Source organism: Lynx canadensis, chromosome B4 (genome assembly GCF_007474595.2).
Source record: "Lynx canadensis isolate LIC74 chromosome B4, mLynCan4.pri.v2, whole genome shotgun sequence".
NCBI lineage: Eukaryota > Metazoa > Chordata > Mammalia > Carnivora > Felidae > Lynx > Lynx canadensis.
Window position 1 is genome coordinate 64,207,513 of NC_044309.1, and position 144,179 is coordinate 64,351,691.

At 38.8% G+C, this 144,179-nt stretch overlaps 1 protein-coding gene and 1 long non-coding RNA gene across 2 annotated transcripts; one reads left to right on the forward strand and one right to left on the reverse strand.

Moving 5' to 3' along the window:
- The first annotated feature begins 15,281 nt into the window (after nt 1-15,281).
- On the forward strand, nt 15,282-118,189 carry FGD4 (FYVE, RhoGEF and PH domain containing 4). Its single transcript, XM_030322127.2, has 17 exons — nt 15,282-15,494; nt 43,660-43,812; nt 52,566-52,749; nt 57,844-58,354; nt 76,193-76,282; nt 78,500-78,645; nt 79,282-79,438; nt 84,835-84,973; nt 87,257-87,315; nt 87,650-87,796; nt 94,241-94,413; nt 98,413-98,443; nt 98,663-98,755; nt 99,025-99,150; nt 103,993-104,133; nt 111,225-111,365; nt 112,547-118,189. Exons 1-17 carry the CDS (start codon nt 15,404-15,406, stop codon nt 112,802-112,804), a joined length of 2,640 nt encoding a protein of 879 aa, XP_030177987.1. The 5' UTR covers nt 15,282-15,403; the 3' UTR covers nt 112,805-118,189.
- LOC115518579 lies at nt 73,528-96,944 on the reverse strand. Its single transcript, XR_003970314.1, has 3 exons — nt 96,862-96,944; nt 84,286-84,291; nt 73,528-73,541 (listed from the first exon to the last, which is right to left on the reverse strand). It is a non-coding gene; the product is annotated as an uncharacterized LOC115518579 (long non-coding RNA).
- Nucleotides 118,190-144,179: the final 25,990 nt, after the last annotated feature.

The window sequence follows — 144,179 nt, forward strand, 5'->3', positions numbered from 1 at the left end:
AAGTGAGAACACACCTGGTACGTGTATCATTAGTGCTAAAAATATTCGTATTCTTTGATCCCACAGTCCCAGTTTTAGAAATCTACCAGTAGTTAAGTTACCTAGTGATTCTGTGAATGATTTATCACATCACGTCAGGTGTTCCTGTGGAATGGAGAGAAATGGGAAACTACAGGTATGTTCCACAACAGGGAAATGGCTACATGAATTATGACCTAGTCATGAAATTGTATGTTGTACAAATATTAAAAGCCTGTTTTCAAAAAAATGTAGAACAGTGCTCACAATGAAACATAGTATGCATACATGTTGTATATGCTGTGCTGAGTTGCGTTTTATATAATACATAGAAAAAAATACTAAAGAATTAACCCCAAACACAGACTTGTTTGTTGCTATTAGATTTTAGAATCACTTTTGTTTTATTTACAACTTGTCTGTAGATTTTAATTTTTAATTTTTTTTTTAAAGATTTTATTTTTAAGTAATCTGTACACCCAATGTGGAACCTGAAATCAAGAGTTGCACGCTCTACCAACTGAGCCAGCCAGGCACCTCTTGTCTGTAGATTTTAAATAATTAACAATGGCCTTATAATTAAAAATAAACTAATATAAAATTACTCAAATTATAATCTGGTAGAGAAGATAAACCTGTCCTAAGTAAAGTAATAGTAGCTAACATAACTATTATTTTGTGTTTGGATGGTGCAATAAAAACTTAAGGATGGATTTCCTAATAATTTGACTTTTTATGAGTGGAATAGTGTATTTAAGAGCCATTTTCTTATCAATGGTGGTATTCAAATAGTAATCAGAACTGTAGAGAAGATTTGTCTGTTGTGTAGTAAGAATTAGATGACATCTAAAGTCCTTTCCAACCCCAGTGTTCTGTTAGAGAAACAGGTTTATTTTGGAGTGATTGTTTAAAAAAAAAAGTACATAATGTTAGGGGAAGATACACAAGGCAAGTAGCTTTTGTGAAAGAGATGTGAAATTCTTCTATAGGAGATGTCTCAGTGTAGGATTAATAAGGAGGCAGTGAATTTGAGTCAGATCTTGAAGGATATGATAGGGATCAGATAATGTGTTGGAAGTAATCTGAAGGTCTGCTAATGATTGATTCTAAGGCAGTTTGGACTTGGCCATTTATGGATAGGGGATAGTAACCAAATTGACTCGGTGAATGGTAGAGGCATTTTCCTTGTTCATCTTCTAGTGAGATGAGTGAAGTGGTGCAAAACTTAAATTGAACAAGAGAACAAAGTCAAGCCAGTCTGCTTGTTTGGGGGTTTAACTATGTTCTGGGAAGAAAACTTCAGGATGATTGACCTTGATGTTTATGTTTTGGTAGTTATGTTAAATTATGGCAGTAATACATTAACAGCTACACTATAAATTCAACCTGCTTGCTTAACTGTCAGACATTAAATTTTTTTTTTAATTTTTTTTAACGTTTATTTTTGAGAGACAGAGAATGAGCAGGGAAGGGGCAGAGAAAGAGAGAGAGAGAGACAGACAGACAGACAGACAGAATCTGAGGCAGGCTCCAGGTTCTGAGCTGTCAGCACAGAGTCCACTGCGGGGCTTGAACTCACGAACTGTGAGATCATGACCTGAGCCAAAGTTGGATGCTTAACCGACTGAGCCACCCGGGCGCCCCGACATTAAAATTTTTTGAAACGGCACACAACTACTCAGGAAACGAGGACCTTCAATTCTGCTGGTGTGTGTATGTGTGTGTAGTCGTCTTTTTGCCAAAGGTAATAATGAAGATATGTTCTTTCTGTTCATTAGGAAAAGGAGTAGCTCCCAGGCATCTGGGTTGGTCAGCTGGTTGAGCATCTGACTTCAGCTCAGGTCATGATCTCACAGTTTCTGAGTTCGAGCCCCATATCTGGCTCACTGCTATCAGCACAGAGCCCCCTTCCGTCTTCTGTCCCCCTCTCTCTGCCCCTCCCCTGCTCACACGCTCTTTCAAAAATGAATAAATATTAAGGAAAGGTGTAGCTCCCTTAAAGAGTAAGCTGATCTCAGGGTTGGCAATGTAGCATTTTCTGTAAAGCTAATTTTCCCTCCTTTTTTAAAAAAATTAATTTATTTTTAGAGAGAATGAGAGAAAACACGAACAGGGAAGGGGCAGAGAGAGAGGGGGGGAGAGAGAATGTCAACCCGACTCCATGCTGACTGCACAAACCCCGTCTCAGGAACCATGAGATTATGACATGAGCCAAAATCAAGATTCGGACACTTAACTGACTGAGCCACCCAGGCGCCCCTTGTCTTCCCTCTTTAAAAAATTGGAAGAGGCACCTGGGTGGCTCAGTTGGTTAAACATCTGACTCATGGTTTGGACTCAGGTCATGAAATCAGGTTCATGAGTTTGAGCCTCATGTTGAGCCCCACATCGGGCTCAGCACTGACAGTGCAGAGCCTGCTTGGGATTCTCTCTCCCTCTCTCTCTCTGCCCCTCCCCTGCTCACGCTTTCTCTCAAAATAAATAAATAAAACTTTTAAAGAATTGAAATAGGTATAAAATTATTGCTGTAAAATGATCACTAATATATCTGTTCCTTAATTTATTTTTCTTCTTTCTGATTATTGTATACATTGAGTCTCTTCTGTGATGATTGACAACTTCTAGGCCAATTCTGATGAGCACATTCTCAACTCATGGTCATGGCCACTTTAAGGGCTCTATGGAGTGGAGTGTTTATGACTTTGAGCTCATTTAGCTTCAGACTTAAGGTACCTGATGGTGCTACAACATTTGGCAGTCCTTTTCCAAATTAGTATTCCCGTTCCCTGTTTGAGTTTGTCATTGCCTTTTTGTCATAGAAAATTGTCAAGGAAGTAGTGTCTTTCCTCAGAAGAACCAGGTCTGTATCTGGAGTATTAGCCACTAGCTAATTCAATAGTTTGACTACCTGAAATGCAGTAGCTTTGAAAACGGCTGTTTTAATATCTATATTTATGCAAAAATGTCTAAAATTTACCCAACCATGAAGTTAGTTATATATTTCAGTAATAAAATACTGAAGCAGTGTGAGTGTTGAGGCAAGAAATGGCTATACATTGTACAGTTTTGTTTTAAACAGAAAAAAATACTTTTAGTGTTACTTGTGCTCCTTTAAGACACCACTCAACTACCAGTCTTCAGTAAACTTTTCTTTCCAGCTGCATTTCTCTCCTCTGGGCTCCTGAAGCACCTTGTGGTTAGATCTGTCAGCACCATATTTTGCAATTGACTGTTATCTTGCTTCTCTACCCAACTGACTGATTTCCTGAGTCCAGGAATTATTTTACTCATTTTAATCCCCAGCTTTTCGCTCAGCACAGAACCCATGCTTACACTTCGATTGTTGAACTGAGCTAAAACTAATGAAAAAAAATGTTAAGTAAAGGAATTTACCCAAGTGACCAGTGACAGTTGTGTGTTGCCATTTCATTGCCTGGAAGATAAGGAGAGGTCTTCCCCCATAGGATTAGAATAGTCACTACGTCACCTGGTTCTCATGTCTCTGCTCCTGGAAAGAGCCCTACCCCAACAAAGAGAACTAAGCAAATCCTCCTCAAGTCTCAGATGGTTCTGGATGCATTCATGTCTGTCCCTGGCTAAACTGGGTGCTGCTGGAGGTCGTGGATTTTGTTGATCAAATTTATGCTCGCAGGTGCTTAAAGCCCAGGATACTGAAAGTGTTAAATAGAGCATCCAATGGAAGAGATGAGGAGAAGAATGAGTCTTACCCAGAAGTCTTCGAAGTGTTGGTAGAATCACTGGTCTCCTTTCTGCCCATGGAATTTTAGGCATGGCTGGTTAAAAAAGACCGGGATTACATTGTTATATAATTGTGATGATTACATATGTTAGATAATGTAATGTAATTCTGGTAATACTGGGTGACAAATCATCATAAGCATCATATTTGTAGATTATATAATGGCACAGTACTTAAACAAGTTTGCAGACTAAAGACCTTTATATCCTTTTCTTTTACCAAAAAAAACCCCCACAAATGTTCCCCATTTGCTAATCCTCCACGTGAAGAGAAGTGTCTGTCTGTACTTATTTAGCAGGTTCTTACCTAGCAGATATATTTGAAAAACTAAGCACAACCTGTCCTTCTGAGGGAAGGGTAACATTTGAATGAGTGAGAAAGTAATTGCAATCAGCAAAGGGAAAAAGTACGTGATGGACAGAGCATTTTTGGAGGGACTCTTTGGAGATATTTCCATTATTGTGTCCTCAGCAAGATAGATATTAGTGCGTCTTTTATTTATTCTATTTACTTAAAAAAACTTTCTGGTGTGCGTGGGTGGCTCAGTTGGTTAAGTATCCGACTCTTGATTTTGGCTCAGGTCATGATCTCACGATTGTGGGATCGAGCCCTGTGTCTGGCTGTTTGGGATTCTCTTTCTCTCTCCCGCTGCCCTTCTGCCCTGGTCACATTCTATCTCTGTCCCTCTCTAAAATAAAAATAAAAAATAACTATTTCTGCATACTAATTCAGACTTAAATACAAGATCCTTTTTGCCTTATTTTAAAATCTTTGAGATAGTTATAGTAGGGTTTAGACCAAATTAAAAAAAAAAAACAGTAACACTTTCCAAGACATCAAGGCAGATAGAAATATACTAGAAGAATTTCAAGGAAAACTTTTGCATAATTGGTAGATGGATTTAAAAATGTATATCATGATTTAGTAAGTGCAGCTAATGATGTAGTTCTTCCTTTTAGAACAATGAATTTTTCTCAGCTAGAAATAACCATTAAAACCACATATGGAAGTAAACTGACTTAGATCTGCTCTTTCAAATGGCTATACCATGAACTATTTAACCAAGATTTTAAAAAACAAAGCAGATTGAATCACACTGATCCCTCAAAAATAGTATTTTATCTGTACCTCACACCATATTAAGTTCTATTTTAGTATTTCACAGTATGTATTTTAGTGCAACAATACTTGTATTTAATGCATTTAACTTATGCATATATACATGCATCCATGCATCCATACATACTTGGAGGTGCGATGCCCGGTTTTCATACTGAGAGGGATGTGCCATCAAAAAGTTTGGAAATCATTGTTCTAGCAAGCCCTCCTTGACCTTCCTACACCTGTTGCAGTAACAGGGCCCCCAGCCAAACTTGTCAGTCACCATTCTACTTGTCTGCTCTCTCTTTGACTCGTTGGAAGGGATTATTAATTGAGATTGTATTAAGTGTTTGATACTGTGTGCAGAGGACCTATAGAAATGAGTGGGACAGTCATGGCCCTTGCTTTCCAGAGGCTTTGAGAATAGTAGGGAAGACAAATGCTAAACAAGGAGGACATTGCATGAACTTTCATTTAATTACGGTTGTAAATAAGTGTTCAAAGGAAACCTGCAGGGGGAAGTGAGACCTGACCATATGAAAGACCTTGAGGTCATAGGAACTGAAAAGAATAGTGCAGTTGAAAATGAGATTCCATTGAAAGTGATCATCAGGACTTTCTAAAAAATTCCCAAGTACCTAGCAGTGTGCCATGTATACTGTATGGAGTCCCACGTAGGGGCTCAATAATTCCTTGTGAATGAATGGATAAAATAATTTCAGAACAAACCTCAAATCAGTGGCTCAAAGTTTTATTTGATCCACACAATGTTTTTGAGCTTTGACATTTAAAAACAATAATTCTCCAATTTGCCACAAGTAAATAATTCATACTGTTGTAGACTGGTATCCTTACCCATTTGTGTTATGTGCCCAGATGCTAAATACATTGGTCTTTGTTACCCTGTGTAGAAGATAAAGATTATGCCATACCCCATAGACAGTGAACTGTTTACTAGTATGAGATTATTTGAGTTTTAGTGATTAATGTACAAACTAAGTGTTATGTCTTGAAGACTTATATGGATATTTTATCCTTAGTATAATACTGAAAATCTGTTTCAGCATTATTGGTAAAATTCACAATATATAGATTGCTAGGATAATGATTTTTAAATTTCAAGCAAGTACATTTATAATTTATCATGTACCCCATTCATCAGTTTAAGGCCCATATGATGGAAATTGGCTGGTTTTTTTTAAGTTCTCTTTTTATCCTTGATCTTATTTCCTACCACAAACATAATAACTTAGAAAAAGTTATCTGAAAGCTTACTAAAATTTGGAATGACTAATATCCTATTTTTCTTTCTTTGGAGTTTTCTTTATTTCTGTAATATATCCCTGTGATTGCATCAAAAAGGAAACTGCACGTTTAAGTGTGTCATTATCTGTGGGATAAAAGGGAAGAAATAAGTAGAATGGCTGATTTGCAGACGGGATGGTGATGGTTATATTTAGGTTATCTTTTCTTTCCATATTCTGAGTTTGTCCTGTAAGAATATTTGGGCCAACACAAAAGGCTAGGCAGCTGCTGTTACACCATCACGCTGTGCATAAGGGTCTTGAAGAAAGGAAGACAAGTAATTAAAAGAAATCTGGATGAGGCAGCGAGGCAGCTGATGAAAAAGAGAGAGAGAGAGAAACAAAAGCCCTCCCTCTTTTCTCCCAAGTTAGTAGCAAGTAACTGGCTGTACTTTACCCTTTATCTGACCTGCCAAGGGCAAAGCCTAAGTTTTATTTTCTTAAAGCCTCAGAGGAGCCTTTTCTGGAAGCTGCATGACTATTTCAAAGTTGGAAAAAATAATAGTTAGGTTCCTGTGGAAATTTATGAAAAGAAAACATTTTTTTTTTACTTCCTTCTCAAAACCGGTGATTGATAGAGGGAACATGGTTTGGGAACATATTTTGAAAGCAACGTGGCAAGGAATGAGGCTAGAAAGGTAAGCAGGGGACAGAGCCTTAAGGAATTATGTGGAGTTTGGATTCGTTCTGAGGGCAGTAAGCAGCCATTGAGGAGATCAGCTGGGAAGTGATGAACAGTCCTGCCAGCCGCAGTGAAGTTTGCAAATCTGCCACACGTCTCCTCACTATGCAGCCTGAAATTAGGTGCTTTCCCTCCTTTGCTGCCTAATAAGATCTCATTTACCCTTCAGGGTTAAGTTCAGTCTTCCCTTCTCCAGTGTAAGGGGTAGCTTACAGGTATATGGGAATGAGAGCATGAAGCTGAGAGACAGGTTGGTACCAGAAACAGGTGTTTTATAATCTTCTGCATAGGGGAGGAGCTGTAGCTTTCAAGTGGGTCAGTTGTCCCGAATAGATAGTCAAGAAAGTAGAATGCAGAGGCACGGTCAGGCAGTGGAGAGTCTATGAAAGGGACTTCATAAGCATCAACAAAGAGATTGGCCAAAGCAGAAATAGGCTGGCTGAGGTTGGGTGTCATAAATTCATGGTGGAAAATGTCCTAGTCGCAATAATTTTTTATTGTCATAAAATATACATAAAACTTACCATTTTGCTGTTTTTAAGTGTACAGTTCTGTGGCATTAATACATTCACATTGTTCTACCACTGTCTCCACTTAAGCCATTTCTAGAACTTTTTCATCTTCCCTAACAGAAATTCTATATCCTTTAAAATAGTTGTGGTGGTATTTTGTTCACACCAAATGGCAGCCTCCGAACCAGAGACCTACAGGTGGACAGTGTTGTGGTGTGTACAGGTGAAGGACAAGAAACTGCTAGAGAAAGCATTTGTAAAGAGTGACTCTGTGAGGTGGGTGAGGCAGGGGGACTGTGATGGGGAGGGAGGAGGAGAGAAGAGAAATGGACATGTATCGTGTGTCCAGCATCATAGTAAGTGCTGTGTGTAATATTCTTTAATGAAGCTATTAGAACAGCTAAGAATAGGTTCATTCAAGAGTTTAGAGTAGGAAAAGGAGGAATCCAGGTGGTGACAGGATGATGACTGTGGAATTTGAAATCTCAGAATTAACTTATTGCTGAAGTGAATGTGATTTCCTAAAGGAAACACATACATAGCTCTTCCAGTGTAGGGTTGTTACCTGGCATTGTTCAAGTGGAATCCAGAGAAGTTGTGCAAAAACAATAATGGTCATAATTAAAGAAGAAGCACTGTATTTATCCATTAACTTTGTTGCTCCTTTGAATTTAGATCATATCAGTTACCTGGGATTAGTACAAAGGCTGAATTAGATAAAAGCATGCCAGATGTGAAGGTGGACTATAATGAGTGGGGGAAATGCTACAAGAGAGACACATCACCAACTTCAAGTGTGTGTACTGCTGAATGGTGTGTGTGAACATGTGAAGTGAGCGTTGTGACACAGGAAACACATACCAAGAAAATCAGACAGGTTATAACTTGAGATATGCAGATCAATTCCATAACTTATGTTAGAAAAGAGTGTTTTTATTCTCTAGGATTGTGTATTTTTTATTAGAGGATTATTAATGTCGGATGACATTGCAGACATATTGCAGATTTCTCTCCTATATATCTGAAGTATACAAGCTGTCCCTATCCACACACCATAAGAAAGATGTATAGCTCTCACTGGGCAGCCAGAGTGGAAGAGGAACAGAATTGAATTAGAAGCCAGAATGGGCAGCAGTGTAACCAAGGCTTATATTATCTATCATCCATCCAGAAACTCTGGTTTGAGGGGTCCTTAACAGTACTGTGTGGTTGGGACTCTAACTGAACGTCTAACTACAGAATTAACATAAAACATTTCTATTAAATATTTTTTAAAAGAATAACAATTCAGGGATAATAGATCTTTGCTTTGAAGATCTGTATAAAAATAATTTGGTACAAAAATATTTAAGCAACAAACAGCATTTACCTGGAATGTATTCAAGAATTTTTAGGACTTCATTAAGGCTCACAGACATGCAGAATGGAAATTAGGCATCAGTTGGTTGACTTTTTAAATTAAAATGTGTGTTTTTTTAGGTCAATGAGGGAATCATTTTAGTATCAAATTGTTACTTGATTTTATTAGATTTTTATTAGAAAACTAAAGAGTGCAAAAATGGGTTAAGATTCAGGTTAGTTTTATTCTGTGAAAATGGAGATTGCCTCTCAGTTAAATAACACTGGAGAATGAGGATTTTGCTCCTTAGTTGATAACTGAAAGTCATAAATACTTCCGTTTTCTTACTCCTTGTTGTATCTGAACAAAGTGAAATACTAGCATTCACTTGGTATAACTGTCTTGTTATTTATTGCCAAAACGTGTTTATTGCCAAAACGTAGTAAATAATTATTAAAGTCACTTTTGGCATTAGTCCACAGATGTTTTCAAGTATACGACAGATGGTGTGCCAGGTAGCTTTAAAAAAAAATGGTAGGTCAGACATCTTAATCCACCATCTTTTTTTTTTTTTTTTAATTTTTTTTTCAACGTTTATTTATTTTTGGGACAGAGAGAGACAGAGCAGGAACGGGGGAGGGGCAGAGAGAGAGGGAGACACAGAATCGGAAACAGGCTCCAGGCTCTGAGCCATCAGCCCAGAGCCTGACGCGGGGCTCGAACTCACGGACCGCGAGGTCGTGACCTGGCTGAAGTCGGACGCTTAACGGACTGTGCCACCCAGGCGCCCCAATCCACCATCTTTTTAAAAAACATTGCAGATTAATAAATTTTAGTTGAGAAAGCACAAGCCGTGTGGTAACATTTTTGTCTTAGATCACTTCCATTAGAAATAGTAAGCTATAGAAAGTTGTAGAGATAGCCTTTAACACAAAAAGTAAATGAAGTTCAACAAATGGTTATGAAATACAGTATTATGTGAATGTCTGACAGACCTTTCTAAGTCCTTCTTCAACAATTTGTGAAGAATAACCTCTCTGTAAGGAGGAGAAGCATAGGAGCAGAATGCCGGCCCGTGAAGTCTTCCGTGCATAAGGCATTTGGTGAATAACTGTGAGTTGTTTAACATTGATTTTAGGTATTTTCGGGGCTATGATATATGTGACAAATAATCTTATTAAATTACCTATTTCCTAAACATTTATTTGAAAGTTCCCTTTAAATGTATTATCATAAACTTCAGTTTTCCCAGAGGGACTCTATGTGGGTAACTAATTAGGTCACTTCTGAGTTTAAGATTTTTAAAAATCAGGGGCGCCTGGGTGGCCCAGTCAGTTAAGCGTCCAAGTCTTGATTTCAGCTTAGGTCATGATCTCACATTGGGACCTGAGATCGAGCCTTAAATCTCTCTCTACCTCTCCCTCTGCCCCTCCCTGACTTGTGCAGGCTCTCACTTTCTCATTCTCTCTTGCTCTGTCTCAAAAAATAAGAAATAAAAGGGAAAAAAAGATTTTTAAATGAATAAAATGAACCAGTGATTATCTCTACTACTGATGAGAAAGGCAATGAATGTACCAAAATGATTTGGTTTTGAGTTTACACTAAGACTATGCATTTCATACCCTTTTGCTTTCTTAAAGAATATATTGCTTTATTTGCTCCTTAATTTTTAAAACTAAGGGATAATTTGTGTACAACATAATTAACCCTCCTTAGGGTATAATTATGAGTTTTGACAAATGCATACAGTTATGTAGCCAGCACTGCAATGAAGATCTAGAACAGTCCTATCTCCAAATATTCCATCATGCCCTTTTGTAATCAGCCAGTTTGTTCCCATACTACCTGCTGCTTCAGACTTATTCTGTCCCTGTAGGCTTGCCTTTTCCAGAATGTCATAAGGAATCATATATATGTAGCCTCTAAGTTAGCTTCTTTCTTTTTGGTTTTGTTTAAATTCTAGTTAGTTCACAAATAGTGTAATATTGGTTTCAGGAGTAAAATTTAGTGATTCAGCACTTATATAACACCCAGTGCTCATCACAAATGCCTTCCTTAGTCTCCATCACCCACTTAGCCCATCCCTCACCCACCTCCCCTTGAGCAACCCTCAGTTTGTTCTCTATGTTAATAGTCTCTTATGGTTTGCCTCCCTCTCTCTTTTTTCCCCTTCCTTCCCCTGTTTTGTTTCTTAAATTCCACATGTGATGAAATCCTATGTTATTTGTCTTTCTCTGACTGACTTATTTTGCTTAGCATAATACGTTCTAGCTTCATCCACATCATTGCAGATGGCAAGATTTCATTCCTTTTGATGGCTGGGTAATTTTCCAGTGTGTGTGTGTCTGTGTGTGTGTGTGTACACATATACATACATACACACCACATCTCTATCCATTCATCAGTTGATGGACGTTGGGCTCTTTCTATAATTTGGCTATTGTTGATAATGCTGCTGTGAACATCAGAGGTACTCCTTGAAGGTACCCCTTTGAATCAGTATTTTTGTATCCTTTGAGTAAATACCTACGAGTGCAATTGCTACATCGTGGTGCTAGTTCTATTTTTGTATTTGGCTTCTTTCTAAGGCACATGCGTCCTTAGTTCATTCCTTCTTATTGCTGAATGTTAGACCATTGCATGGATTTATCACAGTTTGTTTATCCATTCACTAATTGAAGGATGATTGGGTGTTTCCAGTTTTTGGTGACTATGAGTAAAGCCCCTGTAAACATTCACGTGCAGGTGTTTGTGTGAATGTAAGTATTCATTTCACTTGGGCAAGTACCTAGGAGTGTGATTGCTGGGTCACATGGAAGTGCATGTTTAACTTTGTAAGAAACTGCCCTGGCTATTATTAGGGAGCTTAGAATTTAGTTACAAGTTTGTGGTAGATGCTTGTTGGGATGAGCACTGGGTGTTATATGTAAGTGATGGATCACTAAATTCTACACCTGAAGCCAGTTTTACCATTTATGTTAACTAGAATTTAAAACAAAAATGTGAAGTAAAAAAAAAAAAAAAAGATAAAATTTCTTCTGGATTAAAAAGAAAACAAGTTTACGGTTTGATGCTGAATATAATTGCAGATTATCCGCTTGTGGCCAGTGAGAGTTGATAGTAGTAGTTATACTTTATTATCACTTGAGTTTACACTAAGTTATACTTTATTATCACTTACTAGCTACAAATCATGTTTCTATAAAAATTCAAAAGTGGATTCCATTATATCTTAATTTATTGTACAAAAGTGAATTTAACTTCTTAAAGGTTGTTTTACTAGTGTTATTGACCAAGTTTTTTAACCTCTTGAACCTAGTTTTCTCTTCTACAAAATGGTAATTACTGTTTCCTCCCTGACCTGAATTATTCCTCTATAGTGATAACTAATTTTTGCCTTACAGTGAGGATTTAATGACGTGCTGCATGGAAGGTGCTCAGCAGCCCCTGGCACAAAAGTAAATGTTAAGTATAAAAAAAAAAAAGAAAAGGTATTTATTTGTTGGACAACCAAACCTGAATTTATAATTTAAACATTGCTATCAAAGCTCAGAAAGCACATCAACTGGAGCATTTTTTTGACAGGGAAACGTTCTGTTTTTTACATTACTGAAATTTGCCAAGCCTAAGTGGTCTTGGAATCCAATATAGACAGTTTTCCTGCCACAGTGAAATTCAAACACATGGGTGGAGTTTGCAAAGGAACTAAAAGACAATTCCGATTTCTTCTTTCTTGGACTCCTTTTCTTAATGTTTCAAATTATCCCTTCTTTTTAGATGAGTTTTAAAACCTATTCATGGCCTAATATGTAAGAAGATTTCTTTTATTCAGAATTACTAAGTTGATAACCACTCCCTTCCCGGTGAGCAGGTGGAAGTTATTGTTCCACAGCCCCTCAGACCTCATCCTGGGTATTGCCCTCCTGCCATTGACATCAAGCAGTTCTAAGCAGATGCAAGTGAGCCAGGGCTTTAGGCCCTCAGTGAATGAGGCAAGACTCCAAACAGGCAAATTCTTGCCCTAGTACTTCTCCTAGGGTGGTCCTTGAAGTGCAGTGCCAGATCAGTAGTGTTCCTGTCACTTGGGAGCTTGTTAAAAATGTAAATTCTGGGCTCCACCACAGACTGAATTCAGTTGCGGAGATGGGACTAGACAATCTGTGTTTTATTTATTTACTTTTTTAATGTTTATTTTTTTATTGAGAGCATGAGCACAAGAGGGGCGGGGGGGTGTGCGGAGAGTGGATAGAGGATCTGAAGCAGTCTCTGTGCTAACAGCAGAGAGCCTAACATGGGGCTTAAACTCACAAACCATGAGATCATGGCCTGAGCTGAAGGTGGATGCTTAACTATCTGAGCCACCCAGGTGCCCCAGGCAACTTTTTTTTTTTTTTTAACTTTTTTAATGTTTATTTATTTTCGAGAGAGAGACAGAGACACAGTGTAAGCAGGGAGGGGCAGAGAGAGACACATACATACAGAATCTGAAGCAGGTTCCGGGCTCTGGGCTGTCAGCACAGAGCCCAACATGGGGCTCAAACTCACCAACCGTGAGATCATGACCTGAGCCAAAGTCATATGTTCAACCGACTGAGCCACCAGGTTCCCCCAGCAATGTGTGTTTTAAAATGCCATCCAAGGGGCGCCTGGGTGGCTCAGTGGGTTAAGCGTCTGACTTCGGTTCAGGTCATGATCTCACGGTCTGTCAGGTGGAGCCCTGTGTCAGGCTGTGTGCTGACAGCTCAGAGCCTGGAGCCTGCTTTGGATTCTGTGTCTCCCTCTTTCTCTCTCCTCCCCCACTCATGCTCCATCTCACTCTGTCTCTCAAAAAATAAATGTTAAAATTTTTTTTTAAATGCCATCCAATTCTTCACTGGGTTATTTGTTTTTCGGGTGTGGAGTTTGGTGAGCTCTTTATAGATTTTAGATACTAGCCCTTTGTCCGATATGTCAAATAACCCAGTGAAGAAATGGGCAGAAAACATGAATAGACACTTCTCTAAAGAAGACATCCAGATGGCCAACAGGCACATGAAAAGATGTTCAGCGTCGCTCCTTATCAGGGAAATACAAATCAAAACCACACTCAGGTATCACCTCACGCCAGTCAGAGTGGCCAAAATGAACAAATCAGGAGACTATAGATGCTGGAGAGGATGTGGAGAAACGGGAACCCTCTTGCACTGTTGGTGGGAATGCAAATTGGTGCAGCCGCTCTGGAAAGCAGTGTGGAGGTTCCTCAGAAAATTAAAAATAGACCTACCCTATGACCCAGCAATAGCACTGCTAGGAATTTACCCAAGGGATACAGGAGTACTGATGCATAGGGGCACTTGTACCCCAATGTTCATAGCAGCACTCTCAACAATAGCCAAATTATGGAAAGAGCCTAAATGTCCATCAACTGATGAATGGATAAAGAAATTGTGGTTTATATACACAATGGAATACTACGTAGCAATGAGAAAGAATGAAATATGGCCTTTTGTAGCAACGTGGATGGAACTGGAGAGTGTAATGCTAAGTGAAATAAGCCATACAGAGAAAGACAGATACCATATGGTTTCACTCTTATGTGGATCCTGAGAAACTCAACAGGAACCCATGGGGGAGGGGAAGGAAAAAAAAAAAAAAAGAGGTTAGAGTGGGAGAGAGCCAAAGCATAAGAGATTGTTAAAAACTGAGAACAAACTGAGGGTTGATGGGGGGTGGGAGGGAGTGGAGGGTGGGTGATGGGTATTGAGGAGGGCACCTTTTGGGATGAGCACTGGGTGTTGTATGGAAACCAATTTGTCAATAAATTTCATATATATATATATATATATATATATATATATATATATATATATATATATAAAATAAAATAAATGCCATCCAAGTGATTTGATGCAACTGGACTGTGACACTGATTGCCTATGGACACAATGAGGAGGAGATTGGAAAGGTTATTTCTAACCATGAGAGGGATATCTGTATAGCCTGTTACTTCATTGTGATCTTATAAATATTTTAATTGACATTTTCTAATATTTCAGGATATGAGGAATTTTTCGAGTACTTGTTGAATGATACAAACATAAAAAGATATAGAAAAGTGAGTAATAAATATTATACCAATTGTACAGTGTTCTAAATAACAAAACTTGGCTTCCTTAGGAAATCCATGAGTAGTATTTATTCACCAAGCTCCATGACCTGTCGTAAAATGGAACGTCAAAGTGGCAAAATAGCATTTTTGATCATCCAAAGTGACATTTTAGCGTCTTAAGCCTGTGAAGCCAGAGTCTGTAACCTCTTCCGTCCAGGGCATGGACCCAGTTAAAGTGGAAACAAACTGTTTTCACGCTGGCGTTTTGAGAGCATTACTAACAGTTAAGGAATTAGGCAGTTTATAAACCATCCTATTCCCAAATGCATTTCTAGTTCACTTGAAGCTTCCATGTGCCTCTGTTGTTGTTTATTTTACCGTAATAAATAGACGTCTCTGTATCACCAGATACTTGGTCTCATGAAAACCCTGCAGCAGCCCTTCCTCTGGGGGTGTGGCATATTATGCATGAGGTTGTCTTTGAGAAGTAAGGTCTGAGAATGCCCTGAGGTACACAGGGCACTGGTGCTGGCTCCTGGCTGCTCTGTGTGATCTCCAGTCTAGCAGAGGCTTTAAAGCCAGGAGTGAGATTTTATCCCATGATCTCTGAAAGAGTAAAGACAAATATTTTCTTATCAAACCAAAGTAAACTAATTATCAATATATGTGAAGTCACGTCCACTGATCAAGGTAAGTGGTTTCATTTTCTGCTGTATCTTTCTTATGTTTTGTTTTGTTTTTTAATAGTGTGGTCAGTTGGTAACACAGCATGCCAAGGGACTTATAAGTGGCAGAGAGTTTGGTTTTGTTTTCATGTTAAGAATAGGGTTCACAGTATTTTTCAACTTTCACATTAAATATGTAGTATCTTCAGGGTTTTTGGCTCTTTCAGGAGGCGTCTCTGGGCTAGCAAAGTACAAATTGGTTTAAGTTCTATTTCTCTGACTCATTCTTAGTAACATTAGGACAGTTTAAAAATTCAGTCAGTAAGGAGAAGAATGCAGAGAAAGAAAGCAAGAATTTTCTTTCCTTTTTTTTTTTTCTTCCCCTTCAGTTTCTAGTGTGAACAAAGCTAAGGGATATTTACTACTAATCCTTTTCTAATGCTACTGCATGGAGCACTCTTCTGTTCAAAAAAACCCCATCATCCCAGCCTTCTTGTTTTAGTAAAGTCCAGAGGAGTGTTATGTGTTTTACATTAGATAACATTGCAGAGATAGGCATAGATCTGGACTTTTTTTTTTTAATTGTTACTGGTATTAAGCTACTGTTTCCTTCCTCTAGTATTCTAGAGAGCATATAAATGAGAAATGGACTTTGAAAGAGGAATGAAATTCTACTGTGTGGTAGAAATATAACCATGTGACAGGAAATTTATGCTAAAAATATTTTTAAAGGCTGAAATGGATTCATTTTGTGTAGCTATTTTCCCATTGTTTCTGCATGGGTATCAACCCTCCTGAAGAATGCCTACATTGCTAAACAGGGTGAGCTGCACCTTACGACAGGCAGTCTTCACAATTACCAAGGTTCTCTTTTTTTTTCTGACGTCACTCTTTCCTCTTTTGGCCTCAGTGGAGCTTGCACGGAGTGTAGAAGCGCGAGGGTAGGGTTGGTCCTAGCACTGCTGCAGGCAAGCTGAGGCTCCCTCCTGGAGCCCCACAACCTTGGCTGGCTCTGCTCCCAGGTTCTAGTAGTTGCTAGAGATTGAGGAGCCCAGTCCTTGCCTGCTCCTGCTTCCTCCCTCATGTAGGTGGAAGGCTTGATTCCTTTGTGAGAGTTCTACTGTTCGTGCGTAAGTAAGCTCAAGGTTTGTATGATCTCACCATGGTTTCCCATCATACTCTAAATATGAAAAATTGTTTCAAACTGACAAAAGGGAAGTATTTTTCTTTCTCCATTAGTGAAGTTCTCTCTCTCCTTGAAATAGCTGCTCTCTCTTTTCATTCTGTCTTCAAACAGTTAGGGTTGATTGGAGGGAATTAATATTCCTTCCTGGAAGGCAGCTCTCAGATGGAGAGAAAACTACTAGAATTTTCTGTTCTAATGGACACCTCCCTGTAGTGAGTGGCTGCTACCATAGTGTGCTCTTTACAAGTTCCTTTTAAGGTTTTTAAACTGAAAAGACAGTAATAGAGCACTTCCTGCCCATACCAGTGGTTTACTTTTATTGCCAGTAAGTTGTCTAAGAAAACATTTCACATACACATAGTTACATGTTATTTGTAAAAGTTTTATCTTCGTTTAATGACTTGAAGAAATTTCCTTTTTAAAACGTGTACCTCTAGACAGACTCTCACATGGAAATTGAAAAGTGAAAATAGCGTGATCAATGACTCAGTAGTAAGTATTGTTTAATCTTTGCAGGGATAATAATATGGTCTTCATTTCATTTTCATCCAAAATAATGTAACTTATGTTGTAATCCAAGAGTGAGATTTAAATTTGGCCGCCTCTCCTTAGATGCTAGAACACCATTCATTCAAAAAATAAAAAAGCCTTTTTTTAGGTGTCCGGTCCCTACCTCCTTTCTGATCTATCCTCTGATAATCATATTCACCCTCTGTGTTCTTTCTTGCTTATAAAATAGGGAGCTAATTTTTACTGGTCTGAAATATATTTTTAAAGGTTTTCTCCCTGATTTAAATATATTTTCTGACTTGTCCACTACCACAGTACCTGTTAAGCCCTGTTTAGATCAGGTCCTTCTATGATTTTTTTCTGCTCTGCTAATTGACCAGGGTTCTGTAGTTGGTTGGTCCTATTTTGAAGCAGCAGAGGGAAAATGCCTATGAGGAGAAACATAGTGTTGGCCATGGAGGTTGGTTGTTCTACATGGTAGTTATTAAGACCTGTCCTGGAGAAAACCACTCGTTCTCCCCTTAGAGAATGAATATAGACAAGATTTTTTTTTTTTAATAATTAAAAAAAACCCACTAAGTCATTGTGGCCTTCTCCATATCATTGTGTATCATCTGTTACTTCTTAGACTCAGGCCAAAAACATTGCTCTTCTTTAAATTTTTTCTTAATGTTTATTTTTGGAGAGAGAAAGAGAACATAGCAGGGGAGGGGCACAGAGAGAGGGAAACACAGAATCCGAAGCAGGCTCCAGGCTCCGAGCTGTCAGCACAGAGCCCAGCGCCGGGCTTGAACTCATGAATGGAGAGATCATGACGTGAGCCAAAGTCGGACACGTAACTGACTAAGCCACCCAGGCACCCCCAAAAACATTAGTCTTTGTTCAGTCTTTTTCTCTTCCATCTAATCTGTCAACAAATCCTGCGTCAAGAGACTTCAAACTGACCACGTCTTAATATGTCCACTGCTGCTACCCTGCTTCAAGCCACACTCAAGTTTTCTTTGGATTATTCCAATAGCTTCTTACCTGCCCTTGACTACTTAGAGTTTGTTCTGCACCCAGCAGCCTGAATGCTTCTTTAAAAATGGAAAACAGATCATGGTCTCTCCTCTGCTCACAACCCTTAAGTGGATTCCCAATTCTGTCAGGGACGATATACAAGGTCCTGCCTCTCCTGACCCTAGCTTCTACCCTGTTAACTCTGACCTCGATGCTAAACGTGCTCCCTGCTCATTCTTATCTATCCATGTTGTCTTTCTGATTTCTCCCTGAACACTTCTGTGCTCCTTCATTAGGGCTTTCGTAGTTTTATCTTTTCCCTTGGAATGTTAATCCCCCAAATATTTGTGTGCCTCACTCTCTTTGGGTCCACTCATTGTCACCCGACTGGGGAAGCCTTCCTTGAACTACCTTGCCCAACAGCTCTCTGTCTCCTTTACCCAGCTTTGTTTTCCTCATAACACTTTATGCCAACTAGCATTTATGTAATATATTTTGTTGTTGTTTTGTGGTTCACTGCTATATCCCTAGAGCCTAGAACAGTGACTGATAGATACTGGGTGCTTCGTTAATATGTGTTATATGAATGAGTATTTTTCTAATATTCATAACCTTTTCTGTTAGGAAATTTAGAGCTAAATGAGCAGGGATACAGAGAAGTCAATAAATTATACATATTTGTCATGTTTTTCATTTATTCCCCTCAGTTCTCTTTCATAGAGTAAATATTGTGCTAATTAGTTTCTGGTCTTCCTTGTTGAGCAGAATCTGAGTAATGAGTGTCTTTCTGTTGGAAGACTGGAGGCCAAGCTGATAACAGTTTATAAAGAACTGAGAACAGTGGCGCCTGGGTGGCTCAGTCGGTTAAGCGTCTGACTTCAGCTCAGGTCATGATCTTGCGGTTCGTGAGTTCAAGCCTCGCGTCAGGCTCTGTGCTGACAGCTCAGAGCCTGGAGCCTGTTTCAGATTCTGTGTCTCCCTCTCTCTCTCTGACCCTCCCCCGTTCATGTTCTGTCTCTCTCTGTCTCAAAAATAAATAAATGTTAAAAAAAAAAATTAAAAAAAAAACTGAGAACAAAGGGGGTGACACTGAAGTCATGGATGGGCTCAATAAATGGTTTTGGATTATGAATTATAGGGCTGTGTTGCAGGAGAAAAAACAGATGGGAGAGGTTTTGGGGTGTGAGAGCAGGAAATTTGGGGAACTGTCTGCATGGAGAAAATTATGGCAAGATGAAAATAAAATGTTTAAGATGTTTTGTTACATATTAAGGGTATACTTTCCCCTCTTTGTTTTTCTTGGGTTTTTTCCTCCTGCCTTTAAAGGCACTTAAGTTTGAAACTCTCCTATAGAAGGAAAGAAGGAAAAGAAAGAAGATAGAATAAAATGTAACAATCTAGAAATGTTTCCTCTAAATAAATTCTTACAAAGCTTGAAAACCAGTTCATGGATTAAAGTGTGTGAATTATTTATGTGTTTATACGTTATACAATTTCTTTCCAAATCCATCTGGATAATTGGAAATTGACCCACATTTAAAAATCTATAACAAGCAGTTAAGTTCTATGAATGATGATTTGCTATATGATAATATATTTATCAGAGTAATAATGATGATACATTGTTAGATCACGTGACTTCTTAGAAATAGGAAATCTACTTAGAGTGTAATAAGAAGTACATAAAGCTTGAAAATGATTATTTTCGTTACTTTGTAAATGTAAGCCCCCCAATGACTATTGAACTGGTGAAGTTACCAATTTATGTAGAATATCATCAGTTTTTCTCTTTTAACATTGCCCAATAAATTTTTTTCTTGATTTATTTCTATCAGAATTGCTAATTTAGAGCAGAAAATAGCAAAATAGTGAATGAAGATATTGAGCAAAGAAGATATTTTTTTATATTTCTTTAGTCTCAAATTCACTAACTTATTTACGTACAGGATAGTGATAAGGAGACATGCTTAGAGATGAGGAATGTAACTGTCCAGTAGTCCCCCTTCATCCATGGTTTCACAAGCAGATGATCCTTCTTCTGATGTGTTGTCAGAAGGTCACTAGTAGCCTAACAGTATGTTACAATGCCTGCGTCATTCACCTCGCTTCATCTCCTCGCACAGGCATCTTATCATCCCACATCATCACAAGAAGAAAGGTGAGTGTGGGACAAGATAGTTTGAGAGACTGAGCGAGCACACTTGCAGAACTGTTATTACAATATGTTATAATTATTTTATTAATATTGCTAATCGCTTATTGTGCCTAATTTATAAAATAAACTTTATCTTAGGTATGTGTGTATGGGAAAAAGAGTAAATATAAGATTCAGTACCACTTAGGGTTTCAGGTATCCACTAGGGGTCTTCACATATATGTAGAATGAAAGAATATGATTATGTTCCAGGAATGGAGAAGGTGGGAATGTGGCTGCAGCATTAGGCTGTGTGTGGCTGTGAGTAGACGTGCAGCCTTTACAAGTAGGCTGATGTCTGATGGTGAAATCTTTTATGCAAATTAGAATTTTTGCTACAGGTCTTGTAGTCCCATTAAAGGATATTAAGCAAGAGCAGTAATGAGACTGGTTTCATCATGGAATGAATAAAAGAAACTTTTTCTTTGTGGGAGCAGTCCTATTAGACATAACTAAACATGAATTATATAATGCAGTTTTAAAATTCAGAATTAGAAAAGTGGTTATATTTGATGAATTGGCTTATTTTTCTTCCTAACTTCCTCTGTGAGCCAAAAAAAAAAAAAAAAAAAAAGGAAATAATAGAAAAGCTAGATGGAATATTTGCTTTTTAAGTTTTGCGTGACTGAAACAATCCCCTACACTGTTAGAAGCTGAACACACAATGCTATTGTACTCCTGGTCTAGAACCCAGCCAGGGAAAAATACGAGGCCGCAAGGCCTGCTGGTCTGATTACACAGCAGGGAGTAAGGAAAGCAAATATCTAACTTGGTAAGCTGTTAAATATTAAATTTTCAGTAAAATGGGCTTTATATTGATGTTTGTCTTAAAAGAAAGGGTATCGAAATGAAAAAGTGGGTTGGGACTGATAAGAGACTGTCTCCAAGGTCACCGACCTTGTCAGGTTTTTTAAAAAATTGCCACTCTTCAAATAGAAGTACTGAGGTCCACATCTATCTACCTGTGACCTGAAACTAAGCAATGACACTAAAGGAGAAAAAAATGTCTTTATAAAGGTAAGCAACTTTCTCACGGTCACAAAGTAAATAATAATGTCAAAACCTTGCCCTTTTACTAAGCCACCCTGTTTTCTCTGAGGAAAAAAAAAATGCACTTCCAGATAAACATTAGCCTTGCTTCCCACAGTAGGTTTGGCTGATGCTGGGCTATAGAGATTGTACTGGTTATGTTTAAATAAGTGGCTTTCAGGGTGAAGGACTGGCTGGCCCTGAGGAACTTTTCCTACTTGGTAGAGTTCATTTTATCCATGACTGCCAGGAAGCTAAACCCAGGTTTGCAAAGTGAATGAGCAGTGTCGGTAACTGCAAAACGAAGTGTAAGAAGACAGTGGGCTGGGAAGTAGAAGTCTGCCAGTAATTTTATGTGATTTAGTGTGAAGTAGGCAGATAGATGCTTGCAGATACTGGCTAGTAGAGAGTGTCAGGCTGGAATGTTTTAGCTGCTGGGAATCAGGTTCAGAGAAATCAAGTTCAGAAAAGCAGGTGCAAAATTAATGAAAATCAGCAAAGTCAGGAAGGATTTGGTTATGAAAAGGATCTATTTTGTGTATGTGTCAAGAGACGCAGTAGTCAGTTCTTGGTTGCTTGTGATTAAGATAATTAACAGTTCTGTTCGGTCTTAGCAACATCTTTGTCAAACCTTACAAAACTTTGGCCAGTTTGATTTTCTTCTCTCTGGATCTGCAGATAAATTTATTGTGAATAAATGGAAAATAGTTTGGCATTGGGTTGAAGGAAGAGGAAAAGCCAAGATTCTGGTTAATTTATAAACCAGACATCTTGAATAAATGAGTTGGCTATAGCTCTTAGAAAAAAACAACTTTATTTTGCCCTTCAAGTTCTTTTCTTACATCTGTTTTTATTTCTTTCAGAGTTTATGAAGTCAATAAAATTTTTAAATTTTATTGTTTTAGAAGCTTCCTTTCATAGCAGAACTTTCCTTACTTGGCCAGGAATAATGTCCCTCTTTTGAATTCTCAAGGCTTCTAACTGATAGCTTTTCATATACACCATTGTTTTTGTTTTTGTTTTGTTTTGTTTTTCAGCAGTGGATTCTAAAATCAGATAATCTTACTTTATCTACCACATGGTGAAGAGGGCCTCATTCTTGAGATATAAATTTTGGCTGTGACTTAGATAGGAGCTAATCGATGTTGTGAGCCTAAATTGTTTCTATTAAAATTTCACTAGGTCTTCATGGTACTCCTGTTTTATGATATAATTTTGGTGGAACTTCAGCTTAACAGCTTAACATTTAAAGATTCATTTCATACAGCTTCCACTGCAAATACTAATTTGATTCGTGCCTGTTATGACACAGCCTTGACTGCACATTGGAATCACTTTAAAACATGGATACCTGGGTCCCAGGTACTCCAGGTCCCCGGATACTCTAGGTCCCTAGAGATTATGATTTCATTGACCCAGAATTCTGTGCAGGTATTGCAGGTGTTTTGTTGTTGTTGTTTTTAAAGTTCCACAGTGATTTGTGGTTGAGAATTATTGACCAAGAGCATGACCTATTGGCTTATTGGTTCATATGCACGAGATAGCAGGGGAAGATAATTTTTACTAAAAGGAATTAGGGAGGTAAGTGAATTAATATCATACCAGGCATCTGGGATTAAGATCAATAAGAAAGTAAAGATCATACTCTGTAACACTGTTAGTTTACTCCTGAGTCATCTGTAAGCCCAGATGTGGTAGATACTATGTAAGATCAGCTGTGCCGTGATGCTGTTAATGACTTTCCTGAAACCTAGCGGTTTTTACTTGTCCAAGGCCACATTGCTAGCTGGGGACAGAGCCAAGACTGGTTCTAGAAAATTATAATATTAACATAGTGCTATAGTAGTAATAGTGTTTATATAGCACTTCACCATTAATCCATGGTTTGTTGACTTGATTATTTAGGTCAAGGTCTGCAAACCTTTCCTGCAGAGGGCCACATCACAAATACATTTTGGGCTTTGTGGGACATAGGATTTCTGCCATACCTACTCAGTTCTGCCAATTTAGTGAAAAGCATCATGCACAATATATAAAAGAATGAGTGTGGCTATATTCCAATGAAACTTCATTGACACAAATAAATGGTGGGCCAGATAAGCCCTGTGAGCTATAAATTGCAGACCTTGAGTCAGGTATGTTTTAACCTTCCCACTGAGAGACTCACGGGCTGTAGCTTGCAGTCTCCTGATTGAGGGGCATTTTAAACTTCCTTTGAACTTAAGAGCAAGATGAGGATCTTAGTGATCCTAGACACTGATCACTACACTGGCACTTACTGTTCCTGTTTTGATGCCCTCTCTTGCAAGGTACTAAGTACATGCTTATTGAATTAGCACATACGTGCAACTTTTAACATGTTTTCTCTCATCTTCAACCAACCTGTATAACCAGTCTTGCAGTAGGGGGAAAAGTTGCACGTATGCCAGCTATGGAGAAGAAATGCACTTCAGTTCTTTGAAGTCTGTGGCAGGCTATAATTGCTGGGTCTGGCAGAATTCTTGAAGTAAATAGAGATCTGAGTTGCTCTGAGGACATTTATTAATTTCTTAGAGCAGATTCTAAGACTTTATTTCTAAAAAATATTTCTTAAACTTGGTTTTTGTAATAACTAGGGTGTTTAGTGATTAAAGAGTATGTTTGGTTTCTCAACAATATTTCAATTCATTTGGATTTAAGATCACTACAGCGCTCATATGTGGTGAGTGGAGTGTTTGGCAAAACAGAGCAAATACTGGAAATAGTGTTCCGGATCATGAGCCCATTTGCAGTGCAAAATGTAAATGGGCCTGACCCCAGTTGTAGTGGAAAGAGCACTGCCCTTGGAATCCAAACCCCTCATGTGACTCTTGGCTTTATCATCATTTACCAACCTTACTATAACATGCAGATCTCTGTCCTACATACTTCTGTTGATGATGAAAGTGAAATGTGGTAGGACCTATGTGAAAGTGCCTTATGAGGTGTTTCCTGGCCTCTCCTTGTAGAGTCTGGGTCAGGTATAGCAGGAGCCACAGTGCAGCCCTGAACCGTAGCACTGGACTGTCATGGAGGGAACCTGAGAGATAGGCCCACTGGTCTCCAAAGAGAATGGTTAAGAGTATATAATGGAGAGGCTTTATTGATGTCAGCAGAGGAAGGAGATGAAAAATGTCAAGAAGTGAAGGGCAAGTGAGGAGGTCAAACAGGGAAGAGGCAGAGAAGACTGGAACTGTGTCTTGCTCTATTTAGTTACCCCAAATCAAAATTCTTACCTCATATTTCCTTTTTTTTAAACGTTTATTTTTTTATTTGAGAGAGAGAAGGAGGAAAGGAGGGAGGAGCACAGAGTGAGGGAAAGAGAGAATCCCAAGCAGGTTCCACGCTGACAGCATGGAGCCTGATGCTGGGCTTGATGTCATGAACTGTGAGATTATGACTTGAGCTGAAATCAAGAGTCAGACACTTAACTGACTGAGCCACCCAGGCACCCCTTACCTAGTATTTCTTAAGTAGGATTTTTTAATACCTTGGGTATTTTGAAGCTACTGGCTGCAGTGTTGGCTGAAATAGAGGCACAGGATCAAGGCACATAGCCATAATATAACAGATGTAATCACTTGATTATGTGCTGAGTGAAGCCAAAGAATTATGAGCCGGAGTCCCTGTCCAGAGGATACTGACAAACTCCATGTAGATATGACCTCTGACATCAGCCTAGTCACTTACCACCACCTCCATGTATCACCACCCCCATTTACCACCTTCATAATGAACACAACAGTGCCTGCCTGCCTGCCTTTATCTCACAGGATTCTTGACAGGAGCAAATGAAATAATGCATATAAAGTGCTTCACATAGTGCATACTTGGCTCAGAATAAACCACGTTGTTAAGTTTTATTACTACTACTATTGCTAACAGAAAGAACAGTAGTATTTACAAGCAAATTTGTTATATACTGTGTAAGTTTTAAAGCATTACAAAATTCCAAGTTATGATTGTTAATATTTTTGTGACAAAATGTGTGTTCCTGAAGAGTGTATCTTGTAGCATCAATATATCCCTGTCTGAAGCTATGCCTTGCACTGCATTTATACAAATGCCTCTTGGTGTTTAGAGAACAAATCAGTTGAGAAAAGGCCAATTTGAAAACTAGTTTCTTTCCAGGGAGCATAACCTTTTTTAATTCCCTGTTGGTGTATGGGTTATAAGTCTTGAGGAAGAAGTCAAGCTTCCTGTCAAATGTACTGATCAAGATTTGCCTGATCTTGGGGTGTGACCCTGGGGAGGTCACAGAGCAAATGAGTAGTTGGATCTGTTTGTGACTCAGCAGAATTAAAGGCCAGTAATGTGCTTTTACATTCAGGGGTCTTAGGATACTTTTCTCAATGACATAAAACTGCCCACAGTATTCTACACATGGCTGTTCTCTGCATGGTTAATTATTGTAATACTTTAATCCTATTTTATAACCACTTTAAAGGGGAGGAAAGGGGCGCCTGGGTGGCGCAGTCGGTTAAGCGTCCGACTTCAGCCAGGTCACAATCTCGCGGTCTGTGAGTTCGAGCCCCGCGACAGGCTCTGGGCTGATGGCTCGGAGCCTGGAGCCTGTTTCCGATTCTGTGTCTCCCTCTCTCTCTGCCCCTCCCCCGTTCATGCTCTGTCTCTCTCTGTCCCAAAAATAAATAAACGTTGAAAAAAAAAATTAAAAAAAAAAAAGGGGGGGAGGAAAAGTCCCTTTGCAGAGTTTTCTGTGTTTGCTAAGTTGTATGCCTTCAAGTCTGCTAAAATGTGAGATTTTGCAGGGGAGGGGAGGATGGGGGGTGGAGAGAAAATGGACTGGCAGAATTCCAGAGTTGTGATCTCACCTGGGCTCATTCAGGAGCTACTCCAGTTTGAGACTCCACGTGCAGGACTCAAGCAATCAGAGCCTTGTCCCTAGTGCTGCTTTTGTGGTCAGCACACTGTGGGAGAGTGCACCTTCAGAGCTGGGAGCAGCAGCATCACCTCCCAGAGCCGAGGACAGGTTGGAGTTTCAGCTCAGTTTGAGTCAGGGTCACGAAGGCAGCCAAAATGATGGCAACGTCAGGAAGAGATGCCAGTAATGGAGATGGGAAAGTCGGGGGGGGGGGGAATCACCAGGGGTATAGCTGTCAGAACGAAGGAGTCCCTAGGACAACTTTTCCCAAAACGTGTTCCAAGACACGTTAGCTCCATGGGATGTTGACCTGTCATCTATAATGATGAGTTTTCCTGGACATATACTGGGTTCAAAGTCAAACAGGTTTTGTTTTTTTTTGTTTTTGTTTTTGTTTTTTTTTTTACTGTAGGGCTTTTTGTAGCCCATAATATGCCCACTGGCATCATGAGGATACAAGGTAAAGCTGTAAAAGTTGGCAGGTCACAAATATTTCACACAGAGTCGTTGTCCATTTGTGATGGTGGTAGTGGGGGATGGAGTGGATTGGGGTAGTGGGGGAGGGGGATGAGAGTTCCTGTTGCCAGAGTGGAGTTTCCCAGAACACATTGCAGGAAAAGTTGCCCTAGGACGTGTGGTATGTGCTATGAAGATTGCTGTGGTTTTTTGCCTGGGCTCTTTAGTGGACTGCTTGAACCCTGTGGAGTCCTGAAGGAACTGGCAAACACCCAAAAGCATTCTTCAGGCTCTCAATAAGTGCTTTTTCTTCTCCCTCTAGCCTAATCACTTGACTGATATTTGTTACTGCTATTAATAAAATTAAAGAAATTAGTCCTTCTTATAGAAAGAAGGATAAGTGGTTTAACCCATAATTACTGAGACCAAAGACGACAACAAAAAATGGGTCATAGCTTCTGTACAGTTGGCTCTGCCTTAGGCAAATAGACTCCCCACCCCCCCCCCACCTTAACAGGCAATGAAATGGTATTTTTTAAAAGGTATCAAAGGGAATACATTTGAAAATGTTAACAATGAGTTTGAAAAATGAGGCAGATGGAGTGTTTAGGGATGGCTGAACCTAATGAATACCAGGGCATGCTATTCATTCTGGACACTCTGACAGGCTCCTGAAACTTAACACACACAACTGTATTCTTGCATTCTTACTTAAAAGGAAAGGCAGTGTTTCCTTGTCACATTAGCCAGGAGCCTAAGCAAGCTTTTACTCCTCTCTTTTCTTCACTTCTTCGGCCAGCCCCTACCGATGCTTTCCTCAGTATGTCTCATAGGCTCTCCTCTCCTCTTTGGTCCCTCCCATGGCCATCGTGCAGGCTCTTAGCTGGTGCACAGATTGGTGCATTCGCTTCTTGTTGCCATTAGCAAGGGCCCTGGGGAAGCAGGGGAAGGTGAGCATTCCAGACACCTATGGAATTGTGCATATCTCTATTTTATTTTATTATTTCAGTTTATTTATTTATTTTGAGAGAGAGAGAGAGCGTGCGTGCGCACATGAGCAGGGGGAGGGACAGAGAGAAAGGGAGAGAGAGAATCTCAAGCAGGCTATGTGCTGAAGCATGGAGCCCAACGAGGGGTTCGATCTCACAAACTGTGAGATCATGACCTGAGCTGACATCAAGAGTTGGATGCTTAACCAACTGAGCCACCCAGGTGCCCCTCTCTTTTCTCTTTTACATCTTGAATTACATGAGGGTAAGGATTACAGTTTATTTGTCCGCCTGTCACCAGTAATTAGCAGCTTCCTGGGCCCTTTTAATTAGGGAGTTTTCACTCAGTACGTTAACATAGAGACAGATAAAACAAAGAATGAAATAAAGTGGTAACTTGATAGGTTTTGTTATTCTCTTTGCAGTTGCTTATTAGATATTTTCATTGCTTACAGAACAGCTTGTATTTTGGAGGCATAAAGATGAGACCTGTTAAAATTAAAAACCGAATTTCTTTAAGGGGTCATAAACATAAACATGCTCTTCAGAAAATGATTCATTATCAAAACAGCAATTGTGATTAGTGGGAAATGGAGGAAAATTTGAAAAGGTTTATGGAGTCTAGGACATATATTTACAATCATGGTAAAGGTGAAAGATAATGATTAAATCGTTGGGGATTAAAATTATCTGCCATAAATTCTCCACATCAAATGTCAGACATCATTTTATCATTACTAATGCTGTTGTTACCTTTATTGAATAGAGATTCATGTTTGTAGTTGGCCATATAGTTATAAGCAAATTATTGTACTAATTTGCAAGAGAGTCATTATTTGGCAAGAATTTATCCCAGTTTATTGGGAATCTCTGAAAGATGTGGAGGGATTGGGCACTGAAGCACATGAAGATGCAGAGAAAGTAAGCCAGTATGAAAAAGTGCTGGGCAGTAAATCAAAAGCTAAGCAGTGGTCAGGGCAAAGACAGGCTAGGCAGGCAGACAAGGAGTGTTAAGAGCCTTAGGATGCTCGAGGGAGGAGAGAGATAAAGGATCTGGTCCTCTGATCCACTACCTTGATATCCTATCACGCGGAGTACTGAAGGGGAGGAAGAAATTTTCTTCTGTCTGGGATTCGTCTAGCTGGACTAAGAATTAAATTTATATAAGATGGATTATCAGGAGAAAAGGCCCAACTTTTACACATGTGTACAGAGGCCCAATAATAAAATTGAGACTTAAAGAAATGACCAAAGCGGGCAGTTTTTATACTTTTTAGACAAAGAAACTATAGAGCTGTGAGGAATTGACTGGACAAAGAAAACTTTAGAATTCCTTACTAATTGAAGCTCCCAAGAATTTGGGCTGATGTAGTAGATTAGTAAGAAATAAAAGGGGTTGTGGGGTACCTGGGTGACTCAGTCAGTTGAGCGTCCAATTTTAGCTCAGGTCATGATCTCATGGTTTGGGAGTTTGAGCCCCACATCGGGTTCTGTGCTAACAGCTTAGAGCCTGGAGTCTGCTTTGAATTCTGTGTCTCCCTCTCTCTGCCCCTCCCTCACACGTGTTCTGTCTCTTTCTCGAAAATAAATAAACATTAAAAAAACTATTTTAATACCAAAAAAAAAGAAATAAAAGGGGTTATTTATGCAGCCTTCTCGGCTCTAAATTCCCTATCTCTGGTAATAAAGGCACCTCTAACTCCTGGTACAGGGACATAGCCTGGTACTTTCGACATAGCAGATATTTTTTTCTGCTTTCAGGAGGACAGAGTAGGATCTGAGTGTCTTTGCAGAGGCTGTCTGTTAAGTAATTTTTATTTACAATAATCAGTATGCCAGAGTTTTGGCACAACAGTAATGCAGGGTGTTTAGATGAATCTAGGGCCCACTTTAATCCACCTGCTTACCCTTTGCAGTAGAAAGAAGGAGCTAAGAAATGGGTGTTATTGTACATTGAAAACAGTTTATTAGATGGAGCACAGCAGGCTGGGGACCTCTTCCAACTCTGGATGGTGTCAGCTAGAACCACCCTCTCCAAGTAGGCAAAAAAAAAAAAAAAAACAAAAAACCCACATGTAATTGATTGTGGTTTCTCTTTACTCCCACCTTCCGCTCTAGTCATGGCTGCAGACACAGAATAATCTTTGTGCTTTAAATAGCCAGAGCTTGCTACAATCTTGACCAATATTCTTATTTGAATATAATCAAAAAGTGAACATCAGACCATGGTTTTAGGGATGGAAGAGCTTCCTCCAGCTCCCTTCCTGATGCAGAAAGTTGCTGGAGGAAGTTCAGTCTCCAAGATAATACCATGCCAAGGCTCCGCAGAACTGCGCCAGCTCCAATCCGGAAGTCATCACGGAATGTGTACTTTCGCACTGCTGTGCAGGGATTCATGGGACCTAACAAATGGTCACACTGAAAAGGGAAACAGATTCCTAGGCCAACATTTAAACTGGGGTGATAAAATGTAGTCAGCTACATAACAGGCACTATAGGCATGGGCCTCAGCTGTGATCTACTCAGTACTGGAATTTCGACAAGCTTATGTGGTTTTGTTTCAGTTACTCTAACAGAATTCTAACTTTTAAGGGACTACAAAGCATTCTTTAGAAATGTTATCCTTTTGGGGTGCCTGGGTGGCTCAGTCAGTTAAGTGTCCCACTTTGTCTCAGGTTATGATCTCACGGTTCGTGAGTTTGAGTCCCATGTCAGGCTCTGTGCTGACAGCTCAGACCCTGGAGCCTGCTTTGGATTCCGTATCTCCCTCTCTCTCTGCCCCTCTCCTGCTTGCATTCTGTCTCTCTCTCTGTTTCAAAAATAAATAAACATTCAAAAAAAAGTTATCCTTTTCTTTCCTTATACATGGGAGAAAAAAATCGGTAAATAATTATGGAGCATGTTTCAGAAACATAAAGTATTTCTATTTTGAAAACAAATTATGTTTGTGTTTTTAGAGGCTATACATTTCTCTGATCTCATTGCATACATGCAATGTTGCATTTGCTTAAGAAAAATACAGTAGTCACAATTGCCTTTTTACACATATTACACATTTTATCTGTGCACATCTAGCTATGGGGCCTTGAAAAATATCGAATATCTGCAGTTACTACCTTCAAGACTTAGTTTGAATTCATATTGCTTTTGAACTTTAAAGACCTCAGGCAATCTGCCTTTTCTGCCAATTATAAAATTCTATAATTTTAGGTAGCATCATCATAAGTCTGAAACATTGGCAGCCTACGGTGCATTTTAGCGACTCAAGTAAATGAAAATAAAATTACAGATTATGATGGATGGAAACATTTGAGTCGATTACTGGGATTTTTAGCTGCTGCTGTTTTTATCAAGACATCTGGATAGTTCCACAATTCCAGATGTTTAGAAGTCTGTTGCTGGGTTGTGGAAAGATTACTTGTGTAAAAATTTTTCCTAGGTATTTAGAATTTGGTTGTTTTTGTTTATTTGTTGGTTTTTTTTGAGAATGTTAATTTTATTTCATTTAAAAATTTTTTTTTTTATTTTTGAGGGAGGCGGTGCAGAGAGGGGGAGACATAGGATCCAAAGCAGGCTCTCATGAACCGTGAGATGGTGACCTGCGCTGAAGTCTGATGCTTAACCGACTGGGCCACTCAGGCGCCCCGGTATTTAGAATTTGTGTAGAAATGACCTTCAATGTTTAAAAGTTGAGATAAGAATGGAAATGTTTCGAATTTTGCATGGGCTCTAAAACAGCTATGTATCTACTTATTGTTGGAATTTAGAAAATATCTCTCTTGAATTAGAATCTAAGAATGTAGGCAAATGAAGAGAAACTTGCCTCAGGTCTCGAGAGCTCATTTGTTCAAAACTATTTATTGAGCATCTATTGTGTGGCAGGTGATGTTCCTGGGATACATCCGAACAAATGTCAGTGCCTTCTCACAGCTTACAGTCTAAGCAGGAGACACAGACAATAAACAAACAAAATAAATGTACTGATTTAATTTAATTTAATTGAAGTATAATTGATATATAACAATATATTAGTTTCAGGTGTACAATATGAGGACTGAACATTTGTATACATTACAAAATGATCACCACAGTCAGTCTAGTTACTATACCTCACCAAAGTTACAGCTTTTTTCTTGTGATGAGAAATTTTGAGATTTACTTTCTTATCTTCAAGTTTGCAATACATTATTGCCTGTAGTCACCGTGCTGTACCATTGCATTCCCATGACTTCTTTTAGAGCTGAAGTTTGTACCTCTTGAATCTCTTTACCCTTTTATCCCACCCTGTTCTCTGTATCTTTGAATTTTGTTTGTTCAAGTATTTTGTTTATTAGATTCCACAGATAAGTGAAGTCATATGGTATCTGTCTTTGTCTGACTCATTTCATTTAGTGTAATACCCTCAAGGTCCATCCATGTTGTCACAAATGGCAAGATTTCATTTTTTTAAATAACAATTAGTATGCCATTCAAGTAGGTTGCTTTTTAAATTTTTGTTGATGGTTTCCTTCACTGTGCAGAAGCCTTTAATTTGATGTAGTCCTATTTGTTTATTTTAGCTTTTGTTGCCATTGCCTTTGGTGTCAGATCCAAAAAACAAAACTGAATACAACCCAAAAAAGCCAAAATGTTGCTAAGACCTATGTCAAGGAGCTTACCACCTATGTTTTCTTTCAGGAGTTTTATAGTTTCAGGTCTTTAATCCACTTTGAGTTCATTTTAGCATATGGTATAAGAAAGTGGTTTGATTTCATTCTTTTGCACGTGGCTGTCTAGTTTTCCCAAGACCATTTATTGAAGAGGCTGTCCTTCCTCATTCTTGGTTCCATTGTAATAAATTAATTGACAGTATATGTATGAGTTGAGTTTTGGGCTCTCCATGCCATTCAATTGATCCGTGTGTTTTGTTTCTATGCAATACCATCCTGTTATGATTCTTAGAGCTTTGTAATATACTTTGAAATCAGGGAAGGGGATGCCTCCATTTTTGTTCTTTTTCAAGATGGCTTTGACATCTTCAGGATCTCTTTTGGTTCCATACAAATTTTAGAATTGGTTGTTCTTTCTTTCTTTTAAGTTCATTTATTTATTTTGAGGCAGGGGACAGAGAGCGAATCCCAAGCAGGCTCCACACCATTGGTACAGAGCCAGATGAGGGACTCAGACTCACAAACCATGAGCACATGACCTGAGCTGAAATCCAGAGTCAGATGCTTAACAACTGAGACACCCAGGCACCCTGATTGTTCTGTGAGAAATACCATTGTAATTTTGATAGGAATTGCATTGAATCTGTAGATTATTTGGGGTAGAATGGACATTTTAACTATTAATTTGCTTAATCTACAAACACAGAATAACTTTCCATCTATTTGTGTCTTTTTCAGTTTCTTTCATCAGTGCTTTATAGTTTTCAGTGAACAAGTCTTTCACTTCCTTGGTTAAGCTTACTACTATTTTATTTTTTGATGCAATTGTAAATGGGATTGTTTTCTTAGTTTTTCTGTAGTTTGGTGTTGCTATATAAAAATATAACAGATTTTTGTGTATTAGCTTGTTTATTCTAACAGTTTTTGGAAAGCTGTCAGGGTTTTATGTATATGAAATCATGTTTCCAAATAGTGACAGTTTTACTTCTTCCTTTCCAATTTGGATGTCTTATTTCTTTTTCCTGCCTAATTCCTCTGGCTAGGACTTCCAATACTGTGTTCAATAAAACTGGCAAGATTGGGCATATGTGTCTTGTACCTGATCTTAAAGAAAAGCTTTTTTAACTTTTCTGCATTGAGTATGATGTTACTTTTGGGCTTGTCATATACAGCCTTTATTCTATTGAGATACGTTCCATCTGTACCCACTTTGTTGATAGTTTTTATCATAAATAGATGTTGAATTTTGTTAAATGCCTTTTCTGTATCTATGAAGATTATCACGGTGACTTTAGCTTTCATTTTGTTATGTGCTATATCGCATTATCACATTGATTATTTTGCAGGTGTTGAACCATCCTTGCATCCCTGGATATATCCCACTTGATTATGATGTATGATCCTTTTAATGTATTGTTGAATTCAGTTTGCTATCATTTTTGTTGGGGATTTTTGCGTCTCTGTTCGTCAGGGATATTAGCCAATTGTGTGTGTGTGTGTGTGTGTGTGTGTGTGTGTGTGTGTGTGTTGTCATTGTCTGGTTTTGGTATCAGGGTTATGCTGGCCTCATAATGAGTTTGGGAATGTTTTCTCTTTGGCTTATGACTTTATTCTCTTATGACTTTCTATAGTATTATGCTTAGATTTCCTTTTTCATTATCTTTTGTATGTCTGCTGTAGGTTTTGGCTTTGTGGTTGCCATGATGCTCACATATAACAGTCCATTTTAAATTGATAAGAAGTTAGGTTTGTGAATGCATTCTAAAACCACATTTTTAGTCCCTGCCCCCCATGTTTATATTTCTAATGTCCCATTTTACATCTTTTTATTTTGTGTATCCCTTAACTAATCATTATAGCTATCATTATTTTCACTACTTTTACCTTTTAAATTCATACTAGCCTTATAAATGATTAATCCACTACCTTTGCCATATTTACCTATACTGGTGAGGTTTTTATTCTTTTCTTCTTACTAATTAGTGTACTTTCTTTTCAGCTTAAAGTTCCTGTAACATTTTTAGTACGGCCAATTTAGTGGTGGTGAACTCTGTTAGCTTTTGTTTGTCTGAAAGCTCTTTATCTCTCCTTAAATCCTGAATAGAGTTTTCTTGGTTGGAAGTTTTTTCCTTTCAGCAGTTTGAATATATGATGCCACTCCCTTCTAGCCTGTAAACTGTCTGCTGAGAAATCTGCTAATAGTCTTATGGGTGTTCCTGTATATATAACAAGTTATATTTTCTCTTGCTGTGCTGCTTTTAAGATTCTTTATTTAACTTTTGACATTTTAATTATAATGTGTCTTTGTGTGGGTCTCTTTGGGTTTTTTTTTTTTTTTTTTTTTTTTTTTGGCAGGGGGGAATTCTTTGCGCTTTCTAGATCCAGATGTCTATTTTCTTCCCCAGGTTAGGGAAGTTTTCAGCCATTATTTCTTCAGGAAAGTTTTCTGACCCTTTCTCTCTCCTCTGGAACATCTATAATGAGAATGCTAATCTGCTTGTTGTTCCATAAGTTTCTTGAGCTATCTTCAATTTTTAAAGTTTTTCTTTTTGCTGCTCTGTTTGGGTGAGGTTTCATTGCTCTGTCTTCCAGATCACTGATTCTTTCTTCTGTTTCATCTACTTTGCTGTTGAACCTCTCTGGTGTATTTTTCAGTTCTGTGATTGTTATTTGTTATTCTTCAGATCTATGACTTCTGTTTGCTACTTATATTTTGAACTCTTTTTTAAAGTTCTAATGTGTTTATCCATGGCCATTACCTAGAACTCTTTATCAGGTAAATCACTTCTCTCTTTTTTATTAAGTGGTTTTAGGGGGGAAAGGGGCATATCTTGTACTTTTATTTGGAACATATTCCTTTGTCTTCCCATTTTGCTTGACTCTTTTCATTTCTGTGTATTAGGTGAAACACCTATCTCTCTCAGTCTTGGATGAGTGGCCTGTATAGATGATGAACTTTATTGGTAACCTTACCCTTTGTTATCTCTCAAAATTTTGTGATTGCCTAAGCAATGTGATTTATTCCTGATAGGCTACAGTTGTTGAGGGAGTCGCTAGCCTTTTGAGTCTTACAGAATGTGGGATCTCAGTCAGCCCCAGTTTCAAGCTAATTGAAAACTTAACCCTCAGGCAGCAGCTTTTAAGATATGCAAATATATACAGTCCTGCGGGACCATAATCCTAAACCCTGCTGGCCTCCAGACCAGGCAATGTGGTCATTTCTGGGAGGAACAGGTGCGCTATGGCAAGGCCAAGGGATGACAAAAAGGTAATGTTCCCTGGCCTACATTCCCTGAGAGGATGGCGTGTCCTTTAGGTATGTAGTACCCATCCAACTGAAGCTCCAGGACAAGTAAATAATCCTTTTTCACACAAGGTTGTGTTTTGGACTGCTATCTCTGCAGTGTTCTAGAGGTAGTAGCCCACCAAGACCTGCTAGGACCAGAAACACAATCATCTCTGGCACCAGAGCCAGGTGCTCAAGGGGCATCCCTGTGTGGGGTGTACCTACCTGTTCTAAGCAGGTTTGAGGGGAGTACAAAAATGGCATCCACCAGTGCATCTGTCCCTAGAGAGAGTCCTAACAACCCTTTGGCAGATACTCTAAGATTACCAAGTGAATCTCATTCATATATGGTCTAGGTGCTTTTCAAACTGCTGCTTTTGTGCTGGGTCCCAGGGTGAGTGAGTCTGCAGGCAAGCCCTTTAAGAATGGAATCTCTGGGGCGCCTCGGTGGCGCAGTCGGTTAAGCGTCCGACTTCAGCCAGGTCACGATCTCGCGGTCCGTGAGTTCGAGCCCCGCGTCGGGCTCTGGGCTGATGGCTCAGAGCCTGGAGCCTGTTTCAGATTCTGTGTCTCCCTGTCTCTCTGCCCCTCCCCCGTTCATGCTCTGTCTCTCTCTGTCCCAAAAATAAAAATAAACGTTGAAAAAAAAATTAAAAAAAAAAAAAAGAATGGAATCTCCATTTCCTATAGCCCTATGTTCTTCTGGATGTAAGCCCTGTTGTTTTTCAAAGCCACTTAACTTTGAAAGCTCCTCATCTCTCTGGTGTAGGTCCCAAGGATTGAAGTGCCTGATGTGAGGCACATCATGTTGCTCCACAAGGAGAAACTCCGTATTTGTGACATCCTTCCCAGTTGTGAGTTGCCACGACAGGGGAAGGGTGTTTGGTGAGACCCATCTCTGCTTCTCCTACCTGTATTGATGTGGCCTAATTATCCGTTACTGTAGAGGAGATGTTCAGCTAGTTTTCAGGTCTTTTTAAGGGGGAGTTATTTCACAGTTGGCTGTAAATTTGTTGTGTGGGAGATGAGTTCAGGTCTTCCTATGCTGACATCTTAAACTGCCTTCCTCAGTAATGTGGGCTTTTAGAAGGTGATAAGTGCTATGGGGGAAAAAAACTGTACCGCTAATAAGAGTAGCAGTTACACTAAAGAGAATGGTCAGTATAGTACATATTGACAAAAAAATTTGAGCCAAAATATGAAGAAGACAAAGCAATTAACCAGCAATTATCATGGCGGGGAAAGCATTGCAGCAGAGAGTAGCTAGACCAAAGGTGTACTTGGCCTGTTTGAAGAACAGCATGGAACCAGTATGACTGTCATAGAATGAGCAAGGGGGCAACACTAGCAATGAGGTCAGTGGTAAAGGGACTGAGACCAGATCATGTAGTGCTTGTCAGCCCTTTTAAGGAGATGCATTTTTATCCTGTGTGAGATATAGAGCCATTGGAGAATTTTTAGCATAGGAGTGATATGATCTGATTTGGTTTTTAAAAGGGATCTCTCGCTGGTCCTGTTTGAAAGTATGACTATACTGGGGAAAAGGGCAGGAGTAGGGAGACCAGGTTGGAGGGTCTTGCTCTCATCCAGTTGAAGTTTATGGTAAGTTAGGCCAGAATAGTAGCCTTGGAATGGTGATGGTAGATGGTGGAGTTGGCAGAATTTCTTGATGGATAAGATGTTGAGCAAGAGAGAAAAAGAGGACTTGAGAATGCTTCCAAGCTTTTTGGCCTAAGCAAAGGTGAAACTGCCATTAGCTGATGTGGAGAAGACTGTGAAGACAGTGGTTTGGGGTGAGTGTTGAGAGGTGAGGATGTCAGATTTGGGTATGTGGAGTGTGAGCTAGCTCTTAGACACACTAGAGATGTGAAGTAGGCAACTTGAATGTATTAATATTTCTTCACCTTTTCTTTGTTAAGCAAGTGATAAACTTTTTAGTTTTTTTTTTTTTTTCAACGTTTATTTATTTTTGGGACAGACAGAGACAGAGCATGAACGGGGGAGGGGCAGAGAGAGAGGGAGACACAGAATCGGAAACAGGCTCCAGGCTCTGAGCCATCAGCCCAGAGCCCGACGCGGGGCTCGAACTCATGGACCGCGAGATCGTGACCTGGCTGAAGTCGGATGCTTAACCGACTGCGCCACCCAGGCGCCCCTAAACTTTTTAAATTAAAAGCTTTTAAAATTATTTTTAAAAAATACATAAAATTTACCACCTTAACCATTGTAAGCATATAGTTCGTTGGCATTAAGTGCAATGATACCATGGCCACCATCCAGCCACAGAACTCTTCATCTTATAATGAAACACTGTACTCATTAAATAGTAACTTTCCAGGGCACCTGTGTGGCTTAGTAGGTTAAGCGTCTGACTTCGGCTTAGGTCATGATTTCGCAGTTTGTAAGTTTGAGCCCTGCATCAGGCTCTGTGCTGACAGCTCAGAGCCTGGAGCCTGCTTCGGATTCTTTGTCTCCCTCTCCATCTCTGCCCCTCCCTGCTTGTACTCTGTCTCTCCCTGCCTCTCAAAAATAAATACTTTTTAAAAATTTAAATAGTAACTTCCATTCTCCCATCTCCTCAACCCCTGGCAACCACCACACTACTTTCTGTCTGATTTTGACTATGTAACTCAGATATGTGGAACCAGACAATATTTGTGTTTTTTAAACTACTTTATTTCACTTAGCATAATAGCTTCAAGATATCCATGTTGTGGCATGTATCAGGATTTCCTTCCTTTTTAAGAGTGAATAATACTCCATTGCATGTATATTTGTCCATCTGTCAATGAGTTGCTTCCATACTTTAGCTATTAGAATAATCTTGCTGTGAACATAGGTATGGAAACATAAAGGATATGTTTTTAAACAATCTTTAATACACATATTTGGTAACTTTCATAGATTTTCTCTTTTATGTAAGTAATTTATAAGCACAGTTTCATTATAAAACGTTTAAATGATTCAATTGTGCAGACAACAAAACATGAAAGTTCCTATTCATCCTCTCTTCCTACTCTCAGTTCCCGAAATTAAGTTTGCCATGTTACTGACATCCCTCTCTAATGCATTTAGGCACATTTGTGTGTGTGTGTGTGTGTTTAAGTTTATTTATTTTGGGGGCACCTGGATGGCTCAGTTGGTTATTAAGCTTCTGACTTCAGCTTGGGTCATGATCTCGCATTTCACGAGTTCAAGGCCCTCATTGGGCTCTGCACTGGTGGTGTAGAGCCTGCTTGGAATTCTCTCTCTCCCTTTCCACCCCTCTCTCTGTCCCTTCTCCACTTGCATTCTCTCTCTTTCTCTCAAAAAAAATAAAATTAGAGAGAGAGAGAGAGAGAGAGAGAGAGAATATGAGTGGGGGAGGGGCAGAGAGACAGGGAGAGAGAGAATCCCAAGCAGCTCTGTGCTGTCAGTGCAGAGCCTGATGTGGGGCTCAGACTCACGAACTTAGGGGATCATGACCTGAACTGAAACTGAGAGTCAGATGCTTAACCGACTGAGCACCTAGGTGCCCCCGTATCTTCATTTTTAATGGGGATCCTACTATACATATTTTTCTATAATATTTGTCTTTTATTTAATAATAAATACTAATTAGAGATCTTCCCAATCTTATTTTTCTTTTTCTGTTTTTAACAACTATGTATATTTTCCATAATGTTGCGTTGACTATTCATGTACATATACTTTTACACATTCAGGACGATTTCCGTACATTAAATTCCTAAAGGTAGAATTCCTAGGTCCAAGGAAATTTCTGAAACTGTTGATCATATTTTCTTTTCTAAGATCCTTTGTGGTTTGCTTATCATTTTTCTGGAGAGTTTATTATGGAGCTCCAGAAGTTTGGGAAACAAATAGTTTTCTAAAATAAATTTCCTAACAGTGAATTTGTTCCCCTTGGCAAAAGAGTTGTAAACCATGAGTTCTATTAAAAAAATAAATAAATAAAAACCCAAAAAACTAGTTGATCTCTTAAACTAGGCATTTTAGGTAACACATGGGAGATAATGACTCTTCCTCGAACTAATGGGACAAATGGGGGGTTTTTGAAAGGATAATAGGAAAACACATTTGAAAAACGTCTTATGGGGTGTTTGGGTGGCTCAGTTGGTTAAGCATCTGACTCTTGATTTTGGCTCAGGTCATGGTCTCTCATTTCATGAGTCTGAGCCCTATGTCAGGCTCTGTGCTGAAAGAACTCGGAGCCTGCTTGGAATTCTCTCTCTCTCTGCCCCTCCCCTGCTCACGCTCACGAGCTCTCTCTCTCTGTCTCTCGCTATCTCTCTGTTTCTCTCAAAATAAATTTTAAAAAAAGTCTTATAATATTTTCCAGTGGAGAAACCTGGCAGACACTTTCCCAGGGACCAAAGTTAATATCAAATGTGATAGTCACATTGATAACATGCAGTGATGTAATACTGTTTACAGATGGGCACATTGCCTCTGTGATGTCCTGCCCTCAAACCCATAAACCCGATGTAATCATGAGACAACATTAGAGAAATTCAGTTTGAGGGGCATTGTATAAAACACTTGACTGTTATTCTTCGAAAATGCTAATGCTCTACAAAACCAGCAAAGACTGAGTAACTCAGGTTGGGGTGCAGTAAGGAAACAATGAAAACTAAATGCAATGTGATATTTTGGATCAGATCCTGTAACAGAAAGGGTATTAGTGGAAAAATTTGTCTTTATAAGACTTGTTTTTATAAATGTGTTGTAATAGATGCTAACTTTAGGAACCTGCGTGTAGCTCCCTGTAAATCTAAGAATATTTCAAATTAAGTTTTTTTGAGGTATCTCTTCACTCTGTATAGTGTACTCCTAAAAAATTTGTCATCCCTGTAAAACTGCTTCTGTCCTCTTAAATCCAAGAGATCCTCTTGTCTCAAGGAGTGAAGTCCATCAAGCTTTTACGGACTAGAGATTTGGTGCAGTTGGAAGAGATGTTATGAATGGTTGAGGCCGTGTAGACATGGCCATAGCAAAGTCATAACAATGTGGTCTGGGGGCATGGGTGGTACTATGGCAAGAGATCAGGCATGAAGAATCAGAGAACTGAGTGGACTTTGCTTTTGAATGGATAGCCAAAGAGTAAGATGTGAAAAAGCCACTCAAGAATGATTTGGCAAAGTATAACAGCTTAGAACAAAATTTTGCAAATAGGAGACAAAGTCACCCTAACTAGTCATTATCTGCCACTCACAAGTATGATACAAAAGAAGACAGATACACTTAAGCTGTAGTGGCAACCTCTCCAGTTGGAACAGGGAGCCTTATGTAAAGATGAGGCTGGATTGAGAATATCTGAAGCCTTTTGCAGTTAGCCTATATCTAGACACTCCTTACAGAAGATATGACCCAGCAAGCGTAAATTAGTAACCCAAAGAGGAATGCAAAATGGGTAGGACCAGTGGTTGAAACTGGATTACCAATACTCAGGAGGAGACATTATTTAAATAGGACACTTCCCCCCGCACTAACATAACGTAAACTAGTTGTATCTGTGCCCAAGATTAACTGTTTGGTCACCTTCTTGGTAAATTGGAATCTAAAAGTTGATATAAAATTTCTTGAATGGGTGGACCACCTGGTTACAATTTTGGTTTCAGTTCTGTATTGTGCAATTGGCACCCAAATAAGAACTGTCTCCAAATGTGAGTAGGCTGAGTGCGTCATAGACACTCAAAAGTCTTCTTTTGTATTGCTATTCCAAAGTGTCAGAAGATGAGCAATTTAATAAAATGGTCCTTTTTTATGGCACATTTTCTTTACCATGATGTGTCTGACTTAGAGCAGTGGTCAGCAAACTTTTCCTGTAAGGGGCCAGACTGTAAATATTTTTGGCTTTGCAGCCACAACTAGTCTCTGTTGCCTATTTGTCATTGCCCTTTTTTCCCCCCTTAACCCTTTAAAAATGTGTTTTCTGTGTCTTTAACCATATTTTCATACTTTGTGATAGTGGCTGAAGTTTGTAGACTGGTATTAAACAATGATCTAAAATCAAGTTTCTGGCTGTAGATTTTTTGCCACTGGCAAAAAAAAAATGTTATAAACATGACTTTAATGGATTTATAAGAAAATAGAATATGTAGCTGATCTCTTACTGCAGGCATTTTGGCACATTCGTGGGAAATCTTCTCTAATAAATATGACACCTGCATAAAACACATCATGCCCTGAAAGTTTGCTCTCAGGAAATTGCCTAGTTTTTAATTTCAAGTTATTATTTATTCAAGACTTTTTTTTTGTTTCTAAATAGGCTAATTATTAAAGTGGTGTCATCTTTTAATATGTAACAGTGTTGATCTATTTTTCAAAGATTCAGTATACTCCCGTTTCCTCATTTAACCCATTAACTGCCTTCTTTTTATAGATTTGTTGCTATAGATCACATTCTTTCAGTGCCTCATTTTACAATTGCGTTACAGTTTCTGCCTCTGATTTGGAGCTAAGCTCTGGCTTTTCACTCTTTTGTCTCAAGGCCACACTTCCAGACCCCAGAAGGTGGCCTTTAGAACCACCAAACCATCCTGGAGATCACTGTGGAACCAACATCCCAATGCTCCTAAAACACTAAGTGGTTGGATGTTATGCTACAGATTTTAGAGATAGACTTTGCCTACTTCACCCAGTTCTTCTAAAAAAGTAGATAGGCTCACACATTTAAAGATTCAACCTTTTATTTCTTCTGTTTACAATTGCAGTAATATGCTGTCAAAGAATCTCTAGATCTTGCATTCAAAGATTTCTGTTTGGCTAAAGAATGTTTAATCCAGCCAGCAGCTCATTGTAGCAGAAGGGTGTCTGATGAAAACCCACTTAATTTGTTTCAGCACTGGGTCTCTAAAACTTCTTGACAATACTTAAAACTGTTAATATCTTCTAAAACTTATTTTACCAAGATAAATTTCAAGGAGAATGCAGAAAATAAAGCAGTAGTATGTGCAGATTTTAATCAATACTGTTTAATAATCAATTGAAATAAAAGGGAATTTTTTTTACTCAGTAAAAAGTTGATTGGGTTTTATTAGCTTTTCTTGTTTTGAATAATTAAGGCTTTTTATCTCTCCTAGTTTTCTTTTTAGTTATTTGGATTCTGTAAAAATGAAACTCTGTTTTTAAACCAATGATAGTTTCTTAAATGGATCATGATCTCCCTGGTAGAAATTGTATTTTCTCCTAAGCAGGGTCTAGTCTATTGTTAATATCACTATGTCAACTAGAAGAAAGGAAAGTTTGAGTCGTATAAAGAGAAAGCACTGGCACACGATTTCTTAAAAAGTCTCTGAAACTTAACAATTAACTTCTTAAATCAGGACTCAGAAAGTTGATCTATTTTTCTACATCTTGGTCTCATGATGCCTTTCAGTATCGACATTTTAGAGTTTTGAGCTATAAATATGACAGTATAATCGGTATAATCCTTTTGTTGAAAACATGGGTATTAGCTTACAGATGTAGAGCTGGACTCTGGTAAACTAGTGAGTGAGGGAAGGGTATATGTATTTTTTCTTTATTCATCGAGCCGTTCTTCTAGAGTCGTTAGGTCAGCTGTCATGTTGGTGCTTTCCTGCTTTGTTCTTGAGAGTCACTCAATGACTGGTGACTGGCTGCTGGAAAGGAAAGCTTTCAGCAGATTAATGCTGGGGCCCTCCTGTCTTCTCCTTCACCAGTAGCAGCTGCATTCTGCCCTTTCTGTGGCCCTGAAAGGAAGGGAGGGAGGAAGAGAGGGAGTGTGTGTGTGGTGGGGGAGGAAGGGGCTCGATCTCTGTCAGCGTGCATTACCGAGGTTTCTCAACACATGGAATGAGATCTTTCCCAAGAAATTCTGTCAAGGCCAGTACACATGGGAAAAATATTTCTATGCTTAGTCTTGTAACTGTGATTGTTTTTGTTTTACGGGATAAAAAGGAATTCAGGTCATGTGACATAGCTGTGCTCCACCTCTGTATTTACCTGTCCTTTCTTTTTCAACTCTCCCAGGCATCAGTACCTGTCCAAAGATCACTCTAGTTCCACCTTGTGTGAAAAGCAGCACAACCCCACGGGTTGATCAGAATGTATCTGATGAAGAGGCTCAGGGAATAAATGGAAAAACGCCAGCAAAACACTCAGCTGCAAGTCCAAAGCCACAAGGTATGCTGGTGGGTTGTTTTTTCTTTTTCTTTTTCTTTTTTAATTAGATTGGGTGTTTTGTTCATTGATGAAGGCTATCCAGAAGAATGATAATGACTAAGAAAGAGTTTTAAGCTTTCAATGGGAGGAATGGGGTGCATTTATTTTTTTCAGGGGAAAAAAAATCAGTCTCAGGCAGAGTTGGGTATTTGTTCTGCTCCTAAAACACCTTATACATTTTTTCTCTTAGGGTTCTTTTCTCATTGCTGGAATTACTGTCCCTTACAGGGACACTTCATGTATTATGCTTGACCTCGTACAGGGCCTAACTTACTATTTGCATAATAAATGTGTGACAAATGAATGAGTGCTGTCAGAAAGTCAGTATGCCTTGCTAGATTTCAGAGGATCTGTGAAACAGATCATTGTAAAACCGTGCTTAACATACTTAGTAAATGTGATTTTCTACTGTTCAGGAACTGGGGCTTGAAAAGGCTTCACAGAAATTGAAATAAATGGCTCATCCATTCAGGAATTGAGCAGCCAACAAGGGGAGGAAACAATTATAATGGTGGAAATCTTTGAATATTTTGTTCAGGAACCATTTCCTTTTAGCAATAAATTTCTGGTGAACCAGGTATTAACTGTGAGAAGCACAAAATTACAGTTTTGATGGTACACAGTAAGGCCTTTGGAAACGTTAACACAAAGCTAAGCTCTACTATGATTTAATGTGTAGTTTCTTCCGAATAAATTTTTATTTATACCAAATGCTGAGCATTTTGATTTATGTTGTATTAACTTTGGTCTCTTTCCTGTTCTTGCAAGGAAAAAAGTGTTATAGAGAATCTATCATAAAAGAGTGACTGTTACTCTTTAAAGTTCTTATGTTTTTAGGATTTCTGAAAGAGACCTTTAAAAGGGGCTTATCTTCCAGATTATGGGACATTTTCCTTTTTGTTCTCACTGGTAGCTGTATTTGTAGTCGTATCAAGTATGACTGTCAAGTAAGGTCAAATAATTGGTGCTTCAGATGAATGGTCCATTCATGAGTTTATAGCCTTTTATTTTGGCCATATCTCTCCCTATTTAATTCATATGAATATGAACATAGACATTTTTTTGAGCATGATTTAAGCTGTTTTATTTACAAAATACAAGGTTCCCTCTTGCTCATTAGACCTCAGCTGACAAAGATCAAATGAGGTAAGACTATAAAAAATGAATGCAATTCAGTTTTATGTAATTGCCCAGATCACAAACAGGAATTTCATTATTTAATAAAGTCTTTTTAGGGAAGATGCATTACTTCATTGTTTTTCATAGTTCATTGAGATAAATTACACAAGTGTCCTTCCTGAGCTATGTGCCAAAATAATCATATTTTTTAGGGAGACAACACTTGAGCTTGCCTTTGCTGTTTGTAGCTTAATGAAAGTTAAATAGAAGTCAGTATTTTGATATTTAAATACATATTTACTTCCTGTTTTGAATATGGGTTAATAAATATAATTTTATATAACTATAGGGACTATTTTCAGATTTTAAATAAATGACTTTAGAGAACATTATACTTTAAAAGTACTCTCACTCATTGTTTGGCCCTTCCCTAGTTCCCCAGCTAAAATTTTAACCCCACGCTAACCCTTGATATTTTGTGTTTCCTCAAACGTATGTTTTCGCATTCACTGCAGTCTGACCTAGAATATATTTCACTCATCCATCTTAGTTTTCTTCTGCCTTTGTACTGCCAGTCCCTCCATAGCAGAGCAGGCCTTCAGCAACACTTGTTGAATTGGCTCCCTGCTCCATTACCACGTTTCCTCTATTTTGTTTCTGCTGTTCTTTGCTTAAGACTTGCAAGAATGTGTGCCATATAGAGAAAAACATTCGGGAGAGAAGGCTACATCTTGGTATTGTCAGATCAGCTGCCAAAGAGATTGGGGACTACTTATTGACCAAATGAAAGTGTTCTCCACCCTCTAGTGGAGAGAAGCTTACTTTTAATTTCTCCAAACTCTTAAGAATATTTGGATAACTGAAGGGGAGAAAGCAAAGGGATATCATGGGGACTTCCTGCACACATCAAGAGATTATCACACTGATATCTTTATTCCCACTTAATTGCAAATCGTGAATGGTGAGCCTACTGACGCTTTAAGCTCCATTATGTAATTTTAATTTAATTGAAGATGCTTATTTCTTTCTTGAGAGAGAGTTTACACATGAGTTGGGGGAGGGACAGAGGGAGAGGGAGAGAGAATCTTAAGCAGCGAGGCTCAGTCTCAGAACCGATCTCAGGACTTCTCAGCACCGTGAGATCACAACCTGAGCCGAAATCAAGAGTCAACACTCAACTGACTGAGCCACCCAAGGGCCCTGAAAATTCTTATTTTAGATAAGTGTTCTCAACTGGAGACAATTTTGCAGCCCCACCCCGCACCCCAACCCACCCACTCCATCCCACCCCACCCCACTGCCCATACTTGGTATTGTCTAGAGAATTTTTTGCTTGACACCATTTGTGGGAGTTTCTAATGGCAGCTAGTGGGCAGAGGCTAGGGATGCTGTTCAGCGTCTTACAATGCACAGGCCAGCCCCCTCAAAACAAAGAATTATCAGCTATGAAATGTTAGTAGTTTGAGAAACTCTGATCTGGATCCTCAAAAGAGCTCATAAATAAATACGTTTTTTTTTTCCTCATGTGGAGTGCTAATAATATCATAGCTACAGTCTATTTTAGTGATATTTATTTTATTTATTTTAAAAATTTTTTAATGTTTATTTTTGAGAGAAAGAGAGAGAGAGTGTGTGAGCAGGGGAGGGGCAGAGAGAGAGAGGGAGACACAGAATCCGAAGCAGGCTCCAGGCTCCGAGCTGCCAGCACAGAGCCTGACACGGGGCTCGAACTCAAAAGCCATGAGATCATGACCTGAGCCGAAGTGGGACGCTCAACTGACTGAGCCACCCAGGCGCCCCAATTTTAGTGATATTTAAAAGGAAGCACAATATTAAATACATTTATTCATGGTGATTATGTACTAACGTGTCTGGAACAATATCAGGTTTCTATTTTTGTGTTTACTAGTAAGTAAGTCATGGGGATATAGTGTACAGCTTGGTGATTATAGTTAATAATACTGGATTTTGTATATTTGAAAATTGCTAAGAGAAGAGATCTTCAAAGTTCTCATCACGTAAAAAAAAAAAATGTTAACTGTGTGGTGATGGATGTTAATTAGACTTTGGTGATCATTTGGCAATAATACAAATATTGGATCATATTATACACCTGAAATTAAAATAATGTTGCATGTCATTATATCAATTAAATACCAACAAATATTTTTGAAGAATTACAGTTTTTAAAACAATAAAAGTGCTAAATTTTAGATGAGATAAGCTTACATTTGAATGTAAGTAAGAGCCTGTAGCTTTTGAAATGGATTCCTTCAATAGTTAGGGCTTATTTTGCCTCAGCCTCAGAAATACCCTAAAGCCTTGGAAAACAATGGTTTATTCACTTCATACCAATCCTACCAGTCAAACAAATAAATTACTGAGCAACTTCCAACATAAGTCTTTATTCTTGTTTACCACTTTTAATATTGGCCTATTTCCTGCCATGCTAGACATAACTCAAAATAACTTCCTTAGCAATTAAAGCTAATAGTTCTTTTTCTCTTAGGAGCTTTGATCCACAACATTCTCCATAGTTAATTATTTTGATAGAGCCTACATATTATCACTTATCAGTCATTAAACCTTAATGTTTAAAAAGTATCATGAACTTTGAAACATTATTGCCTAAATAATTTAAGTAAATGTAAAGTACTCAAACCTATTCCATTTGCTCTTAAAGTAAAGCATTCTATGTGTAATGTCCCATTTTTAAAGTATAATATGTTGTAAATGTATAATGCATTAAAAATAGCCAGCTGTATAGGACGCCTGTCTGGTTCAGTTGGTAGAACATGCGACACTTGATCTCAGGGTCATGAGTTTGAGCCCATTTTTTTTTTTTAATGTTTATTTGTTTTTGAAAGACAGAGCACAAATGGGGAAGGAGCATAGAGAGAAGGAGATACAATATCTGAAGCAGGAATCAGGCTCCGAGCTGTCAGCATAGAGCCCGACGCAGGGCTCGAACCCGCAAACCACAAGATCATGACCTGAGTTGAAGTCAGACACTTAACCAACTGAGCCACCCAGGCGCCCCTCAAGCCCCATGTTAAGCGTAGGGTTTACTTTAAAAAAAAAAAAAAAAGCCAACTATTATTTTTCATAGTAAGTAAAATAAGAGTAACCAAATCCTCTGGTAATCCCCAAATTTAAACTATTAATTTGGGTTTTTTTTTCATGTTCAGTAATTATTTTGGATGGTTGGATTTCTTTTAATGTTTATTTATTTTTGAGAGACAGAGTGTGAGCATGGGAGGGGCAGAGAGAGGGAGACACAGAATCCAAAGCAGGTTCCAGGCTCCGAGCTGCCAGCACATAGCCCAACACGAGGCTCGAACTCAAAAGCCACGAGATCATGACCTGAGCCGAAGTGGGATGCTCAACCGACTGAGCCACCGAGGTGCCTCTGGATGGTTGGAAATTTTTAAGTAAATTGTTTTATTGTACTTATGGTCTGTAAAATTGGCTGTAATAAGCCCATTTTATTTATAGTCAACTAGATAATGTCAAACTTAGCATGTCCATAACTGGACTGCTCATCTTCCCTCCAAAAATTGCTTCACCTGTTTTGTCCCTTGATGAAAATTCCATCCTTCCAGTGGTTCAGGCTGAAGGTCTCCAAGGTCATCCTTGATTCCTCTCTCTTTCTCTCATACCTCACATTTATTCTTCCAGGAAGTCTACTTTTATTTATTTATTTTTTAAGTTTATTTGAGAGAGAGAGAGAGAGCATGAGCAAGGGAGGGGCAGAAAGAGAGAGAGGGAGAGAGAATCCCAAGCAGGCTCTACACTCAGCACAGAGCCCCACACAGGGCTTGACAACTGTGAGAACATGACCTAAGCCAATGTCAAGGGTCCGAAGCTTAACTGCCTGAGCCACCCAGGTGTCCCAGGAAGTCTGCTTTTAAAACATACCTGGAAACCAACGTTCCTCACTGCCTTCTTCTAAGTACTCTTGGCTCTTGGCTGAATTTCCACAGTACTCTCCTGACCCTTCTCCCTGCTTCTACCCTGTTTCTCTGCATTGTCAACATTGCAGCCAGAGTGACACAGTTGGACAGAAGTCCTGTCATGTTATTTGGCTTCACAGAAGTCTGTGGCGACTTCTCATTTCACTCAAAGTCACTATTCTTACAGGGTTCCCCAAGATTCTACATTATCGTGCCCTCGCTCTGACCTCAGTACCTACTCTTGCCTGTTTGCTGCTTTGACTTCAGTCACATTGGCTTCCATTATCTCTAGCTTGTTCTCTACTTGATGGCATGCTCTTCCCAAAGTAACTCCCCCAACTTCCAGTCTTCTTCAAATCTGCACCTTTCGAAGAGGCCCCCTTTGAATGCCCTACTTAATACTGCAATCTGCACTTCCTACCATATTCCAGATCCCTTTAATCTTGTTCTGAGCCCTCCCCCTTCTTTCTTAGCTCTCACCACCTTCTCATATATGGTTTACTTATTGGACATTTTTGTTTCATTTCCTTTGCTCATTGATAAGATCAAGTGGATAGAACTTAATACATATTCAGTAATACTGAATTAATTTAAAAATTTTTAAAGCTCTGTATAGATATGTAAGAATTGCTGTAGGATATATATTTTGGAAATGTCAAGTTCTTTTTTTTTTAATTTTTTTTTATTAACGTTTATTTTTGAGACAGAGAGAGACAGACCATGAACAGGGGAGGGGCAGAGAGAGAGGGAGACACAGAATCTGAAACGGGCTCCAGGATCTGAGCTGTCAGCACAGAGCCTGACGCGGGGCTCGAACTCACGGACTGTGAGATCATGACCTGAGCTGAAGTCGGACGCTTAACCGACTGAGCCACCCAGGCGCCCTTGGAAATGTCAAGTTCTTAATGGTTCTGTAAATTTATATTCCCTCCCAGAATGTGTGAGATTTCATATTGTCTGATTCCCTCACTGACATTTGGTATTGTCAGATTTAAATTTTTTGGTTAACTTGATGGTGCTGAAGTAGAATCGTATTTTAAATTTAATTTTCATTTCCCTAATTATTAGCGAGGTTGAACACTGTTTTTATTACTTTACATCCCTTGGGCTACAGCGGGAAAAAGTAGTAAGTTAAGTTTCAGGATTGAACTGGAGGTACTGATAGAACACCGAGGAGATGTCCAGAGAGCATTTGGAAGTTGGGGAAAAGAAAGATGAGAAATGATGAGAGAGGAGGTGGGGGAGGGAAAGACAGTCATTTTTATATCAGTTACAGTTTTTGACCAAAATACACATTATTTCCCCCTAGGACCGTGTTTCTGACGCGTTAGCCATTCATGTATCATCTTGAGATTTTTGTCATATACCTGTAACATTTGTACTCTTTTATTTAAGATGTGCATATTTACTTTATTTTCCATTTGGGTTGTCTCCCTTTGCTGAGATAGATGCCTCCTCTGTGCTTCTAAAACACCCCAATGCCCACCTTTCCCAACATCGCTAAGCTGTTTCCTCACTAGATGATGAACTCCTTGATGACACTAATTTGTTCCTTTGTGTATTCCACAAATTTGCCAAGCACTGTGCATGTGGTTACTGTGAATATATTTGTGATCAAAATAAACTTGTTTCTTACCCTCACAGAATGCCAATTTTGTGAAAGAGAAAGCTTTATATCTCTAATATACTTACTGTTTTATTTCTGGTTGGTGCGATACTGTTTGACTACCTAATCATAATAATTTATTATAAACACTTTGGAGAAAAAGTACACTATCCTCTGAAACAGTTTAAGAGATAGGCATAGTTGAGACAGGAAAATGCCTGATATGTATATATCTCCACAGGAAATTTTTCCTTAAAATTGACAAATGTCACACTTATTTAGGTATGTACCATCTTATTTGAGTTTTCTAAGCATCTAAGAGAGTCTGATATTTAATAAGTAAGTAATGTTCACTGAGTAAACTCTGGATGGATGAGGTACATGAATTTCATAACAATGTTTATATAACCATTTTTACCGGGCTATAAATAACATATTCATTCCCTTTTTTGAATATTCTAATTAGGAATGTTGAAATTATTTCTGATATTAAAACTGCTTTTTTGGTGGGATCTTGTCCTACTTTGCTATTTTGGTATATATTCTACACAGGAAATTTTTCCTTAAAATTGACAAATGTCACACTTATTTAAGTCCCTTCTTTTTCAATGGGTACTATATTTAACCATCCCCACTGAGCAGATCTTGGAAAATAATTCCATTTCCATATAAAAGAAGCATATCATTTTTTTAATCGGGATTTTCTTCTTGCCTCAAAAGGGAATGAGGTGAATTAATTATTCTACCTCTAGTTCATTGTGATATGTTTTTCTTCTTCTTCTTCTTCTCTGAAAGAATTGATAACTGGCATAGAAATGATGACATCTGGGCCAGTGAGCATCAGGCAACTGTCAGCTAGCCGAGTTTATAGAAGAAATGAGATGACTAAAAACCAGGATAACCAGCTGGGGGAAAATGGGGCATGTAATTAGGAGACATGATTCTCCTCCCTTCTTCTGGAAGTTAGGAGAAGGGTTTAAAAAAAGAAAAAAAGATGATTTTATTTAATTTGTTAGAACCAGTTATAGAAAAATACATACATGTTCTATAATCCTTTGCCCAGAATGTTAATCTAAGAGGCAAAGTATATTGATTTTCAAAACTGAAGTAATTCCTATACTGGTAAAGCATTTACGGCATATTATATTTTCTCATCTACAGAATTCCTCATCTGTTAAGAGAAATTCTGTGGATTTTAGTATTTCAGGAAATGATCTGTTAACTGAGGGAAGGGCTTAGTAGTAAGCAGCGAATCTGTGGTGTATTAATACAAGCCAACAATTAACATAGCAGACAATACTAGTAGAACTCCTATCACCCCCTTTTGCTGGATGTGTGATGAGGAGCAGTGCTGGAGGAGGAAGGAGCTAGAGTCTGGGTACCAGTCATGGAATCAGATCAGCCTTATTCCTCCAGGCCAATCACTTAACCACTCTGAGCCTTCATAGACATAAGAGGTGAATAACGCTACCTACCTCAAAGGACTGTGATGCGAAAGATTTCCTCTAAGATCAAATGAGATAAGGAGTTTTTGTTAAATGGGAAGATGCTACAGTAATTACTGTTGTTTGATGTTGTTTTGTTGGCTTTTATGTTTGATTTACTAGCTTTGGATTCTGGTATATTACTTATCACTCTGTTGTTAGAAAATCTGTTTTGTAGCAAGCAGTGTATCCCTGGGAATTAGTTTCAAACTTAGTACTTTCTTTTCTCTGTTTAGATAAATAACTGCTATGTTATCTTTAATAGGCTTGGGAAGGTCATAGAAATATATAGATCCTTAGATGTTTAATAAAGCCATATTTAAAATGACCTAAAATTAAAAGAACCACTTGATTCTTGGAGATGGGATTTCCACAGGACACAGCGAATGTCTAAGATAGATGGAAGTCTGTTGATTAAGATTCAGTACAGATTTGACAGACCCCTTTACAGAAGCTTGATAATGCTGAAGATTTTTGCATGAGATATGAAGTATGTTTGTTGTGGAACACATCTTAGTGAAATATTCAATTCTTTTCATTTTTTGTCTACAGTGCCTCCAAAGCCATTACATCTGCAGAATCCACCTTCGTCTAATATACACCAAACTCCCAGGCATAAAGCTTTATCTAGTGCAAAACCAAGGATGGAGGAAGTTAAACCTGCCTCTGCTTCTTGTGTCTCAAAAGAAAAACCCAGCAAGGTATCTGATCTCATCAGTCGCTTTGAAGGAGGCAGGTAAGAGCTAATATACAATGGGAAAAGGACGTGGGGAGAGAAAAGCTGTTTGTTTCATTTTAAGATGATAGAGTAATAGATTCTGTAATTCAAAAGTATTTTATTCTACTAGGTTTGGTAGGCTTTTGGTAAGAATAAATTTTAAAAATATTTAAACTTGCCCTAATATGAATTACCATTTTCTGTATATGACCGGTGTGTAGCACTCTGTGCCAGAAGCTTTTTTATCATGCTGTGTGCTGTATAGATCAATAGATACACTCTCTCATTTCCTTTGTATTTGCCTGTGTCACTCTGGGTTACTCCATTGCATCCTTCTGTTTGTGGCTAGATGTCTGGGTCGGAAGAGCAGCAGGTTGCCTCTGTCTCTTTGTTTCTCACTTTGTATGTTTGTGCATGTAGTTTCTGCCGGCCTGTGCCATCTCTGTGGCCTTCTTTCTGACCCACTTTATTTAACAGGAGTCTTCAGTACCCATTCAGTCCCTAGTCCCCTCTCTTCCCTCCTTTGTAAGGAGGAGATACTGCCAGCAGCAAAATGCATGCTCAGTTTTGCATTTATTAGATACAATTTTTATTCTTTAGTCCTAATGTTTCAAAAAAAGTAGGTGAAAAGTGTATTTCTCACTTAAAGATAAAAATAAACTCATATATGACCTCAGTTGCTTTTTCTTGGAATGCCCATCACTGATAGAAGTAGAAGTTTTTTAAAAAAATTTTGTCAGAAGGATTTTAATTTTATCTGTCACCAAAAGTCTGTATTTAATTAAGCAACATATATAGCCTCCCTTTCATCCTTAAAGCTAAATGTTTCCATTTATTCTGGTGTAATACTTGGGAATGGTTTCCCACTGGGTGATTTCATGATTTATTTGCAGGATGTATTGTTATTTATATAGTGGATCATAGCTTGGAAATACTTCAAAAATCTTCTGAAAATTGTGACCAAGTGCAAAACTACAGTGTCCCTCATTTAAAATGTTGGGGTGCCTGGGTGGTTCACTTGGTTAAGTGTCTGACTTGGGCTCAGGTTATGATCTTGTGGTTCGTGGATTTGAGCCCCACGTCGGCCTCTGTGCTTAACAACTCAGAGCCTGGAGGGTGATTTGGATTCTGTGTCTCCCTCTCTCTCTGCCCCTCCACCAATTTGTGCTCTCTCTCTCTCTCTCAAAATGAATAAACATTTAAAATAAAATAAGACTATAGTAACAAGTTCTTGACAAAAGGAGTCCAGAAGCCTGTCTTCATTTTTCATTCCCAATCAATTGTGGGAACTTGAGTCATAAACACTAAAACTTCAACATCTTTCCCTCTGAAGTAGGAATTTTAATACTTTTGCTACCTTAAATTATAGTAATCTTTACTAGAATGATTTAGGAAAGAACAGTTAAATTTTTTTTCTCAGGGCAAGTTGATTCAGTAGCACAGAGAATGACCCTTAACGTGTGCAGATTCCCAGGGCCAAATCCAGTGACTGCATAATATCAGGAAGTATCAGGAAGGCCTGGAGCCCGGACCCCTGTCTGTAGTGCATACCTGGTCTGGGGGTGGCTTTAGAAAGCCCATGGGGCACCTGGGTGGCTCAGTCGGTTGAGCGTCCGACTTCAGCTCAGGTCATGATCTCGCTCGCGGTCGGTGAGTTCGAACCCCACGTCGGGCTCTGTGCTGACAGCTCGGAGCCTGGAGCCTGCTTTGGATTCTGTGTCTCCCTCTCTCTCTGCCCTCCCCCGCTCATGCTCTGTCCTTCTCTCTCTCAAAAATAAATAAACATTAAATAAAAAGATTAAAAAAAGAAAAGAAAAGAAAGAAAGCCCTGAGTGGGTCAGTATTAACAGGTTGAGCCTTCTGATTCTCACCATTTTGGTAACCCAACTATTTGCATTCCTGCCCATACACAAAATGGACATAGTTTTTCCACCTGTTAATACCAGTTTTCTTTGACTCTTTCAAACCTCACAGATTCAAAGTCATTTTTTGATGCAAAGTTTGAAGGTTGTATCTAAAGTGAGATGTTGTGGCTTAGGACATTTTAAGCAAACTGGCTTTAAGTGTAGATAGAATGTAACGTGAGCATTTTGGCAAATCTGCTGAAGGGGTGTTACTTGCAGCAGAGTCTGCTGCCAGTTTTAAAAAACGATTGTCTGTTCTTAGTGAGGTATTACTAGTAGGAACTGGCCCTAAAAGCGTGTGAATGGGTTAGCGTTGCATTGAGTCTACAGGACTTGAATGGAAGTTGTATTTCCTGTTGAGTGATGTCCATGCGCCTACAGTGTGTGTAGCTCTCAGGTTTCACCCCAGTTATTACAACTCAGACTAGCATTTTGTGGAATAGAGATTCATCAGACAAAGTTACCACAGTAAACTGACAGGATGAGTGGGATCATAGACCACCAACTATTAGACCACCCTATTAAGACTTTACCTAGGAATCAGAATTTTGCTCTGCAATAATGCAGGTAACACTATTAAGATGAGTGATTTGGAGGATGTCGTTGGAGCATGTAAATTTTATTTACTTATTTATGTATGTATGTATGTATTATTAGGTTTTTTGGTTTTTTGGGGTATAAGACAAACTGGTATTTTTAACCTATGAAAGATTTCAGGATTATAGAAAGAAATAACATCTTCCGTGAAACTGAACACTGGTTTTCCTAAGGCACTTCAAGGCCAACTGTTTTTCCGCACGATCTGGCGTCCACAAACCAGCAGGAATATATGTATTGGCTCAACCACTGCTTTTACTTACCTCTCCCCACCTTATCCCTATCCCACCTCTACCTGCATATCCCCTGCATGTTACTTATTACAGGAAGTTCTTATCTTTCATGCCTAACTATTCTTTCCAAAAATCCTAAGCAAGTCTAAAGTTTGGTTCAGGGGATCTGCTGAGGATTTTTCTGTTGGGTTTCTGGACACTGATGTGGGCAGGAAAAGGAAGACCGTACCATTCAAGTGTCCAAAGACTGCTTGAGAAATTGTCTAGGCTAAGGGTATACTCTCCCAGAAGGCAAATATTAATGGTGGAGTATGTGATATTTATTTATATTGACAACGACCAACTTTATATATGTGACATTTTCCCCTGCCAGATTTTTCCTTCCCTTCCTGTGGTGCTGAGCTTACCTTGTCTTTTTTTCCTCCCTCATTACCTTATTGCCGTCTGTTGTTGTTCTCTGTTCCATGGAGTAGAATGAAGGGAGAAGGAAATGCACATCTCAGCACTGTCCGTGAACCGTGTTGCTGTGTCCTCTACCCTGTAACGTCAGTCTGCTCTGGGGAAGAGGCCACCTCTGGACTTTTTTCCCACATTTTATATGCAGCCTGCTCACTTGCTTCTCACTCCATCTTTCATGTTCTAGTGTGTTACAATGTGGGGTTAAGACCATGGAATTTAGAGTCAGACTTTACGGTTTGGACTCTAGCTTTATCATTTCTTAGCCATGTGATGCCACCACGTTATATAAGTGTCCAAGCTTCAATTTCCCTATTTTGGGGTCCTGTTTTCAATTATTATGAGTAGAAACAAATAATGTAAAGAATACCGTGTACTTTCCAGCACTTAATAAATGTTAGCCACTGGGCGTGCCTGGGTGGCTCAGTTAGTTGGGCGTCCGACTTTGGCTTAGGTCATGATCTCGCTGTCCGGAGTTCTAGCCCCACATCAAGCTCTGTGCTGACAGCTCGGAGCCGAGAGCCTGGAGCCTGCTTCAGATTCTGTGTCTCCCTCTATCTGTCTGCCCTTCCCCCTCTCATGCCCTGTCTCTGTCTCTGTCTCTCTGTCTCTCTGTCTCTCTCTCTCTCAAAAATAAATAAACATTAAAAAAACTTTAAAATAAATGTTAGCTGCTGTTATGAATTACTGCCACGATCACCATCACAATCACAGTTACTCATTGCTGATTACTGAGCACTTTCCTATTTCCAGCACTGTGCTAAGCAGTGGGGGTAAAACAGAGAGAACATGATAGGCATGTTCCGCGCCCTCACAGACTACTAGTCTGTACTCATTTTTGTCTCCTTATTAGGTCATAGGAATCTCTCCAAGACTGCAGCCCAGAGATTTATGTTTTTCCTCCCTGGAATCCTAGATTAAAATGTTATGCAAATATTTCTATAGGGACATTGTAATATATTGGCGGTTAGGTTCCATTGTATACTATTAAGAGTTATATATAATATCAAGTAATAACAAGGGCTTTAAGGAAGACTAAAATGAGATGTGTAGTTGGTGGTAGAGTGTGCTATAATAGAATAATCCAGGAGGTGATGTCTGAGCAGAATCCTGAATGAGGGGAAGGAGTCAGCCTTCCCATACCTAAGACATACCAATGTCTTAGGGAAGTTGTCTGGGCAAAGAGAACAACAGTTGCAGAGATCCTTAGATGCACACATTGGCTTGTTGGGAATGTGGGAGCAGCAAGGAGGCAGGAGGGGCAGGAGCACGGCAAGGGAAGAGAATGGAAATGAATGAGGCTGGGGCTAGCAGGGGCTTGTGTGTACACAATCCTGAGCCATTGTCAGAATGCTAGACTACCTGTAAGTGTACAGGGTGCCCTCAGAGAGTTCGACCTCCGTGGTTGACCTAGAGAGATGGATTCCAAGGGGTGGAGAGTGGAAGCAGAGAGATAAGTTAGGTTATGGCAGAGCAGGTGACAAAGTTTCTGAGAATATGTGTTCTGCTCTCCAAACAAAAGTAACCTTTGGTTTCCAACCTGTTGATAAACTGAGGGGCTGACTATACTTGTTTTTAAAATGTTATGAAAGTAAAATCTTGGAAAAAGATGGCTTTATTAACTATAAATGTTTCTCACATCTCTGTCCTTACAAATGAGCCATACTGATAAACAGCTTAAGGAAATGTTCCAGACCCTGTAGCTAATGCTCAGTCTTATCATCTTTATTGAAATGTTTATTTAAGGGTGTATAGTATCCCAAGAGACTGAGAACTATACCCGCCTATTCTAATCCACATTTCTAAAACCATCAGAGGAAAGTCTTCACTAAATACCTCCTTTCAGCTGGAATAAGCTGGTCTGTCTTATAGAACTTTCCCATGCCAGTGTTTTCACCCTTCTTTTGTATTTTATCTTCTAGCACATTATCAAATTACAGTGATTTGAAGAAAGATTCTGCTGTGCACCTGAATGCTCCTAGGACACCAGGAAGGCATAAATTGACAACCACCCCTCAGCAAAAGCTCCTCTCCCAGCATCCACCACAGAAGCAGGGAAATGACACAGATCCAACTCAGGGTGTACAGACTGGTGTGGCTAACGGTGTGATGGCAGCACAAAACCAGATGGAGTGTGAGGAGGATAAAGCGGCCACTCTTAGCCCAGATACTCCTATTCAAACTTCAGAACCCTTGCTTGCTATGAACTTAGTGAATGGAGAAGGAAAGGAGAAAACTACCACAGAACCCGCATCACCCACGGCAAATGACTATGATGCAAACGCGTCTGATAGTAGCTGCAGGACCTCTACTGTCAGCCAAGTGCTCCCCCTAGAAGAAGGAAGGGCAGATGCGGAAGCAAACGTGCAAGAGCGGGAAGATGGAGAAAGCCCTCTGGAACAGGAACAGCTGGACCAGCACCAGGAGATGAAGGTAAAGCGGGAGACTGGCTCAGAAGTAGGAGGAAGCACCACCTGTTCCACTACTGTCTTAAAACTCTACTTAATAGCACTGGTGAAAGCAATGAGTCAGCTCACCCACACTACCAGTTAAACAGTTTTAAGCTTTACCTGCTAATGGATGTTTCCTCTACTCTATGAGAAAATACTTCACTTTTTCTTGTGTAGTTTCTGTTGATCTTTCTCTTGTGATTTCAAGAGTCAGAATGTTCTGAAGACTTTAATGTAGGAAAACCACAAGCTTATTGTTTTTACTTGCATAGGAAGAAAATGTTCTTTGTCGCTCTAGATGTTAAGGACACATCCCTAGTATATTTACGGGATAAGCAAGAAGAAATTGTATACTCTTTGCTTTTCAGACATTTCTAATCTAGACCTGGAAGAGTAACTTGAACCAGCAAATGTTTCAAGTAAGGACAGAAATATGGAGGGGGCTGGGCACCCGGGTGGCTCAGTCAGTTAAGAATCCAATTCTTGATTTTGGCTTGGGTCATGATCTCACAGTTGGAGAGTTCAAGCCCAGCATCGGGCCCTGTGCTGACAGTGTGGAGCCTGCTTGGGACTCTTTCTCTGCCCCTCCCCCACCCAAGCACGCACACATGCTCTCTCTGTGTCTCTCAAAAAAAAAAAAAAAAAAAATTTTAAAAAGGATGCAAATATGGAAGTATTCACAAATTATTCAGCAGATTATAACCATAACTCTTTCCAGGCTTCTAATTTAAAAATTTTTTCTAACTAGTATGGTTTTAAAACAATTGACTTAATCTTGGATTTAAAGATGATCTTTAAAGATCATCTTAGTTCAGCAATTCATTTATAGAAGTAGAAACAGTTCTAGAAATCACTTCCAGAAAGTTGATGTGATTTTCTGGGGTCACAACAATAGCCTGGACCTCTTGGTGTTCTGACTCACAGGCTAGTACTGTGTCCCTGATGCAAGAAATCACAAACTTAAGTGCCTGAATGCAGGAAATGTCAATGAATACGGCATCCATAAGTAATGTACTAGAGAGAGGTGAGGCTGTGGCAAAATGGAAGTTCACATCCTTTCTAAAGAGGGCTGCAGTTCAGTGAACTGCTTGAATGGCATTTCTGCCTGTGTGCAAAATCTAAGCTTACAAGGAGCTGATTTGCTGGTGAGATACATTCATAATTTACTTGTGCTATAGCAGAAGCTTTGATACAATTCTTATAACAAGAGCATTGCATTTGTATTCTTTATTCATGTCAATATAGTGCTTTGAAGAGATTAATAAATATGGCCTTTACACAGTACTTGGAATTTCTTGGGTCAAAGGTGCACTATAAGCATCATCATACAGTTCCCTAGAATAGAAAGTTTGTTTTTGTCTCCAAGGACAAAAAAAGTTCCCATTGCTCAGTCACTTTTTGATTATAAATAACAATCTGTGTGGGAGAGTTGAGAATTGAAAATTTGACAATTATAGGAAAATCTGTAAATGACAAATCCAAGTCCTAAATCTAACATTTAGGATTTTTTAAAGTTTATTAATTTTAGGACACCTGGGTGTCTCAGGTTAAGTGTCCACCTTGAGCTCAGGTCATGATCTCACGGTCCATGAGTTCGGGCCCCGCATCCAGCTCTCTGCTGACAGCTCGGAGCCTGGAACCTGTTTCAGATTCTGTATCTCCCTCTCTCTGCCCCACCTCTGCCCGCACATGCTCTTGTGCACTCTCTCTCAAAAATAAACATTAAAAAAAAAAATTTTTTTAATGTTTATTTCTTTTTGAGAGAGAGAGAGAGTGCATGCGCAAGCAGGGAGAGGGGTAGGAGAGGGAGAGAGAATCCCAAGCAGATTCCACACTGTCAGCACAGAGCCCGACATGGGACTTGAACCCACGAAATGCAAGATCATGACCCGAGCTGAAATCCAGAGTTGGACACTCACCTGACTGAGCCACCCAGGTGCCCCTCTATTTAGGATTGTTTATGGTGCTGTGCCTTAAGTGGCATTAACATTAGGCAGAAATTCAAAAGGACTGACTGATAGTAAAATATCAGAGTAAAAAGTGATTGATTGATGTTTTTAGAACTTTAACTAAAATGAAATCCACAGTATGGTACAGTTTTCACCAACCCTGAAAAAGATCCCAAATAGACAAAAAGCCAGTGGCTTATTTTCTTCCAGTTAGTGAATTAATTTTAAATGCTGACTCTCAAGCAGGGAAAGTTTAAATAAGGAAGTGGGTGGGAGAAAAGTGAGTCATACTTGGTAACATTATCTGAAACAGTAAAGAAACAGGACATTGCAAAATGAATCTCTTCACTACATCTTGATGTAGTCATAGATTTTAGTGTCTCTGTGCTTGAACCATGGTGAACAGAAGAGAAGGGTAGAATCGAGAACTCAAGACTCCTCATTTGTCCTTTTATAGTTGGAATGATGCCACCAGCAAGCATTTATAAAACAGTAAGAACTATTCTTATTAATATTTTGATTGGTAATGCCTGTGGTTGCTGGGTACTACTTTTTTTTTCCTGTTCTATATTATTGTCTGTACATTCTTATTGATGAGTCTTATTTGGCTTGGGAAAGAATTAATAGGGCTTTCTTATTAAACTAGCAGAACGCACTAGTACAGCTGGCCTTTCTCCTAAGTGGGAATGTAAGTAGTAGATGGCACATGCTATGTGTGGGAAGAAAAATGACATCTTCTCTGCAGAGCTATTGCTACAAACACTACATGTGTCTCTCATCTAAAGGGGAGCATTAGGATTTAATATATATGTGGTGATAATATGTTCTCCTTTGCTGCTCTGGTGTCTGTTATATTGCATTGGTTCAAATATGCAAACATAAATATTAGTAATGTTAAGGTGGTAAATTTTATGTTATATATATTTTGCCACAGTTAAAAACAAACAAAAAGAAATGTTAAAAAAAAAATAGTATATAGTGGAACCGTTGGAACCAGGAAATCTTGATGCTTCTTCTGACTTGTCCACTAACTAGTGATATGACCTCAAATAAATCAATTAAATTATTTGTGCCTTTAGTTAAAGGATATAAACTGGATGTGATCTTAAGGCCCTTTTCAGTGATAATGTCATAATAATTCTATGCTGTTTTTAATAGGTATATTTCTTTGTTAGTATAGCCATCCCCCCCATATTGTCAGCTGCTTCTTGAACTGTCTGGTGTGTTGAACGTCTAAGATACTATGGAATACTTTGAATTTCACTCTGCAAACAACTGAAAAAAATTACTTCAGTCTCTATATAATTCGATGTAGAGACTTAAATCAGAAGTCTTAAATAAGTTTCATTTGAACGAGTATTAATTTTTTTTAATGTTTATTATTTACTTTTGAAGGAGAGAGAGAGAGAGGCAGAGTGCGAGCCAGGGAGGGGCAGAGTGAGGGGGAGACCCAGAATCTGAAGCAGGCTCCAGGCTCTGAGCTGTCAGCACAGAGCCCGAAGTGGGTCTTGAACCCACAAACTGTGAGATCATGACCTGAGCTGAAGTCGGTCACCTAACCCACAGAGCCACGTAGGCGCCCATAACCAGTATTAAATTTAATGAGTATTTCTTAAATGCCCACCAAGAATGAGAGCAGGAGGGATTGGGGGATGGAGGGGTAGGAGCAGAATAGAATCACAAAGATAGTTCAGGAAAGTAGATACACATTAAACTAGATCTCTTTTTTTTAATTTTTTAATGTTTATTTTTGAGACACAGAACGAATGAATGAGTGGGGGAAGGGCGGAGAGAGAGAGGGAGACACAGAGTCTGAAGGAGGCTCCAGGCTCTGAGCTGTCAGCACAGAGCCCAGCATGGGGCTTGAACTCACGAACTGTGAGATAATGACATGAGCCGAAGTTGGACACTTAACCGACTGAGCCACCCAGGTGTCCCCACATTAAATTAGTTCTTGAACAGGTATTATTAATAATGAAAACTTATTTGAAAATTGTCTCAGCTTGTGTAACTTTCACTGATATCTAATGTATTGTGATCAAGAATCACTTCAGTGGTGAATATAGAATACTGTTACATTTACCATATAAAAGATAAAGAATACCTACCTCATTGAAACTCTTGTCCCTACCATACTTGAGCAAAGCTACACTTTTCCAGTATTTAAACTTTTGCAGTATCAGTGATCTAAAATATAGCCAGACACCTCAAAGTAGGCAGATTGTTGTTTTTTTAAACCTCTGAACTAAAGGAAAATTGTGAGTACTTTGTGACACCTTTAGCTCTTACCCACAAGGTGTTATCAGTGTCTTTAAATTAAAGTTAGATATGTATAACATGAGATTAAAAAACTGAAATCTACTAAAGGGGATATGTTATAAGGAAACCTTAAAACCTGTACATGACAGGGAAGGTAGGGGCAGAAGAATATCATGTGTGCCTGTGCAGGCATGCCTACCTGAGGGCACAGTGGGCAGGGTGTGGACAGTATTATAATAGTATTTGGCATGATGAATTTGGGTTATCAAAAATAGCTTAAACTATATTAAGAGACTCAGGTAAATGGGTCAATCAGTACATTTTAGAATGAATTTCGTTTGAAATGGTTATTTTTTTTCCCCTCAGATCTGTGTGCTTCGGTGGGTAAGTTTCATTAGAAATGCACTAATGTGGAATGCAGTCATTGATTATGCCACATAATAAACACCTCTCTTTATAGTTTTCATGAGCCTGTTAGTATCCAAGATGTACTTTAACAGGTTGTGTTCATAGATCTTTCTGAGATTTATTCAGTGTTTCCTTTATATTTCATATTGTAGACCAAATATAAACACATAGATGTGACCTTTTAAAGACTAAAGTTGATAGAAATTACATACCTGTTGGCAGCATAAACTCAAAGAAGCAATGTACTTAAATTTAGTAATAGTTTTATCAAGAATATTACAGAAACATTTTAAGTTAATCATTCATTTCATGAAAAATGAAAGAAATTGTATAATAAAGTGAGGAATTAATGAAGATAGAGATTTGATAGAACTGATGGAGAATTGACATTTATAGAAACATTTTTGTTTAAAAACTTAAATTTTCTTTCTAGTTTTTTTTTAAATTACCATTTTATATTTTAACATAATCTTTGAGAGTTTATAACCTTTGAACATACTCAAATAAAAATTAAGAAGACAGGGGCACTTGGGTGGCTTAGTTGGTTGAGCATCCAACCCAACTCTTGATTTCTGCTCAGGTCATGATCCCAAGGTTGTGGGATCGAGCCCCAAGTTGAACTCCATGCTGAGCATGGAGCCTGCTTAAGATTCTCTCTCTCTCTCCCCCTGTCTCTCTGTCTCTCTCTCTCTGTTTCTCCCTTTCTCCCTCTGCCCCTCACAAAAGAAATTAAGATAATCATCTCTTAAGGAAAAGAATGACAGAGAATCAAATTCAGAAGTATTGCAAGTAGAATGTCAATGCTGTAATCCAAGTTAAGTCACTTTTCCTTTTCTCCTTTAATTTTACTTAATTGTAACTCTTAACACTGTTGATTTTGCAGGATGTAATGTGAGGTATCAGAGTTTTCTGGCAGTTAAAACATAATGTTTACCTTGGCTGTCACTTTCTTGTGGTGGGCTATAAGTTCTTTTTCTGTAAGGCTTTGAATTTCTTTTTTTTTTCACTTTTTAAAAAAGTAAATGTTGGGGGCGACAACTGTTGAGATCATCTTAGACCTGAAGGCACATAGTAAGTTACTCTTAGCTATTTCTTCCCTTGCCAGCTCAGCTTTCATTCCAAGAATATGAAAGATAGCAGAAGCAAAGGAATTATCCAGCTTCACTAATCAGTCTTTGTTGTTGCTAGTATTACAGTGAAAGTTCTCACTGAAGTTGTTGGAGTTTTAAAACAATGTGTAGAATAACAGAAAAGCTGTCCCACTAACCATATGGATAGTCCATATGAGGATTGCTTTTCTTATTCACTTAGAACTGAATGGTGAATTTGGAAAGTTCTTTATTTTGTGGCGACTCCATTTAGTCTATTGGAAAGGTATAAGAAAGCGAGGTGAGAAAAAATGAACCTCAGAGGGCCTGTATCTGAAAAAAACACCTGTTCCATTTGCAAACTCATTGTGCCAGGCTTACTGTCCTAAGTGCCAGAAACACCTAGGATGTGAAGAGTACACGTCCTGCCTTCAAAGCCTTGGTCTACCCAGGGGAGAGAGATAAGAGAAAAATCACCATGATATGGTGCAATAAACACATACTTCAAAAACACAGACGAGGAATGACCTGAGCCTGGGGAAGGGCTGATTGAGGGGCAGGCTCCTGAGAAGCAGTTGAATTTAGCTTGAAGAAAAGTAGGAGAGGTTGCTGGTTGGTTCAGAATAGATGGGAATGGGGTTAGGCAGGGAGGAGTGGCTCTATCTAGGCAGAGGCAGAGTATAGGAAACAAGCAGTGGCAAGTGGATAGATGTCATATTTGTGGGTACTCCTGGCCTCATAATACGAGGCCAGAGGGCCAAAGAATTGAGTGTGAGAATAGGATAGGCTTAAAAAGAAAACGTAAGCTAGGGACAAATTGCAGGCAGTTTGTATGCCTAACCTGTATCTTTTCTCCCCTGAAAACAATGAACAATCCTCATAGGTAATAAAGAAAATGCAGCAAAGCATAGAGAATACAAATCACTCATAGTTCTACTACCCAGAGAGAGCTGCTTTGATATTTAACATTCCAACTTATTTTTTTCTGAGCTGATTTTTGGGAGAAAACAATTTCAGTAGCCTAATGTATGGTCATTCTGCATCCTGTTTTGTAGGATTAAACATAGGTGCTTTCCTGTGTTATTTCAAATTTTCCATAAGCCAAATACTGTGTGGCCTCAGAGGCATTTAATTAAAGCATGGAAGTGACATGATTATACATCTGTGGGTTTTAGAAAAAATGAGTCAGATAAAAGGAAAACAGATGGAGCGGAGTTTGCAAGCAACTACAATAATCCAGGTGTGAGAGGATGAGGTCCTGGACAGATGCAGCAGAAGGTTAGGACAAGGAAGAGAGGTTTCTAAGGACCTTCTGATGGAGGTAGGGAATGAGTCATGTTCAACTCCTAGCTTTGGTGAAGTGTCCGTTGGTGTATCACCTACTGAACTACAAGAGAATAGAAGGAGTGGCATATTTGGAGGGGAAAAAAAAATAGGTTTAGACATACGGAAGTTGAAAGATGTGTGGATTGTCCTCATGAAGATGTCTAAGACAAAAATGGAATACTCTGGAGGCACCTGGGTGGCTCAGTTGGTTAAGAGTCTGACTTTGGCTCAGGTCATGATCTCATGGTTCGTAAGTTTGAGCCCCCCTTGTTTGGAATTTGCGCTCTCTCTCCCTCTCTCTCTGCTCCTCCCCCACTCAAATAAAACTCAAAAAATGAATACTCTGGAGGTTTTATGGTGTATTGATTAAGGATAAAGACATTAGAATTCAAAGAGATGACTTCAAACCCAGTCTTTGTCACATACCAGCTAGGTGACCTCGGATATGGTATTTTAACATAATTTGCTAGGCCTTGGTTTCCTAACATGTTAATAATTGAGGTGGAAGACAGGAAGGAAAGCAATTGTGTTTGGAATGATGGGAAGGAGTAGACTTGCTAATTAGGTTAGTTTTGTACTACTGAGTTTATGACACCTGCAGGACATCCATTTGCAGCTATTAATTAGCAAGTGGAAATGTGGGTCTGGAGCTCAGGAAAGAGGGTAAGAATGTAAGAGGATGTACATAAGGGTGTGATTAATACTGCCAAAATAGAATGTGCAGGAACAGGAAGAAGGGCAAAGACTGAGCCCTGGAGAGCACAAACAGAATCAAAAGGGGAACATAGCTGTGTGAGAGGAAAAAGAAAAGAGAGCAATGTTATGAGAATCACAGGGTTTGGGGGAGGGGGACATAGGATTATTGGTGAGCTTATGAGGATTGGACATCATAGCTAACTAGCTCAGAGAACCTGGGTAATCAAATTAAACGGACTACGTTTATATTGCACATACACTATGTCCAAGGCACTGCAGAAAATAAAAGAGGAAACAGCTGAAACAGAGGATTGAGATAAATGATCATTACATAAGATATCTTGAGGTAAGGGAAAAAGGGAACTCAAAGATTAAATCAAGATTCAGAGCAAGGCTAAGAGGATGAATTCCCTGTTAGCATAAATTGAGAAGTCAGGGAGTCTGGAACTCAGTGAGAGAGGTACAGCCTCAAGGGGTGGGGCTTGGAGCTTGAGGACAGTGGAGAAAGCTCTTGTGGTGACTTGTGACTAAGATTCTGAGGGCCAAGGTCAAGGGTAGTGGGCACAATCAGCAGTCTCCCCAGCGTTGCTGAGTGACCTGGAACTCAAGAAGGAGAAGATGGAACTGGCAGTGGGAGTGAGCCACGGTCTGCGAGTCAGCAGTGCCAAGAGAACAAGAAGATAACAGTCAGTGGTGGGGCTTAACAGAATGTTGACATGAACCAGGAGGTTTGGGAAAGTGAGGTGCGTGGAGGTCAGGATGCATATTAATGATGCTGTTTGGCATGGGTGTGAGAGAAATGGAAAGGTCAGATCTTAAAAACACAGCAGTCATCATATGTGGCTTAAAAATAAAATAAAAATAAAAAGAGCAATATACAATAACCAGTCAAGAAGACAGGCTCAAGGACCAGAGTCTCTAGGTTTGTAGCCCAGGTTAGCCACTTACAGTTGTAGGACCTTGAGCAGGTCACTTAACGCTCTCTGTAGCTTAGTTTTCTTCATCTGCAACATGGAAATAAGAACCTACCTCACAAGGTTATTACAAGGCATATAGATCATCAAATCGTTGTAGAGGATTTAGAACAGTGCCTTAAAACGTAATGTGAGCTATATATATGTTAAGTAAGCATAAAAGTAAAATCCTGTTTCCTCATTTGTAATTCAAGGGAAACAGACACATGACCTGAAATGTCCCTTAACAGATCCAGAGTTTAGTATATCCTGCCAAGTGAGTGTCCCAGCACCTACCAGTTTGTTTTAAAGTGAGATGCTCCTTTGTGGGAGGCACAGAGGGCATTTTGGCTGACTCTTCCTTTTTAACACAGGTTTCTTATATTTTGTTTGTTTCTCTCCTCTGAGGCCCATAGGTTATTAGCACATAATGCACTCATTTATATGCATAAGGTTTTAACTCCAGGGAATTATCATCAGAAATATTTATAAGTGACCTAATTACTTTGATGCTCTGCCTAGATTTGAGATAGGTTAATTCAGTTATTGATTGAGCATATATTCTTCCTGATGCATGATCTTTAATTTCTGCAAAAGGCAAAAGACAATTTAATGTATACTAAATTGGATATAAGAAGAACAGAGTTCTCTCTTTGCTACCACTTACTTCCTGTCTGATCTTGTGCAAGTAACTAAATTGTCCTTCTCAGTGTGAGTTCTATTTTGCCCTTTTCCCACCCTGTCTCAAAAAGATAGAATGTAAACCTTCAGATTAAACTCTCAGTCACCTGTTCTCCTGTTTAGAATTGAATAAATAGAATAGAGGACATCGGATTGGAAAAACATTGTCGCTGGGTCAAAAGTAGGTTTAGGGGTGCCTGGCTGGCTCAGGCAGTAGAGCGTGTGACTTTGGATCTTGGGGTTGTGAGTTCCAGCTCCACATTAGGTATAGGGATTACTTAAAAATAAAATTAAAAAAAAAAAAGAAAGAAAGAATGAAAGAAAGTAGGCTTGGACTTTGCTCCCAAAGCTTCCTGAAGGATCATGCTAAGGTAATAGACTATTTATTCTTGTGATACTCTATAATGAAGCCCTGGCAACGGAATAATGTGCATGGGTCGTAGTGGGTATTCTTTTTCCTGTAATGTGAACCTGGTGATAAATTACTTGCTGATTACAAATCTTCCCTGAGAACATATGGCCTTCATTATGGCATTATTACATGATCTTCATTGAACACAAAATCTGTGTTTTATTCCCTTACCTTTCCATTTTCTTGTCCTACAAATCCCCAGGGAGTTCTCTTCCTTACGAGGCTGTGACAAAGCAAGAACTTTATTTTCACAGACCTAGATTTGAATCCTGGCTGAGTCACTTACTTAGCTATATGATTTGGGGCAAGTTACCCATCCTCATTAAGACACTACTTCCTCATCTATAAAGTGAAAGGATAATGATGCCTGCTTCCCAGGAGTATTATGAGGATTCCATTAGCTAATTCATGTGAAACACATGCTAGTGCTTAGCACACAGTAAGTACTCAATAAATAGGGGCTGTCACTATCACTCACTTGTGATACCTTCCCTTGATTTCCCTGTTCCTTAGTATTAATAAGAAAGGAACTATAGAACTCTATAGAATTATGGATTATTGGAATGAAGGAGAAACATGTGTATTCATATAAAGCTACATCTTCCATCTGCAGGGTAGAATTTAATTAATTGGTAGCAAATATGGGTAGAAACTCCCAGGACCAAGAAACCCAATAACTTATATTACTTTAAATATAACCTGTAATGAATATATGAAAAAAACTATAAGAACTTTTAGTAGTTTTGATTCCATGTGTTTAGAAAAAAAATTCTTCCTGATTAAAATGAAATCATGAGAACATGTACTGAAAAGTTAAAAAGCATAGTTGAAGAGTAATAAAGCATGATGTCGGTATCTGGTTCATTTTTATGTAATTGAAGCTTTTGCCCTTAAAGCATCTTGTAGGAAACTCTAATTGTTTATTAACCTTTATGAAGTTCTTTCCAAAATGTCTGCTCCCCTGCTTGGTGGTTCTGAGACATGTGGCAGTGCGTATGGTACTAAGATTTTGAAGAATGAATCTCTGGCTCCACATGAGCATTTTCTGCCTATCCAATAAACGAAGTCTGTGAGCTGCCGTGGGGGCTCTTTGTCTGGGGCTCCTGCCATATGGAAGAGTCGTGCCAAAAGGTCTGAAAAGAGCCGTAGGAGCTGGTGACATCTGTAAATGAGGAGGCAGAACTGACAGTGTAGCACATTCATGAGCCAGCAGGCACACTGACTAATGACCAGGCTGAATCTAGCCTAGTGAGAATGGAGCAGCTCTCTACTGGAAGGTCACTGGGGGTGTGAAGGTGCACAGTCCTAACCTAGGAAGTGCATTAAGCAAGTGCAAGAAGCAGAGAAAAGTAAATTGTGTAATTTCTTACTGTAAGAAGTGTGTATTTTATCTTTTCAGTTTCAGTAGTTCAGATGTACTCTATTGCATCTTTATTTGAGGCAATATTCTGAGAATCAGCTTTCAACATAGGAACATAGTGTCATTTACAAGTGAAAAAAATCTTTATATTATAGAGGAATATCAAAGGTAAGATGCTTTTGTAATAACATATTTATGATTGTTTTTAAAGAGTCAAGCCTGTGTATTAGGTTCCAGTAGAGGCAAATAGGATTGTTTATTAAATCAATATCGTGTAGCCATTACTATTTTCCAAAGAATCACAAGAATATATGACTTAGTGAAGTACTAAGCACAAAAGTAGCAGTTACATAGTTTTGAAGTGGCAAATAATAAGAAACAACATTAACTTTACCTATTTAACTTTTTATTTAAAAAAAATACCAGCCTACATCTCTAATGTACCAGCAATTTTAAAACAACTTTGTCTGTTATTTAAGCATAAGTCTTGGGGCACCTAGGTGGCTCAGTCAGTGAAGCATCCAACTTTTTGGCTCAGGTCATGATCTCATGGTTTGTGAGCTCGAGCCCCGCATCGGGCTGTGTGCTGATAGCATAGATCCTGCTTGGGATTCGGTCTCTCCCTCCCTCTCTCTCTGCCCCTTCTCCCCCCACTCAAAAATAAATAAACAAACCTTAAAAAAAAAAAACTATCTCCTAGAGTAATAGAGCCCGTGGCATGCAGATAGATTCTGTATTTCTCCTTAAATGTAATTCATAGATGAGTTTCAGTAACTAATTTTTTTAAAGTTAGAAGCCATCATATCATTATATCAAATATGACTGAATCTTCAATACCTGATGATTATTTTTTTAATTTTTTTAATGTTTTTATTTATTTTTTGAAGGAGAGACAGAGCATGAGCAGGGGAGGAGCAGAGAGAGAGGGAGACATAGAATTTGAAGCAGGCTCCAGGCTCTAAGCTGTCAGCACAGAGCCCGACGCGGGGCTTGAACTCACGAACTGCGAGCTCATGACCTGAGCTGAAGTCGGACGCTTAACCAACTGAGCCACCCAGGCGCCCCGTTTACCTGATGATTATTACTAAAATGCTGAAAAGCCTGCCATAAATAGAATTTATATTAGAGAAAGATTATATACATTAAAATGCAGAGTAGATACCACATTTCATTTTTAAGTGGATATCTTGTATTTTGTTAGTCAAAAGAAAATTGGGAAGGGAAAACCCTTGCAGGCACTTTTTATAGTCTTGTTGTTTGTTGCAGAGAGTTCGAGCGAGAGCCAAAGATTTACTGACCAGTGACTTAAAAGCCCAGGCTGTCTTAGATGATTGGAATCGTTACCTTTCAACCATGTGACTTAGAGCAAGTCACCTGGCCTTTCCAAGCCTTGAAATTTTATTTTGTTGTATGTGTGTGCTGCCAGTAAAACAGGAATAATGTACCTATTTTATAGAATTACTGTAAAGATTAGTCAATTTATATAAAATAATTGTAACAGCATCTGGTGCATAACAAGCAGTCAGTGAATAATCGTTAGCTGTTCTTATGGCAACATTGTTTGGGTCCATGATTTCCTCACCTCTACCACAAAAGTCCTTAGTAACTTTTCACAAACCTGTGTGCAAGTGATTAAACCGAATGTCAGCGAGTTTACTTTTGCTTAACTTTGTGTTGGTTTTGGCAAGGTCAGGGACCTAACATTAGAAGACCATCTGTGTGGAAGGACACAGCTTTTGCTAATAACTGCTGGTCTCTCCCTTGGATTTTGCAAAATATGACCAGGATACCCACAATTTGCCACATTCAGCTAAAGTGTGATTTAGAGTCAGCAAAAGATCATTTATTATAAGCTTCTGATTTAAGATCCTGTAGGATGTGGAAGACCTCAGGAGTGACTTCATTGCATGGCAATGATAGACAGTTTGACTTGTTGGTTAATGAATTCTCTGACTCATAAAGGATGTATTATTTTATCATGGCACAGACTTTGCTGGAGGGTTTTCCTTAAAGGTATTTGTCAAAACCAGAATCAGAACATATGAAAGTGAGTGAGTCACAAAGATACAGTACCACTATTAGAATAAAACAAAGGTCTTGGAAAGAGCAAGTCACTAATACTAATGACATCATGGATGTATCTCAAATGCATTTTGAGAAGTGGAAGAAGCAAGACTCAAAAGGCACATACTGTGTGATTCCATTTATACAACCTTCTGGAAAAGGACAGATCTAATTATTAACAGGAGCAGGTAATAGGAGAGGGGTGGGACCGACTATAGAGACTTAAGTTTTGGTGGAAATGTTCTTTATCTTCGTTGTGGTAGTGATATGATTATATTAATCATTTGTCAAAACACTTAGAACTATCCACCAAAAAAAAGGGTGAACCTTACTACTGTAAGTCATATATCAATAAATCTGGCTTACAAAAACACAAATGCCTTATAGTATTGATGCAGGTCAGTATTTCTTTTGAGTATGGTGAATATACATTTATCTTCCTCTGAAATGTTGATATATTTCTTATATACTCACTACATATTTGTGTTCTCTTATTATAGGTTTGGAAGTCACATTTTCAGCTCATTATTTTCTCCTCTAAAAGTAGTAATTGTTTAAAAATTACTTGAGACTTTTTCAGTCGTGCAGAATATACCCCATGTTTCATAGTATTTCAGTTTTCCATATTAATGAGGATGCTTCTAACACAAATAACACCAGTAACGCTCAACCTGGCTTAAATAATAAGGAAGTTTATTAACTTCATCTCTGTGGTTATGGGGTGGCTGCCCATAGCACTCAAGTCTACAGGTACCCTTATTTACATGGAGCATGGAAGAGAAATTTCTTTTTCTATGGCTCTTCCTTAAGAGTAGAAAGTCCTAGTGCATATTCCCTCATGTCTCATTGGTTCTTGAACCAATCACTGTATATTCTTGATTATTACACCAGTTCAGGCCCACCTTTTGATCTGGGGAATGAGGATAGTTTCTCCAAAGGGAAGGCCACCTAGTAGTAAGGTAGATATACTAACCAAATCTGGATATCATTAAGAAATAGAGGGAAAGGATGTCAAACAGACAGACAACAATGCTAGTACTTTACCCTGAATTGATTGTTTAACCAAAACCTTGGCTAGCTGCGGGATTTAATGACAATATAGTTTTTATTTCAGTATTTTTGTGACTACAAATTATTTTAACAGTATTATGTTACTTTACCTAAAGCCTTCACATAAAAATACTTCATTTCAGTGCTACTGTAATAAGCAACATGGTAACCTCATGTTGAACACGATGAAGCATGCTATACAGTATAATAGCATTTTATACACAGTTTTAAATGTAGCCTTTACACAAACTAGACACTGGTTTGAAATATGCTTTGTTCTCCTTTGGTGCAGAGTTATTACTAAACCTTTACTATGCTTCGTACTTGCCTACAATGAAAAGGGTACTTCAGCAAAGTAGCTAGGTAGAAATTTCTCAACAAAAAGATGTATAAAATAGAAAATGAGTTCTAATAGGACCAAGTTCAAGAGCTCTGGGTAGTTGAAGAAGGCTCCATGGACAAGGAATAAAAATTCAGCAGCCCATCCCCCCCAAAAAAGTATGTCTTCAATACTGAGAGAGATAAAGCAAGAATATATGCCATGCAGAGAGGATGGAAAGAAAAAAGGTTTGGGAATGACCATGGACACATTTGGATAATGGTGGGTTAGATTCATGTGTTTGGAGGGAAGGGTGCCTGCAAAGATACAATGGGAAAGAAGTCTGAGACAATGAGTAGAGATGAGATTTGAACAGCCCTGAATTATACATAGTCTGGCTGTTATCCCACTGGTGAAAGGAGGACTGTTGGGGCACCTGGGTGACTCATTTGGTTAAGTGTCCGACTTTGGCTTAGGTCATGATCTCATGTCTCGTGGGTTTGAGCCCCATATCAGGCTCTGTGCTGACAGCTCAGAGCCTGGAGCCTGCTTCAGATTCTGTGTCTTCCTCTCTCTGCTCCTCCCCACTCACACACGTGTGCTCTCTCCTCCCTCTCAAAAATAAATAAACATTTAAAAAAAAATTTTTTTTTTATATATATGAAATTTATTGACAAATTGGTTTCCATACAACACCCAGTGCTCAATCCAAAAGGTGCCCTCCTCAATACCCATCACCCACCCTCCCCTCCCTCCCACCCCCCATCAACCCTCAGTTTGTTCTCAGTTTTTGAGAGTCTCTTATGCTTTGGCTCTCTCCCACTCTAACCTCTTTTTTTTTTTTTTTCCTTCCCCTCCCCCATGGGTTCCTGTTGAGTTTCTCAGGATCCACATAAGAGTGAAACCATGTGGTATCTGTCTTTCTCTGTATGGCTTATTTCACTTAGCATTACACTCTCCAGTTCCATCCACGTTGCTACAAAAGGCCATATTTCATTTTTTCTCATTGCCACATAGTACTCCATTGTGTATATATACCACAATTTCTTTATCCATTCATCAGTTGATGGACATTTAGGCTCTTTCCATAATTTGGCTATTGTTGAGAGTGCTGCTATGAACATTGGGGTACAAGTGCCCCTATGCATCAGTACTCCTGTATCCCTTGGATAAATTCCTAGCAGTGCTATTGCTGGGTCATAGGGTAGGTCTATTTTTAATTTTCTGAGGAACCTCCACACTGCTTTCCAGAGCGGCTGCACCAATTTGCATTCCCACCAACAGTGCAAGAGGGTTCCCGTTTCTCCACATCCTCTCCAGCATCTATAGTCTCCTGATTTGTTCATTTTGGCCACTCTGACTGGCGTGAGGTGATACCTGAGTGTGGTTTTGATTTGTATTTCCCTGATAAGGAGCGACGCTGAACATCTTTTCATGTGCCTGTTGGCCATCCGGATGTCTTCTTTAGAGAAGTGTCTATTCATGTTTTCTGCCCATTTCTTCACTGGGTTATTTGTTTTTCGGGTGTGGAGTTTGGTGAGCTCTTTATAGATTTTAGATACTAGCCCTTTGTCCGATATGTCATTTGCAAATATCTTTTCCCATTCCGTTGGTTGCCTTTTAGTTTTGTTGGTTGTTTCCTTTGCTGTGCAGAAGCTTTTTATCTTCATAAGGTCCCAGTAATTCACTTTTGCTTTTAATTCCCTTGCCTTTGGGGATGTGTCGAGTAAGAGATTGCTACGGCTGAGGTCAGAGAGGTCTTTTCCTGCTGTCTCCTCTAAGGTTTTGATGGTTTCCTGTCTCACATTTAGGTCCTTTATCCATTTTGAGTTTATTTTTGTAAATGGTGTGAGAAAGTGGTCTAGTTTCAACCTTCTGCATGTTGCTGTCCAGTTCTCCCAGCACCATTTGTTAAAAGAGGCTGTCTTTTTTCCATTGGATGTTCTTTCCTGCTTTGTCAAAGATGAGTTGGCCGTACGTTTGTGGGTCTAGTTCTGGGGTTTCTATTCTATTCCATTGGTCTGTGTGTCTGTTTTTGTGCCATAAAAAAATTTAAAAAAAGAAAGGAGGGCTGTTAAACGTTTTCTTTCTATGGAAAGTAGAATGATCTTGGCAAAGCAGAGTTGGAAAGATTGCTTATACAACCGCATACAAGGTGTGTTAGAGCCAAAAAGTAGTAGAATCACATCAAAATGGGAGTTCTTGATTAGCCTGGGTTTGAGATACTGTATGAGCAAAACCAGGCGGCAGTGATGAGAATTAAAGGGATGGTTGCTAAAGACATAGTATGAGTAGACATTCATAGCCAGCTGGATTTTATGGCAGGGAGCTAGGTTTACAGTGATTCAAGGTACCAAAGGCAGATGACTGGAAAAGGATGGAACCATTGCCAGGCTGGTAAAGTTCCAGTGGGGTGGAGTTGGGAGGTGATAGGATAGAGGCTTTCCTGAAAAAATGAGTTTGGTCTTACATTGACAGCATGTCAGAGTGGTAATAAATGTCCAACAATAGGAATGTGTGATTGCTACTCATTCATTTATTCAGCAATATTTTTATCAAACGCCAGTATTTTATTGAAGCACTGTATTAGACAGGAGGGTTACCAAGTTACCGAGAAAAAAAGTGTTCCCATTCTCACAGAACTAGCAAAGCTCTACAAATACATTTAGGGGCCAAGTAAACATACACTGAGGAAATAATAAAATGTTTGTTTTTAATTTAATATAATATGGGTAAAGAGAGGAGGAGGGCATAGATGAAACAATATTAACAATGAGTTGATAGTTACTGAATCTCATTGATAGATATTTGCTAGTTCATTTTACTCTTTACTCATATATGATTGAAATTTTTCCTAATGTTTTTTTAAAAAGGCAAAAAGTTAGATGCATAGAGCTAATAATTAGACAAATTATCTGAAAGAGTGTTGAAATCATTTCTGAAGAGTAGCCTGAGAGAGACAGGGAGAAAATGAGCCAAATTTAGTGTCTGAGAAACATAAAAGGTGTTTCAAGGGCAAAATAGATGATACTGTTGATTTTGACAGAAGCTAAAGAAGTCGTTATAGGTTAAATCTAGCAGAATGCTTATTTTTAATTTTGTTCATTTCTGGTTGGGTGGTCCTTCATGGCTGAAAGGAATTGGGTAGCTGAGAAGCTTGAGAAAACTGTTTTGACCATTTGATAAGGTGTTTATTACTTGAAAAGTCTTGTCTAAGTTTTATTTCCTAATATGTGGATATCTATTCTATTTTTAGGAAACTAATGAACAGAAACTTCACAAAATAGCCAACGAACTTTTGCTTACAGAAAGAGCTTATGTCAACCGACTTGACCTCTTAGATAAGGTAATATTTTCCCATTCAGGATTATTTTATTTTTTGGCATTATATATCATTTTTAGTAAAGGGGCTTTAGAAACTACTGGATGGGCATAACTGTTTTTTGCCAGTGAAAGCTTTTTCTTCAAGGAAATCTTTAGGATTTTTAGCTTTGTCAGTGAATGCACTAGACATAAAGGTTTTTCAGTTCATAAAAAGCAGATTCAAGGACTCTCTGTATGAGTCACAAAATGCCTTTATCTTTCATCCCTAAACACTAGTCTGTTTCGTGACCATTTATTATGATCCTAAAGCCATGTTCCCATTATAATCTAACTAAGAGATTGGTGATTCTAATGCCTGCATGAATATGTCATTGATTCTGTTTGTCTCATGTGCTGTTCAGACCCATGTGAGTCATCTGAATTGATGGAGTAATAGGGCCAGAAGGCATTTTGAGCGTTCACTTGTTCAAGCTTGTAGGAGACATCTAATATAGTGCCTGGCGTAAAGTTGCACAGTCAATATTTGTTAGAAATGGCATTCAGAGTACTTTATCACATTTTGTACTTTCGTCATGTTGGGGCCTTGAGTATCATTTTAAATATACATTACAAAGAATCACTTAAAAATTATTAAGGCTTCTTAATATTGTTTTAGTGATAAAAGAACAAGATAACTGGTAAATTGCTCATATAGACCCCTCTTATTAGAAGAGAAAGTTGCCATGTTTGAGTACTAACTATAAGAAGAATTATCTCGGGGCGCCTGGGTGGCGCAGTCGGTTAAGCGTCCGACTTCAGCCAGGTCACGATCTCGCAGTCCGCGAGTTCGAGCCCCGCGTCAGGCTCTGGGCTGATGGCTCAGAGCCTGGAGCCTGTTTCCGATTCTGTGTCTCCCTCTCTCTCTGCCCCTCCCCCGTTCATGCTCTGTCTCTCTCTGTCCCAAAAATAAATAAAAACGTTGAAAAAAAAAATTTTTTTTTAAAAAAAAGAAGAATTATCTCACTTCTGCCATTGGAAAACTGGAACTTCATGGGAACAGGCCATCCTGGGTATGCCTCCTTATCATTGGTTCCTAGAGTGGACTATGGCCCTGTCAGATGAGCCTTAAGGGGCCACATTAAGGCTTCTGTCCTTTGAAATAATGAGTTTGTGTCTTAAACACTCACTTTCCAAAGAATTTCACTGTAAGTCAGTCAATTCATGTGTTTGTATGTTTGAAACAATTTCCCCTCAGGGGAATACAGACCAGAAATGTTAAGTATTCCTATTGTGGAGACATGTCTTTTCCTCTTACAAGTTTTGTGTTTTTTTTGTCTTCGTTCTTTTTTGTTATTTTAGCCATATTAGCTTGTCAGCTACTGTTGCTGACCTTTTTAGAATTTTAGAGTCTTAATTACTTAAAATATCCTATCTGTTGGAGTCTCTAAGGACATGATTTTGTGTTCTTTTTGCCTCCCAAGAAAATGCAGTGGAGGTGAATTTAGAAAATTAACAACCATCTGGACATTTGAAGGAACAGACTTCCTTCTGCCTACATTTAACAGAATGGCAATTAAGAGGTATAGTAGCCATAGTGGAGAATAGCTAAGAGTGCAGTTTTTTAAAAAGTGTCTTTAAGATACCATTATTATGTACAGGAGAAGATCTTTGTACCCTTTTATAAGTGTTTAAGTTATCTTGCATTATTACTTACTAAAAAGCAAGTAAACACCTGTGAACTGCAATATTCTTTTATTCATCCACTGGCCAGATATTAAGCACCTGTTCTTCTGTGGGAACTAAATTATGATGGCCTCCCTTCCCAAGGGGGCAGTTTTAATAGGGAAAGTGAGATTTAGGCCCACAAATTACAATAAAGGGCAATACTGTCAAAGTCATTCAAAACATAAAGAAGAGTGAAAAATACCACCAAAAATTAATTTAGGTAAAATTTTCCTTCCATGTCTAACTCTACTTATAGATAGAAGTAAATCCTTTTACCTCAATTGGAAATTTTCTGGCGTAGAAGAGGTTAGTATCTCCAAAATGGAGGGAGAGCCTAAGTTAGAGTCAACTTTTCTAATTCTAACTCCTGGTTCTTCTCAATCAAAGCATATACTCATCCATTTCAAAAATGATTGATTTCTTGATTCATGAACTTTTTCATTCAATAAGTTACTAAAAGCCCACTATGCCTAGCCCAGTGCTAGGTGGTTAACCAGTAAATTTGAAGTAACGTTTGCTTTATTCTCTTATTTAGGTATTTTACTGCAAATTATTGGAAGAAGCAAATCGAGGCTCATTTTCAGCAGAGATGGTGAATAAAATCTTTTCTAATATTTCATCAATAAATGTCTTCCATAGTAAATTCCTATTGCCAGAGCTGGAAAAACGAATGCAAGAATGGTAAGAGGAATAGATGGCCAACGATTTGTCTAAGGCAGTCATATTAGATGCTGTGTTATTTGCTTAAAAATGGAAACAACAATGCTACACAGAGCTATAGCCAAACATCTGTGTTCAATTTGTATGGTAAAGAAGTTGTGGTACATTTTTAGCTTTGGTTTAAAAGGATTTCATCTCTGCTCTCTAAACTATCTTTTGATTAGTGGAGACAAGATTCCAGGGTAATCTGGAGCTTTAAAAACTCCATAGTTTTTCATTCCTAAAGTCCCTTTAAAAAGGTCCTGCTTCAGGGACGCCTGGGTGGCTCGGTCGGTTAAGCGTCCAACTTTGGCTCAGGTCATGATCTCACAGTTCGTGAGTTCAAGCCCCACATTGGGCTCTGTGCTGACAGCTCAGAGCGTAGAGCCCCCTTCAGATTCTGTCTCCATCTTTCTGTCCTCCTCCCCCACTCGTGCTCTTTCTCGCAAAAATAAACTTAAAAAAAAAAAGGTGCTGCTTTATTCTCTACCAATCTCATAGCAAGGTGGATCTGATAAAGCAAAGAATGTGTATACACAGTGATCACTTCATTTGAAGTCCTATTAATTCACTTACTCTATAAGAAATCTTAATGACTTGTTTCTGTATTTTATACAGGGAAACTACCCCTAGAATTGGTGACATCCTTCAGAAATTGGCACCATTCCTTAAGATGTATGGAGAATATGTGAAAGGATTTGATAATGCAATGGAATTGGTTAAAAACATGACAGAGCGTATCCCCCAGTTCAAATCAGTAGTTGAAGAAATTCAGGTAATTGGACTCTTGTTCAAGGCTATGAATTATTTTCCTATACAAATCATAAGGTCTTCTAGATCTGAAGTTTAGATTGAGACATCTGTCTGAGACTACCAAATTCCATGTTATTCTGAATGATGTAAAAATCATCTATGCAGAATTAATGTATTTATCGAGCACATGCCATGCGCTGAGCAGTAAATTCTCCATTTGCTTTTGAGACCAGGAGAGTGTAGCTTTTATAAAGATTCACATGGATTTACAAAGTGATTTCCCATTCAGGTCTGTGACTCTCTTGCTTTCTTTCAGAGGTTGAGATGATGCAATGAATATAAAAAATGATTGCCATAAACCTGACATTTTGCAGACATTATTATTCTGTGTGTGTGTGTGTGTGTGTGTGTGTGTGTGTGTGTGACTTTACATATGTGTCCTGACTTTTTTTCAGTTGTGCCAAACCTGGATAACATATTTTAGATAACTCCATAGTGATTTCTATTTGATTCCCTAGTCAAAGGTGTTAATAACTTGATAGTTTAAATGTTGAAAAGGAATTCTTGAGATCACATAAGGTCCTTGGGGTGAGGATTCTGCTGCTCTTTCTCTGCTTTCTTTTGTGCTATACAAATATTTTTATTTACCATTTTAATTCCTCTAAATTTTAAATGTTTTTTTCCTACTGTTTGTTGGAGGAATTATAATATGCATCTTAATTTACCACAATCTACTTCAGGTTAATGCTAATATTAATTCTAATAAAATACAGGCATTTTGCTCCATCGTAGCTCAGTTCCTCCATGCTCCATGCTTTTAGTATCATATACATTACCTTTATATAGGTTTTAAATTCAATAATACAGTGATATAATTATTATTTTGTATAATTTTGTATCTTTGAAAGAAGAGAGGATATAAGAAAAAATGTACCAAAAAAAATCATTAACCCATATATTTACCATTTCTAGAGTAAGTTCCTTTCTACAAAGGGTGTTAAATGTTTTGGGTTACCTGGGTGGCTCAGTCAGTTAAGCATCCAACTTCGGCTCAGGTCATGATCTCATGGTTTGTGAGTTTGAGCCCCACATCGGGCTCTGTGCTGACAACTCAGAGCCTGGAGCCTGCTTTGGATTCTGTGCCCCGCCCCCCCCCCCCCCCCCCCCCCCCGCCCCTCCACTGCTCACACACACACTCTCTGTATCTCAAAAATAAATAAACTTTAAAAATTTTAAAAGAAAAGTGATAAATGTTTCTTACAAGGCAGAGATTGGATAGTAACAAATTTTCTTGGTTTTTTTTTGGGAAAATCTTTATTTTTTTCTTCACTACTGAATTGATAGTGTTGCTAGATACAGAATCTGGGTTAATAGGTTTTTTTTTTCTTTCAGCAAAATGAATGTCATTCACTGTACTTTGTCCTCTGTTGTTTCATATGGGAAGTTATTAATTATATTATTTCCTGTATGTGTTGAATTGCTTTTCTCTTGCTATTTTCAAATTTATCTCTTTGCTTTTTTCTTTCAACAGTATGTATCTAATGTAAATCTTTCTATATTTATCTTGCTTAGGATTGAATTTCTGGGATGTGTAGGGGTTTTTTAAATTAATTTGAGAAGTTTTCAGCCATTGTTTCTTCAAATAATTTGCTCCAAGTACACATATGTTGGTGTTCTTGATGTTATTCTACAAGTTTCTGAGACTATTCATTTTTCTTCAGTCTTTTTTCTGTTCTCCGGATTGTATAATTTCTATTAATCTTTCTTTGAATTCATTTTTTTTCATTTTTTTCTTTTTTTTAATATTTTTGAGAGAGACAGTGAGAGTGAGCAGTGGAGGTACAGAGAGACAGGGCAGAGGATCCGAACCAGGCTCTGTGCTGACAGCAGCCAGCCTGATGCATGAGATCATGACCTGAGCCAAAGTCTGGTACTCAACTGACTGAGCCACCCAGGCACTCTGATTTTTTCTTCTGCCATCTGGAATCTGCTGTTGAGTCCCTGCAGTGCATTTTTCATCCCGGCTATTGTATGGTTCAACTCCAGAATTTCCATTGGTTCTTTTTATAACACCTGTTTCCTCCTTGAAAATTGCTATTTGTGCATTCATTATTGTTACACTTTTCATGTTTTTCAACTACAATTTCCTCTAATTCTTTGAATGTTTTTATAATAGCTACGCTGAAGTCTTTGTCGCCCATATCCAGTATCTGTGTTCAGAGACAGTTTCTTTTGATTGCCTTTTTTCTTCAGTATAGGTAACAGTTTACTATTTCTCTGAATGTCTCTTTTTTGTTGTTGTTGTTGAATACTGGACATTTTAGATAACCTATTGTAGCAACTCCAGATTTTGCTTTCCCCCACTGAAAGTGGCTTTGGTTACTTTCGTTTGTTTAGTAACTTGCTTATACTAAATCTATAAAATCTGTCTCTCTTCTGGTATGCTGTTGCCAATGTCTCTATTCAGTTTTTCTGTTTAATATTCATGTGTGTGTATGTGATCCCAGTTTTGTAGGGATTACCCCTATGTCTGTGTAGGTTAGGGGTCAAACAGTTATTGAACAGAGATGATTAACTACCTAGAGCCAGTACGCTTCTGTCCTCTGCTGATGGACCTGTCTATGCATAGGGGAGCACATTTAAAGATCTGACCATTTTCAAGTCCACTGGACCCTTTTACATCTCCTCAGGACGAGTTCACAGCCTCAGGGTGGCCAGGAGACTGTGCTGAGTCAAGCTGTCTTCAGTCTCTGCTGATCATCTACAGAGCCTCAGCCAAGAAAATTATTATCTGCTCCCCTTTCCCAACACACAACCACAGCTTCAGCCCAGTGAAGCCATTGGTCTTCTCCACTTGCCCACCTCAGAACTATTCACTTTCACCAACAGTGTTCCTGGATGTGTGCCTCGCCCACCATTCCAAATCTAATAATATGAGCCCTCTTGAACTTTAGCAGAGACACTGCCAGTCCCACCCCTGCTGAACCTTTCAGTCATTGAAACTTCCTTTGTTAGGGGAGGAATGGGTACGGCCTCAGGCCAGAATGCCACAGATTCTCACTGTTCTTACCCAAAGGTCAACAATTTTCAAAGCATAAATACTTTTCAGATCGTTCTATGCCTTTCATCAGTTTCCAAAGTACCAAAATGGTCGTTTTATCAGTTTTATCCGCCTTTCTAGTTGCGTTTTCCAGGGGGGATTTTGCTAGTCTGCTCTGTCAGCCATAACCAAAAGTCCTGCCTCTTCCCATTTACTCTTTCTTTTTCTTCTCTCATCATTAAGCACTCATCTACCTTTCTGAATACTGGCTCCTTTGATTCTCTTACTAGCCCCTTTTACTTATACTGAAATGTGGACAGAGTACAAGAATGTGGCCCTTCACATTCTTTTCAACCTTCACACCCTCTGTGATGTCACATGTTCCTGAGGCTTTAACCATCATGTCCTACAGATGCCTGTAGGGTCATTTTTCTAGTCTGTTTCCTGCCTGTAAACTGTCATTGCACCTTGTTGAATGCTGGTTACACAACTCTGTATCAACATTTTGCTATCAAAACAAAGTCAACATGTTCCATTCCTGCCTTTAGCACCCAAGTACTTTTTCCATCTTGATTTTTTGTGCCTTATACAGAGTAGCTTGTGGTTATGTGATTATTAGAACAAATATTTTCTCGTTCACCAGAGTTTGATAAGTTAACTTTATCTTTCGTCACTTTTCCTCATTCTCTGTGCATTAATTTGCCTGTGAAACAGTATACTGAAGATGTTTAGTATGCTTACTGCATAGTAAGTGTTCACTAAATGATGGTGGTGATAGTGGCCATTACTGTTTTATGAAATCTTTAAAATTCTATCTCTGAAATATCAGTCTTCTCCCTATTATGAGGCATTGTTGAGGTGTTGAAAAGAGTAGTGGACTGGGAATCAACTGAGTTTAGGATTCTAGTTTGCCACTTAGTCATGGGACCTTAGATGACTTTAACTTCTCTGAGCCACGGTTTCTTCATGTAAAAATGTGGGGATCGGTAATATTTTCTATATTTCATAGATATATAATATTATGTATTATAGGCTTGGAGAAAATCAAATGAGATGACTAAACTTATAGCATTAATATTCTACACTTTATTAAGTAAAGTTATGATTTCCTCAGCTTCCATGGTGATTTCAGACTCTATACTTTTTTCCTGGTCTACAGTAATCCCTTCCAAACTAATATCCCCACATCTCCCCACTGCAGTAGGTTAAGTCACACTGCAGTAAGTTAATGTTAACACATCTCAAATCTAATGCTATTGCTCTCCTACACGAAAACCTGCATTAGATGAAGCAAGTCTAAATAATTCACCTTGACTTAATTACCCCAGATTACCTGTTCTTCCTCAGCCCCTGTTTCCCCATACATATCTTATTGCCAACAAAACTCAACATGTTTCATGCCTGACTGTTGTTCTCCAAGGTCCCTCTTCCTGCCCTTTGACCCTGGTCTTCACTTCCCTTTGCACCAGCAGCTGTCCTTATCAGAGTTCATTTTGAATGCTCTCTTGTCTGTGAATGCTTTAGTTTCTTGTTTGCTTTGAATGCAAACATCATGTCTTAAGACAACTTTTATACCCTGCAGTGCCTTGATCATAGTAAGAGTCTAATAACTATTTTAATTGGATTCCTGGTTTGTTTAATATGAACAAGAACATGTCTTATTTTTCAAGTAATCTTTTCCCTGTCTTAACAGCTTATTGAAAGCAAAGGCTATATAGACTCAATTTTGCTGTAAGAAAAGGAGATCTATTTACAGAGTTCAGTTTCTAATGGAAAAGACTGCCATGACCTAATGAAAAATTAAAATTTTGTGACAGATACTAAGACACTCAGATCTTGTCATTCTTCTCTGTGGAGTCTTTAAGTTCAAAGGAAATGACATTTATGGTAGCCTTGATATTAAACAGTTTCTGCTGAGTCCAAAGTCATTTAACGCAGTTGGGCCTAGTGAACCTCATTAAATACATGCATCTTTTAAAAATCTCTGGAGTCTGATTCAATGATGTGACCAAACAAACCTTTCTAGTGACTGATTGAAGTGGTTGCCAGCAATCTGAGAATTTTCTTCCTTAAAATTCTGCTTGATTTTTCTTTTTGTTCTTACTCTAGTTTGGTGGGCCTCAAACTTCCATGGTGTAAGAAACTGGGGTGTTTTCAAATGCATCTTCCCAGGCCTGAGCCTCAAAGATTGTGGTTTCATTATTGGGGTGGAGTTCAGAATTTGCATTTTAATAGTGCCTTAGATCAATCTAATGCAGGTGATCCACAGAGCACGCTTTGTAGGGAAATCCTGTCCACGATTAAAGTTCCGTATGACCGTTTTTAGATTGGCCAACTTAATTTTTAAATCTTTCTTTAAAAAACCTCTCTCATTATAGAGACAGAAGGTGTGCGGGAGCTTGACTTTGCAGCACCACATGCTAGAACCTGTTCAGCGGATCCCCCGGTATGAGATGCTCCTCAAGGACTACCTAAGGAAGTTGCCCCCTGACTCTCCAGACTGGAACGATGCTAAAAGTAAATGCTCCTCCCCCACCCCCTTTCTGCTCTGGGGTAATCAAGTGGCCAGGAAGGCTTGTGGTTAAAAAGAGAGATAGGTCTCACAGCCAACTTAATAAGATATTGCTGCCAAAAAATAGCCTCATCGGAAATTGTCATCAACAGCTCAATTAGGCAAGCACTTCTGAGCCCAGATCCCAGGTTTAGAGAAAGGCAAATCACATTTCTCATGCTGATTTCATGTTAATCATTAACTCAGAAATCTGAAACAGTAGTCTTAGAGACATCTGGAATAGCAATACACAATTACCTTCTCACAGAAAGAATGCAACCATTCAGAATTACTGGTGCTGCTGGTTAATTAGATAGGTTGATACATACCAAGAAAGCTAACATGACATTTACTGTGTAAAAATAACCTAAGCCAACTTGGCTCTACCTACCCTGAAAGAGAAGAGAAAGTGATGCTTTTTAGTGTCAGTTAACATTTTCTCAGGAAAACTTCATTCCTATTCCTCCAGTTGCCTTTTATTTTTTCACTGGTTCCTAATGAATGATTTTTTTTTTTAAGACTCAGGAGTTTCAATACTTCAGCTTTCTCAGGTTCTTTCAAAAAATCAAAGCATGCGACTCTCGATCTAGGGATCATGAGTTCAAGTCCCCCGTTGGGTGTATAGCTTACTTGAAAAAAAATTTTTTTAATTAAAAAAAAAATCAGGTAACTGAAGGGAAGAATGAAAATTTAAGAGATAGGGATGGCTTAGTGTCAAGTACTAACAGTGCTGCTGTACAATCTTGAAACATTGGTACTTTGCTAATAATTGCTTGTCTTTATTATAAATGAACCCTGGCAAGAGATGAGAACACAGAACACAATCTTTGGTCTCGGCACCTGGGTCTTTTTTTGAACACAGGCTTTCTCTGATGCATTTCTCCTGCCATCCAAGTGAGTCAGTGACCACAGGAACTTCTCTTCTTCCCTTTCTCCCTTTACGGTTTAGAATTATCCTGACTTGACTTCTTCTGTTTTCCACTTCATGCCCACTTCACACTCCTCTGGGCTAAGTGGTTGGTTTTGGCGACAGAATTAGTGGTAGGACTAAGGGTGGGATTACTGCTACTCTTCCTCAAACTGCTGATCCCAGGCTATTTTATTTTGTTTCCCTCTACCTTGGAGCCTGTGTGACATGCACAGCATTCCCCAATCAGGATAGTTCTCCAAAATCTAAATAAAAATGCAGTATCTTCTAAACTCAAAGACTTAGACTTACCCTAAGGTGGCAGGGTCAAAAATGAGACCGTTAGCAACACTGTAGGGCATTTTATTTCTCTCTTTGCTTTCCCATTGCTCCTTAAACTAATATTGTAAGGAAATCACAGAAGTGCTTTTAGAGACCCAAAAGAGAGGAGAAAGCAACAAAAGTGCATTCTGTTCAGCCATGGAACAAAGAAGAGAATTGGGTCCAGAAGTAATGAGGTTGTTGTGGTAACAGAATTAAGCAGGCTGTGGTATTCCTAAGATAAAAAAGAAAGAGCAGGACATGATTTAGGATTGAGGGCATTCCCTGGGGTTGATCCTCCAGGAGGCCTCAGCCTCCAGAGACCTTCCCCAGCAGCACTGGGGCTCCTACCTTGTCCACACCAGACGGCTCCCGTTCCCACCTCTCCCACTGCCTCCGCAGCAGAGCCTTCCTTCAGCATTGTCATCAGCTGATTCCCCTTTGCCCGACCAAGAATAGAACTGTGAATATGTTTCACCAAAGAAAGTTGGTTATGCGTGGTGGTTAATTTGCTTATAAAACTAATAAAATAGTACTGCTGAAATGTTGTAGGACATTGAATCAGAAGATGTAGGTTCCAGTGTGTCCCTACAGTATCATAGTTGTGTGACCTTGGCCAAGCCACATCACTCGCCATTCCTTTCATCTGCCGAGTGGAGCTAACAGACTCTCCATTCAAGGTTGTGGAGGAGTTAAGTGACATAATATATATGAAAGCATCTGGCGAAGTGCCTTATGCCAATCTAGTGTACATGGTAATTGTTAATTTTGAAGGTCCGTTATCTGGGTCATATATAAAAATGTGTATGACTATTTACGAGGAAGTATCCTTCAAGTTCCAAATAATCTGCTCACAAATGAAGTTCTGAAAGTATTCATTTTGTAAATGGAAGTTGCCCCTGCTTTTGGTGTCAGATGTACAGTCTCAGGTTTCTTCTTACTATAACGTTACGTTATTCAACTATCTAGTAGCGTAGTAATGACAAAATACATTTATTTACTTTTCTTTTTTCCCATTTAGAATCACTTGAGATTATATCTACAGCAGCAAGCCATTCGAATAGTGCAATAAGAAAAATGGTAAGTAATTTTCAAAGGAGTTAGAAATCTTCTAGTTAGATAATTGTCAATAATATAGCCTAATGTTATCTGTAGGTTTGGACCAAAATGAATTGGTAAAGGTAAACAAAAAAAAGATTATTTATAAAGTGTTTAGTGTTATGTGGAATAATCCTGTCCTCTTTTCCCCCCTGTTTCAATTTGCTCGGAACTGACAGATTTTATACCAAATTTGTGCTTAGTCCCAATCCCTTCTGCATTATTCGGATTTTAGCTAAGGTCACTGTATTATTAAAGGCATGAAAGTAAAACCTCCCTTTATTTGGTCTTGCTGTATTTTGTTTTCATTTCCTAGGAGAATCTAAAGAAACTCTTAGAGATTTATGAAATGTTGGGAGAGGAAGAAGACATTGTCAATCCTTCAAACGAACTCATAAAAGAAGGACAGATCCTGAAACTCGCTGCTCGGAACACATCAGCACAAGAACGCTACCTTTTCTTAGTGAGTATTCTATTGTGAGCTGGTCACGTAACAGTAATTCAGAGACGTGGTTCTGTACATCTTGGAAAAGTAGGATGCTTATGTGCTCACCAAAGCAATTCTGTCTAATCTGGTTTAGTCAACACTGTTAGGATTCCACATAAGACAATGTCCTTTAGTAACTGAAACTTGTTCCTTCAAGGACTCAAATCTTAAAGTATTTTAAAAATAAATTTTCTGTGTACTTACCATGTGTCAGTTACTTCAGTAACCTACAGCTGATGACAACTTGTCTATGATGATCTTAGCCATCACTCACTCTTTCCTTCAGTTCTTAGAGGCTAATGAGTACCATTTTCTGACAAGGGTTCTCTTTCGAATCCTCTCTGATCACTACTTTAATCTTTCCAGTTTGAGGAAGTATATACTCAAGGTTGTGAAGCTTATGCCTAAAATATCTCTGAAAAATGCATGAGTTTGCCACATAGTTCCTTTACATTGGAGGCAGTCCCTGTCCTTTCCTTTACTTCCTGGAAATGACATTTAGTCTGGGGCTTATCTCAAATGTTAAGAGCACTTCCTGGGGCATCCAGGCCATTATGTTTTTAGTCTCTGTTAATTCCAGTTCCTTTCTATATCTAATGATGTGATAATAATCAGAATAATAGCTAATGTGGAGTAACAATAAGCTAACACTGAGTAATAGCTAGTAAATGTTAGCTATTGTTATGATTGTTATTATCGTCCAAGAAACCAGACACATTGGTCATGAGGCTTGCCCAGTGAATGGCCCACGATACCTTCTCAGGATGTTACTCACATCTGACTTTCTGGTGCAGGACAGTCCTCTCATCAGCCATACTATGAGTTTATTTGGGAGCTTACAGGGTTTTTTTCCCCCTCTGGTTACAGCCTCCTTTGATAGGAAAACTTACAGGAACTAATTACCATGCATAGTAGTATTCAGTATCTCTCATTTTTCAAAAAGAACATTTGGTCACCATATTTATTACCTAGCAGCTCTTCCAAGTTTGTATACAACTCAAGAAAATTGAAAACATGTCTACACAAAACTTGTATGTGAATGCTTATGCAGAATTATTCATAATAGCCAAAATATGTGGACATACGGATATAGTGGTATATCTATGCAATGGAATGTTATATGGCAGTAAAAAGGAATAGAACACTGATACATGCTATATGAATGAACTTTGAAAGCACTTTGACAAGTGAAAGAAGCCATTCCCAGAAGCCCATACTGTATGCTTTCATTTATATGCAATGTCCAGAGTAGGCAATGGAGAGAGGCAGGATGTAAGTAGAGGTTGCTTACGGCTGGTGGGGAAAAGGAAATGGACAGAGTTTCCATTTGGAGTCATGAAATGTTCTGGGAGTAGATAGCAGTGATGCTTGCACAATTTATAGCTATACCAAAAACCATGAATTGTCATTTTAAAAGGGTAAATTTTATGGTATATGAATTATATCTCTATAACTTTATAAGATTTACAGATACTATCCAAATTAACTCCAAAATCTTCATTTGAGATCAACAAAAATACTTTACCACTGAGAGATCATACAGACAGCTAAAAATGTAAATCTAGGACTTGTGATGTTATGTCAGGGTTCTGAGCTCTAATTATTTTGAAATGTATGATTGTTGTTTAGGTACAGTGAGACCACTAGATCAGGAGAAAATTGCTATGAAAAAGATCATTATACGCAGAGATTCCTCAAAGGAGAGGTTTGCCATACCATTGGGAGGAGGGGTGGTTACACAAGAAAGCACCAGAGTCCATAAGGAGGCAGAGGAACCAAACAGAAAATGTGAGCAAGAGTGTTTATTATGGGTTCAGTGAGAAGGAATGGGCAAGACAAAATAAACAAACTTAGGATTTGCTAGTTTACATAATTCCATCAGGCTCTGGGGTATATACTGGCTGTTGTCTGAGTGATTAGGGCAGGGGAATACTGGCCCAGGGTGTAAAAGCTCAAAAAAGGAGGTGGTTAGGGTATGGCCTCTGGATTGGTTGGTTTCCATATGAAAAGCATGCATGTAGGTCACTCATTTACTACTTCTAGTAAGTGGATAACCCGAAGAAGGACAAATCCCTCCATTGTCAGCAAAGCCCCAAGATGTCAAAGCATCAAAAATACAGATTAGGGATGCTTAGGTGGCTCAGTCAGTTAAGTGTCTGACTCTTGATTTTGGCTCAAGTCATGACAATCGAGTTCCGTATCGGGCTCTGCACTGACAGCACGGAACCTGCTTGGGATATTCTCTCTCTCTCTCTCTCTCTCTCTACCCCTACCCTGCTCATGTGCACTTGCTCTCTCTCTAAATAAGTAAATAAACTTAAAAAAAAAAACAGATTAAAAAGACATGCTTAATATACTATTTGGGGCAAAATGCCTGGGAGTTAATGTCTTCCCTCTACCAATGTCTTCCCTCTGCCTTTCCCCTTCTTTTAGGTGCTTAGGTAATTTCCTTTCCCTTCTTCTGCATGATTGTTACAGTTTCAGTACTTAAGCTTCTAGCTCTGTGTCTAACCAATTGCCTTGGTTTAATCTTCACATTTGAGAATTATCCTGGAAATAGTTTTAGGTTGAATATCTTGGTGCAGAGCCAAATTAAGCAGCTATTTGGAGGACAGATGGCAAGGAGCCTTGGGGAACTACAGCCATAGTGTCTTTGAAGAAAGGACCCATCTCGTTCCACTTATTGTAAGCTATCAAACCTCTCTTGCCGTTGCCTCCCAGGAGAATGGAGTCCTAGAGCAAGAGTTACTGGAAAGCCGCATTCGTCTTGTGAAGACCATCTTAAAAGCATCTCTGTAGGTCCGTTCTCTTGATCCCAGCACGCCCACCCACCTCCATCCCCTGCACTGTTCTTGTCATGCACCCTCCTCTTGCCAGCACACTTTGCTTTGCATAGAGCATTTTGGTTTTTTATACATAGTAACCTCAGCAACCTTTCTTATTTTTGTCTCTAGAAAGAATATGAGGGCTAGTTTTCTGTATCCTTCTCTGGTGGTATTACATTTCTCTAAAAAAGCCAAATTGCATTTAGAATCTGATTTCAACATTCAGCTGACCTTCATGTGTTTGCACGTTTTCTTGCCTCCACACCATACTTGTTTGTATTACTGCAGGGTATTCTGTTGACTAAATTATATAACCACACCTGATATCTGAATGTTTAAAAAAAAAAAATCACTAAATTATCCTACAGAATGACCCGGGAGGTTTTTATTCTTGGCCCTTTGGAGTTCTAGCCTTTATTTGCTTGTAGCTGGACAGGTTTTGATTTCCCTCCCCCATTCCATGACTTATTTAAACTTTGAATACAGAGCAGGCACTGGAAATTTTCTCCAATAATGTACTTTTTTCTTTTACCTTTTAAATTTTTTTTTTTCAACGTTTATTTATTTTTGGGACAGAGAGAGACAGAGCATGAACGGGGGAGGGGCAGAGAGAGAGGGAGACACAGAATCGGAAACAGGCTCCAGGCTCTGAGCCATCAGCCCAGAGCCCGATGCGGGGCTCGAACTCCCGGACCGCGAGATCGTGACCTGGCTGAAGTCGGACGCTTAACCGACTGCGCCACCCAGGCGCCCCTCTTTTACCTTTTAAAACAAACTGGAATGAAACTGTGACTGGCGAGACATGAAATTGAATTGTTTCAGTTAAATACACATTTTAAGAGACTTAATATGAGTAGTTGAGGACACTGGAGATCAAGAAGGGGGACTTGCCCTGTGTTTTTAATAAAATTGAGACTGGCTTCTAGCTTAGCACTTCTGGAGCTTGCTCACCAGCCAGAGATTACATGTCCATAACGACTTCTGAGCTGTGGCCATGGATAACAAGGGATCTCCTGCACCGAAAGGGAAAGTCAATCTACTTGGTGCTGCACTTGCTATCACTTCTTCTTCAGTACCAGCAGAAACCCAGAGGCAAGGTGATAACGGCTTTCACCAAAGGAGCAGGGTTCACAGAGGGAACAAGAGTGACTACCTAATTCCTGTACATATATGGCATCTGCTACTTCGTAAGCACTATTTTATGTCTGTCAAGAGCTCTTATTTTCAGCTGTAAGAAAGAAGAAAAAAGGTATTTATTGATGAGCATTAGATCGTGACATGAGTTCTAGAAGGGTGATAAAACAGTTATTGACCATTGAGAACGTAAAGCCCCAATTAGGAAGCCTATATAATAAGGGAAACATAATCTTGCAAGTGTAAAACAGAAAGAGAAACATCATTCATAAAACAGTCTGTCATCTTGCATGAGTGTTAACTGCAAAAACTAAATGCCAAGAATTTCCACATTCATGGACGGTGTTTCTATAAAATAAGAAGACTTTGCTGAACTTTATAAAGTGAACTGGGTACAGCATCAGATAACTCAGAAATTTTATGGCATGACATTACATTTGTCACTCAGTTTGCAGAAAATGAGGCTGTTGTTGCTGTCTTGAAAGTTGAGCCCTGTGCATGTCGGCGGCTCTCCCCTTCCTGCCGCACTGTTTACAGCCTGGACCAAATCCACTCCTGAGACGGCCTTCATACAAGATAGAGAGAAATGTTAACACAAACAGCAGCAAGCTGTTGCATTAACCAAGCTGGATGGTGATGAGAGCCTTTCAGAGTGTTTTCAAATCCCTAAGTCCCGTGTACTGCAATGAGGCTAGTGATTGCCATACTTAGAACACAGCGGACTGTTAATAATAGGGCATAGGTCATTAGGGTTCTCTTCTAGAAATGTAAATGTGAAATGTGGTGCTGAGATGCATCTGTTAAAGTGTATTTAGTGCCCTTTTATTTCCATTGAGGAAATGAAATTTATGATGCTGGTTACAGGATGTTGCATAATAATGCACAAGGAACAACCGATGAGAAATTTGCTTTCAGAATGAGTACAATGGACAGTGTCACATAAACAGGTTGAAATGTTTTCAGAACCCATCAAGATTTCTTGTCTTGATGGCTTAGGTGGAGCCAAACGGGACCTGGTTCAACAGGACAGTTTTCTTCATTTAATCCTCTTAACAACCTGTGACTTTTACAGATAATTATCCTGAGACAGGAGAAGTTATGTAGTGCATAGTCCCCAGTTGCCCTTGTCTTCCAAAAATATATGTGACTCTAGAAACAGTGTAAGAGACAATAATAGGAAGGAAGAAGGTAAGTATGGACCTTCTTTAGGAATCTGCCTACAGATTAACCTAAGTGTTTAGTCTTTCCTCTTTCCGTATGTTTTAATATACTCAAAAGTGAATTAAATGCCTCCCCAAAATTACTGCTTGGTCCTGATTAGCAGGGGTAGTTCATTGTTGACTAGAAATGAGGTATTCTACAAAGTTTGATTCAGTTTTCAAAATAAAGTCCTTCATGTTACTTAAATTTTTTTCAAATGTTTATTTTTGAGTTAGAGAAAGCACGAGTGGGGAGGAGCAGAGAGAGAGGGAGACAGAGGATCTGAAGCGGGATCTGAGCTGACAGTAGAGAGCCCAATGTGGGGCTCGAACTCACAAACCATGAGATCATGACCTGAGCCAAAGTTGGACGCTTAACTGACTAAGCCACCCAGGTACCCAGAAGGTCCTTCATTTTTAAAGCAGATCTGGTAAAGAAGATCTTTAAAAACTTTTTGCGAAAATAGATGGTTTCTCTATTCATACATGACAAATTCTTAAGATGTGGGCCAATATAAAACAGTAACTTAGATTTTTATGTAGGGCTTAGTGTGCTAACCCCACATGTTCTAAAGTAATAATTTGGGTTTTTTTTAACCTAATATTAAACACACAAAAATAATTGCTAAAAATTACTCTTTTTCTCTAATAACTATTGTAGACTTGCTTTGTAAGACACAACAATTAGAAATTTTGATGCCTAAGGGCTTCAACTTATGTGGTTGAGAATTTCAGGTCCTGGTATGTGGAAAGTCCTTAATAAATTATTGCTGAATTTAATTGAACTAATTTTCTTAATAGTACAAATAATGATTGATTTACTTAAATATCAATAAACTATGAAGGGCACCCAGTGGCTCAGTTGCTTAAGAGTCCAACTCTAGATTTTGGCTCAGGTCATGATCTTGCAATTTGTGAGATCAAGCCTCACGTCAGGCTCTGCACTGACAGTGTGAAGCCTGCTGGGGATTTTCTCTCTCTCTCTCCCTCTGCTCCTTCCCCTCTCTCAAAATAAATAAAAACATTAATAATTAATTATTATGAACCAATAAAGAGAAATATGTTATAAATTTTAAAATAGGGTAATTTTGACATAGGCCTAAAATCTCAATATAGTATTTCAATAATTTTGCTCACATAGAAAGTATGATATTCCCTAGAAATTCCTTGGAATTTTTGCCTAGGGCTACTTTTCGTATTGGTCACTTTCCTCCTTCTTCTTTGTTTTCTTACTTGTTGATGTGTGTTCTGTCTCTTTGCAGTTCAACAACATGTTGCTGTATTGTGTACCAAGATTCAGCTTGGTGGGCTCTAAATTCACAGTTCGAACCAGAGTTGGCATCGATGGAATGAAAATTGTAGAGACCCACAATGAAGAGTATCCACACACTTTCCAGGTATCTGGAAAAGAGAGAACACTGGAGCTACAAGCCAGGTGAGAGATTCATTCACACAGCTTTCTACAAGCATTGGAAGGAGTTGTAGGACAGAATAATTCTGAGGATCTTTCCCAAGTGAATACTATAGACCTCTGGGAATCTGGTTGGACATAAGAGAAGTAGTAGAAGCTCTTAAAAGGCAAGAATGATGTCTTCCCTTTTGATTCCTCCGTAGTGCCTAGGATAGTGGTTTTGAGACGGTAAAAATTCACTAAGTTATTTTGCCTCTTCAGATTTACAGGATGCTCAGAGAATGAAGTTGTTGCATTCAAGCCAGGGTTTTGAGACTTGTAGGAAAAGGTTCTCCCCTAACACTTCCTCCCTCCGCCCTTCTTTTGGGTGCACAGTGTTTATTGATGCTTATTATTCCATGCTAAATGTTGAAGCATCAACTGTCAGTCCTTCAGTGTCTCTGCATTTGTGGTACTTGTTGGACTTTGACGGAGAGAATATTCAGAAGAGGCAGGGTAGAAAAGGTAATGATTCTCCTGCCACGGTGGAGGATACATGAAGGGGGCCATTTAGAGCCATCGTGGCCTCTAGAAACCAGGACTTCTGGAAGGGTGATTCTTTTTTGCATGCTTTATTGAATTGGAAAGAAGGCTAGAGTTCTAGCATCCATCTCTCTAACCTAACCATGTTTAGAGGGGAAAAAACAATGAGAACCACTACAATGGATCATAGCTACCTGACGTGTGAACCTCTGGGGGAAACAGCATGCTGTCAGATTTTGAAATATCTGCCTTAGAAGACTGTCGTCCATTTATCCTACAAAGACCTATGTCATGGTGAAAATTGAGAACCTTCAGAAGGTCACAGATCAGAGGGTTAAGTACCAATCCTCACTCTGATGGTTCTGATACCCCAGGATCTGGAGACTCATAGAGCACTTCTGTTCCTTTTTGTTCTGTTGTACCTATAGTGTAGTTCTGAAGCTGATATGAATTCATCCTGGATATTTGTACTTAGTAACCATAAAAGCTTGAAGTTCAGACTTTCAAAAGAGAATAATTCATTCTGGCAGGAATCTGCCCAGGGAATCAGGGAATTGGTGATCTTACAGTTAGGGGAGATCCAGCAGGCTGGGAAAATTTGAAGAAATAGCCAGCCAGTACTTTGGTTTCCCACAGCAAATCTCTCCTGAACCTGGCATTACTTGGGGAACTGCTAGGGGACTGCTCTGAGGATTAAAAGGTGGCATTTCAAGCATGAATTAAAAGTATAGAGGACTTGGCTTTGAATGCCATGGTTTTCCGACTTTATGGTGGGATTTGGGCCCCAGCCATTCAAACCCAAGGGAAGAAGGTATTTTGCTGTGCTTGGAGGTTCCTGACCTGAATCCTCACTCAGAGCCTGACTCACTGAGTGACTGGTTCTGGCAATGGGGAGGACTTATCGGTAGTTCTGACCCTCAGAGAAGTTTTCAGTGCAGAAGTGCATGAGTGCAGAAGTGCAAGTTTTCAGTGCAGAAGTTTTCTTGTAGAAGAATGAAGTGCTGCTGCTCTGAAATACCAGCACACTTCCAAATCTGCAAACCTGAGACATGTCTGAACAGCAGAAGAGAGATTATCAAGGTTTCAGGGATTGTCTAAATGGGAACTCCAGCCTTCCATTAGCAAGTGGGCTCTTTTCTCTTGAGGATGGGGCTGATTCATGAGGAATTTTGTTAAGTACAGGCAGTAATCACTTTGTAGAGTTCCTGTATGCAGTATTGGATACATTTCAACTGGTATTGAAAACACGGTCATGTTTCCTTAAATTTCCTCTTCCCCTAATCGCATTGCTGCACTTATATCTATGATTACATGGTGAATCAAAGATCCATATTAAGTGATTACTTTTCATCCAGTCTATGATTCTTTCAAGAATAGAGACAAACATTGAAAGTCTCAGAACATCAGAGTGTTACAGAGATTGCACGGAGCCCAAAATTGGATGTATGTTTGGACATATTTATAGATAATTCACTTCTAAAACCAACTGGGGGGAAAAAGGATTCTGCTTTTCTTGCAGAATGAGTCAGCCTTAAGACTGACCTCCTACAGAAGCTGTGGGACCCATTTTGCACCATGAGTTTGTGAAATCTGGATTAAAAAATTACCTCTTCAGTGTTTTGTCATACAAGCTTTCTTCTAGCATGTGCTTTGAGTAAACTAAAACTATTTTCAGCTTTTCTCAATTAACATTTTGGTAGTGTACTTCAGAATGATGTTATCTGAGTGAAATTAGTTTTGAGTACATTAAATGGATCTTTTATACCACATCACTGTGAACACATTGGGGAGACATACTTTTTTGGAAAACTCAAGGTGCTAGATCCCTAATTAAAGAGGAACATTTCTCATGTTTGTTCATTCTAGTTTACTTTTACTTAAAATCTTTTAGGTTAAGTTTAAACTTTTAAAAATAAGTTAGTTTTGAAAATTGAGACACATTACTAATACCATAGGAATTGGTGAGGCCTTGACTTGAAACTTTCTTTGTACTGTGATTTCCTTTTGGGTGTATTTTGTTAAGTGAAACTTGTTAAACTTTTTTGTTAACTAAATTTTTTTCTTAAAATAAAGATTTTTCCACAGTGACCAAAAAAAAAAAAAAAAGAAGAAGAAGAAGGGGAAAAAAAAAACCTCTTACATTCTACTTCCTCTTCCATATTTAAAAGAATATAAAGTATTCGGTCTTACATAGTTTTTATTTCATGGTTTTATGTTACTAAATGTATGTAAAAACATAGTAATAAGTAAGTTAGAGGAGTAAAAAATCTGCCATGACTGAGAAAGTAAAACAAAAAGCATTAAAGACTTATCAAGTTTCTTTGCATTTAAAAGGCTGAGAGCAGCTAGGAATTAACTATGATTACAAGGCAGTAGAGATAGTTTTATCCACGCAGGCCACTGCAGTAGGGAGCAATCTTTTTTGAGGAGCAAGATTGAAGCCTTCCCCAGTAAGAGTCTTGGTCCAAGGATCCCCAGGTGAACAATAAGCAGAATCTTCCATTTGACAAGCACGGATTCCAGCTGCATTCTTGGCACATCATGATGCTCAAGAATAAATTTGCTAGAAAGATGGATGATGTCACAAGAGCCAAGCTCCTGCTAGACTCATTTATATGTGACACCTGTAGGAGCAAGGCATGTGACATTCAGGCTGGAACTCAAACTCAGCCCTAGCCTAGCAAACACATGCAAACAAATGGAGCCCCACTCTTTTGACATTCTTCAAAATCCCCCAACTTGAAGATCTAGCTCAGGCCAGAGTCTACTAATGAGGACTTTTCTAACACATTCTGTGACAGCAGCCAGCTGTGTAAGCTACCTGCAAGGGAGATGAAATAAAGAGAATTTGCCTCAATAGGAAAATAGAAGATTTGATTATACTCAAGGAATTTTTTTTTTCCCAACAGAAAATTATTAAGTACTGGAGTCCATTAATCTGTGAAACTTCCTTCCTACAAGCATCTAAAAATTTTGTTTTGCTTTATCTGTAATAGGTTAAGTACAGTATTGCCTAAAACTTTCTAGCAAAATTATTTATCAGAGGAAATATTAAATAGCTCCCTAAGACCTTTACAAAGATATTTTAGATTCTAGAGGATACATGTAATGTTTTCTAAGATGAACTGTGACTAGTAGCCTTTGAAAATCTCGTGTGTTTTCTTAAAGGTGAATTGGAAGACTAGTTGTATATCTGGTATAACTACATCTATGTTACCTAATATGTTCAGCTAGATGATGGTTATTAAAAATAACATCAGGGCAGTATATTAATGGAAGCTAAACTTAACTCTCCCACTCAAAAATTATGTGTACCATAATTTTGTTTAAGAATTTGTTTGTTCACTTGCCAAAGATTCTGTTTAATTTTTGTTGAAACTTCTTCCTGGACATTCCTGAATTTTCCAGAAAGTTGAAACATCAAAGCATAGTTTTATTCTTATTCACAAGTTATAACTCATTAATGTTTTCTGCATTCACTTATATTCTGTTTTGTTTTAGTTCTGAGCAAGACAAAGAAGAATGGATCAAGGTAAACCGGATTTCTATTTTTGTTTTTGTTTTTTGGTAACCTTTGTGTGTGTACACAAACATGTACATATTGTAGCGTATACATACATCAATGTCATAAGAACAAGGTCAGTTAATTCTTAAGGTCATTTTCACATCATAGATATTTGTTTGATAAGGCATTTTCATTAATTTGCAAGTGATATTTTAATGTGTGCTTTGAATCTCATTTATATTTTAGGCTCTTCAGGAGACCATTGATGCTTTCCATCAGAGGCATGAAACCTTCAGAAATGCAATTGCAAAGGATAATGACATGCACTCAGAGGTTTCTGTAAGTTGAATTAAATTCTCTAAGTTCTTTTCTCTTTGCAGTTGCAGAACTGGCTAGACAGAATCTCATTTTTCCTTCCATGAATACAATAGCGAGTGCCTTTTTGTGCTGCTTAACTTCTTTGTACCTTTTATTTCTTTTCCTGGGTCTTGAGTTTCAGAGCATGATATAAGCAATGTTGTTGAAGTGCTTTTTAATAAATAAGTAAGTAAACAAATAGATGGAAATGACAGTTTTTTCTATTAAAATTGAATCTCTTTCTTTTTTAGACTGCTGAGCTAGGGAAAAGAGCTCCAAGATGGATCCGAGATAATGAAGTAACGATGTGTATGAAATGCAAGGAGTCTTTCAATGCACTGACAAGGAGAAGACATCATTGTCGAGCATGTGGACATGTAAGTGAGATTTCTTAATGGTCATGAAGGCAGCTAGTAACTATATAAGTGTTGTAAAAGCATCAAGTTTGGAAAGGCCAAAAAAAAAAATCATTCAATTAAATAAATTACTTAATTGATAAACTTATTTTGATGACAGCTATGTGCAGAACACTGTGCTGGATCATGGAGAAAAAATGGTAAGCAAAATGATAGCCAGTTTCACCTAGTTTACATTCTAATGGAGAAAATAACCAAAGTCAAGTAAATGGACAAATAAGCATTTTAAATTACTACAAAGACACCAAGAAGGCAATCAAGAAGTTAGAATGGAGAATGATGTTAACAGAGGAGGACTTGGAACCAATTTTACTTAGAAAAATGAAAACCTCTCTGAGGCACAGATATTTAAGCTGGTGCCTAAAAGGTGAGAAAGAGCTAACCATGGCAAGGGAGGTGGGAAAGGCATTCAGTGGCTCCGTATGTCAGAAGAACTGAGATAGGAGAAAGTTGGGTCTGCTATTGGGATGCCAGAGGTAATGGGGCTGGAGCCTAATGAGTAAGAGGAACTGGGGCATAAGAAATAGTTAAATAGGTAAATAATAGTTAAATAGATAAATAGGTAAATAATAACCAAAGGAGTTGATGTCTCTGAGAAAACAAGAGTTGGAACATACAGCATAAATGGAAGTTCAGGCTTTTGATGGGAGAGGAAAACTTCCCTCCATTATAACAGAAAGGAAAAAGGAAATGATGGGTGCAAATGTGGGTGTGTTTTTGATTTTGTGGTAGGAAATTTTGTCATTGAAGTATGAGGAAGAGTCATCAGTTGAAAAAAGAGGGAGAAGAGGGATGAGGGAGATTCGAGAAAGAGGGTTCAGTATGATACAGTTGTCTCTGGGCAGGGAAGTGAGCCTCCCAGAGGAACATGTGTGGACTTCTGTGCCCATTAGAGGTTTATGGTTATACATGTAAAGGGGCACGCAAAACTCAATAACTCAGGCCAGAGGGGGCTGGTGACAAGTTTTCAGCAATTTGAGCTATTTCATATGGAAAGAGTGAGGGAGGAACAAAGCATGAAATGAAGCAGGGGAGAGAGAACAGCAGGTTTTTGATGGCCTTGTGTACCAAGTTGAAGATTATATACTTTCTTCTAAAAAGCAACAAGTAAACAGAAGGGCAGGCATTGTGGTGCCATGATTTAACATATTATTAGTATGCTGAAGTGCAACACTTCTTATTGATCATTCATTTAGATTGGTCTTTTACTGCAGATTTATTCTTCTGCTTTCCTCCTAAGTTTTCTCAGTGAAACAGTTCTGCGATCAAAGTTCAATTTGATAGCAAACTTTCCCCTCAGGGTAAGACTTTTTAATCTGTCATTGAGTTTGCTTGAAATGATTTTGGGTATTGACTGACACACTTGCCTTGTGTTCAAACAAACGTGTTTGAATGTGGATTACCAAAATACTATGATATGAGTTCGAAATAAGAGAGTAGCTAATATGAATACGCAGATGCAGGCATGTTTAGTTCTAACTCTTAGAGTAATTTCATTGCAATTATGAGAAAACAATGAATTGAGTTTTTTTAAATTTTTAAAAATTTTCATTTTAGAAAGAGAACATGAGCAGGGGAGAGAGGCAGAGAGACAAAGAATCCCAAGCAGGCTCCACAGTCAGCATGGAGCCCAGCATGGCGCTCAATCCCTACGGCCCTGGGAATACGACCTGAGCTGAAATCAAGAGTTGGTCGCTCAACCAACTGAGCCACCCAGGCGCCCCAACAATGAATAGTTTTTTTTTCTATCATGAATTGTATATGCTGTGAACCTAAACTAAAAGTTTTACTAATATTTATATAGTTTTAAATAGTTTGTCCACTATAATTGGGAGGAAATATGCTTTTTGAAGCAAGAAGATGCTTTTTTTTAAGTGTGTGTGTGTGTGTGTGTGTGTGTGTGTGTGTGTTTTATGTTTTCATTTAAATTCCAGTTTAACAGACAGTGTAATATCAGTTTCAGGTGTACAAAATCGTGATTCAGCACTTCCATATAACAAGTGCAGTCTTTAATCCCCATCATCTATTTAACCCATCCTCTTACCACCTCTCCTCTAGTAACTATCAGTTTGTTCTCTATAGTTAAGAATCTGTTTCTTGGTCTGCCTCTCCATCTCTCTTTTTTCCCCCTATGCTTATTTTGTTTCTTAAATTCCATATATAAGTGAAATGTTATGGTATTTGTCTTTCTCTGATATACTTTGCTTAGTATAATATTCTGTAGCTCCATCTGCATTGTTGCAAATGGCAAGATTTCATTCTTTTTATGGCTGAGGAATATTCCATTGCATGTGTGTATATATGCATTATTATATATATATATATATATATATATATATATATATATACATACATACACATATATATATATATATACACACACACACACATATATATATCATCTCTTCTTCATCCATTCATCAGTCAGTGGATACTTAGGCTATTTCCATAGTTTGGCTGTTGTAGATAATACTGCAGTAAACACTGGGGTGCATGTATCCCTTTGAATTAGTATTTTTTGAGTAAATACCTAGTAGTACAATTGCTGGATTATAGGGTAGTTCTATTTTTAACTTTTTGAGGAACCCTCCATACTGCTTTCCGGAGTGGCTGCACCAGTTTGCATTCCCATCAACAGCCCAAGAGGGTTCCCCTTTCCACACATCCTCACCAACACCTGTTGTTTCTTGTGTTGTTGATTTTAGCCATTCTGATAGGTGTGATATGATATCTCATTGTAGTTTTGATTTGTATTTCCCTAATGATGAGTGATGTTGAGCATCTTTTCATGTGTCTGTTGGTTATCTGTCTTCTTTGAAAAAGTGTCTATTCATGTCTTCTTCCCATCTTTTAACTGATTATTCATTTTTTGGATGTTGAGCTTTGTAAGTTCTTTGTGTATTTTGGATACTAACTCTTTATCTGATATATGTCATTTACAAATATCTTCTCCCATTCAGTAGGTTACCTTTTAATTTTGTTGATTATTTCCTTCGCTGTGCAGAAGGTTTTTATTTTGATTAAGTCCAAATAGTTTATTTTTGCATTTGTTTCCCTTGCCTCAGGAGACATTTCTAGTGAGAAGTTGCTATGGCCAAGAAAATATTTTTTTCGTGTTTATTTATTTTTGAGAGACAGAGCATGAGTTGGGGAGGGACAGAGAGAGAGGGAGACACAGAATCCGCAGCAGGCTCCAGGCTCTGAGCTGTCAGCACAGAGCCCAATGCGGGGCCTTAACCTATGAACCATGAGATCATGACTTGAACAGACATCAGACAGTTAACCGACAGAGGCACCCAGTTTCCCCAAGAAAATAATTTTTTAAACTGGGAAGTGTTTTTTGACGATTATCCTATAATAATTAGGAAAAAAATGCTGTTCACTAAGAAATGGAATGCATTTGCATTGTACTCATTCATTCATTGGCATTCTAAGTTTATTGTGTGCCTTATGAGCAAAATCTACAAGAATGATGCCTCACAGAGCTTACAGCCTAGTGAGTGTTACAAACACCAAATAATCACACAAGCGTATGATTAAAAACTAATAAGTACATCAATGGGGCACCTGGGTGGCTCAGTCGGTTGAGTGTCTGACTGCGGCTCAGGTTATGATCTCGCGGTCTGTGAGATCAGGTCATGACCTCGAGCCCTGCGTCGGGCTCTGTGCTGATAGCTCAGAGCCTGGAGCCTGCTTCAGATTCTGTGTCTCCCTCTCTCTCTGCCCCTCCCCCGCTCATGCTCTGTCTGTCTGTCTGTCTGTCTCTATCAAAAATAAATAAACATTAAAAAAAATTTTTTTTAAACTAATAAGTACATCAAGAAAAATAAGGGAACTTCAGTAGCATAGTGACAAGAAACAGTTCCTTATTCTGGAAGTTGGAGGAGTCTTCCTTGAGGAAGTGAAATTTGAGTCAACATCTGAATGATGAGCAAGAGATAACTCGCTGAAGCAGAGTTGAGAGAGGACAGGCGTATAGCACTTCAGGGGCTCTTAAGAAGCCAGTGTCACTTGGGATACAGAGAGTAAAAAGGGCCAATTATATGGGATATTGTGGGCCATCAGTAAGAATCTGTTCTTTATCAAGAGCAAAGGGAAAACTAAGGATTTTAAATAGAGGAGAAACCTATCAGATTAACATATTTAAGACAGCATCTGGTGCTGTTTGGAAAATAGCTTGGACGGATGTAAAAACAGAGGCTAGAGAACGCTCAGGTAAGAATGCTACAAGGACCAGTCATGAAATTGCAGTAGTCCAAAGTAGGATATTAATAGCTTGGACTTAGAAGGAAGATGTAGAGAAATGGACAAATCGAAAAAAAAAATCTAGGAGATAAAATCAGGACTTCATAATACGGTGACTGTATGGGGTGAAGTAGAGGTATATGTCAAGGACGATGACTCCTAGGTTTCTGACTTGCCATGACTGGTTGGATGTCAGTGCTGTTTTCCAGGATAGGGAGCACTAGTAGGGAATAGGTTTGGAGGGGTGGGGTGGAGTCAGGAAACAGCTTCAGGCAGGGAAGATCCTGAGTTGATTTCGGGAGCTTATTGATGAAACATCCAGAGATATGAAAGGTAAAGGTCTCCTACCTTTAGAGCAAGGAAGACAAGGATGAACTAGCAGAGCTCATCACCAACAGCGTTATAATACCGTGATAAATATTCCTAATGTTCATGGGATATTCTTGGTCCGGTAAAAAATTGCCTTAAATATTTAACTCTTTCTCATTTAGTATTACTGGAAGTGATTATTGCTTAAATCTGTATGATTATTTACTCTTCATTTTTTTTTAATTTAAGGTGGTTTGTTGGAAGTGTTCTGATTACAAAGCTCAACTTGAGTATGATGGTGGAAAATTGAACAAAGTTTGTAAAGACTGTTATCAAATAATAAGTGGATTCACGGACAGTGAAGAAAAGAAGAGAAAAGGAATTTTAGAGGTATGGAATATTAAATATTGGAGAACTGAAACTTTTATGCAAGAAATGTAGAATTGTTTTTTAGCCCTAAAGAATACAAATAGCATATTTTATTATTTCTCTTAATATTTAACAATTTGAAGAAGAAGCAAGATTCATACTTTTCTCTCATCTTGCTTAATTTTGGGATCATATTCAGTTGTGTAGAAGGAAGAGGGTCAGTGCTATGTTTAGTCAACATCATTTGAGAGTGAAATACATTAATGTTGTGAAAGCAGCTATAATAAAATATTAAGAGTATGAATTGTTGTCTCTTCTGATGCCCAGCATTACAGTGTATTTTTTTTAAAGTTTATTTATTTATTTTGAGAGAGAGAGAGATAATGTGTGATTGGGGGAGGGGCAGAAAGAGAGGAAGGGACAGAGAACTCCAAGCAGGCTCCACACTGTCAGCACAGAGCCCAGATGCATGGCTCAAACCCATGAACTGCAAGATTGTGACCTAATCCAAAGTCGGATGCTTAAGTGACTAAGCCACCCACGTGCCCCTCCACTGTATTTTTTAATAGGAAAGTGTTTACCTGGTAATTTTATCATATTGGCTTCAAAAGCCACTGTCTGAAATTATTAAAATTCATATTGAATTATTACTTTATTACCTGAAAGTGTCTTCCAGCTTATTGTATTAAAAACATCATTTAGCAGCCAGTGACAGTAATCTGGTAACTGCTTTGAAATATTATTAAAATATCTAGCAAGTGAATGTGACTCATATTTTTAGAATAGTCAGAACCTCCCAAGCCTGGGCACTATGATGCAGCTTGTACCTGAAATGAGTTTCACACTCAAAGATACTAACATAAGGAATAAATTATATAATAAGGCCTTTGTGTCAGAAATTTCAAGGTAGCCTTGAAAGTCTGTGAAGAATAGGCTCATGACCGTAATTCTATGTATCTAAAGTCATAGACATACATAGTTTACTAAGAATTTCCATGCTTTATTAGGGATCAGTGACAGCTGGGGCACCTGGGTGGCTCCGTCAGTTAAGCATCTGACTTCAGCTCAGGTCATGATCTCACGGCTGTGAGTTAGAGCCCCACATTGGGCTCTGTGCTGACAGCTCAGAGCCTGGAGCCTGCTTTGGATTCTATGTCTCCCTCTCTCTCTGTCCGTCTCCTGCTCATGTTCTCTCTCAAAAATAAGTAAACATTTTAAGAATATTAAAAAAAAAAATCAATGACTGTTTATTGAGCATCTATACAGTATAAGCATACAAGGGTCATTTGTTAAGTGAAAAAGAATCATAAACTTCAGAGTCCATTTAAGGCTGAAAAGCTAAAAGTTTAACTCTGAATTCTTCTAGGGTATATGTGTTGCTTGTAGGCAGACCTAAATGGGGCTTTCCCTGGCGAGGAGGTGGAAAGACATGTTTCACTGGCTCCCAAGAACACAGCCTTAAGACTTTTAAACACAGCAGTCGGCATAATATAATGAGTCCAATGACTTGTTTTAAGAGATGGGTTTCAGGTTGTATCTCTGAATTAAAAATCTCTAGGTAGTTTTCTCGAAAAACCTATATTTATTTAATCAAATAAATATATTATGTGAGGTCTATAAGTAGAAGATAAGTATGTATATGTGCATGTACACACACATACATGCATTTTGAAACTTGCTTCTTGCCAACTAGTGTGTTATGTGCCTTAGACCGAGAGTCAACACACTTTTCCTGTAAAGGGTCAGAGAAACTATTTTAGTCTTTGCAGGCCAAGAGGAAAACCTGAAAACATTACTTCTATAATAAGAAAGAAAACACATTTTCACAAATTTTTACTGACAGAATTCAAAATACAATAATAATGTAGTATAGTTTTTTATCATAGGGCAATAAGATTGGAATTCTTTGTAGGTAGGGGAGATAACATTTCATTTCATTGGAGTCCAAAGTTAGTGTTCCCTGTCATCAGATTGATTTTAAATTTTATCTATAAAAGTCAAAAAAATCTAAACAAATTCTTAGCTCTTAGGCCATACAAAAACAGGTGGTGGGCTGGTGGGCCATAGTTTGCCTGCCAGTGCTCCTTAAGGTATCTATGATGAAGGGCCAGTTTTATTTCCAAGCCACACAACTCAATATTTTGGTAAAATATGCAATCCTGTTGCTTGCATGTCATCACAAAGTCAAATTGCTTTAAAAGTTTCTAAGTGCTTATTCCTACTTTCTGTGCTTTGTCTGGAATGGGTAACAGAGCAGTTTGTGAACCAGCACTGTTCAGTGGATGGCACCGAGTAGTGCTACCCTCAAGATTTGAGCAATTGAAAATAGAAGCAAACCACTTGCTTCCCATAATGTGTATAATAAAATCTATTTAGTCAATGATTTTGTTCCCTTTTTAGCCAGTGATATATATATCAGGGGACAAAGCAGAAAACTATAAATGGGTCTTCAAAGAGTTGTTGCAATTTTAGAACCTTTTTTTTTTTTTTTAATTTACATCCAAATTAGTTACCATATTGTGCAACAATGATTTCAGGAATAGATTCCTTAATGCCCCTTACCCATTTAGCCCATCCCCCCTCCCATAATCCCTCTAGCAACCCTCTGTTTGTTCTCCATATTTAAGAGTCTCTTACATTTTGTCCCCCTCCCTGTTTTTATATTATTTTTGCTTCTCTTCCCTTATGTTCATCTGTTCTGTGTCTTAAAGTCCTCATATGAGTGAAGTCATGATATTAGTCTTACTCCGACTGACTAATTTCGTTTAGCATAATACCCTCCAGTTCCATCCACATACTTGCAAATGGAAAGATTTCATTCTTTTTGATTGCTGAGTAATACTCCATTGTGTATATATACCACATTTTCTTTATACATTCATCCATCCATGGACATTGGGCTCTTTCATTTGGCTATTGTCAATAGTGCTGCTATAAACATGAGGGTGCATGTGTCCCTTCGAAACAGCATACCTGTATCCCTTGGATAAATGCCTAGCAGTGCAATTGCTGGGTCATAGGGTAGTTCTATTTTAATTTTCTGAGGAACCTCCATACTGTTTTCCAGAGTGGCTGCACCAGTTTGCATTCCCACCAGCAGTGCAAAAGAGATCCTTTTTCTCTGCACCCTCACCAACATGTGTTGTTGCCTGAGTTGTTAATGTTAGCCATTCTGACAGGTGAAAAGTGGTATCTCATTCTGTTTTTGATTTGTATTTCCCTGATGATGAGTGATGTTGAGCATTTTTTCATGTGTCGGTTGGCCATCTGGATGTCTTCTTTGTAGAAGTGTCTAATCATGTCTTTTGCCCATTTCTTCACTGGATTATTTGTTTTTTGGGTGTTGAGTTGGATAAGTTCTTTATAGATTTTGGATACTAACCCTTTATCTGATATGTCGTTTGCAAATACCTTCTCCCATTCCATCAGTTGCCTTTTAGTTTTGCTGATTGTTTCCTCTGCTGTCAGAAGTTTTTTATTTTGATGAGGTCCTAGTAGTTCATTTTTGCTTTTGTTTCCCTTGCCTCTGGAGACGTGTTGAGTAAGAAGTTGCTGCGGCCAAGATCAAAGAGGTGTTTGCCTGCTTTCTCCTCAAGGATTTTGATGGCTTCCTGTCTTACATTTAGGTGTTTCATCCATTTTGAGTTTATTTTTGTGAATGGTGTAAGAAAGTGGTCCAGGTTCATTCTTCTGCATGTCGCCGTCCAGTTTTCCCAGCACTACTTGCTGAAGAGACTGTCTTTATTCCATTGGATATTCTTTCCTGCTTTGTCAAAGATTAGTTGGCCATACGTTTGTGGGTCCATTTCTGGGTTCTCTATTCTGTTCCATTGATCTGAGTGTCTGTTCTTGTGCCAATACCATACTGACTTGATGGTTACAGCTTTGTAGTATAGCTTGAAGTCCGGGATTGTGATGCCTCCTGCTTTGGTTTTCTTTTTCAAGATCACTTTGGCTATTCGGGGTCTTTTCTGGTTCCATACAAGTTTTAGGATTATTTGTTCTAGCTCTGTGAAGAATGCTGGTGTTATTTTGTGTTGAATACATAGATTGCTTTGGGTAGTATTGACATTTTAACAATATTTGTTCTTCCTATCCAGGAGCATGGAATCTTTTTCCATTTTTTTGTGTCTTCTTCAATTTCTTTCATCAGCTTTCCATAGTTTTCAGTGTATAGATTTTTCACCTCTTTGGTTAGATTTATTCCTATGTATTTTATGGGTTTTGGTGCAATTGTAAATGGGATCGATTCCTTGATTTCTCTTTCTGTTGCTTCATTGTTGGTGTATAGGAATGCAACCGATTTCTGTGCGTTGATTTTATATCCTGCCACTTTGCAGTTTTTTGGTGGAATCTTTTTGGTTTTCTATATGGAGTATCCTATCTTCTGTGAAAAGTGAAAGTTTGACCTCTTCCTGGCCGATTTGGATGCCTTTATTTCTTCGTGTTGTCTGATTGCAGAGGCTAAGACTTCCAAGCCTATGTTGAATAACAGTGGTGAGAGTGGACATCCCTGTCTTGTTCCTGACCTTAGGGGGAAAGCTGTCAGTTTTTCCCCATTGAGGATGATATTAGCATTGGGTCTTTCGTATATGGTTTTTATGATCTTGAGGTATGATCCTTCTATCCCTACTTTCTTGAGGGTTTTTAGCAAGAAAGGATGCTGTGTTTTGTCAGATGCTTTCTCTGCATCTATTGAGAGGATCATATGGTTCTTGTCCTTTCTTTTATTGATGTGATGAATCACGTTGATTGTTTTGTAGATATTGAACCAGCCATGCATCCCAGGAATAAATCCCATTTGGTCGTAGTGAATAATTCTTTTAATGTATTGTTGAATCTGGTTGACTAATATCTTGTTGAAGATTTTTGCATCCATGTTCATCAGGGTAATTGGTCTATAGTTGTCCTTTTTAGTGGGGTCTCTGTCTGGTTTTGGAATCAAGGTAATGCTGGCTTCATAGAAAGAGTTTGGAAGTTTTCCTTCCATTTCTAATTTTTGGAACAGCTTCAAGAGAACAGGTGTTAACTCTTCCTTAAATGTTTGGTAGAATTCCCCTGGAAAGCCATCTGGCCCTGAACTCTTGGTTTTTGGGAGATTTTTGATTACTAATTCGATTTCCTACTGGTTATGGGTCTGTTCAAATTTTCTATTTCTTCCTGTTTCAATTTTGGTAGTGTATATGTTTCTAGGAATTTGTCCATTTCTTCCAGATTGCCCATTTTATTGGCATATAATTGTTCATAATATATTCTCTTATTATTCTTTGTATTTCTGCTGTATTGGTTGTGATCTCTCCTCTTTTATTCTTGATTTTATTTATTTGGGTCCTTTCCTTTTTCTTTTTTGATCAAACTGGCTAGTGGTTTATCAATTTTGTTAATTCTTTCAAAGAACCAGCTTCTGGTTTCATTGATCTGTTCTGTTTTTTTGGTTTCGATAGCATTAATTTCTGCTCTAATCTTTATTATTTCCTGTCTTCTGCTAGTTTTGGGTTTTATTTGCTGTTCTTTTTCCAGCTCTTTAAGGAGTAATGTTAGGTTGTGTATCTGAGATCTTTCTTCCTTCTTTAGGAAGGCTTGGATTGCTATATACTTTCCTCTTATGATTGCCTTTTCTGCGTCCCAGAGGTTTTGGGTTGTGGTGTTATCATTTTCACTGGCTTCCATGAACTTTTTAATTTCTTCTTTAACTTCTTGATTAGCCCATCCATTCTTTAGTAGGATGTCCTTTAGTCTCCAAGTATTTGTTACTTTTCCAAATTTTTCTTGTGGTTGATTTCGACTTTCATAGCATTGTGGTCTGAATATATGCATGGTAATGATCTCGATCTTTTTGTACTTGTTGAGGGCTACAATTTTAAAAACTTTTAAATTATCTCGGGTTCCAGGATTCTGATTGCTGGTCAGTATTTACCTTTTTGCTATCGCGTTATTATATCATTGATGCTGGTATAGCATTGTGGTTAAAAGTTCAGGCTCGGGGCACCTGGGTGGCTCAGTCGGTTAAGTGTCCAACTTGGACTCAGGTCACGATCTGGCAGTCTGTGAGTTCGAGCCCCACATCGGGCTCTGGGCTGATGGCTCAGGGCCTGGAGCCTGCTTCCCATTCTGTGTCTCCCCCTCTCTCTCTGCCCCTCCCCCGTTCATGCTCTCTCTCTCTCTGTCTCAAAAATAAATAAACGTTAAAAAAAAATTTTAAAATAAAAAAAAAAGTTTGGTCTCTGGGGGGCACCTCTGTGGCTCATTCGGTTTAGTGTCCGACTTTGGCACAGGTCATGATCTCACGGTTTGTGAGTTCGAGCCCCACGTTGGTTTCTGTGCTGACAGCTCAGAGCCTGGAGCCTGCTTTGGTTGGATTCTGTGTCTCCCTCTCTGTCTGCCCCTTCTCCCGCTCATGCTCTGTCTCTCTCCAATAAACATTTAAAAAAATTAATTAAAAAAAAAAAAAAGCTCAGGCTCTGGATCCAGATCCAAATTCTAGCATGCCAATTCCTAATGTGTGACCTGGGGAAAGTAATTTCTTCTCTGAACCTCAGAGAGAATGCAAATGATATCTTCTTTTTTTTTTTTTTTTAATTTTTTTTTTCAACGTTTTTTATTTATTTTTGAGACAGAGAGAGACAGAGCATGAACGGGGGAGGGGCAGAGAGAGGGGGAGACACAGAATGGAAGCAGGCTCCAGGCTCTGAGCCATCAGCCCAGAGCCCGACGCGGGGCTCGAACTCACGGACCGCGAGATCGTGACCTGGCTGAAGTCGGACGCTCAACCGACTGCGCCACCCAGGCGCCCCCAAATGATATCTTCTTAGGGTTGGTGAAGATTAAATGAAGTAGTGAACTAAGAAAAGTGCCTGCATAGCAAGCATTCAATAAATGTTTAACTTTATTTAAATTTGAGGCCTGGTAATACTTAAATATTTTCCCTTGTTCATAAAAGATCTAGATAAGTATTTAAATAATAATTGGGGATGAGCCCTTTTTGGACATCCCCGAGAGACATTTTATATGAATATATTGTACTTTATGAATGTTCCAATAAGGTGAATTACTCTCTACCCAGTTCATTTTGTGTTCTCTTTCTCTCACTCTCCTTCCATTGTATTTTTTAGATTGAATCAGCAGAAGTGTCTGGAAACAGTGTAGTGTGCAGCTTTCTTCAGTATATGGAAAAGTCAAAACCTTGGCAAAAAGCTTGGTGTGTGATCCCCAAACAAGACCCTCTTGTGCTGTACATGTACGGTGCCCCCCAGGTATGTAAACTGCATTTTTCTGAGGGGATGGAGGTCCTGGGGTACAAAGGGAGGTGAACAGACACTGAAATCAAAATCTTTCCATTACTGTCCTCTATAGAACAAGAGAGTTCAACCACTTGCATTGTCTTTCATTACAATTGAAAAATAGTAACTAAAATTCAAGTTTATTTAAACTGATTTTTAAAGTTTTTAGGCTGCTTTTTAAAATATAGCCCATAATTTCTTCCCCTTGTGCCTCATTTGTCTCCTCCCTTCTTCTCATTCCTCTCCAGTGGTTTGAGAAAGGGTGAGTTGGATTAGGAGGGGGCATGAGAGAAGGGGTGAAGCAGAGGGAGAAGCAAGGAGGAGAAGGAGCCTTTATAATGCCAGGAAATGATTATGATAAGTTGGGGTTTTTTTTCCTGAAGTATGGATACCTGAAAAAGAAAAGAATATGAGAGGAAGGGGAATTTAAATCAACCTTGGATTAACATTATCCAGTAGTAAGTTTTTGAGAACCATGTGTGCATAGATGTGAGCTAAATCTATGGGAACAACAGACATGCAGGCTGAGCTTCTCACCAGAGCAGCCCCAGACACTGTGGCTTGTGTTGTGCTTGAAAAACACCTGCATTCACCTGGAAATATATAAAATCTTCAACGCATCTGTTGTATTTTACCCTATGTCTGCATTAAGAGCTAGGAAAACCTTATTTTAGAAATAGACTACAAATACCAAGGTATATATTGTCTTCTGTTTCATTGTTTTTCCCATAACTTTTTTTGTCCATAAATACATTGATGCCTGAATAAATGGATCACCAAATAAAGCTGCGTTTGGTAATGAAATCATCATTAACATTTGCGGCTTTTATACGATACCTTATTTTTTTCCCTTTTTCATCTGAATGAAGAGTTGAATGGACTCCTTCACAGAGAGAGGGTGTAGGATCAGTGAATCGTAGCTGATTTAGGTATCAGCTCTCATTCATTAATTCATTCAGCCAGCATTATCGGTGGCCTCACGTGCAGGCAGTATGCTAAGTCCTGGATGCCCATCACTGTCCACGGAGAGCTCACAGGGCACATCTGTGTAGAACAGTGGTAGGAAAAGAGGTTTAGTGGGAGCCAGGTCACACAGGCCCATGCACAGCAAGCTAGTACATCTCACACTCCTATGTACCATGTTTTTTCCTTAGGATGTCCGAGCCCAGGCCACCATTCCACTCCTGGGTTACGTTGTGGACGATATGCCAAGGAGTGCAGACCTGCCACACAGTTTCAAACTGACCCAGTCCAAGTCTGTGCACAGCTTTGCCGCAGACAGTGAGGAACTGAAACAGAAGTGGCTGAAAATCATCTTTTTAGCTGTCACAGGTGAGACACCAGATGGTCCCAACAAGCATCCAACCACCTTGGATGATCATCCTGAACCTAAGAAAAAATCAGAATGCTGAACTTCAGGACCATCCACAGTGTGGAGGTCCTAAGATTTACAGCTCAAGACATTCCCAGCCCTCCTCATTCATCTCTTAGCACTTTATGTTGAAAAATATAGGCTCTTAAATGCATCTTTTGGGGAAGTACTTTCCTATGTTTCTGTATTCATAGTGAAACTAATGTGCAGAGCCATTCTACCGGTAAAAGTTTGAAATAATGTGAAAATGGAACATTTTTTAATGAGCTATTCCTTGCATATGTACTTTTGTCTTGAAGAAAATGTTATCAGTGGATTCTATCACTATCAGGTTAGAATAGGCCACCTCCATTTAAGGTCCTGTAATGTCTTCTCCTTCACAGGTAGGACTTGTAACAGTTTGAAAGATATACCTCCATGTTGCCAAAATAGATCCGTGGTAAAAATAAATAAATAAATAAATAAATAAATAAATAAATAAATAAATAAATAAATACAGGGACAGTTTAGGCTATTGTATTAACTTATTTAATTTAGTTTATAAAGCTCAAGCTGCATAAATGATGTATGTTCTTTTAAAACAACAAGGACAAATTGTTGGTGTTCAAACTTTCAACTTATTAAGAAAAGATAATACTTGTTTTTGTAGAAATACTCCTAAGAATAAAATATCTCAAGTATATAGCAATTATGTGTATATAGTATTAAACATGAATATAATTATATTATACATGCTTTTCTCTTCAGCTTTAGGTTCATATTTGTCTCTAATTTATTTTTTAAATGTAAAGCATGTTTTACCTTGCAATTGAACAGTGTTCTAAACTTTAAGAAATGTTTTTGGTGATTTATGTTTAACTGATTGACATCTTAAGGTATTGATATTTTTATAATAAGAAAAAGCAGTAATTTATTTGGCATGGGATATATTAGTTCCAACAGTATTTTTAAAGTACTATTTTTTCGTTCTGTGCCTATTTAAAACAGTGCCTCTCTTTGAAGGTGCTAATAATACCTATTGAAATATATGATGAGGGTGTAATTAATGCTTCAGTCTTGATTATTCTGAGATAAAGTGCACTTTGGTCACTGGGATGGTCAAAGTCACACAGGTTATTTTATCTTTCACAATCTTGCAATTGTTGCAGCAGTTAATATCAGCATGTGCACAAATTTTCACAGAAACCTAAACTGTACAAGATACCTGACTCTATACAGAACTGGGACATAGGGAAACTACATTGATTGTAATGTTTTTCTTTTCCATAAGACTGTTAAAGTATGGTCAAATGCAGACTATATAACTAACCCTTCAGATAACTGTGTGGGCCTATTCCTTTGTCCGATGGGGAACAAAATTCACACATGATCACCTGTGTTTGAGGTGCAGGGAGATAGATATTAGAGGAAGTTTATGCTCAACTCTTTTAACCACCTCAGTGAGGAAGAGGAGGGAGAAACACAATAATGAAAAGCAATATTTTAATGGCAATTTTGGGGGAGGTACAAGATGATTGAAGAGAGTCTGAGCACTTTTTCTCATCTTCTGGAGAATTTTTAATAGTCCAAACATGATTTCTTGTACAAAGGCTACTCTTCACCATACTGTGGTTGTGACTAAAATCTCACATTAGGTTGACTATTTAACTTACTCTTTTTCTCAAATTAGTATTTTTCCCCCCATGTAGCCTGTTATACCCCAAACATTATCATGTTTAAATGCCTAAGTCAGCTAGAAATCCACAAGAATGACCCCACTATCTTGGCCTTTGAGGATGACACCTTAAATGTAGAATAGATTCACTCAGAATTTGAGACTGCCACACATTTATTCAGGCCTGCTGTTTTAAGAAATATTTAAAGTATCTTTTTTCCCCACTCCAAAAAAGAAGGTAAACTGATTATGGCGGACACAGTTAGGTTACCTTCCTCTATAAAAAAGGAAAGTCAGCCACGATCATTAACATTAAACCAAATATTTGGAGTCAGAAAGAGATAAAGGTAGCTTCTTAGGCCCTATCAAATAAGGGACAGACTCAAAGAAATGTTACATTGCTTCTCTTTTCTAGCTGCCAACCTTGGGGTGGGTATGTATGTACAACATATGTGTTCAGGGTGGCTTTTGAGAAGGTTACACTATAGCTATAGATGATGTGTTGGTGTTCTTAATCTCAAGAAAAGAGAAGCAATAAAAATGCAGAATGATTATCAGTAAAACATGACTTTCGTAAATGTGGACAGAGCAATGGAAACATAAGGGCCAGTTAGAAGATTTATGGGCCAAGTTAGTTTTGAAAACTCTTTTGAACAGCAAGCAGACTACACTTTCCCTACCGTAAGTTCTCCTCCTGGGAAATCGAGTGATATGGACACACTCAAGTTTTGGCTGAGTAAATATCAATGTCATTTAATTTAGGTTATTGAGAGAACACTCCTGTAAAAAGAATATCATCATGCTCTTAACATTATCTTTAATTTAAAAAAATCAGAAATATTCATACTAGAAGAGAATTTCTGATTATTCAGTCACCGTCTTCATGTTTCACCCCGTGTTCTTTAGACAAGCACAAAGAGAAGCACTGAAGCAGCCTTACCTGTTTCTCTTAAAGAATCACTAATGCTTTTACTTGGAGAAAGGCAAGGGCATGCTCTTAGGCATTTAGTAAACACTCAACTAAACTAAAAGACTTCAAAGTGTGATTGGTTTCAAGAACCATCTCCATCTTGGTTTTTGACACCCCTGAGCAGCCATGACAAATTGAACATAAAAAAACAATTAATTGCCCTCCTATTAAAACCAACATCCCATATAGGCTTTATTCTTTATCTTCCCTAATTTGGTGCTTTCCAAGCCATCTTTAAAGTGCCCTTCCTCCAAACCTAAAAAATACTTCTTCGATAAAAACTGCTACTCACCACAAACATTCCAGTTTTTTAAACTTAAATTTCGCTTTTATTGAAAGTCTCCCATTTGGTATATTATGTACAAAATGTAGTGCAGACTTCTCTCCAGATTTTAAGTGGGACTCGGTAATGAAAAATGCCACCAGCCACTTTCGTAATAATGGCATCTACGATGCCATCATGTATGCAAGCAATAAAATTCTTCAGGGTATGTTTTTATACTGAAATTTTAATACGAATGCCTCTAGCCACAAGGAGATAGAGAATTAACTTCTAGAAATGATACTATAACTTCTAGGGAAGAGAAGGGAGGGCATTATTCCTTGGATTCAAGTAACTGTCAAGGGCATCTTTACTTTTGCAAAGGGTATGGATAGTGAAAGAATTAAGCACATCTGCACTACGTCATCAAGCTCCTTTCATTTTCCGTGAAGTTTAACATAACATGCAGGTTGGCGTACTTACCTTCACCAGGTGACCTACCCCAATTAAAAACAAATACTCCAACCTAAAAAAGTACTAAACTTTTTACAAAAACCTTTTAAATATACCCTGTCCCATATATAGATATACATTTGGATTTTTAAAAGAGTACTTGTAGTAGTCATGAGTATATAACGAAAACGACAAGCTTCATAGTGCTGCAGGGTTGCTAAAGACTCATTGATGCCTTTAAAACCGTATATCAAAAATACTTCTGTGAGTTCACAGTTATGTTTTACTTTCTCTCGTCAACTTTGTGGAAACAGGGTGGTTGTTTTCCCTTCAAATTTTCGATCCCACTTCTGATTATATTTAAAGCCTTAAGTTCTTATGCTGAGAATATTGTCTGTGATAACTCTAATTATTCTCTTTCTGGACTAGATATGTCCAGAGGAAAGGGCACCAACAGGAGCAAATAAACTTCTAAGGAACAAAGGTCTTATTTTTTTTGCAGGTATCCTTGCTATAATGCAGAATAGAAGATTAAAATTTCTTACATCACATGATATTCGTGTTAGCGGGTCTAAGATTAAGCACATGGTATTAATAAGCTAAAATTAACTCAAAAGGCAAGAATGTCTTAATGTTTTCATTCTTCAATTTTGTATTCTTCAAGAATGTATTAATATAAAAACTGTGGCTAACCAGTTCTTATTCTATAGAACTGTATTGACACCTGTAGTGGATCGTGTTACTTCTTCATTCTCATCCAATTTTAGTAGAATCAAATTGCTTTTTATTTTCATATTACTACCTACTATAGATTCTTCAGATTTAGAAAATATGAGTCTGATATATAAAGACCACTAGATCTACTTTTAAAACCCTTTCTGTGAATTTATGCATATATGTATATATGTAAAAACACTGTTGATTTCCAATTCTGTTTTTCCATAGGAATGAAATTTTTATAGAAATTGTTCTCTTCACTTAAATATCTTAACATGAATTATTTACATGGGTTTTTAATACAATTCATTCTTCTGTATGCCCCATAATAATGTTCTCATGAGCAGATAACTTTGCTTTCTTTACTGATACAGTAAAGAGGAATAAAAAATTAGGAACTGAAATAAGCAAGAGTGAACAGAGAGGTGGACAGAAAGAGACTGCTGATCTCCTGATCAGAGCAGTGTATGTTAAGACAAGAGAAAAATACTTTAAGTGCAGTAGGGATATGAACTATAAAGTAGAAGTTTTTGTAATAGCATACTGATGGGATCTGTTGCCCCCAAGTCTTTCTCTATTACTTACCTTTTTCTTTAGGCTTAAAAGACTTTCATCCTATTGGGCCATTTTCTGCACTGTTTTATGAGGTAAAAAATTCCTCTAAAGTCAATCATGGTTTTCTACTTTTTGGACTGAGCGTTTGGCAGAACTAGCACATGGCTTCTACAAGATAGTTTTTAACTCATTGGAGTCACTGAGGGTTACATGATGGTATCCTTCTTCCTAAAATTTGTTATGGTAGATTTAGTGAGAGAGTAAATCAAGAAATCTCATTGTAGCATATTTTAATAAGTAAATACCAAATACATAGAGTGATATATACACAGGTTTGGAAAGAAACACAGTAGTCTGTGGGGACCATTATGATAACAGAATTGTATTATATATTACATATTATGTGGATATTGGAATGTATCGCTTTGGGGGAGGGGTCTCCATTCATTAGCAATCATATCTGTATATAAAACTTTTTTTTTTTTAACCAAACTAGCATTTTATTTTGTGAGTGACAATTGACTGATATTTTTGAGTAAGTGTTATCTGGGTTTTTGAATTGTTGACTGGTCAGTTTGAAAAGGTATGTTATCAGAATTTTAGAGTTAACTCCAATGTGAAAAAAGCATACACAAAACGTAATTCTTTTCTAGCTATATGAATGTAAAATATTTGCATATAGTGTATATATTGTGTAACATATGTATATTTGGTCACAAAGGCATAGAATTGGAAACATTGTAAAATTAAGCACTTTAATTCCTATTAAATATTAAGCATTTGTATCTTGTAAATAAATACATCCTTAAATGAATTATAAAGACTTAAATGTTATTGCAGCCAGGATTGGAGATGTTCACAATGATTTTGTTTGTCTCAGAGAAAAGTTACTCCAATAGAGTACCAATGCTGCTTCCTACCTCTCATTCCCTACCAAAACCTATGTAAATCTCTCAAGAATAAGGCTGTGACAGAAGTCCGGGTTCCCCAGGTGTGGAAATAGGGACTTCTCCCTGTGATAACTCCAGGATTACATCTGCAGGAAGCACTACAACAGTGCTGCTGTCTTCTCTGAGAAATTACTGCTCTACTCCATAGCTAATGGTGTTCGCCTAAATTTTCCAGTCATATGTGGGGAAACAGACATGGAAATGGAAGTCAGAGAAACTGTCTTTGAGTTGTAGTCCTGCTATTACGTATTATATGACCTTATACAATTTACCTGAGTCCCAATAATAAAGTCTTATGGTCAGTCCAAGAAATATGAAAAAGGCACTTGCTGACTACAAAGCACTCTACAGGTAAATTGTATTTCGTGGAATGCTTCACTGGGTTTCACCCAGTTACTGGCTTTTGATTTAAAACATAAAACATATCTCAAAAAGGAATGTGTGTTGGGGCGCCTGGGTGGCGCAGTCGGTTAAGCGTCCGACTTCAGCCAGGTCACGATCTCGCGGTCCGTGAGTTCGAGCCCCGCGTCAGGCTCTGGGCTGACTGCTCAGAGCCTGGAGCCTGTTTCCGATTCTGTGTCTCCCTCTCTCTCTGCCCCTCCCCCGTTCATGCTCTGTCTCTCTCTGTCCCAAAAATAAATAAACGTTGAAAAAAAAAAAAAAAAAAAGGAATGTGTGAACAGTATGATTTCACAGGTAAAGTATCTCTAGAATTCATCCTTTTTAGAAATGTATAGCCTTCGTCAGGCCTTAATGAATTAATTTATTAATTGATACCTAAAAACAATTAGCATCAGGGGCGCCTGGATGGCTCAGTCAGTTGAGCATCTGACTTCATCTCAGGTCATGATCTCGCCATCCGTGAGTTAGGGCCCCGCATCAGGCTCTGTGCTGACAGCTCAAAGCCTGGAGCCTGTTTTGGATTCTGTGTCTCCCTCTCTCTCTACCCCTCCCCCACTCACGCTCTGTCTCTCCATCTCTGAAAAATGAATAAACCTTAAAAAAAAATTAATAAAAACAATTAGCATCAGCTGCAGAATTCCTTAAACTAAAGGTTGTCCTTGGCTCATTGATATGACTTGTTTGAGTTCACCTTATACCAGATTAGAAACATGGTGGAGAGAGCCAGTGTGCGTAACTCAAGGCTTCTCGAACGAATGTACATAAGAATCACTTGTTAACATGCAGATTCTGATTTAACACGTTTGTGATGACACAGTTCCAACAAAATCTCAGGTGATATTGATGTTCTGCAAAGCATTCTTTGGAGTGGCGGTTTATACTCATACATTAACATAGCGGCTCATACTTAACTGGCTAGAAATACCTGACTTCCATTATTTGTGACTTTAGATACAAACGCTTTCTTGAAACGTTGTGGGACTTAGGTGATATTTTAGTAAATTGCCTAGCCCACATGAGGCATTCCGCACATAATATCTTATTTTTAATTGAACTATAAATAATTACTTCCAGGTGTACAATATACTGATTCAACAATTATATATATTACAAAATGTTTGCCATTAGTTACCATCTTATAATATTGACTGTATTCTCTCTACTGTACTTCTCATCCCCATGACTTGCTTTTATAACTGGAAGTTTATATTTCTCAAACCCCTTCACAAATTTCTCCCATCCTCCCACCCCTCTGGCATCCACCACATCTCTATGAGATTTTTTGTTCGTTTGTTTTTTAGATTCCACATATAAGTGAAATCATACAGTGTTTATATTTCTTCGATTTACTTCACGTATTGCCCTCTAGGTCCATCCCTGTGGCAAGTGACAAGATTTATTCCTTTTTATGGCAGAACAGCAGAACATATTCTATTGTATTTATATGTACCACATCTTTATTGATAGATACTTATGTTCCTTCCATATCTTGGCTATTGTAAATAATGCTGCAGTAAACTAAACATATATCTTTTTTAACCAGTGTTTTCTTTTTCTTTGGGTAAAGAGCTGAAAGAATTAATTGGGTGGTATGGGATTTTTATTTTTAATTTTTTGAGGAAGCTCCATTCTGTTTTCCAAAGTGGCTGCACCAATTTGCATTCCCGCTGCACCAACAGTGCATGAGGGTCCCACTTTCTCCATCGCTGCCAAGAGTTGTTATTTCTTATCTTTTTGATAATAGCCATTCTGACTATACGGTGATACCTCATTGTGGTTTTGATGTGCGTTTTCCTGATGAATAGTGATGTTGAGCATCTTTTCATGTGTCTGTTGGCCATCTGTATGTCTTCTTTGGAGAAACATCTATTCATGTCTTATGCCCATTTTTGTAATTGGACTATTTGTCGCTTTTTGAGCACTTTTGTGGTTCCATACAAATCTGGGGATTATTTGTTCTAGTTCTGTAAAAAACACTGTTGGTATTTTGATAAGGATTGTATTAAATTTATAGATTGCTTTTGGTAGTAAGAAAATTTTACCAGTATCCTTCCAACCTGTGAACATGGTGTATCTTTCTGTTTATTTGTGTTGTCTTCAGTTTCTTTAATCACTATCTTATAGTTGCAGAATATAGGCCTTTCATCTCCTTGGTTAAATTTATTCCTACACATTTTATTCTTTTTGATGCTGTTGTAAATGGGGTTTTCTTTTTTTAATTTATTTATGTTAAATTTTATTTATTTTGAGAGAGAGCACAAGCAGGGGAGGGGCACAGAGAGAGGGGGAGAAAGGGAATACCAAGCAGGCTCTGCACTATCAGTGTGGAACCCAATGCAGGGCTCGAACCCATGAACCATGAGATCATGATCCAAGCCAAAACCAAGAGTGAGACACTCAACACACTGAGTCACTCAGGTGCCCCTTAACTTGATTTATTTTGAGAGAGGGAGAGCAAGAGCAAGCGGGAAGGAGCAGAGAGAGAAAGAGAGGGAGAAAGAAAAAGAATCTCAAGCAGGCTCCATGCTCAGCCAGCCTGTAGCCTAATGTAGGGCTTGATCCCATGACCCTGGGATCATGACCTGAGCTGAAATCAAGAGTCAGACACTTGACTGACTAAGCCACCCAGATGCCCCAGTGTTTTTTGTTTTTTTTTTTTCTTAATTTCTCTTCCGTGAGTTTGTTATTAGTGGATAGAAATGCAACAGATTTCTATATGTTGATTTTGTATTCTGCAACTTTACTGAATTCATTTATTTTAATAGTTTTTTGGTGGAGTCTTCATGGTTTTCTACCATGTCATCTGCAATATAGCAGTTTTACTTTTTTCTTACCAATTTGAATGTGTTTTTTTTTCTTACCTGATTGCTGCAGCTAGGAGTTCCAGTACTATGTTGAATAAAAGTGGTGAAGGGCACCTTGGCGGCTCAGTTGGTTATGCATCTGACTCTTGATTTCAGCTCAGGTCATGATCTCACGGTTCATGAATTCAAGCCCCGTATCAGGCTCTGCACCATTAGTGCAGAGCCTGCTTGGGATTCTCCTTCACTCCCTCTGTGCCCCTTCCTGCTTGTTCTCTGTCTCTCAAAATAAATAAATAAACTTCAAAAAAAACCCCAAAAGAATAAAAGTGGTGAAAGTGGATATCCTTGTCTTGTTCCTGACCTTAGAGGAAAAACTTTCAGCTTTCACCATTTAGTATGCTAGCTATGGGTTTGTCATATGTGGTCTTTATTATGTTGAGGTATATTCCTTCTATACTCACTATGTTTTTATCATGAAAGGATCTAGAATTTTGTCAAATGCTTTTTCTGCATCTATTGAGATGATCGTATGATTTTTGTCCTTCAATTTGTTAATTGACTGATTTGTGTATTTTGAGCCATCCTTGCATCCCTGGAATAAATCCCACTTGATCATGAGGAATGATTCTTTTAATGTTTTAATTGTTCAATGCAGTTTGCTAATATTTTGTTGAGGGTATTGGCGTCTGCGTTCATTGGGGATATTAGTTTGCAGTGTGTGTGTGTGTGTGGTGTGTTTCTTTGGTTTTGGTATCAAGATAATGTTGGCCTCATAGAATTTGGAAGCATTCCTTTCTCTTCAATTTGTTTAAATAGTTTAAGAAAGATGGGTATCAGGGCGCCTGGCTGGCTCACTCAGTAGAGCATGTGAATTTCGATCTCAGGGTTGTGAGTTCAAGCCCCATATTGGGCACAGAGATTACTTTAAAAAATTAAAATTAAAAAAGTATTGTTTTAAAAAAAGGATGGGTATTAACCCATTTTCAAATGTTTGATAGAATTCATCTGTGAAGCCATCTGGTTCTGGGCTTTTGCTTGTTGGGAGCTTTTTGATTACAAGTAATGGAATTGATTTTCTGTTTCTTCCTGATTCAGTCTCGGGAAAATGTATATTTCTAGGATTTTATTCATTTCTTCTAGGTTGTCCAGATTGTTGACATATAATTTTCATAGTGGTCTCTTATAATCCTTTGTATTTCTGTGATGTCCATTGTACTTTCTTCTCTTTCATTTCTGATTTAAGTCTTCTCTCTTTTTTTCTTGATGAATTGGCTAAAGGCTGATCAATATTTTCTTTTCAAAGTACTAGCTCATTGTTTCTTTTTTTTTTTTTTAGTATATTTCATTTTGCTCCACTTTGATATTTATTTCCTTCCCCTATCTTAGGGCTTTGTTTTTTTCTAGTTCCTTTAGGTATAAGGTTAGATTCTTTCAGATTTTTCTTTTTTCTTGAGGTAGTCCTGTATTCCCATAAAGTTTCCTCTTAAAACTCTTTTTGCTGCATCCCAGAGGCTCTGGAGCATTATATTTCCATTTCATTTGTCTCTGGGTGTTTTTTTATTTCTCTTTGGTTTCTGCATTGACCCATTGGTTGTTTAGTAGCATGCTGTTTAGCCTCCACATGTTTCTGTTTTTTTCCAGTTTTTTTTTTTCTTGTACATGATTTCTAGTTGCATAACATTGTGGTCAGAAAAGATGCTTCATCTGATTTGAATCTTGAATTTATTGAGACTTGTACCCTAACATATGATCTATCCTGGAAAATGTTCCATGTGCACTTGAATGTGTAAGGGTGCCTGGGTTGCTCAGTCGGTTAAGCATCCAGCTCTTGATTTTGGCTCATGCCATGACTTCACGGTTCATGGGTTCAAGCCATGCATCAGGCTCTGCACTGACAGCATGGACCCTACTTGGGATTCCCTTGCCCTTTCTGTTTGCCCCTCCCCACCCCCTTGCATGCACATGCGCATGTTCTCACTCTCAAATATAAATAAACTTAAAAAAGAATGTGTATTCTGCTGTTTGTGGATGGAATGTTCTGTATATATCTGTTAAGTCCACATGGTCTAATGTGTTCAAAGGCAACTGTTTCCTTATTGAACTTCTGGCTGAATGATCATTGAGGTAAATGCGGTGTTAAAGTTCCCTGACAGTATTATTGTCAATTTCTCCCTTTAGGTCTGTTAATAATTATATGTTTAGGTGCTCCTATGTTTGATGCATAGATATTTACAATTGTTATATACACTTGCTAAATTGATCCCTTTATCATTAGGTAAAACCCACCTTTTGTCTCTTGTTACAGAATTTGTTTAAAGTCTGTTTTGTCAAAAATTGAGTATTACTACCTCAGGCTTTTTTTCCCTGTTGCATGGAGAATCTTTTTCCATCCCTTCACTTTCAGTTTGTGTGTGTCCTTAGGTCTGTGAGCCTCTTGTAGGCAGCGTATAGATGGGTCTTGGTTTTTTATCCATTAGCTCACCGTATGTCTTTTGTTTGGAGCATATAGTCCATTTACATTTAAAGTAATTATTGATAAATATGTACTTATTGCCATTTTGTTCGTTGTTTTCTGGTTGTTTTTGCAGTTCTTTGTTTCTCTTGTTCTCCTCCTTTGTGGTTTGATGACTTCATTGTTATGCTTAGATTCCTTTCTGTTTGTTTTTTGGGTATCTATTACAGGTTTTGGTTCATGTTACAATCAGGTTCATATATAACATCCTATACATGTAGCAGTTTATATTACATTGATGGTTGCTTAAGTTCATACACATTCTAAATGTGCTACCTATCTATGCTGCATCCACATGTCATGTATCTGTCCTATATGACATCTTTTTTATTTTGAATATCACTTTACTATTTTTCATAGATATTGATTTTGCTTTTGTCTTTTAACATTCATATGACTTCAAAAATGATTGATCTACTATCTTCACTGTATGTGTACTTTTTAGCAGTGAGATTTTTTCTTTTTTTTTTTTTTTAATTTTTTTTTTTTTCAACGTTTATTTATTTTTGGGACAGCGAGAGACAGAGCATGAACGGGGGAGGGGCAGAGAGAGAGGGAGACACAGAATCGGAAACAGGCTCCAGGCTCTGAGCCATCAGCCCAGAGCCTGACGCGGGGCTCGAACTCACGGACCGCGAGATCGTGACCTGGCTGAAGTCGGACGCTTAACAGACTGCGCCACCCAGGCGCCCCAGATTTTTTCTTTTTGTAAATATTTTCTAGTTATGGCCTTTTCTACTTAAAGAAGTCCCTTTAACATTTCTTGTAAGGTTTAGTGGTGATGAATTTTTGTTTGGGAAGCCTTTCCTCCTTCTCTTGTGAATAATAACTTTGCTTGGTAGAATATTCTTGGTTGTAAGGGTTGTAATATTAGTTTCAGGTGTACAAAATTGTGATTCAACACTTCCATACAACAAGTGCAGTGTTTAATCCCCATCACCTATTTAACCCATCCTCCTATCCACCTCTCCTCTAGTAACCATCAGTTTTGTTCTCTATAGTTAAGAATCTGTTGGGGGATGGGGCGCCTGGGTGGCGCAGTCGGTTAAGCGTCCGACTTCAGCCAGGTCACGATCTCGCGGTCCGTGAGTTCGAGCCCCGCGTCGGGCTCTGGGCTGATGGCTCAGAGCCTGGAGCCTGTTTCCGATTCTGTGTCTCCCTCTCTCTCTGCCCCTCCCCCGTTCATGCTCTGTCTCTCTCTGTCCCAAAAATAAATAAACGTTGAAAAAAAAAAAAAAAAAAAAAAAAAAAAAAAAAAGAATCTGTTGGGGAGACTAACTGGCTCAGTTGATAGAGTATGTGACTATTGATCTCAGGGTTGTAAGTTCAAGCCCCACTTGGACATAGAGCGTACGTTAAAAAAAAAAAAAAAAAGTCTGTTTCTTGGTTTGTCTCTCTTTTTCTCCCCCTTTGCTCATTTTTAAACGCATTAGAGAGGGTGGGGGAGGGGGTTAAAGAGACAGCGGGGGAGAGAATCCCAAGCAGGCTCCTCCCTGTCACTATAGAGCCTGACTCGGGACTTGATCTCACAAACCATGAGATCATGACCTGAGCCAAAATCAAGAGTCAGATGCTTGACTGACTAAGCTACCCAGGCACCACTCATTTTTTTGTTTCTTAAATTCCACGAGTGAAATCATATGCTATTTGTCATTCTCTGACTTATTTTACTTAGCATATTACTTTTTAGCTCCATCCATGTCATTGCAAATGGTAAAATTTCATTCTTTTTATGGTGGAGTAATATTTCTTTGTGCATATACACCACATCTTCTTTATCCACTTATCAGTCAATGGACACTTGGAGTGTTTCCATAATTTGGCTATTGTAGATAATGCTGCCAAAAACATCGGGATATACATATCTCTTTGAATTCATATTTTTGTATTTGTTTCCTAAATACCTAGCAGGACAATTACTGGATCATAGGGTAGTTCTATTTTTAACTTTTTGAGGAACCTCCATACTGTTTTCCACAGTGGCTGCACCAGTTTGCATTCCCATCAACAGCACAAGAGGGTTCCCCTTTCTACACATCCTCACCAACACCAGTTGTTTGGTTGAAACAACAAGTTGTTTCTTGTGTTGTTGAATTTAGCCATTCTGACAGGTGTGAACTGATCTCTCATTGTAGTTTTGATTTGTATTTCCCTGATGATGAGTGATGTTGAGCACCTTTTCATGTGTCTGTTAGCCATTTGGATGTTGTCTTTGGAAAAATGTCTGTTCATGTCTTCTGCCCATTTTTTAACCGGATTATTCAGTTTTTGGGTGTTGAGTTTTATAAGTTCTTTTTCTTTCTTTTTTTTTTTTTTTTTGATGTTTATTTTTGAGAGAAAGAGACAGAACTCAAACAAAGGAGGGGAAGAAAAAGAGAAGGGGAGACACAGAACTGAAGCAGGCTCCAGGCTCTGAGTTGACAGCACAAAGCCCAGTGCAGGACTCAAACTCACAGACTATCACCACCTGAGCTGAAGTCAAATGTTTAACTGACTGAGCCACCCAGGCACTCCTATATGTTCTTTATATATTTTGGATACTAACACTTCGTCAGATATGTCATTCCTCCATTCCATAGATTGCCTTTTAGTTTTGTTTACTGTTTCCTTCATTGTGCAAAAGGTTTTTATCTTGATGAAGTCCCAGTAGTTCATATTTGCTTTTGTTTCCCTCACCTCTGGAGACATGTCTAGTAAGAAGTTGCTACAGCCAAGGTCACAGAGATTGCTGCCTATGTTCTCTAAGATTCTGATAGTTTCTTGTCTCACATTTAGGTCTTTCTTCCATTTTGAATTTATTTTTGTGTATGGTGTAAGAAAGTGGTCCAGTCATTCTTTTGCATGTTACTATCCAGTTTTCCCAACATCATCTGTTGAAGAGATTGTCTTTTTCCCATTGTATGTTCTTTCCTGCTTTGTCAAAGGTTAGTTGACCATATAGTTGTGGGTCCATTTCTGGGTTTCCTATTCTGTTCCATTGATCTATGTGTTGTGCCAGTACCATACTGTCTTGATGACTACAGCTTTGTAATATAGCTTGAAGTCTGGAATTGTGTTGCCTCCAGGTTTGCTTTGCCTATTTGGAGTCTTTTGTCATTCCATACAAACTTTAGGATTGTTTGTTACAGTTCTATGAAAAATGCTGGTGTTATTTTGATAGGGATTGCTTTGAATATGTACATTGCTTTGGGTAGTACAGGCATTTTTACAATGTTTGTTCTTCCAGTCCATGAGCGTGGAATGTTTTTCCATTTCTTTATGTCATCTTCAATTTCTTTCATAAGTGTTCTATACTTTTCAGACTACTGATCTTTGACCTTTTTGGTTAGGTTTATTCCTAGGTATCTTACTGTTTTTGGTGCAATTGTAAATAGGATCGATCCCTTGATTTCTTTTTCTGCTGTTTCATTACTGGTGTATAGAAAGCTACAGATTTCTGTATGTTAAGTTTGTAACCTGAGACTTTACAATTCATGTATCAGGGAGTTTTTTTGGTGTAGTCTTTTGGGTTTTTCTCTATAGAGTATCATATCATCTGCAAATAATTAAAGTTTTACTTCTTCCTTGCCAATTTGTATGCCTTTTACTTCTTCTTTGTTGTTCGGTTGCTGTGGCTAGGACTTCCAGTATTACATTAAGTAACAGTTTGGAGAGGGCACATCCCTGTCCTCTTCCTGACCTAGAGGAAAAGCTCTCAGTTTTCCCTGCTGAGGATGATATTAGGTATGGATTTTTCATATATAGCCTTTATTATGTTGAGCTATGTTCCCTTTAAACCTACATTGTTGAGGGGTTTTATCCTGAATGGGTGTTGTACTTTGTCAAATGCTTTTTATGCCTCTACTGGAAGGATCACGTGGTTCTTATCCTTTCTTTTATTAATGTGGTGTATCATATTGATTTGTGAATATTGAGCCACCCTTGAAGCCCAGGAATAAATCCCACTTATTTGTGGTAAATGATTCTTTTCATGTTCTGTTGGATTCAGTTTGCTAGTATTTTATTGAGAATTTTTGAATCCATGTTCATCAGGGATATTGGCCTGTAGTTCTCTTTTTTAGTAGAGTCTTTGTCTGATTTTGGTATCAGGGTAATGCTGGCCTCATAGAATGAATTTGGAAGTTTTCCTTCCTTTTCTACATTTTGAAATAGTTTGAAAAGAATAGGTATTAAGTCAGGGCACCTGGGTGGCTCAGTTGGTTAAACACCCAACTCTTGATTTCAGCTCAGGTCATGATCTCATGGTGGTGAGATCGTGTGGAGTTTGGAGCCTGCTTGAGATTCTCTCTCTCCCTTTCCCTCTCCCCGCCTTCAAAAAAAAAAAATTTTTAAAGTAAGTATTAACTCTTCTCTACATGTCTGGTAGAATTTGCCTGTGAATTTGTTGGGAGTGTTTGGATTATTGACTCAATTTATTTGCTGGTTATCAGTCTATTCAAGTTTTCTATTTCTTCCTGTTTCCATTTTGGTAATTTATACCTTCTTAGGAATTTATCCATTTCTTCTAGGTTGTCCAATTTGTAGCATATAGTTGTTTGTTTTTTTCATTTCCTGGTTAACCCATTTATTGTTTAGTAACATGTTGTTTAGCCTCCATGTATTTGTGATCTTTCCAAATGTTTTCTTGTGATTGACTTCAAGTTTCATAGCATTGTGGCCAGAAATGGTGATTGGTATGATTTCAGTCTTTTTGTATTTGTTGAGGCCTGTTTTGTGACCTAATATGTAATTTATTCTAGATAATGTCCCACATGCACTTAAAAAGTGCATGTATTATGTTGTTTTAGGATGGAATGTTCTGAATATATCTGTTAAGTACGTCTGGTCCAGTGTGTCATTCAAAGCCATTATTTCCTTGTTGATTTTCTCTTGAGATGATTTGTCCATTGATGTAAGTGGGGAGTTGAAGTCCCCTACTATTATTGTACTATTAATTAGTTCCTTTATGTTTGTTATTAATTGTTTTATATATTTGGGTGCTGTCATTGTGGGTGCTTTATTGTTTACAATCATTATATCTTCTTGTTGGATTGTCCCCTTTACGATTATATAATGCCCTTCTTGTTCTCTTGTTACACTCGTTGTTTTAAAGTCTAGTTTATCCGATATAAGTATTGCTACTCCAGCTTTCTTTTGACATCCATTTGCGTGATAAATGTTTTCTCCGCCCCTCACTTTCAATGTGCAGGTGTCTAGGTCTAAAACAAGTCTCTTCAGGTGCCTGGGTGGCTCAGTTGGTTGAGCGTCCGACTCTTGATTTCAACTCAGGTCATGATCTCATGGTTGTGGGATTGAGCCCTGCATTGGGCTCTGCACTGAGCGTGGAGTCTGTTTGGAATTTTCTCTGTCCCTTTGTCTCTGCCCCTACCCTGCTTGCTCTCTTTCACAATAAATAAGTAAAAGCTTTGGGGCGCCTGGGTGGCGCAGTCGGTTAAGCGTCCGACTTCAGCCAGGTCACGATCTCGCGGTCCGTGAGTTCAAGCCCCGCGTAAGGCTCTGGGCTGATGGCTCAGAGCCTGGAGCCTGTTTCCGATTCTGTGTCTCCCCCTCTCTCTGCCCCTCCCCCGTTCATGCTCTGTCTCTCTCTGTCCCCCAAAAAATAAACGTTGAAAAAAAAATTAAAAAAAATAAGTAAAAGCTTTTAAAAATAATAATAAAATAAAATGAGTCTCGGGGCACCTGGGTGGCTCAGTTGTTTGCGTGTCCAACTTTAGCTCAGGTCATAATCTCATGGTTTGTGGGTTTGAGCCCCATGTTGGGCTCTGTGCTGACAGCTCAGAGCCTGGAGACTGCTTTGGATTCTGTGTCTCCCTCTCTCTCTGCCCCCTCTTGCTTGCATTATGTCTGTCTGTCTCTCTCTCTCAAAATAATAAATAAACGTTAAAAAAATTTTTTAATGAGTCTCTTGTAGGCAGCATATAGTTGGGTCTTATTTTTTTTAATCCATTCTGAAATCCTATGTCTTTTGATTGGAGCATTTAGTCCATTTATGTTCAGAGTAATTATTGATACGCATTTATTGCCATTCTGTTACTTGTTTTGTCGTTGTTTTTGGAGATTTTCTCTGATCCTTTCTTGTCTTTGTTACCTTTGGTCTCTCCTTTGCACTTAAAGAGTTCACTGTAATATTTCTTGCAGGGCTGGTTTAGTGGTCATGAACTCCTTTAGATTTGTTTGGGAAATTCTTTGTCTCTCTTATTCTGAATGACAGCCTTGCTGTGTAGAGTATTCTTGGCTGCTGACTTTCCCATGCAGCACTTTGAATATATCATGCCCCTTCCTTCTGGCTTGCCAAGTTTGTCTTAAGAAATCTCCAGCTAGCTTTATGGATCTTCCTTTATAAGTTTAGGACTTTTTTTGTCTTGCTGCTTTTAAGATTTTTTCTTTCTCACTATATTTTGCAAATTTAATTATAGTATGTCTTGGTATTGACCTGCTTTTGTTGATTTTGATGAGAATTCTCTGTGCCTCTTTGATCTGGATGTGTTTCCTCCCCCAGATTAGGCAAGTTTTCTATTATTTCTTAAAATAAATATTCTGCTTCCTTTACTCCCTTCTCTTCTTCTGGGACTCCTATAATATGAATATTATTACATTTGATGGAGTCACTGATTTCCCTAAGTCTATTCTCGTGTTCCATAATTGTTCTTTCCCTCTGTTTTTCAGCTTCATTGTTTTCCATTACTTTGTGTTCTGTATCACGTACTCATTCATCTGCTTCTTCCAGCCTGCTGTTCATTGCATCAAGACTGTTTTTCCAATCTCATTTATTGCATTCTCATTTCTGATTCTTTTTACTCTTTTATCTTTGTGGCAAGGATCTCCCTGATGTCTTCTTTTGTCGAGCCCAGTGAGTATCCTTATGATTATTGCTTTCAATTCTCCATCCGGCATGTGACTTATATCTACTCCACTTAGATCTCTGGCCACGGACTTATGTTGCTCTTTCCTTTGGGATGAATTCCAACATTTTGGCATTTGGTCCAAGTCTCTGCCTTCATCTATGTGTTGGAAAAGCCAGTTATGTCTCCTCCTAAAAGTAATGGCCTCATGAAGACGAAGTCATGTAGTGCCGAGGGCCTAGTGCTTCAGCTAGTGTCTCCGGTGTGTGCTGCGTGCACTCTGCTGTCGTGATGTGGCTGCTCTATCCTTAAGGATAGTCATTTGCAGAGGCTCTTCTTGCCTGCCGTGGGTGGTGTTTGGTCCCTGGCCTGCAGGTGGTAAGTTTAGCTAGGTGTGCTCTGGTCTGCTGGTGAAATGAGACCTGACACCAATCCCACCAGAAATGAGGCCCTGTAGAACTCTGCAGTCAGGAGACTTGGTGTGGGGTTTTGTGCTGGGCTTCTGGGGAAGGGGCCCTCCACGTCGGAACTGAGGCAAGCTGGACTTAGAAGGGCAGTCCTTCTAGAACACAAGGGGGTGGGGCTTGCTGCAAGCAAGTTAGGCAGCTAGTGTAGGTTCTGGGCTGCTTCTCTCTGGTGACTCTCTGTTTATGCTGATGGGAGGGGGAGAGAAATGGCCCCAGCCAGCTCCTTTATCCCCAGAGAAGCATCTTGGTGAAAGCTAGCTCTCAGGGAAGTGCTATGGAAAGAGCAAATAATCTCACCCCCTACCCTCACCGTGTGCCCCAGGTATTTTTCCGATAGCTGTTTCCGTACTGTCTGCCTCTGGGTTGTTTGCCTGCGTTCTCTCCAGAAGCAGGGCTGTGCCCTCCCGGCTCTATCCCAGCCAAGCCTGCTGACCTTTAAAATCCCAGGCTTTAGAGGAATGGTGTGGGTAGGGGCCTGCACTGGTCTTCTGGGGGAGGGGACTGCCAAGCTGGGACTGAGGCAGATTTGACTGAGAAGGGCAGTTGCGCCAGAGCAAGAGGGGTGGGGCTTGGTGTAAGCAAGTCAGGCAGCCAGTGTCAGTGTTGTGCTGCTTCCCAAAGGTTGCTCTGTGTTTACGCGGAGGGTTGGAGGAGGGAGGGAAATGGCGTCTGGTTGTTCCCCTGTTGCCAGAGAGGCACCTCCCTTGAATGCTGCCTCTGGGGGATGCACTCCAAAAAGAACAAATAATCTTTCTATTGTGTCCCAAGCTTCAGATGCTGTTTCCATGCTGTCTGCCCCCGGTTGTTTGCCTGCCTTTTCTCTAGTAGCTGGGCAGCACCCTCAGGTCTCTATCTTAGCCAAGCCTGCCGACCTTTAAAACTCCAGGCTTTAATGGGACGCCTGGGTGGCTTGGACGGTTAAGCGTCCGACTTCGGCTCAGGTCATGATCTCACGGTCCCTGAGTTCGAGCCCTGCGTCGGCTCTGTGCTGACAGCTCAGAGCCTGGAGCCTGTTTCAGATTCTGTGTCTCCCTCTCTCTCTGCCCCTTCCCTGTTCATGCTCTGTCTCTCCCTGTCTCAAAAAATAAATAAACGTTAAAAAAAAAAATTAAAAAAAAAAAACAACTCCAGGCTTTAAGCCCCACTCCTTGCAAGAACTTATTAAATTCAGCCCCTCTCATTTTCCAAGCCAATGGTTTTGGGGAAACTTTCTCCTTGTGCGTTCCCCTATATGCTCCTCTCTCTCTCTCTCTCCCTCTCTCTCTCTCTCTCTCTCTCTCCCTCCCTCCCTCCCTCTTCAGGACCACAGCTCCCTCCCCTCTGCAGCACCTGTGATCCATTTCTCCCCTAAACCACATCTCTGCACTTCCTACCTTCTTTGATATGGCCTCTTTTCTCTCTTTAGTTGTGGAGTTTGTTCTGTTAGTCTTCAGATCAATATCTGGGGTATTTAGAATGATTTGATAATTATCTAGTTGTGTTCATGGGACCAGATGAGGCTAGGGTCCTTCTCTGCTGCCATGTTCTCCTCTCAAGTCGTAAAGGTTTTTTTAAGGTTGAAAGGTTTTTTCCTTTCAGCACTTTGAATATATCAATGTACCCCTTTCTGTCCTGCAAAATTTCTGCTAAAAAATTAGCTGATAGCCTTATGGCGTTTCTTTTGTATATAATTATGTGTTTTTCTCTTGATGCTTATGAGATTTTCTTTATCTTTAATTTTTGCCATTTTAATTATCATGTGTCTTGGTGTGGACCTCCTCGGGTTCATCTTCTTTGGGGCTCTCTATGCTTCCTAGACCTGAATGTCTGTTTCTTTCCCCTGGTTAGGGAAATTTTATTTCTTCACATACATTTTCTGCACCTTACTCTCTTCCCTTCAGGGGTTCATATAGTGTTATTGTTAGTCCATTTGATGTCACAGATGTCGCTTAACCTCTCCTCATTTCTTTAATCATCGTTATTTTTCCCCTGCTCTTCATTATGGCTGCTTTCCACTAGCTGTCTTCGAGATCGCTGATCCAGTCTGCATCCTCTAATCTGCTCTGATTCCCTCTAGTGTATTTTTCATTTCAGATATTCTTCAGATCTGACTGGTTCTTTTAAATATTTTCTCTTTGTTGATGTTCTCACTGAATTCCTCTACTCTTCTCTCAATTCTGGTGAGCACCTTTATTACCATTACTTTGAACTCTTTATGAAGTAGCTTGCTTATCTCCATTTTTACTTAGCTCTTTTTCTGAGGTATTGTCTTGTTCTTTGATTTGGAACATATTCCTCTGTCTCCTTTTGTCTGACTCTCTGTGTTAGTTTCTGTATAATAGGTAGGTCAGCGACATCTCCTGGTCTTGAAAGTAGTGGGCTTGTGCAGGTGTCCTGTTGTTCCATTAGCATAATCCTCTCTGGTCACCAGAACCAGGTGCTCCAGGGTAACCCCTGTGTGGGGCTGCACGTGCCTTCCTGTTGTGTCGGAGTCACAACTGCTGCAGGTATACAGGTGAGCAGGGCTGCCCCTCAGCCTACTTGTCAGCAATGACTGGCCAACCATGGTTTTAGTAGTGCACAGGGCTTGTCCGCATGTTGACAGGCTGAGAGGCCTGGCTGTAGCTACTGCAGGCATGCTGTGAGTGAGACTAGCTCCCAATTACCAGGGCAAGAATTGTTCTGGAGAAGCATTAGGTCCCATTGGGTGTGTGGGGCAGTAGTCACTCTAGAAAGGATGTCGTTCCTGACAGAGGCTGCCTGCCAGGTGTGGTGGGGCAGGAGCCCCTGTGGTGGAAGGGTGCCTGTTGGGGTAGGTGGGTAGGTTGAGTGGCACAGGTCTTTAGGGGAACACTTGGGTGCTAGCGAGATAGATGGACAGTGTCTAAACCCACGGGTGTCTGTTTAGCTAAGCTGAAGGAGGGCAAAAAAAATGGTGCCTACCAGCACTTCCATTCTCAGAGAAAGTTCCTAGAGGGTTCTGCCCCTCCAGCACACATCCTAAAATTAGTCATTAAGTCTTCACATATAGGCACTTTTCAAACTGCTGGGTCTCAGACCAAGTGACATAGCACATTGGCTCTTCAAGAGTGGGGACTCTGTTTCCTATGGCCCTGCTGATTTCCAAACCAGGTGTTATAGAGGCTTGTGTTCCCATGAAGGTCCCCGGGGTTGAGGATGCCCAGTGTGGGGCTTGTTCCCCTCGCTCCTGGATGCTTGCGATATAACCCCTTCTTGTGAATAGCCGCACTGGGGGCTTGTTTTCCTGTCATGTTTCTGCCCTTCCTTATCTTCTCGATGCCGCCTTCTTTTGATGATTTTCAGCTGTGGGAGAGCTGTTCCGAGAGTCTGCAGATTGTTTTCAGAGTGAGTTGCAGTGTATGTAGTTGTTCCCTCAGTGTGTCCGTGGGAGGAGGTGAGTTCCGGATCCTCCTCTTCTACCATATTCCCTCCATTCCGTCTAATTGATAATACTAATAGAGATCATGCAGTTAATGCAAAAGTTTGCCGCCCTGACTACACATTAGAATCATCTGAGGAATAGACAGAGTGAAGATCTGGCCTCACCCACAGAAATTCTATGTGCCTGGGTTGGGCTCTGGGCATTCCCCAGGTGATCCTGATGAAAACCTCATTTGAGAAACACTGAATATATATATTTGGTGCTTGGTCCTTTAAGTGTTCTTCTATATATACATCATCTCACATAAACCTCATAACACCATATGCAGATTTTTAGGTAGGAAACGTTTAGAGAGGTGAAGTAATTTGTCACTGCTCTCCATGTCCTCCTTTCTTCCCCCCCCCCCCCCCCCCCCCCCGCCCTTACCCAGGTTAAACGCCACATTTAATCACTGTAATCACTGCTTTGCATTCACTCAACTCCCTTGCTCCTTCCTAGCTTTGTCTCGCTTGGCAAAACTAGAACCTGATCTCCTCAACTCTGTCTTCTCCATGCCAATGCCCATGCAACTGTCCAAAACAACCAACTACATGGATTGGTCTCACTTTCAATTTATTATTAGGTCATTATTTCGCATCTCCTTTCTCCTCCAACTTCCAATGCTGTCTCCCTCATCCTGGGTCCCCACGGATGACCTTTCCTAATTTAGTGAGAAAATCAATCAGCAAAGGACTTCCACAGTCTCCCACAATCACATCAAGGCATCTATCAACACCTAAACCCACACATTCTATCTTCCTGCCCATCCATCCATGTTCCTACCTAACTCTGATCCCTGCACTTGTGCATGAACCATATCCTATCCCCACCCACCTTCTCAAAGGTATTGCTCCAGCCATTTTCCCTTTTTCATACAATATTGTCTTTTCTGTTTTCATTGGGTCTTTCTATAAGCAAACACACCTGCTGCAAATTCTTCCCAACTTAAATGAACCTCTTCACTCCACTTCCCCTGTCATCTACCACCCCATTTTCCCTTTCTTTTGGAGCAGTATTTGAAAGACTTTTCTATACTTGCTATCTCTAATTCCTCTGTCCACATTCTTTCCCGAATGTACTTCAATTAGGGTTTTGCCCCATCCACCATTTAACTAAAAATGCTCTTATCAAGGTTACCAAATGATTTCCATGTTGCTAAATCCAACGGTCAATTCTCAACTTTTAACTTATTAATACAGTAGCATTTGACATGCTTCATCATGCTCCCCTCGATTCACTTTTTTCACTTGTTTTTCTGGACTCCCAACTTTTGGTTTTCTTCTATTCCTTTAGATACTCTTTCTTGAGCTCCTTTGCTGGTTTCTACATTTCTCCTAGACTTCTTAGGGGTATCCTAAGTATGTCCTGGGTTCTCTTCTTTATCCACACTCATTCCAATGGTGATCACATATAATTTTTTGCTGTCAACTCCCAATTTTATATCTCCAGCTCTTACTGTTCTTCTGCACACCAAAAACATTTTTCTAACCATCTAATTGTCATCTCCACTTGGATGTCTAGTACATCTCAAATTTAACCCATCTAAAAGTGAACTCCTGATGTTTTCCCCCATAAAACTCATTCTATCCATAATCATCTTTATGTCAGTTAATAGCAACTGTGGTTTTCAAGTTGCTCAAGCCAAAACCTTTCATCTTTGACTCCTTTCTTTCTCAGTTTACACATCCAGTGCATCAGGAAGTTCTCTTAGGTCATCTTCAAAATATATAATCAGATTCTATTTCACAAATTTCACTGCTACCATTCTGGCCTGAATCATCATCATCTCTGGCCTACATTATTGCAATAGCTTTCTAACTAGTCTCAAGACTTCCATTCCACCCCCCCCCCCAGCCCACCCCTCCATTGTCAAATATTCAGCCAGGGGAGTCAGTTAAAGCACAAGTCAGATCATGTTGCTTTTCCACCCCAGTCCCTGCAGCAACTCCCCATTTCACTCAGAATAAAAGCCTAGGGCTTTGTGTGGCCTCCCAGGCCTTATATGTCTTCCCTACCACCACCCTGAACCATACATGTCCTTACTTTTCCTTAAAGAAGCCAAGTACACTTCAGCCTTATATCACATATACTGGCTGTACCCTCTTCCTGTGATACTCCTTCCACAGATACCTGCATGAGTAACACCCTCACCACTTTAAAGTCTTTGTTCAAATCTCACCACCTCAATTTCTCTTGACCACGGTATTTTAGATTACAACTGCCTTCACTACCAATGTAACTCCCATTCCTCCTTAATTTGATCTATTTTTCCCATAACATCTATTTTCCCATAACTTATAGCAAAATAATTAGCTATTTTTATGTTTTTTTTCATTGTCTGCCTGTACCTACTAGAAAATAAGTTCCCAGCTTCCTCTTTTTCCATAATTTTATCTTCTAGTTCACCTGTTCTCTCCTCTGCCTCTTCAGTCTGAGCCGTGGTTGTTTCCATTTTATTTTGCAGCTCATTTATAGCGTTTTTTAGCTCCTCCTGACTGTTCCTTAGTCCCTTGATCTCTGTAGCAAGAGATTCTCTGCTGTCCTGTATACTGTTTTCAAGCCCAGTGATTAATTTTATGACTATTATTCTAAATTCACTTTCTGTTATATTGTTTAAATCCTTTTTGATCAGTTCGTTAGCTGTTGTTATTTCCTGGAGATTCTTCTGAGGGGAATTCTTCCATTTCGTCATTTTGGATAGTCCCTGGAGTGGTGTGGAACTGCGGGACACTTCCCCTGTGCTGCCTTGAATAACTTGTGTTGGTGAGAAAATAAGTTCCAAATAAGTTCCACTTATCTTTTGTGATTACTGATGTCCCAAATCCACAATACAGTGCCTGGCACATTTTAAGAACTTAATAAATACTTATTCAGTGCACAAGCTAGGTTATGTAAAAGGAAAAAAAATGAATAGAACCTTTCTTCTGAAGTATCAAATTGTAGGGCATATAGAGCTTTGGAATAGAGGCTGAGGGGAAAAGAAATCAACATTTTATATAGCTAAACTGTTTTAATAACAAAACCAGATTTCTGATTAGTTAATACATAATCAAGGACTTCAAAATATAATGATGAAAATCTTAATCTTCGCATAATGGATTTTTGCTTTCAAAACTCAGTCTCACCATCACCACCATCACCACCATCACCACCATCACCATAGCACCTGGACTGAGGAAATTAGAGGCAGCTGGTCCCTGTTCCAAAAGGAGCCAGAGGCACTGAAAGACACATGTCCTAAGGAAGTGGGGCTGGCAGGGTGGATCTGGCCCAGGGTTTGGATGAGTGCCTAGTCTGCAGTTACTTCATAGAGGAAGTGATTCATGGGTTGTTTTGGTCCTGCATTTAAGTAAAAACAAAGCCAGCTTGCTTTGTCTTAGTAAAAGAAACTCTCTGCTTTCATACAGTGAGAATGGACCTTATAGTTCATGATGGCATTTTCACAAGAAACAATATTTTAAATCACTTAAATATGTTGTCATATACTGTGAAATATACTGTGAAAAAATTAAGAATGTTGTTTCTGTAGAGAATCATGTCCAACGGTGGAAGAAACATGCCTTATCCTAAAGATCATCTTGTAGTTTTTCAGTATCTTTTCCATCAAGATGCATTTATGTATGTTTGTATGTATGCTTGAGGAGTAGAGAGCAAGCAGGCATGGAATATAAAGAGAATGAAGCAAAGGACCCAGGCTTAGTTATAAATATAGAAGAAGGAACCCTCAATAGAGAAAAATTATTTTCTAAAGTAGTCATGATGCTTTTCTTTTTTTTTTTTTAATTTTTATTATTTTTGAGACAGAGAGAGCATGAACGGGGGAGGGTCAGAGAGAGGGAGACACAGAATCCGAAACAGGCTCCAGGCTCTGAGCTGTCAGCACAGAGTCGACGCGGGGCTCGAACTCGAAATCATGACCTGAGCCGAAGTCGGCCGCTTAACCAACTGAGCCACCCAGGCGCCCCAATGATGCTTTTCTTTTCTTTTTTTTTTTTTCAACATTTATTTATTTTTTTTGGGACAGAGAGAGACAGAGCATGAACGGGGGAGGGGCAGAGAGAGAGAGGGAGACACAGACCAATGATGCTTTTCTAAACATACCTTTTTTGTTGAGTTTTGGCTTTTGAACCATCTTAATGTTTTACACACACACACACAATAAAATTGTGAAACAAAATCTAAAGTAAAATACAAATGCAAATGAGTGAACCTATCTGTATAGCAAATAATAGCACACGAATAATAGCCAAACTGAAGCTAAAAATTAGAAGAACTAATTAACACACACTTTTAAATACAGAATATTAACTATGTATTCTTAAACTAAAAATGATAGACTTACAAACAAATATTGAATTCCGGGTCATTGGTGTGTTTCTCCCAGTGGCATGGCTTAACGTCTCTAACATTACTTCTGCTGAATTTTAGAACTGAGCAAATAAGTGATGTGTTGAGGATAATGGAAACCAAATTTCTCACTGTCAGAGAAAGCAGTTACAATATGGAGAGGGAGAACATGCTAATAAATCCTGTTTTTGGACTAGAATTGCAGGAATCGGCACGAATATACGGTTTATAAATTTAGCTATCTAGGTGGGTATAGATGTTTATAACAGAAACAGATATAGTTGTAGATATATAGATATAGATATAGATATAGATATAGATATAGATGTAGATATAGGTATAGACACATCGATGTGTGTGTTCATATATTTCCTACCTGTCTGCTGTGAGGATCTAGAAGCAATAACACCCCAGTAATATCCCAGCATATCTATGTTGGTTTCTAAATACCATTCTCCTTTAAAAGAAACCAGAACTCCTTGGAAAACTAGCTGATTCCAGGGCTAGGGTAGAAAACATTCAAAGTAAGTTTAGAATATCATATTATGCTAGAAAATGGGAAAGTGCCCAAAGAATGATAACGACATGTCCGAAGAACCAGGAGTCAGCTTGAAGAAGCTCCCACTGGCAAATCTGGGACAGTTGAACATGAAAATACAAATGGTGGTTGTTTTATGTCAATTATATCTCATTAAGCCTGGGGGTCAGGGAGAATGATGGTAATGGATTAAAATCCATTAAATAAAATAGGAACACACGAATTCAAACTGGTACGAATGAATGAATGAATGAATGAAGAAAAAGGAAAATTTCTTCCTATAATAGAATGCAAACAAATGTAGAAGTAATGATGAAGTTAAAAAAAATAGCATTTCACAAAGCATAGCAATAAATGGGCACTGTAACTAATGGATAAAAAATTCTTGAGGACAAGTATATCTATACAGTCTTGAAGTTGTACCTACACAATTCTTATTAATTACAAAAAGAAAAAAATAACCTTACAATGGAAAAACATGGGGACAGCACCCTAACCAAGTGAATATCACCAGTAGAGACAAATTAGTGTCATGGGCCTATTGATCCGAAGCACTCAGAAAGGCATAATGTCATTTCTGTGGTATTCCTACCAAAAGGGCAGAACCTAATCTAATCACAAGGAAATATCAGACAAACACAAATTGAAGAATAGTCTACAAAATGCTTGGCCTATATTCTTCAAAAATGTTAAGGTCATAAAATACAATGACAGACTGAGGAACTTTTCCAGAATAAAAGACTACAGAAGACAACTAAATGCAATGTGTATGTAATCCTTGATTGGACCCAAGCCAGAATATTTTTTTCCTGCTATAAAGGACATTATTGAGACAATTGGTGAGAAATTAACATTTCCAGATTCGATAACAATATTGCATGTGTTAATTTTTCTGTTTCAGTAATTGCAATGTGATTACATAAGAGAATATCCTTGTTCTAGAAAATACACACTCAAGTATTGGAGAGTAAAGAAGCAACATGTCTGCAACATACCAACAAATGATTCAGCAATGAAAGAGTGAGAGATTAAGCCAATGAAATAAAAATGTTACTAGAGAATCAGGATTAAGGATAAGCTAGAATTCTTGTAATTTGCTTCTAACTTTTCTGTAAATCTACATGTATTTCAAAAAATTTTTTCCAACAAAAATTTTTAATGTTTTTATGGAGTTTAACCTAGTTCTTTATTTTCCTGCGTTGTGATCCTATAATTGCAAACTTCCTTTTATCTCTCTTCATACAAATTAAAATTTTTCATAAAGATATATAAAGAAAAGCAACTTCAAATTGTCCTAGGAAAATAATAGTCTCAGAAAATAGTTTATCTTGAGTCATTCATTCATTCAACATTCAAATCTTAATTGAGTGCTTTCTATATGCTAGTTGCTTATTGTATCAATATTTAAGTCTAAGGGCAGGCACCTGGGTGGCTCAGTCGGTTAAGCATCCAGCATGATCTCACGATTCTGTGGGTTCGAGCCCTGTGTCATGCTCCACACTGACAGTGCAGAGCCTGCTTAGAATTCTCTCTCTCACACTCTCTCTCTCTGGCCCTCCCCAGCTTGTGCATGTGCACTTGTGCTCTCTTGCTGTCTCTCTTTCTCTCGAAATAAACTTAAAAAAAATTTTAAGATCTAGGATTACTCTGAATATATTGACAGTAGGTTTCTTTTTAAATTTCTCTGAGCATACAGCTAACTATCCCCATATTTTGTCATTCCTCTAATCAGAGGATATGTTCTTTGTAAACAAAATGATTTTTGAAAATATGTAAGCAAGCCATACTTTCACAAAATGTTATATGTCAACATTCACAAGGAACAGTTTTGACCTCACAGATGTCAGCTGTCATTCAACCTAAGGTAATATTTCCTTTTTTTAAACGTTTATTTATTTATTTTTGAGAGAGAGAAAGAGAGAGTGAATCCCAAGCAGACTTCACATGGTCAGCATGGAGCTCGACACATGGCTCGCACCAACTGACCTGAGCCAAAATCAAGAGCTGGTCGCTTAACCGACGGAGCCACCCTGGCACCCCTACTGTTGTATTTTTAAAACGAAACAAAAACAAGAGAAACATACTATTTTAACTAGAGTAGAGATATGTACCAACCAATATCTGGAATGTTATAAAATTACACATTATTTCAAATAAAAGGAACTGGGATTGGTTACTAAAAGCATTGCTTTGATTATATATTAGTGATTGGTTTATTTAAGGGATCCAAGAAACAGTAATAGGTTTTTGGGAGGAAAAATTGCGTGAGAGTAAAAGAGACAACAAGCTGAGTAAATCTGTGATTAACTTCCCACATGCATTTGGTAAGACCAAAGCTCTGCATAAGGGACATTTATGTATTCGTTTACTCTTAAAATACCAAATTCCAGAGGATCTGCGTTTCTATTGTTTTCAAGTGACATTAGAAAAAGTGCAGTAGGACAAGTTGTACATTTCAGCATTCAGAAACCAAAGCAAAGAAAACCATGAAACCAGTATGAGATGAGACTACAAAGCCCAGGCTTCAAGCAGCCTAAGTAAAGATCAATGTAAGGTTTAAAAATAAAACCATGGGATCCTGGGTGGTTTCACCTTGACTTTTCTTCTCTGTATCTTCCATTTTCTCTCAAATCTAAACATTAAATTGAATTCTCTCAAATCCAGAAATTAAGAAGAAACACACCATCATTAAGGACCTGCTGACATCACCTAAGAATATGCCACCCCTAGTGGCAGTCACCCGTCAGAGTTTGCCAACAGTGGTGGCAGCCTGGCAGATCCAAGCTTCCTCTCACCTCGGGGTATTATCTGACAGTGACTTGGGCCCCGAACAGAGGAGAGAGTCCCCAGCTCCCACACTTTGCATTAGTATTTGTCACCTAAGCCCCAGTTATAGGGCACAAGTCGCTCAGATCTTAGTATGCAACAGATTCCTTGGCCAGCATGACAACCGAAACGCAACAAATAAAAATTCTTCAGCTTCTGCCAATAATCCTGTTCTTTATGAGCTCTGAAGAAGGCCAGGGGGGCCGGCCTAGGATCAGGGTCAGATAGGACATACAGGGCCCCAGGGAAAAGTAATAATTTGGCGCCTTTTAAAACTAATACTATTTAAATACTTGTTTAACATTTATTTGGAGAAAAGAAGGAAGGGCAGAGAAGTAAGACTTCTGGGGGCAGCTGGCAACCCAGCTATTGTGTTCTGGGCTCTCCAGTTTTGGCAAGAGAGTTGCATATGCTTACTATTCACAACACGGAAAGACAGCAATCAGCTGGACCCAATTTCACTAGAAAGTGGTGTAGGGGCCACTTACGAGCACCACCTGGGGGGGGTCTCAAACTGTGACAAGTGACTTTAATCACATTCTGTACTCTGAGAGTTCTGGTAAATACGATTTTCCCCAAAGCACTGTTTTCCACCATGACTAGCGCTCACCGACACTTTAGCATCCCTTGTACAATGGCAACACGGGAGGCTCCCCTGCTCGCCCACCCCTTAATCCAGCTCTGCCGGGAAGGACAGCCCAAAACACAGCTGTGCTATGACCCTCCAGGTAGTTGTTTTTTCCCCTTCCACTCTGCTCTCTTATTCTACTTACTGTTGTAATGTTTTCTTTATTTTTGAGAGAGCACAAGTTGGGGCAGGGGCAGAGAGGGGGACAGAGGATCTGAAGTGGGCTCTGCACTGACAACAGCGAGCCCAATGTGGGGCTTGAACACATGAACCTTGAGATCTTGACCTGAGCCCAAGTCGGACGCTCGACCGATTGAGCCACCCAGGTGCCCTCTTATTCTACTTGATACCAGAGCAAATTCCTCGAGCGTGTTTCCCCACCAGTCATAACCACACCCAAGGGATAGCCTGTCACAGCTCAGATTGAGCTGGAATCCCCAAATTATAAACATTAAAAACGTTTTTTTAATGTTTATTTTTGAAAGAGAGAGACAGAAACAGAGTGTGAGCCAGGGGAGGGGCAGAGAGAGAGGGAGACACAGAATCCGAAGCAGGCTCCAGGCTCCGAGCTGGTAACACAGAGCCCAACGTGGGGCTCCAACCCACGAACCGCGACATCATGACCTGAGCTGAAGCTGGACGCTTAACACGCTATGCAGGTGCCCCTGTAATTCCCAAGTTATAGATATATTTTTGTAAAATAGGGATCCACTATTTGTAGCCTGGGGTCTTACTAGTTTCATTCAATATCATCTACCCTAAGCACTTCTCTACCTCCAAAAGCAGTTTTTCATATTTAAATTTTTTTTCATTTTATTTCTTTTAGAGAGAGAGAGACAGCAAGCATGAGTGGGGGAGAGGGGCAGAGGGAGAGAGAGAAAGAGAGAGAGAAAATCTTAAGCAGGCTTAATGCTCAGCACAGAACCCAAGGCAGGGCTCGATACAATGACCCTGGGATCACAACCTGAGCCGAAATCAAGAGTCAGAGACTCAACTGACTGAGCCACCCAGGCGCCCCCAGTTTTTCATAGCAACAGTTAACATTTGAGGGCTCACTATGTGCTAGG

Coding starts and splice junctions, on each gene's coding strand:
- FGD4 (XM_030322127.2), top strand. CDS start 15,404: ATGATCTCTGAAAGAGTAAAGACAAATATTTTCTTATCAAACCAAAGT. Junction 98,444..98,662: donor ACAAAGAAGAATGGATCAAG/GTAAACCGGATT, acceptor TTTATATTTTAG/GCTCTTCAGGAGACCATTGA. Junction 111,366..112,546: donor ACATGTACGGTGCCCCCCAG/GTATGTAAACTG, acceptor TTTTTTCCTTAG/GATGTCCGAGCCCAGGCCAC.